The 111,418-nt window shown below is 41.1% G+C and overlaps 1 protein-coding gene across 1 annotated transcript; it reads left to right on the top strand.

The window, feature by feature from the left end:
• Positions 1–46,606: 46,606 nt before the first annotated feature.
• On the top strand, positions 46,607–104,019 carry kcnk5a (potassium channel, subfamily K, member 5a). Its single transcript, XM_021585671.2, has 5 exons — positions 46,607–47,124; positions 96,424–96,535; positions 97,101–97,267; positions 97,432–97,600; positions 101,863–104,019. Exons 1-5 carry the CDS (start codon positions 46,939–46,941, stop codon positions 102,813–102,815), a joined length of 1,587 nt encoding a protein of 528 aa, XP_021441346.1. The 5' UTR covers positions 46,607–46,938; the 3' UTR covers positions 102,816–104,019.
• The last annotated feature ends 7,399 nt before the right edge of the window (positions 104,020–111,418 follow it).

Here is a 111,418-nt window from a genome sequence, read left to right as displayed (position 1 = left end):
GTTTGAATATGCAAATTAGATCTGTTTTTTTGGTTACTTTGGGTTAACAACATTTAAATGTTGTATCTACATAAACCAAATGACATATAACTTTAAATTAACTTGCGTCTCACAAATAAAACTAAACTAAACATACTAAATGTACTAAATATACTAAATAGTCAGCTGTTACAAAGTTGCCTTGATGTTGCTATGCTTCTCACGGAAACTGACATTGTATATATTTCTCATGAAGGAAATAATGTTTCTGCCTTGTATAAATGCTATATAAACAAACAATGTAGCTAGCATAAGCTGGGACTTAGCCCTACTAAATCTCCCTTTGCATGTGTGGACAACTGTTCCTAGAGAGCCAAATTATACAAGATGTTTCTCCAGCCAAGCCTCAGTACAATTGATTCAAACTAATCAACTAATTATGATATTAAATCTAGACTGGGGACTGCATCATTAAAGACAGATGTCTAGTAGTTGTCTCTTTTTCCTGATGCAGGTGTGTAAGGCTTGGGTGTAGGAAAAGCAACATCAAATTGAGTTATCCAAAATTAATTATTGTTAATTTACATCTCAAAGCTACATATGCAAGATCCTTTCCAGATGAGCACATATTTCTCTGTCCTCAGATTGATTGAAGGCCTCAATCTGTCTTTTTGCCTTGTAACTGATTGCTTCTAGAAGGAGAGAAGGAACTGTACATGATCAAGATGAGCTAGATACTAGTTTAAAGCAATAAAATATCTAATTGTTACAAAGAAAGATTCTATGGGCTACATTTTTGAGAATAATACATGTATCTTATCAAGCTTCAAGATGATACACTCATTTGTCACTCAAGAGAGGGGTTATGAGTTATTGCACCACAAACATCTTTCCAAAGTGTTGATGCATCCTCCTTCCAATACAGCCTCTTCCAACACCACGGGTAGGGGAAGGGTATCCATCTGCAAAAGTGAAGTTTTGATTTGATGTCAAGTCAGCTTATATTATTGCAACTTTAGCTGTTGTGCTAGCTAACATGCTACTGAACAGTGACACTAGAATATTTACATGCATATTGATATTAATAGATAGCAACACACTTTATTCACCTAAATAGTGTTTCGGCAAACATTAGTTAGCTAGCTAGCTATCACATGAATTGTAAAAAACATGATAGCTAAAGTTAGCTAGCAAAGCGGTAGCCAGTCAATATTGTTGACAGATTGAAACTGGTATCAACAAAATGTGTTTCACTCAAACAAGGCTCATAAAACATGACATTGGTAACTAAGCATCAATTAGCTAACATTGTTATTTTAGGAAGCTTAATAAATAAGTTAGACTCTCACCGGGCAACTTTGGTAGGTAGCTAGCTATATAGATTGGTTTCCATTTTTCAACAGATTTTTTAAATCCCATGATTGGTTGTCAATGTTTACTGGTCTTGAAACGGCTTCTGGTGAACTGTTTGCCACTAGTGGCAATACATATTATTATTGCCAAAGGTTTGCCACAGATTCCCCACTAGTGGCAAACATTTGCAAACTTCTGGCAAAATTTTGTGCCAAATTTGCAGGAAGTTTGCAGCAACAAATACATTTTTGTAAGGGTGGTGAGTTGATCAACTGTTGCATGATTAAATAAATAAGGACCATCAATAACAGATGCATGTTTATTGTAACACATCACATTTCAAAAAGCGTGATGGTCAGGCCAGGTCATTACCTGAAATATACAAGGACATTATTCTTTTGAAATTCTTTGTCGGTCCAATGGCCTTGCTTATTTATGCCAAATTGGATCGAAGTAGTAGTAGATAAATTACTTTAAATGTGTGGTTCAATATTTCAGTTGGTCATAGGTCATATCATTTTACATACAGTGTATTTAAGCCAATCATTATAAAAATTACTTGAGTTGTTGCTGAGATAAAACATCTCAGAAAATGCAATTCGGGCTGCTGAAATATTGACAAAAGGTCAAGATGATAGGGATTGAATATGTGCAGTAGGTCCCATATGTACCCTTACATATGTAGGAGCTAAAATAATCAGCATTTTGTAACCTTATAACAATAAGCATTTTTGCTCATTTTGATAGAAATTTGTTTAGTGAGTACTGATGCCAAAACTATAGTTTGTTAACAAGTAATGTGTGGAGTGGTTTAAAAACGAGTTTTAATGACTCCAAGGGCTGAGGGAACATAGGTTTAGGGAACATAGAGCTGAGGGAACATAGGGCTGAGGGAACATAGTGTGGACCACAAAATACTGGCATTTGCTTGTGTTAGATTTTCTGGGGTTTAATGCACTCTGATTACTCAGAGTAATTTGAAAAATGAATCCAAACTTTCCTTAGTACTTCTACATCTCAAAAGAACATACAGATATACATTCTCTGAAGAGCACTAGTGTGAACAAGTTTTAGATTCATTGATATCCAATTTTCCAACATTTGACACTGGAACAAATTCCAGAGAGGCTTTTTGAAACTAATTCAGTTCAGCTTGTAACTTGTAACTTTGTGGCATTATCCTTCATGCTTATCAAAATTATTGACTTGGCCAGGAGAGCTTTGGGACTAAAGTACATTAAGAATATTGGGTCAAACCTTATTAAAGGCCCACAAGTCCAGTAGTGTCTTCTGTGAAAAATGTTGTGGGTCAACCTGACTTTTTGGTTCTCGCTCTTTTGCCCTTTTTAGTCATAGTTCTTCCCTCACCTCCCTGACCACACAGAGTAACATACAGTTGAAGTCGGAAGTTTACATACACCTTAGCCAAATACATTTAAACTCAGTTATTCACAATTCCTGACATTTAATCCTTGTAAAAAATTCCCTGTCTTAGGTCAGTTAGGATCACCAATTCATTTTAAGAATGTGCAATGTCAGAATAATAGTAGAGAGAATGATTTATTTCAACTTTTATTTCTTTCATCACATTCCCAGTGGGTCAGAAGTTTACATACGCTCAATTAATATTTGCAGCATTGCCTTTCATTTGTTTAACCTGTTTCAGGAAGCCTTCCACAAGCTTCCCACAATAAGTTGGGTGAATTTTTGCCCATTCCTCCTGACAGAGCTGGTGTAACTGAGTCAGGTTTGTAGGCCTACGTGCTCGTACACGCTTTTTCAGTTCTGCCACAAATGTTCTATGGGATTGAGGTCAGGGCATTGTGATGGCCACTCCAATACCTTTACTTTGTTGTTCTTAAGCCTTTTTGCCACAACTTTGGAAGTATTTTTGGGGTCATTGTCCCTTTGGAAGACCCATTTGCGACCAAGCTTTAACTTCCTGACTGATGTCTTGAGATGTTGCTTCAATATATCCACATTATTTTCCTCCCTCATGAAACCATCTTTTTTTTTAAGTGCACCAGTCCCCCCTGCAGCAAAGCACCCCCACAACATGATGCTGCCACCACTGTGTTTCACGGTTGAGATGGTGTTCTTCAGCTTGCAAGCTTCCCCCTTTTTCCTCCAAATATGGCGATGGTCGTTATGGCCAAACAGTTCTATTTTTGTTTCATCAGACCAGAGGACATTTCTCCAAAAATTATTATCTTTGGCCCCATGTGCAGTTGCAAACCGTTGTCTGTTTTTTTATGGTGGTTTTGAAGCAGTGGCTTCTTCCTTGCTGAGTGGCCTTTCAGGTTATGTCGATTATAGGACTTGTTTTACTGTGGATATAGATACTTTTGTACCTGTTTCCTCCAGCATCTTCACAAGGCCCTTTGTTGTTGTTCTGGGATTGATTTGCACTATTCGCACCAAAGTACGTTCATCTCTAGGAGACAGAGCACGCCTCCTTCCTGAGTGGTATGATGGCTGTGTGGTCCCATGGTGTTTATACTTGCATACTATTTATTGTACAGATGAACGTGGTACCTTTCAGGCATTTGGAAATTGCTCCCAATGATGAACCAGACTTACGGAGGTCTACAATTTTTTTTCTGAGGTCTTGGCTGATTTCTTTGGATTTTCCCATGATGTCAAGCAAAGAGGCAATGAGTTTGAAGGTAGGCCTTGAAATGCATCCACAGGTACTCCTCCATTTGACTCAAATGATGTCAATTAGTCTAACAGAAGATTCTAAAGCCATGACATTTTCTGGAATTTTCCAAGCTGTTTAAAGGCACAGTCAACTTAGTGTATGTAAACTTCTGACCCACTGGAATTGTGATACAGTGAATTATAAGTGAAATAATCTGCCTGTAAACAATTGTTGGAAATATTACTTGTGTCATGCACAAAGTAGATGTCCTAACCAACTTGCCAAAACTATAGTTTGTTAACAAGTAATGTGTGGAGTGGTTTAAAAACAAGTTTTAATGACTCCAAGCTAAGTGTATGTAAAATTCTGACTTCAACTGTTTTTGCCCACTCGGTAGTACAATATGGACCTCAGAGATACATACATTTTGGGAATGGAGGTTGTTCAAAACACTTTGAAAGTCACTAAACAACGGCATCAAATATTTATATAAATGTTGATAGGGTATTTTGATGTTTTCTAATAAGGACTCCTGTAAATATTGGGTTTGTTGTTAGAACACGTAAGCAACCTTTACGCTTGCCGGTAGCCTACAGAAGTTGTTTGTGTCCAACTTTTTTGTTGTTGTTGCATTAAACATGTCATGGTTTGATATTGCCCATTTGGTTGACCGGTCAGTCCTCAACTCTGAGGGTCCACTTATTGTTTACTGACTAATCTGTCCAGTTAACAGTTAAACACGTGCTTTGAATTGATGTGGAAAGATACTCTTGAATGATATGAATGAATTACATATTTTACTTATTTTACTACGACACATTTTCAAGTAAAGTCACGTGTGTTACAATAAATGACTAGCCCCCGGCTGATTGTATTTTCCAAATTATACAGATTATTATTATTATTATTATCATGATCATCATCAAATTCATATCTTTCCATGATTTCTGCTACATTTTTCACATGCTTCAAACGTGAACATTGATACATGCATTAAATGTACAACATCTGAAGATATATATATATCAGCAATATTTTAATGCTTTATTTTTTAAATGTAAAACAGTCAACTGTATGCCAACTGTTTACCGCGTGAGGCCTTTTTGACAGCGACAGCCTCTTGATATGAAGTGGAATGCTAGAATGCTCAGTTCATTTTGTGCTGTAGTCAGTGGTGTAAAGTACTTAAGTAAAAATACTTTAAAGTACTACTTAAGTAGTTTTTGGGGGTATTTGTACTTTACTTTACTATTTATACTTTTAGAAAATAATGTATTTTTTACTCCATACATTTTCCCTGACACCTAAAAGTACTCATTACATTTCAAATGCTTAGCAGGACAGGACAATGTCAAATTCACACACATCAAGAGAACATCCCTGGTCATCCCTGCTGCTTCTGATCTGGCAGACTCACTAAGCATAAGTGCTTCATTTGAAAATTATGTGTGCCCCTGGCTATCCTTAAAAAAGAAAGAAAATCGTTCCGTCTGGTTTACTTAATAAACTCAGCAAAAAAAGAAACGTCCTCTCATTGTCAACTGCGTTCATTTTCACCAAAATTAACATGTGTAAATATTTGTATGAACATAACAAGACTCAACAACTGAGACAAACTGAACAAGTTCCACAGACATGTGACTAACAGAAATTGAATAATGTGTCCCTGAACAAATGGGGGGGGGGGTTAAAATCAAAAGTAACAGTCAGTTTCTGGTGTGGCCACCAGCTGCATTTAATACGGCAGTGCATCTCCTCCTCATGGACTGCACCAGATTTGCCAGTTCTTGCTGTGAGATGTTACCCCACTCTTCCACCAAGGCACCTGCAAGTTCCCGGACATTTCTGGGGGGAATGGCTCTAGCCCTCACCCTCCAATCCAACAGGTTCCAGATGTGCTCAATGGGAATGGCTGGTGGCGTTGTCATGCTGGAGGGCCATGTCAAGATGAGCCTGCAGGAAGGGTACTACATGAAGGAGGAGGACGTCTTCCCTGTAGCGCACAGCGTTGAGATTGCCTGCAATGACAACAAGCTCAGTCCGATGATGCTATGACACCTCTCCCCAGACCATGACGGAGTCTCCACCTCCAAATCAATCCCGCTCCAGAGTACAGGCCTCAGTGTAACGCTCATTCCTTCTACAATAAACGCAAATCCGACCTTCACCCTTGGTGAGACAAAAATGTGACTCGTCAGTGAAGAGCACTTTTTCCAGTCCTGTCTGGTCCAGCGACGGTGGGTCTATGCCCATAGGCGAAGTTGTTGCCGGTGATGTCTTGTGAGGACCTGCATTACAACAGGCCTACAAGCCCTCAGTCCAGCCTCTCTCAGCCTATTGTGAACAGTCTGAGCACTGATGGAGGGATTGTACGTTCCTGGTGTAACTCGGGCTGTACCTGTCTCGCAGGTGTGATGTTCGGATGTACCGATCCTCTGCAGGTGTTGTTACACGTGGTCTGCCACTGCGAGGACGATCAGCTGTCCATCCTGTCTCCCTGTAGCTCTGTCTTAGGCGTCTTACAGTACGGACGTTGGAATTTATTGCCCTGGCCACATCTGCAGTCCTCATGCCTCCTTGCAGCATGCCTACGGCATGTTCACACAGATGAGCAGGGACCCTGGGTATCTTTCTTTCTGTGTTTTTCAGAGTCAGTAGAAAGGCCTCTTTTTAGTGTCCTAAGTTTTCATAACTAACTTTAATTGCCTCCCGTCTCTTAGCTGCTAGTGTCTTAACGACAGTTCCACAGGTGCATGTTCATTAATTGTTTATGGTTCATTGAACAAGCATGGGAAACAGTGTTTAAACCCTTTACAATGAAGATGTGTGAAGGTACTTGGATTTTTACAAATGATCTTATATTGTCCTGATCTTATATTGTCCTGAAAAAGGGATGTTAATTTTTTTGCTGAGTTTACGTGAATGTGAATGTGAAATTATTTATACTTTTACTTATATGTATAAAGTGCTTATTCAACAATATCTTTGTAGGTGTTTACAACATGTTTACAGATGCATACTAATGTCAGGTAGTGGGAGACAGCCACTAGGTGGTGCACAAATATTATAATGCTAACAAAGTCATCTAGCACTTCCACTCTAATGAAAAGCAAATACAGAAACGCCTGTGGAGTTTAGAGATATATTTCTCACAGACCACCATCACATGCATATGTCAAATCCTTTTAAAGTTGAGGTTCACAACATTTAGCTTAGCTGATGTGCAGGGTTGGTGCAGTTGGCACTTTTGCGACATTTTGACATGAAGATCTGCACCAGAGAAAAATTACTTAAGGACACGTTGAAGTAAAAATATTGTTTTGAAATTGAATGTATTGTAAAGACATTAAATATTACACTGTAATGCATTTTTTTCCCATCTTTGCCCTTTTTTCCTTTTGCATGATTAAAAAGTCCTTGTTCAGTAGATTATGATTTAACTGGGTTTTAGATGTGGTTTTATAGATAAGTTTTGTAGGGACCCAGACATCAATTAAGCATGCATGCTTTCTTGGAGACGTTGGTATAACCGTTGCATCATTTCTGAGATGAATCAAATTGGCACACGCTGTAATACATGCATATTTCACATTCTAAATCACACCCGTCCTGAAACCGTGTGTGAATGAACAATCATTAAAACTCTGCCTGGAAAACGCCCTCCATCCAACTTTCATGGTGACAATAACAGCCTTTAATTGCTGTATAATTTGGAACTATTGGAAGTTGGCAACATCAAAGAAAGAGAGAGCAAATTTCAGCAAACATTTTTGTAGGTGGCTGTTGTGCCCTTGGGCAAGGAGCCTAACCCTTCCAGGGGTGCTCCAACCTTGGCAATTGTTTGTGTCTTGGAAGGTTTAGGATTAAGCTTAAAACAAATTTCAATTTCCAAAGTCTTCTTAGGCCCTTTTTACACGGATGAAAGTTAAAAGACATTCAGTGGAGTCAGGGAAATCATGAGGGGATAGGGTTCCCCTCTTCATCAACATCAAATGGTGTGCTGACTCGAGCGCAGTGGAAGTCTTGACCCATTGTTCAGCTGCTAAATGCCGACCGTTCTACCTTCCAAGGGAGTTTTCAGCTATCATGACTGATGTATACAAGCTGTGTCACGATAGTCGTATGGAATGGACCAAGGTGCAGCGTGGTGAGTGTATATTTTTCTTTATTTGCAAATGTTGCCAACAAAACAATAATACAACAAAACGAACGTGACGCTTACTAGGGCTATACAGGCCACTAACAAAGTCAACTACCAAAAGCGAAAAAGGCTGCCTAAGTATGATTCCCAATCATAGACAAAGATAGTCAGCTGTCCCTGATTGAGAACCATACCCGGCCAAAACATAGAAACAAACAACATAGAATGCCCACCCCAAATCACACCCTGACCTAACCAAATAGAGAAATAAAATGTCTCTCTAAGGTCAGGGCGTGATAGTACCCCCCCCCCCCCCCCCCAAAGGTGCGGACTCCTGGCTGTCCGGGTGGGCATCTATCCTCGGTGGCGGCTCCGGCTCGGACCGTAGCCCCCGCTCCACCTCTGGCTTCCCAAACTTTGTTGGCACCTCTGGTGCGGGGACCCTCGTCGCCAACTCCGGACTGGGGACCCTCGCCGCAGGCCCCAGACTGGGGAGCCTCGCTGGCGGCTCCGGACTGGAGACCGTCGCTGGAGGCTCCGGACTGGAGACCGTCGCTGGAGGCTCCGGACTGGAGACCATCACTGCAGGCTCCGAACTGACCCGTGGAGCAGGCACAGGATGAACCGGCTGTGGGGGAGCACTGGAGATCTGGTGCTTATTCTTGGCATCACTCTTCCAGGCTGAATGCTCACTTTAGCCCGGCACCTCCAGGGCGCAGGCAGAGGTCGAACTGGGCTGTGGGGGAGCACTGGAGATCTGGTGCTTAACACTTTACCGCTCCTCATGGCTGAATGCCCACTTTAGCCCGGCACGTGCGGAGCGCAGGCACAGGATGCACTGAACTGTCACAGCGCACCGGAGACACAGTGTGCAGAGCCGGCGCAGGATACCCTGGGCCGAAACAGCACACTGGAGACCAAGAGCGCTGAGCAGGCACAATCTGCCCTCTAGCGTGGCACTTGCGGAGAGCTGGCTCCGAGCGCACCAGGCTGTGCACGCGCACTGGAGACACCGCATAACACGGTGCCTGACCAGTCCCACTCCTTTCCATGAGCTCCGTCAACCTCCCCATGTGCCCCCCTCCAAAAGAATTTGGAGTGGCTTCTCGGGCTTCCGTCGATGACTTCCCTCCTCACATCCTCGCTGCTCCTCCTTCTCTGCCTTTATCTCCTCCTTTGGATGGCGATATTCTCCAGCCTGCCTCCAGGGTCCTTTACCGTCCAGGATCTCCTCCCATGTCCATGAGTCCCTTTCTCCACGCTGCTTGGTCCTTTGGTGGTGGGTAGTTCTGTCACAATCGTCGTATGGAATGGACCAAGGTGTAGCGTGGTGAGCGTATATTTTTTTTATTTGCAAATGTCACCATCACAACAATAATACAACAAAACGAACGTGAAGCTTACTAGGGCTATACAGGCCACTAACAAAGTCAACTACCCACAACTACCAAAAGGATAAAAGGCTGCCTAAGTATGATTCCCAATCAGCGACAGCTGTCCCTGATCGTGAACCATACCCGGACAAAACATAGAAACAAACAACATAGAATGCCCACCCCAAATCACACCCTGACCTGACCAAATAGAGAAATAAAACGTCTCTCTAAGGTCAGGGCGTGACAAGCTGTAACATAATGAACTGTACAAGGATATGAACAAGTAGGAAAACTTGCACCCGGAGGCTGCTTTTCTTGTTGCCGGCTATTTTAATTAAGACAGGTGATGCCCAACTTCCATCAACATGTCTCCTACTCCACTAGGGGCGCTAAAATTCTAGAACACTGTTACTCTACCTACAATCAAGCATACATGGCCCTCCTTCGTCCCCTATTTGGCAAATCAGATCATGACTCCGCACTCCTGCTTCTTGTTTAAAGCAAAAGATTAAACAGGAACTACCCGTGACTCGCTCCATTAAGAGATGGTCATCAGAATCAGAGATTATGGTACAGGACTGCTTTGCTAGTGCTGATTAGAATATGTTCAGAGAGTCTGCCGAAAACATTGATGAGTTAACTACCTCCGTCACCGGCTTCATTAGGAAACACAGGGCTATCAGAGACAACCCTGAAGCTACGGCTGAGGACAGAAACAAGTACAAGAAGTCTCGTTTACGGCCTCTGCAGAGTCATCAAACAAGCAAAAGGACAATGTAGGAACAAGGTGGAATCATGTTGCACAGGCTCCAAAGCCCACAGCATTTGGAAGGGTCTACAGTCCATCATGGATTACAAAGGAAGACCCAACAAGACGCAGCATTTTATACACGCTTCAACAATAACAACACTGTGCCGTGCATGAGGGCTCCTACCAAACCAGTGGGCTTGAGGATCTCACTCTCTGAGGCCGACGTAAGTTCTTTAATCAGTTCAACACTTGCAAAGCCGCGAGCTGAACAGTACTCCAGAGCACGTTCTCAGAGCATGCACAGAACAGATTGGAGGAATATTCACGGTCATTTTTCAACATCTCCTTGTCCCAATCTGTAATCCACATGTCTTAAACTGACCAACATCATTCCTGTTTGCTGACGACACCACAGTGGTAGGCCTGATCACAGGCAAAGATGAGACAGCCTACAGGGACAAGGTCAGTGACCAGACAGTGTGGTGCCGGGACAACAACCTCTCCCTCAACGTCAGTAAGACCAAAGAGCTGATTGTGGACTACAGGAAACGGGGGGAGAGCAAGCCCCCATCCATATAGACAGAGCTGTATTGGAGGGGATTGAGAGCTTCAAGCTCCTCAGTGTCCAAATCACTAATGACTTGAAATGGTCCACACACAAGTATAAAGTCGTGAAGAAGGCACGCGCGTTTGCGCCTCTTCCACTTCAGGAGGTTGAAAACGTTTGGCATGGGCCCTCAAATCCTCAAAAAGTTCTATAACTGCACCATTGAGAGCATCTTGACTGGCTGTATCACTTCTTGGCATGGCAACAGCACCGCTCTCAATCGCATGGCGCTACAGAGGGTGGTGCAGACAGCCCAGTACATCACTGGGGCCAAGCTCCCTGCCATCCAGGACCACTACATCAAGCTATCTGATTAGAACCTTGTATAAGATGTTTTTCTCTTTGCACAGTCACAGGACTCTACACAGTGACACACACACACACACACACACACACACACACACACACACACACACACACACACACACACACACGTCGTTGATCCTCCTTCGCTGCCTCCACCTGCTTCCACGGCAGGCTCTTCACTCCTGCCACTATGTCGTCCCAAGTCCAGGATGTTCTCTCCCTAATCTCATCCAAAGACCAGGATGCCATTACCTCCTGGGCACGCTGCTTGGTCAGTTGTTGATGGGATATTCTGTCATGATGTTCATAATAATGATGGTCGGATCAGGGCGCAGCGTACTTTGAGTTCCACATACTTTTAATGAATAAAGTGAAACTTAAGTAAATACAAAACAAATAAAGAATAAACTAACCGTGATGACAATGCAGTGTGATCAGGCAACTAAACATAAACAATATCCCATAACCCACAGGTGGAAAAATGCAACTTAAGTATGATCCCCAATTACAGACAACGATAACCAGCTGCCTCTAATTGGGAATCATACAAATCACCAACATAGAAAATCAAACCTAGAACCCCACATATAAAATATAAACTGGAACAAAACCCCTAGTCACGCCCTGAAATACAGGTTTTCTATGGTCAGGATGACTCAACACTATACACGTCAGCTACTACAGCGAGTGAAATCACTGCAACACTTAACAAAGAGCTGCAGTTAGTTTCAGAATGGAATATGTTTGTCTTAAATAATGAGGGTCCTTAATTAATAAATACAAATACAAATAATTCATGTAATGTACTGTACGTAATGCCTGGATGTTAATAAGAAAGTTGGCTAGCCTAGGCCTATAGGTTGAACAGTACACTTCGCTTTCTTAATGTAAATTGCATTTGTATTACATTGTTATGTCATTCATGAAATCATTGTTATATCCCTGTCTACTGTACCCATGTGGAAGAGAAGAGTTGATGCATAAGGTCAGCACAACATTTCATTTATGGATGTTGTTTGTTTTACTATCAGAGAAAAAAAGATAAATACAAACCCATTTCAAAGACTAAAAGCATTGTATTTGGGAAAAATAATTGACTAAACCTCAACTAAATCTTGTAATAAATAATGTGGAAATTGAACAAGTTGAGATGACTAAACTGCTTGGAGTAACCCTGGATTGTAAAACTGTCATGGTCAAAACATGTTGTACAACAGTAGCTAAAAAAAAGGTAGGTCCTACAGACCCTAGTTTTGTCGCACATGGACTACTGTTCAGTCGTATGGTCAGGTGCTACAAAGAGGGACTTAGGAAAATTACAATTGGCCCAGAACAGGGCCCAATTGGCCCAGAACAGGGCCCAATTGGCCCAGAACAAACGTACACGGAGTGCTAACATTAATAACATGCATGTAAATCTCTCGTATTGCTGGACCCCAGGAAGATCAGCTGCTGCCTTGGCAGTGATAATAAATACAATTACAAATACTGCACGTAACGCCTGGCCGTTATTGAGAAAGTTGGCTAGCCTAGGCCGATACTGTACATTTGTCTTTCTTAATGTAAATTGCATTTGCATTGCATTGTTATGCTGTTCATGAGATCATTGTTATATGTTGTTTGTTTTACTATCAGAGAATAAAAGATTAACACCAATCCTGATCCTTTGGTTATATGTAAACCAATCAAAAAACAATGCAGAGGCAATCAACACCGGTCACGTTCACACTCACACGCATAACATGCACACACATTTATGCTGACTCTACTGTACACACACTCACTTACATACAATCAACATATACGCTGCTGCTACTCTGTTTATCATATATCCTGATGCCCAGTCACCCCTATACATGCTGTACTCTACCTCTATTTCTCCAGTATCCCTGCACATTGTAAATGTCATGTTGGAACTGACCCTATATATAGCATACTATCTTTCTTGTGTTCTAATTTATTTTCTTTCTTTTATCATGTGTTTCTGTTCTGCCTTATGTGGACTACATTGATATTGATTACTGCATTGTTGGAAGAAATGGATTTCACTGTACTTGTGCATGTGACATTAAAACTTGAAACAGAATATTTCTATTACTTTTCTATTTTTCTCTCTGCATTGTTGGGAAGGGCCCATAAGTAAGCATTTTCACTGTTAGTCTACACCTGTTGTTTACAAAGCATATGACAAATAACATTTGATTTGATTTTGATTTGACATTCTGTTGCTAATGTAAATTGAAAAATTAATGTACATATTATGTAAATTGAATTTCTTGTTGTGGCGTTGTATCTAATAGGGCCCTTGTCAGAAAAAAATTCTGGCCCAAGCAATAAGGATATCCGTTATGCGATGCACTCATGCTTTGTTATTACAGAGGCCTCCATTACTGGCCAGCAAAGTTTATCTCTCACTAGGTCCCCTGTGGTACACAATGTACTTTGAAAATGGGGCGGATGATTTCTGGTGAAAGCACCACGCCCACCACTTGTGGATGGCTCGTCTCTATTTCTCTTTAGGGAGACAATGTGACAATTGCGAGCTAATCACGTGAAAGCCTACTATGCACAACATGGCTCAGGAAAGGCACATTGAAATGTATGCATGGAACAAGGACTATGACTTTTGTAACATGACTCATTATGGTCATAAGAATGGAGGTCTGTGCGTCTGATTTTGTTGGGTTGTGTTTAACTTTACTGAAAGGAATGGTGGTATCTGTTCATCACTAGCTCTGTAGCCAGGTACATCTTTGTGCTGGAGTACTATCAGTGCATCAGTTTTCAATATGAATACATGGAATGTACTACAAAAATACAACTAAGAGAACCAACAAGCTGTAGTAGTGCTGTGAAAGGTGTTTACAAAATTAGCTTGGGTAACAAGTGAGCTTTTCCTTTTATGATTCCATTCCTAGCGTGGAAACGCATCATGATATGGTGTGAACGGCCTACCAGAAAATTAGTGCAACTGATTGAGCAGGCTTCCTTCCCCTTGAGTTCCTCAGCAAAAACGCATAAACAAAAATACAATGGGACTGGGAAACAATCATTTGCTCCATTCACAAGGTCTAAATGCACATACGCAAGTTATTAATAGTGAAGCACTGAAAGCAGGTGTCTTTTTTTTAAATTACAGAGGAAAATATTTACTAGCCTCCAAGGTTTACTAGCTACTATTCACTAGCTTTCTAGCCTCCAAGGTGCACCTAGCTTCAGAGAAAAAAAATACTTTATCGGCAACACGTTCTATGAAGTCCATATGCATAATGAGTTATAAACCATTATACGTTTTTGTCAGTGAGCAGCACATCATTGTTACTGCATCATAATCTTTGTTTGTTGTGTTATAGCATAGTTATAAGCCACTTTAAAGTCACCTTTGATTGCTTTAGGTAAAGTGATGAAATGCCTAAGCCAGACAGATATAATACACCATAAGCTGTTATGTTATGAGCATCACACATTGTGCCACAAGAGGAACTTTATAGATCCTACCACCAGAGCCCATACTGTGCATTTAAAGAGAGCATGGCAGACATTCAAGGTGGATGTGTGGCACCATCAAGGAAATCGTACCACAAAGCTTTAAAAAGAACATCAGGAGTAATTGAATGGGAATAATGGCTTTCAAGAATAGTGGCTTATAAGGAATAGTGGCTTATTATATTATAACATGCCATAAATAAATATTGTGATTCAGTAATAATGATGTGCTGCTCATTGACAAAAACACTGAATAATCCTTGAGGAAAAAGTGACCAGCATTTATGATGCACTATGTTGCTGTACTTTATAAGGGATTATGATTACACCGTACCTTAACCGGTCGCGCGCATGCGCCATCGTGAGCAAATTGATTTTGTCCCCCCACACCAAACGCGATCACGACACACAGGTTGAAGTATCAAAACAAACTCTGAACCAATTATATTAATTTGGGGACAGGTTGCAAAGCATTAAACATTTATGGCAATTTAGCTAGCTATCTTACAGTTGCTAGCTAATTTGTCCTATTTAGCTAGCTTGCTGTTGCTAGCTACTTTGTTGTGGGATATAACGATGAGTTGTTATTTCACCTGAAATGCACAAGGTCCTTTACTCTAACAATTAATCCACACATAAAAACTGTCAACTGAATACTTTCTAGTCATCTCTCCTCCTTCCAGGCTTTTTCTTCTTTGGACTTTACATGGCGATTGGCATCTAATAGTATTACCATGACGACGACCGACCTCAGTTCGTCTTTCGTCTTTGGGTATCTGCTTCTATAAACCAATGAGGAGAGAGGAGAGGCAGGACTTGCAGCACATTCTGCGCCACAAATAGAAGCAACATCTATTTTAGCACCTGGCAACGCAGGCGCGCGCGAGCAGTGTGGTGGCAATGACTGAATAACATGTATGTGTACATTTATTTTGCAAAGCTCGCGCACACGACGCGAGCAGTGTGGTTAGCATGTTATACTTATAATGCATTAGGAGTATTGGTATACGGAATTCTATATGAGTCTTTATGTGCGTCTATAACTATGCTTATACTGCATCATAGTGCATTAACACTGCATGTATAATGTTGTTGCATTATGCATGTGGCCTTCATAGAAAGTGTTTTATTTTTAGGGGGTAGATCATCTTTAATATTTCAGATAGATTGTGGCATCTCTCAATGTAATTGTCTGCACCATTTTCAATCCCCCATATATATATACATATATGGGGGATATATACAGTATATATATATATATGGGTTAACATCTATATTATTTTAAATATTCTTTCCTTCTTCATTATTTTCACCTAACCCTAACACCCTCCCCTAATTGGAGTGAACTAAAGTACAACAATACTTTGGCTTCTACTTCCAGATTATACATACCATATACATTTTACAGACACAGTATATTTTACATGAGCTATCTTTTATATTAATTTTTTAGTCCCACCCTATATCTACCATTTCATAGGAAGTGTAACCCACACACTCACACACACTAAATGCCAGGCTTGTCCAGACCAGTCAAGCCAGGCTGGCATCCTTCAGATATCTAGTTGCTTCCTGTAGGCCTACTCAGTGTAATTGACTACTTCTAGCTGTTTCCTGTATTTAGTGTGATTGAATACATCTTGCTGTTTCCTGTATTCATCTAGCTGCTTCAGGTATTCAGTGTAATCAGTCTGCAAAAGCACCTTCAGTAAATTATGCAAATGTACAGGGGGCATTGACTACTTCGAGCATGGACCAAAGGGAGTACATTCAAAATAAAGATTCCGAAGTACAGTATATAATGCATTTTCACAATTAGCACAAAAATCAAAACTGACTAAGTACAACAAAGTCACAAAGTAAATTGTTCACTGCTACACCAGTTCACTCTTTCAGTGTGCATATAGGTGCAAACTAACTATCTGCTTTTCACAATGCAATATTCACATCTCTTTTTATATGATTTGTTTTTTTTGTGATTCGTTAAAATACATTTAACTAAGACATAAAAGAGCGATCTGCAGTTGCTATTTTTTTGTACTTGACTGACATGTAGCACTGAAATTTTGGAGTGTAACCAACAAGATGAAGGTTATTTCAGCAGCTACCCATTCTGTATGCTGAATATGTGTGGTTGTAACTTGTGTCTGTGGTTTAATTGGACACTCATCTGTTGTTGCTTGGGGCAAAATGATAATGTAAACTAATTTAAAGTAAATTCACCCGATTCCTCAACAGGTTTTTCCACCTAAGAATCAGGTCACACACTCAGCATATCATTACAGTGGTTAGAAAGTACTCGCTCTCTGCTGGAAGGAGAATAGCTCTGCTTCAGGCTAATAATAACTGAATGACTAAATACATTTCAACTCACGCTGAAACATGTTAATGTTCTAGAAACTGCTAACTAGGCATTCAGGTGAAACTAGAGAAGTTCAGTGCAGCATTGCAGCATTTCTCCTGCCAGTGAGTTTTGCAAGTGGGGTTGGGAGAGGGAGTCTGCAAAGCTTACAAAATAAGCCATTTCTAAGTCATTTTAGTCTTTCTTCTTTATATAAAATTACATTTCAGTCACAATATAAAACAATGAAAGCACATGGCAGGTGGAAGAAAAAAACGAACATATAAGCAATACTGCCAGTTGTCATTCTTTGGTTTAAAATACTTTGCTGAAGGTCATTGTTCCTTTTTCCAAGCCTACCTGCATGACTGAAAATGTGACAGCCAATGAATCATAACTACCTTGCCTGAAGATAATATAATCTCTGAGCAAAATATAGAAATAGTGAAAATAAAGAGACATCACAATTGGAGAAAGAATAATAAACATTTTCTCCAAAAGAAGATTGTTACACTTAAAGTGTTCCTGGATTTTATTTTTTATTTTACCTTTATTTAACTAGGCAAGTCAGTTAAGAACAAATTCTTATTTTCAATGATGGCCTAGGAACAGTGGGTAAACTGCCTGTTCGGGGGCAGAACGACAGATTTGTACCTTGTCAGCTCGGGGGTTTGAATTTAACAATGATTGACTTTGGGAAAGAGGAACTTAATTCATATCATCAGAAACGTTTTTATTCTATTGACCTGTGTTTACTAGCATCTTTATGCAAAAGTGGGACAGAGTGGGACAAAAGTGGGACAGAGGGATAATAGAAGTATTTAAGAAGAAAAAATCTACAATCCATCTTACATATTTATTATAGTCTCGCTGATTGGCGTGACAATAGTATGCATTGGTTGATGAAATGTTGATGAAAATGTATAAATCGACTTGATTGGAGGTACACAACACACTGCCTGCCTGCTTCTTGTCATGAGCTGTCCGGTTGTTACCGAGAACCACATACCAGATTTTTAACAGGGTCGTTAGCAATTGAGTTTTCAAAGTAATTTCTGTGCCCACCTAGCTTAAATTGACGTCGGATTAAAATGAGACTATAGTGTCCATTAAGTGACCATTGGACTTTAAAAAATTGTGGATTAAACTGAATGTGTGTAACAGTTTAGCTTCCGTCCCTCTCCTCGCCCCAACCTGAGCTTGAACCAGGGACCCTCTGCACACATCAACAACAGCCACCCTCAAAGTGACGACACCGATTGAAGCGCTATTAGCGCGCACCACCGCTAACTAGCTAACCATTTCACATCGGTTACATTTGCATGTGTAACAGTTTTTTATTAAATGTATACTTTATCGCCCTCACCTGCTAATTTCTTTCCATTAAGAACCAATGATATGGTACCTTTCTGTAACATTTCTGACAATGCTAAAATATTTTTCAGCAAAATCTCCGCTAGCTACTAGCAGCAACAGTGATATTAGCTAGGTAACAACAGACGGATGAGAGGCAAGCTACAGCAAAGGAAGCTATATTTTGCTATGGAAGGTTTTTCACATGGCTGAAGTCATCTGTGTAAACTGTTGGCTTTGAAACTTGCACCTAATCAGAGCACAAACAAATAAGCATAAATTAAATAGCGAACGTTCTTGGTTGCTATTGCCAGTTAGCTAGCCAACTAACGTTTGCTGACATTACAAGCCAACAAGGATGTGATGTTAGCTGTATGGACAGATCGTGCACGAGCACAACTCAATGTTGACAATATATCCCACATTATTCCACAAAGCACAGCTAAGCACAGCTAGCTAGCAAAGTTCATAGTCAACATTGAACTTTGGGAAACTGCTACGCTGGTCATTTATAATACATGCAATGGCCGTTTCTCATTTAAAATTAGCTACTCCATACACTAAGTGAAATACAATTGTATTTGTCACATGCACAAAATACAACCTGTGTAGACTTTACTGTGAAATGCGTGCTTATGAGCCCTTCTCAACAATGCAGAGTTAACTCTTAGATGTTATATGTGTAAAGACCAACGCTGGAGTCAAGAAGCAAGTACGAGGAGTTGACATTTAATTAGGAACAGACAAAGAGCAAGACAGGAACAGCGTCAGCACACGGATACACAACGACAAATGACAATCAATGCAGCAGCGGGGAATAGAGATGGGGAACTGACAACTCTAGGGGAGGAAATAATAATAGGTGAGTGAGTCCAGGTGAGTCCAATAATACGCTGATGAGCGTGACTGGGAAAGACAGGGGTACGTACTGATGGTGGCAGGAGTGCATAATGCTGGGGAGCCTGATGGGGAGTGAGAGCAGTCATGACAGTCATACCCCCCCCCCTCTCTAGGGGCGCTACCCGGTGTCCCACCTGGGCGAGCCTGGCGGGCCGGCTGAGGCACAGGCACTGGACAAACCAGCTGGGTGTAAAATCCCGATGAACCGGCAGGGGCGTGAGAGCCTGCCAAACCGGCTGAGGCGTGGGAGCCTGATGACCTGGTTGAGGCGTGACAGCCTGAGGATCCCACTGGACCATGGGAGCCTGATGATGGGAGCCTGTTTGCGAGCCGGCTGGGCATAAAAACCTGACGATCCGGCTGAGGCCTGACGTGGGATGGGTAGGAGTGCATAATGCTGGGGAGCCTGGCGCCTTTGAGCGCCAGGGAAGGGGAGCGGGAGCAGGTGTGACAATATAGGGGATTTTGAGAGGTTGAGGACTGGTTCCGAATGAATGCTGTAAGGTCCCGTGCCTTATAATGCTATAATGCTAAAAAGTCCTATCGGTCTGCTCTCTGTTTCCATTCTCTAAGCGGAGCCGACTTGAAATGTCAAGTTTCAGACCCCACATTTGCGTAGGGAGTGACGTGTCACATTTTCTGGCCTATGCAGACAGCAAATCGATTATCTCTTCCTCTGAGCGAGCGAGCCCAGTTTGGGAGACAGCAAATTAACGGTGAGTCCTGACATTGTGGTTTAATCTCACAGTAATATTATCAGCCAGACTTAGAGCTCTCAACATAAAAAAATACTATATAAATAATGTAATAGAATTGAAAGAAGACCACTTTCTCTTTCTCACAGATGGACAAAATCACTTTGTACTTAAAGCTGAAGTTGTAACGAGTCTGCACACATCTGTGCCACTCAGTGGACATTTAGCACAAAATTCTCTGTCAACAGTTATATCAAATATACCAATATTGTACTGTCAGTAAATATGATCATATTTATTTTACAGTTATAAGAAATTTGAAATCCTATAGTAAGTCATTTAGAATTTGATTGATACTATATTTAGAAAGCAGTTGAGTCATTTCAAGCCCTATTGCCCCACTTTTGATGAATACTGAAAAAATATGATTTTTCATATTTTCATAGTATTTGTACTATATACTTGTGCCCTCAAAAGTGAGTACACCACAACAATTTATCAGAAAGCTGAGTTCCAGATGTTTATTTTATGTAACATTTGAGTATTTCCATTTCGGCGGAAATTAACATTCTGCTACAGCATTCAACTGGTAAAAAAATATGAGAAAAATACAAATAGTAACACGAGAGGAATAAATAAGCTATATACAGGGAGTACCAGACCAATGTGCAGGGGTACAAGGTATTTGAGGTTGATATGTACATAAAGGCAGGGTAAAGTGACAACGCATCAGGATAGATAATACATTTTAAAAAATCACCTTTAATTAACCAGGTAGGCTAGTTGAGAACAAGTTCTCATTTACAACTGCGACCTGGCCAAGATAAAGCATAGCAGTGTGAACAGACAACAACACAGAGTTACACATGGAGTAAACAATAAACAAGTCAATAACATCGTAGGAAAAAAAGAGTCTGCATACATTGTGTGCAAAAGGCATGAGGAGGTAGGCCATAGGAGCGAATAATTACAATTTAGAAGATTAACACTGGAGTGATAAATGATCAGATGATTGTGTGCAAGTAGAGATACTGGTGTGCAAAAGAGCAGAAAAGTAAATAAATAAAAACAGTATGGGGATGAGGTAGGTATATTGGTTGGGCTATTTACAGATGGACTATGTACAGCTGCAGCGAACGGTTAGCTGCTCAGATAGCGATTTTTGCAATTCGTTCCAGTCACAGGCAGCAGAGAACTGGAAGGAAAGGCTTTAGGGATGATCATTGAAATACACTTGCTGGAGCGCGTGCTACGGGTGGTGTTGCCATCGTGACCAGTGAACTGAGATAAGGTGGAGCTTTACCTAGCATGGACTTGTAGATGACCTGGAGCCAGTGGGTCTGGCGACGAATATGTAGCGAGGGCCTGCCGACTAGAGCTTACAGGTCGCAGTGGTGGGTGGTATAAGGTGATTTAGTGACAAAACGGATGGCACTGTGATAAACTGCATCTAGTTTGCTGAGTGGATTATTGGAAGCTATTTTGTAGATGACATCGCCGAAGTCGAGGATCGGTAGGAGAGTCAGTTTTACTAGGGTAAGTTTGGCGGCGTGAGTGAGTGAAGGAGGCTTTGTTGCGAAATAGAAAGACGATTCTAGATTTGATTTTGGATTGGAGATGTTTGATATGAGTCTGGAAGGAGAGTTTACAGTCTAGCCAGACACCTAGGTACTTATAGATGTCCACATATTCTAGGTCGGAACCATCCAGGGTGGTGATGCTAGTTGGGCGTGCGGGTGCAGGCAGCGAACGGTTGAAAAGCATGCATTTGGTTTTACTAGCGTTTAAGAGCAGTTGGAGGCCACGGAAGGAGTTTTGTATGGCATTGAAGCTCGTTTGGAGGTTAGATAGCACAGTGTCCAAGGAAGGGCCAGAAGTATACAGAATGGTGTCGTCTGCGTAGAGGTGGATCAGGGAATCTTCCGCAGCAAGAGCAACATCATTGATATATACAGAGAAAAGAGTCGGCCCGAGAATTTAACCCTGTGGTACCCCCATAGAGACTGCCAGAGGACCGGACAACAGGCCTTCCGATGAACCTGTCTGCCTATAAGAATATGGTGATTGACAGAGTCGAAAGCCTTGGCCAGGTCGATGAAGACGGCTGCACAGTACTGTCTTTTATCGATGGCGGTTATGATATCATTTAGTACATTGAGCGTGGCTGAGGTGCACCCATGACTGGCTCAGAAACCGACTTGCACAGCGGAGAAGGTACAGTGGGATTCGAGATGGTCAGTGATTTGTTTGTTAACTTGGCTTTCGAAGACCTTAGATAGGCAGGGCAGGATGGATATAGGTCTGTAACAGTTTGGCTTTAGGGTGTCTGCCCCTTTGAAGAGGGGGATGACTGCGGCAGCTTTCCAATCCTTGGGGATCTCAGACGATATGAAAGAGAGGTTGAACAGGCTGGTAATAGGGGTTGCGACAATGGCGGCGGATAGTTTCCGAAATAGAGGGTCCAGATTGTCAAGCCCAGCTGATTTGTATGGGTCCAGGTTTTGCAGCTCTTTCAGAACATCTGCTATCAGAGCTGCGGAGCTGTTGGACGAGGTTGGAGTTGCCAGGAGGAAGGCATGGCCAGCCATTGAGAAATGCTTGTTGAAGTTTTCGATTATCATGGATTTATTGGTGGTGACCGTGTTACCTAACCTCATTGCAGTGGGCAGCTGGGAGGAGGTGCTCTTCTTCTCCATGGACTTTACAGTGTCCCAGAACTTTTTGGAGTTAGAGCTACAGGATGCACATTTCTGCTTGAAAAAGCAGGCCTTTGCTTTACTGACTGACTGCGTGTATTGGTTCCTGACTTCCCTGAACAGTTGCATATCGCGGGGACTATTCGATGCTATTGCAGTCCGCCACAGGATGTTTTTGTGCTGGTCGAGGGCAGTCAGGTCTGGAGTGAACCAAGGGCTATATCTGTTCTTAGTTCTGCATTTTTTGAACGGAGCATGCTTATCTAAGATGGTGAGGAAGTTACTTTTAAATAATTACCAGGCATCCTCAACTGACGGGATGAGGTCAATATCCTTCCAGGATACCCGGGCCAGGTCGATTAGAAAAGCCTGCTCGCAGAAGTGTTTTAGGGAGCGTTTGACAGTGATGAGGGGTGGTTGTTTGACCGCGGACCCGTGGACCCGGATACAGGCAATGAGGCAGTGATCGCTGAGATCCTGATTGAAGACAGCGGAGGTGCATTTGGAGGGCAAGTTGGTCAGGATAATGTCTATGAGGGTGCCCATGTTTACGGATTTAGGGTTGTACCTGATGGGTTCCTTGATGATTTGTGTGAGATTGAGGGCATCTAGCTTAGATTGTAGGACTACTGGGGTGTTAAGCATATCCCAGTTTAGGTCACATAACAGAACAAACTCTGAAGCTAGATGGGGGGCGATCAATTCACAAATGGTGTCCAGGGCACAGCTGGGAGCTGAGGAGGGTCGGTAGCATGCAGCAACAGTGAGAGACTTATTTCTAGAGAGATTAATTTTTAAAATTAGAAGTTTGAACTGTTTGGGTATGGACCTGGAAAGTATGACATTACTTTGCAGGCTCTCTCTGCAGTAGAACGCAACTCCTCCCCCTTTGGCAGTTCTATCTTGACGGAAAATGTTATTGTTGGGTATGGAAATCTCAGTATTTTTGGTGGCCTTCCTAAGCCAGGATTCAGACACGGCAAAGACATCAGGGTTGGCAGAGTGTGCTAAAGCAGTGAGCAAAACAAACTTAGGGAGGAGGCTTCTGATGTTAATAAGGTATTTGAGGTCGATGTGTACGTTAATGCAAGGTAAAGTGTCTAGGCATCAGGATAGATAATATTAAGAGTAAGAATAAAGAACAGAGTAGCAGCAGCATATGATGAGTGTTAAAGTGTGCACGTCTGTCTGTGTGTGTGTGTGTGCGTGTGTGTGTGTGTGTGTGTGTGTGTGTGTGTGTGTGTGTGTGTGTGTGTGTGTGTGTGTGTGTGTGTGTGTGTGTGTGTGTGTGTGTGTGTGTGTGTGTCTGTGTGTGTTGTGTCGGTATTCGTGTGTATGTTATTAGTGTGTGAGTAAAGCCAGTGTGTCTATAGAAAGAAAATGAATAGCTAAGCACAGGCAAAGCCCTAGAGGAAAACCTGCATTCCAACAGACACTGGGAGACAAATCCACCTTTCAGCAGGACAATAACCTAAAAACACAAGAGTTGCTTACCAAGACGAAGTTCAATGTTGCTGAGTATAGCCAAGTTACTGTTTTGACTTGAATCGGTTTGAATATCGTGAATAATTTTTTAAAGAATAATGGGCAAATATTATACAATCCAGGTTTGCAAAGCTCTTTGAGACTTACCCAGAAAACTCACAGCTGTAATAGCTGCCAAAGGTGATTCTAACATGTATTGACTCATGGTTGAACATGATTGAACACTTATCTTATCAAAATATAGTAGTGTTTATTTTCAATTTTTCTTCCACTTTGACATGACAAAATATTTTGTGTAGGTTCTTGACAAAAAAAATGACAATTCTATACATTTTAATCCCACTTTCTAACACAACAAAATGTGGAAAAAGTCAAGGGGTGTGAATACCTTTTGAAGGCAGTGTAACTGGGCCATCTGCACCACCCTCTGAAGCACTTCGCGGTCTGATGGTATATTTGCCATACCAAGTGGTGATGTAGACAATCAATAAGCTCTCGATGGAGCTACTGTAGAACTTTTTGAGGACCTGAGGGTCCATGCCAAATCTTTTCAGCCTCCCGAGGGGGAAGGGGTGCTGTCGTGCCCTCTTCACTAGTAAACTGGCTGGTTAAGCAACGTAGTTAGCTGACGTTACAACTCTTATTTATTCTTTGAATCAGTACACTCCCTCTGGGATGGAGGAGACATTTTGACCTTTCTCTTTCGTGTATAGTTTTGACAGCCCAGTCCCGGCAAACACGCACACACAGTGTGTGCTTATTTTCATTTATTAGGTGGCTCTTAAAAGTGTCTTTGCCATTCAATGATGCTCAACGAGCCCAATGAACAGGGATTGGGGTGTGTGTACTACTGCGCGAGCCTTACTACTACGAAGAAGAGAACGGTGGAGAGACAGACTCTCAAGGAATACTTGTTGCTCTCTTCCTTCTGATGCATTCCATCCATAAGGTACATCCCAGGACACACTGCTTAATGGCACGATAGCAGATTGTGTTTCCTGTCAGAGAAATGCGTACACCAGCCCTCTGTATGTACTTGTTTATCTTCTGATCCCACCACTTGTTTATCTTCTGGTCCCACCGGAACATCCAGCTCCTCTGCTGTGCAGGGCCGTAGCTACACCGGAAGTCACGAGTCATGACAGCAGTCAAATTCCACATGACCATTTTGTCACAGTAACTAGGCTTCTCTGATGCTGCTGATGGTCATTAGTAGCCTACCAAACTTGCTAACTGTCTGGTACTCAGCACTCTATTGTCCCCCTAATCACTCTGACATCAATGCATATGTTTTCAAAAATAAAATCAAACACTTCATGAGAGCCCATGAGCTCATGTTGCACAACATTTCTATAGGCTATGCAATTGTGAGAGAACACAATTTAAATGGCCTCTATTAGAGAGAGGAGGATCCCATCAGCTTTCTATAGGCTAGGCCTATTATATTTATGTATTACATTTCCCAATATTAAGCACATTTGATTTTCTTTACAACTGGAGTAAAGCAAATGAAGCGCAGGTGCACTTTATGATGAATGCCAGGTACGCGTAATGATGAATGCCAGAACCAGTGGCTAGTAAACCGGCGACGATGAACGCAGGAGGAGAGGAGCGGGGGTAGACATGAGGAGGGGGCTACCCCCGCTCCTCTCCTCCTGCGTTCATCGTCGCCGGTTTACTAGCCACTGGTTCTGGCATTCATCATTACGCGTACCTGGCATTCATCATAAAGTGCACCTGCGCTTCATCATTATGCACACCTGGACTCACTTCACTGATTACCTCCTCTAAATCTGCCACTTCCTTAGTGCCATTCCTCAGGCAGTATTGACTATGTGTTTCATGTCTGTACACTACCCGTGTTTCTAGTTTTGTGCCATGTCCTTTTTTTTATTTTAAACTAAACATTCTAATCTGTTGTGTGAGCCTCATTTTTTACTGCAAGTGGTTATGTTCATTTGAGATCTATCGCATCCCATAACTGTCCCATAACAGGAATATTCATTTCTTACACAGAATATAATAGGTCAACTTTTGTACTATGGGGATAGTAGATGGACATAGGCTAGTGCTTTTACTGTTCAATAGGCCTACTCATCTTGTTGGATGACGAAAAGTAAATGCGGTCAGTTCTTCCAATATCTTCAATATGGACCTTAGATTTGGATAAGGACGCGCTCAGTTAGTTCCCTGATGTGTCTGTCTTCACTTGTAGCTTGTGACAAAGACCCGATCACGTGATGGAGAGCCATGTGAGTGAGAGATGCTTCAAAGCACCCAGCACTCAGGGAGAAGGTAATTATAATTATTATATTTAGCTGGACACAACGGCCACTGGCTGCAAAAGGCATGGATTTGTATAGGGGGCACTACGGCCACACAAAGGGGATGCCGCTGGGAAATACGAGGCATTATCAAGTGCTTGTCAAATTGTGAATGAGAGACTTTTTTATTTATTTTACCTTTATTTACCCAGGTAAGGTAGTTGAGAACAAGTTCTCATTTACAACTGCAACCAGGCCAAGATAAAGCTAAGCAGCGCGACACAAACAACAACAGGAGGTATGGCAATAAATAGGCCATAGTAGCGAAGTAATTACAATTTAGCAGATTAACAATGGAGTGATAGATGAGCAGATGATGATGTGCATACTGGTGTGAAAAAGAGCAGAAAAGTTCATAAAAACAATATGGGGATGAGGTAGGTAGATTGGGTAGGCTATTTACATCTGAACTACGTACAGCTACAACGATCGGTTAGCTGCTCAGATAGCTGATGTTTAAAGTTTGTGAGGGAAATATAAGTCTCCAGCTTCAGCGATTTTTGCAATTTGTTCCAGTCACTGGCAGCAGAGAACTGGAAGGAAAGGCAACCAAATGAGGTGTTGGCTTTGGGGATGACCAGTGAGATATACAGTACCTGCTGGAGCATGTGCTACGGCTGGGTGTTGTTATCGTGACCAGAGATAAGGCGGAGCATTACCTAGCAAAGACTTATAGATGACCTGGAGCCAGTGGGTCTGGCAACGAATATGTAGCGAGGGCCAGCCAACTAGAGCATACAGGTCGCAGTGGTGGGTGGTATAAGGCGCTTTGGTAAAAAAAATGGATGGCACTGGGATAGACTGCATCCAGTTTGCTGAGTAGAGTGTTGGAAGCTATTTTGTAGATGATCTCGGACTATATGAAAGAGAGGTTGAACAGACTGGAAAAAGGGGGTTGCAACAATGGCGGCGGATCATTTTAGACAGAGAGGGCCCAGATTGTCTAGCCCAGCTGATTTGTATCGGTCCAGGTTTTGCAGCTCTTTCAGAACATCTTCCATCTGGATTTGGGTGAAGGAGAAGCTGGGGAGGCTCTGGCAATTAGCTGCGGGGAGTGCAGAGCTGTTGGCCAGGGTTGGGGTAGCCAGGAGGAAAGCATGGCCAGCCGTAGAGAAATGCTTATTGAAATTTTTGATTATCATGGATTTATCGGTGGTGACCGTGTTACTTAGCCTCAGTGCATTGGGCACCTGGGAGGAGGTGCTCTTGTTCTCCATGGACTTTACAGTGTCCCAAAACGTTTTGGAGTTAGAGCTACAGGATGCACATTTCTGTTTGAAAAAAGCTAGCCTTTGCTTTCCTGACTGACTGCGTGTATTGGTTCCTGACTTCCCTGAACAGTTGCATATATGACTATTCGATGCTATTGCAGACCGCGACAGGATGTTATTGTGCTGGTCAAGGGCAGTCAGGTCTGGAGTGAACCAGACGTACAGCCTGCACAAAAAAACAAAGCAGAACTCTTGCCTTTCATGCAACTTTTTTCAAATCATCATTAGAGTAGCATCTTGCAGCCTTAGAATGTATTAAAAATGTATTATGTATTAAAAATCAAACTATATAGCCCAACATTTGTAACTAAAGTTACATAAACAATCCTTAAATTAAGCATATAGGAGTACCTATTTCTTTGTTAACCGCTCAACACAGAATAGCTTTCAGCTTTGTTCAATTCTATTCTTCATAATATAACATAATATAAAATAATGCCAATGAATTATAAGCAAATCTTGTCTGCTAAATTAACTAGTGTAGCCCACAGCCATATGGCATAGCCAGATCAGGACCTAACATGAGGACAACTATGCTATTCTGCTACTCTGTTATTCAAAAATCATGTTTCTTTAGACCTGTCTAAAATTAAATAATGTATTTAATGGGACGTTGTAGGCAATATGAGATGAATTTATTTGACCTTTTTAGAATGTAGATATTCCAAAGGTCTGCATCAATGGCTTGTATGGAAGTCAGGAGAGGCTAAAGGTGTTTATGTTAATTAACGGTCAATTTCCATGAGAGCAGTAGTTATTTGCTTGACAATCACCGGCTGACCAAATTTTGTGACCATCACAAACCTACTTGCTTCCATTCAGCCACAAGAGCATTAGTGAGGTCGGACACCGATGTTGGGCGATTAGGCCTTGCTCGCAGTCGGCATTCCAATTCATCCCAAAGGTGTTCGATGAGGTTCAGGTCAGGGCTCTGTGCAGGCCAGTCAAGTTCTTCCACACCAATCTCAACAAACCATTTATGTATGGACCTTGCTTTGTGCACAAGGGCACTGTCATGCTGAAACAGGGAAAGGCATTCCCCAAATTGTTGCCACAAAATTGGAAACACAGAATCATCTAGAATGTTTTCCCTTCAATGGAACTAAGGGGCCTTGCCCAAACCATGAAAAACAGCCCCAGACCATTATTCCTCCTCCATCAAACTTGGCTATATGCATTCGGGTAGGTAGCGTTCTGCCAAACCCAGATTCGTCCATCGGACTGCCAGAAGGTGAAGCGTGATTCATCACTCCAGAGAACGCGTTTCCACTGCTCCAGAGTCCAATGGCGGCGAGCTTTACGCCACGCCAGCCGACGCTTAGCATTTTGCATGGTGATCTTAAGCTTGTGTGCGGTTGCTCCGCCATGGAAACCCATTTCATGAAGCTCCCTACGAACAGTTATTGTGCTGACGTTGTTTCCAGAGGCAGTTTGGAACTCGGTAGTGAGGGTTGCAACAGAGGACAGATGATTTTTACTCGCTTCAGCACTCAGCGGTGCCATTCTGTGAGCTTGTGTGGCCTACCTCTTTGTGGCTGAGCCGTTGTTGCTCCTAGACTTTCCACTTCAGAATAACAACATTTACAGTTGACCGGGGCAGCTCTAGCAGGGCAGAAATTTGTGGAACTGACCTGTTGGAAATGTGACATTCTATGATGTTGCCATGTTGAAAGTCACTGAGCTATTCAGTACGGGCCATTCAACTGACAATGTTTGTGTATGGAGATTGCATGGCTGCATGCTCGATTTTATACACCTGTCAGCATTGGGTTTGGCTGAAATAGCCCAATCCACTCATTTGAAGGGGTGTCCACATACTTTTAATGTATTTTTGTTGTCCCACAGATTATGTTTCTGCTTTGTATGCGTTAGCCTATCTACTATTGTATTAAAATCACATATTCTTTGCATCATTCACACACTCAAAATTCGCTGCTTCAACTTCAGTAGCCTACCTCTCCTAGTTGGGCATGAGAGTTCTAGTATGTGTGGTCTCATTGAAATAGAGTAGGCTGCCTAAATGGGTGAAGAATCACGTGGCACTTAACTTGAATATGAAATTAACTTTAATATGATTTGACTGTAGATTACTACAGTGTCTGTAAATAAATATTGATAATGGAATGAAGTGGAAGGGCGCTCAACCAAGTGAGCCGAAGTGTAATCATCATTGAAAAGGAAAAAAGGCACAATGCACACATAGGTTTGGTCACTATGGTGAGCGAGCGTTGTGCCTTTTCATTTTCAAATAAGTATTGATTAACCAATTATTTGTCTCTGCCTGCAAATCATCCTCCTAAAAAGTAGCCTATATATCCTATGCAAAACGTAGCAAGTGTTGTTGTCATCATTCTTGCTGCTACACACAATAGCCATACCTGTGAGATCAGGTGCGCTTGTGGTCTAAATTAAATAGAGTTGGCTATAGACTATGCATGGGCAGAGAAGCACAGGATCGTTATCTTTCCAAGGAAATAGGCCTATGATAGGCCTAAATAGGCCTATGATTAGGCTATAGTTCACTACATTGCCTAGAAATAGGTCTAAATATTGATCACCCTTATTTCTCAGTCTGAAAGTAGGCTCCAACTACATCTAGCATATTGTCTGATATATTGTGTGTTACTGGGCTACAGTATAAGGGCCATGTGGGAATCTCTGGTAATTGAACCTATTTCTTAAGTAATATTTGCACATTTGAAATTGCTGGGACCATGGCTGGCAAGTTAGCTTTGTCACATACGCCTAAAATAACATTGCGGGACTGTGATTGGGTTTGGGACCAGTTCTTGTGGTAGCAAATGGGAGTCGGACAGAAAGCCAGCAAGAGTGGGTGGCTGAAAATGGTCCCATTCAGACCTCTACTGTGCACCATGTTAGAGCTGTTTATTAATTGTGTCAGTGTGAAAAATAGGGAATTAGCTAGGGAAACTGACAGATCAATAATGTTACATTGCCATACTGACTGATAAAACTCACATTACACTGAAAGAACGTCAGAATATCTAATATTGGAATATCTAATATCTAGGTCTAGTGTGGTTGAGGCAAAAATAATTTGCTAGAGTAGCTTATTCATTCACCTCAGTCGAGAGGGGATGAAACAATACATGTCAGTCACAATATTAGCTCAACACTGCAACATTAGTTTAGTGTAACAGCAGTTACATCAGTCAAATAAAGATTTGCGCGTTTCTGCTCTGCTTGCTTTTACAACTCAGTGAAAGAGCACAACAAATACACACTGAACTATGCTCAACTCTCCTGTGCTGGTCCAGCCAGCTTTCCAGAATCTTTGCCTTCACACATCCTGTCAGCCCTCTCTGTGGTGTCTGCCTGGTCCTAAATTCAGCTGGCTGAACACTTCAAACAGCCTACCCAACTTCTCGGAGGTGTCCGCATGGTCCTAAAGCACACGTTGCCACTTTTTGTATCACATTGCAATGATAAAACTGGGGGTGGACAAAAATGCAAAACCCCTACCCCGTCCCCAGCATTTGACCAACAGCATAAATACACCTACATTTATTTCCCTTTTGCATGTCAAAAACCGAATGACCACTGCTGCCACTGTTTTGACCAGATTATATTATACGAAGGAGCAGCTTGCTCACGAACAAACGAGTGCACCAGGGAGAATGCAACAAGCATGCAGATGCAATAAGTGAACACACATTATCTAACTAGGGATAGCTAACGTAAACTCGTACATCGCCTTTGTCCGCACAATTGCCCTTATTTTAGCGCCCCAAAAACGGAATACTTCCAGATCAACTGTATTGTCAATACCATTGTAAAGCACAATTACTCCCCTTTCCAACATAATCAATTACATGACCTAAACACTGCCCATTTCTGCATAATTCAAGCAGGCAATGAGCCCATCAAGCAGGCAATGCTTGATAGTGAGAAGGAGAGATGTCGTGTGGGAAAATAACTTTTTTTCACTCGATCTGTCGAACTTATCACCGTATCGCCTCTAAAATGTAAATAAAACACTAAAAAGAGTTGATATAATGTGTCATTACATACCTATTTGAAGGTTTGTGTCGAATTTGAATCTGTTTTTTAGGGCGGTGCTAAAGTGATCTTAGAAGTAAACAGCGGCTTTGAGAATGATGATCGCATGCAATGATGACGCAAAAAATTATTAGGTATTCCCCCCTTACCCCCATCACTGTCCATTTCTTGTTTTTAAAGGATGAGAGTAGAGCTACACCAGGTGGAGAGAGATTGTAAGACAGAAATAGTTGCTTTATGCATACTGTAAGTTCCATTTTTTCAACTTTTCTCCAATACTATAGAGCCATTACCATGTCGATCAACGCTTGAATAGAAACGTAGTTTACATCCCCGATTTTGAAGTCAACACAGTCCCATTAGTTTTCTTTGTAGCCTCGTTTGAATGTTGCGGTTGCGCACATTTGTATGGAATGGGGTGAGTTTACATTAGCTAACAAAGTATGATGTGTTCCCAGTTAACTTCCATTCAGAAATAATTTAATATTTCAGAGTTAGTAAGATATTCATTTAGAAAGACTTGAAATTAGCATAGGAGATAACTAATTAGCAAGCTACCATGTACCTATAGCTATTTAGCTGCTTATCAAAGGTAGATAACAGGTTAATTTGACCAAAAACAATCGACCAAACTACAGTGCCTTGCGAAAGTATTCGGCCCCCTTGAACTTTGCGACCTTTTGCCACATTTCAGGCTTCAAACATAAAGATATAAAACTGTATTTTTTTGTGAAGAATCAACAACAAGTGGGACACAATCATGAAGTGGAACGACATTTATTGGATATTTCAAACTTTTTTAACAAATCAAAAACTGAAAAATTGGGCGTGCAAAATTATTCAGCCCCTTTACTTTCAGTGCAGCAAACTCTCTCCAGAAGTTCAGTGAGGATCTCTGAATGATCCAATGTTGACCTAAATGACTAATGATGATAAATACAATCCACCTGTGTGTAATCAAGTCTCCGTATAAATGCACCTGCACTGTGATAGTCTCAGAGGTCCGTTAAAAGCGCAGAGAGCATCATGAAGAACAAGGAACACACCAGGCAGGTCCGAGATACTGTTGTGAAGAAGTTTAAAGCCGGATTTGGATACAAAAAGATTTCCCAAGCTTTAAACATCCCAAGGAGCACTGTGCAAGCGATAATATTGAAATGGAAGGAGTATCAGACCACTGCAAATCTACCAAGACCTGGCCGTCCCTCTAAACTTTCAGCTCATACAAGGAGAAGACTGATCAGAGATGCAGCCAAGAGGCCCATGATCACTCTGGATGAACTGCAGAGATCTACAGCTGAGGTGGGAGACTCTGTCCATAGGACAACAATCAGTCATATATTGCACAAATCTGGCCTTTATGGAAGAGTGGCAAGAAGAAAGCCATTTCTTAAAGATATCCATAAAAAGTGTTGTTTAAAGTTTGCCACAAGCCACCTGGGAGACACACCAAACAGATAAAGGAGAAGATGGTGCTCTGGTCAGATGAAACCAAAATTGAACTTTTTGGCAACAATGCAAAACGTTATGTTTGGCGTAAAAGCAACACAGCTGAACACACCATCCCCACTGTCAAACATGGTGGTGGCAGCATCATGGTTTGGGCCTGCTTTTCTTCAGCAGGGACAGGGAAGATGGTTCAAATTGATGGAAAGATGGATGGAGCCAAATACAGGACCATTCTGGAAGAAAACCTGATGGAGTCTGCAAAAGACCTGAGACTGGGACGGAGATTTGTCTTCCAACAAGACAATGATCCAAAACATAAAGCAAAATCTACAATGGAATGGTTCAAAAATAAACATATCCAGGTGTTAGAATGGCCAAGTCAAAGTCCAGACCTGAATCCAATCGAGAATCTGTGGAAAGAACTGAAAACTGCTGTTCACAAATGCTCTCCATCCAACCTCACTGAGCTCGAGCTGTTTTGCAAGGAGGAATGGGAAAACATTTCAGTCTCTCGATGTGCAAAACTGATAGAGACATACCCCAAGCGACTTACAGCTGTAATCGCAGCAAAAGGTGGCGCTACAAAGTATTAACTTAAGGGGGCTGAATAATTTTGCACGCTCAATTTTTCAGTTTTTGATTTGTTAAAAAAGTTTGAAATATCCAATAAATGTCGTTCCACTTCATGATTGTGTCCCACTTGTTGTTGATTCTTCACAAAAAAATACAGTTTTATATCTTTATGTTTGAAGCCTGAAATGTGGCAAAAGGTCGCAAAGTTCAAGGGGGCCGAATACTTTCGCAAGGCACTGTATTTCTCAATGTTTCTCAAAATGACTAGCTGGCTAATTGATTTGATCATGCTTTGTGATACACCCGGTTGTGTACTATTTTAGTCCACATAACATGTCGGCCTGTCATAGTAAAAACCTGATGAACAACATGGGGGAAACAGTCAAATTGGCCAGGCAACGTCATGTTTTTTTGTCCTACCAGATCTGCAATGAGAAGGTTAAAAAATGTACGCATTCATCACACTTTTTAAACATAAGCCATGAATTGTAAAATATATACTGTACAAGAATATAAATGCCACAAGATATTACTGAGTTACATTTCATTCAAGGAAATCAGTCAATTGAAATACATCCATTAGGCCCTAGTCAATAGATTTCACATGAGTGAGAATATAGATATGTGTCTGTTGGTCACAGATACCTTAAAAAAAATGGGCTTCACATCAGCAAACAGCTCGCCAACGCAACGCCATATACGTGGTCTGCAGTTTTGAGGCCGGTTGTTCGTACTGCCAAATTCTCTAAAACAACTTTGGAGGCAGCTTATGGTAGAGAAATTAACATTCAATTCTCTGGTACCATCTCTGGTGGACATTCCTGCAGTCAGCATTCCAATTGCACGCTCCCTCAAAACTTGAGGAATGCTCACTAACAGGGATGTAAACAAATTTTTACCCAACATTTGAGATAAGATATTTTTGTGTATGGAAAACGTCTAGGATCTTTTATTTCAGCTCATGAACGATGCGTTTTTAATTTTCTTCAGTGTATATTATTATATCACAAATGGGTCGAAACTGAAGGGAATACAGGCAGACACCACATTACTACAAGACAAACTGCTCACTCAAGTTTAAATGCGGCACAAATCACATTATTGTGGGAGCCCCTCCTCGAGCAGTATGAATTAGGCTGATTGAGAAGGTTTGAATCCTAAGCAACCTGCATACACATTGTACAATAAACCAACATAGTAGGTCAAAGTAGATAGTAGGTCAAAGTAGATAGTAGGTCAAAGCTGTGGGAAAACAGTAATTTGGTGGGTGGTTATATTTGTCTTATTTCATACATGTACACGTGTGTATTAATACGCATGTGTGAATTGGAAATGTGTTTATTGCATATCCCCATATCCCAAGTGCCTAGCTCAAGAGCACATCAACAGATTTTTCACTTTTTTGGCTCAGCAATTCAAACTAGCAACTTTTCGGGCACTGTCCCTATGCTCTAACCAGTAGGCCAGAGTTCCAAAACATGTTTTTTTATTTTTGTTTTGGAATTTTGGAAGTCTGTTCCAAAGTGTTCCCACTCATAGGTTTATTAGGTACACCACCCTGTTCACGAAAATGGATCTCTCCTACAGCCTGTGAGACTTGCTATATAAATCAGCCAGACAGGCATCGAGGCAATCAGTTACTGTTCAATTGAACGTTGGAATGGAAAAAACTTGTAACCTAAGCAGCTTTGAGGGTGTTATGATTGTCGGTGTCAGGCACGCTGGTTCCAGTATCGTAGAAACGGCTGCCCTCCTAGGCTTTTCACGCTCGACAGTGTCTAGGGTTTACCAAAAATGGTGCGACAAACACAAAACATCCAGTAAGCGGCAGTCCTGTGGGTGAAAACAGCTCGTTGATGAGAGAGGTCGAAAGAGAATGTAAAGAATCGTGCAAGCTAACACTAACAGATAAATAATGGCGCGGTGGTGTGCAGTACGACGTCTCGAAGCGCACAACTTGATGGTCCTTATCACGGATGGGCTATTGCAGCAGATGACCACACCTGGTTTGACTCCTATCAGTTAAAAACAAGAAGAAGCAAGAAGAGGCTCCAGTTGGCACACAATCACCAACACTGGACAGTTAAGGAGTGGAAAAACATTGCCTGGAACATGACAGCGAGATTGGTTATGTTTTTGTCAAATATTGTATCCGTTTGGGTTTCTTGCGGTCAATTTGCAGTCTACAAATTATTTTTAATTATGTTCCGGCCCCCTGACCATCTGCTCAAGAAACAATTGGCCCGCGGCTGAATCTAGTTGATGATCCCTGCGTTAAGCTACAGTATCTGTCACCTTGTAGAGCATAGGTAGAGTAAGCAATATGGTCATGTGAATCTGCTTTATTATTCGGCTTTGTATCAATGCCTACTTTTTGTTTTTAATAGATTTGGTTGAATTGAGGCCATTTCTCATATTGAAGAGCTGAATGTTAATATAAATAAATATAAAAAAAATATGGGTGGCCCAGGGAATCTAATCCATAACCCTGACGTAGCAAGTACCATGCTTTACCAACTGAGCATTACAGGATGGCATTGTTTCACCCGAGATTCCCTGCTGAATATGCCTGACACAAACAGCAGAATTCTACCACTCATTCATCTGATAGGACTCTTCTGACCCTCTTATCTGACTTCTGTGACCATTAGGAAGTTGTTTGTGTCCCCCCAGTGGCATATGGACCTCCCTCTTCTCTTCAAAAGGCCACCACGGTGGCCCTCGATAACTATCTGTTCAACAGTCACTCCCAAGCAGTTAGGCCTTTCTACTAGCATTGACATCCTGCTGCAAAGAGACTCCCACTCAGGTTTTATTATGTTAAAGGGGAAATCCAATGTTGGTACAGCCAATTTTGGACTTCTAAATCAATAATATATTGCCATTAATTCTTCAAGAAAATAAATTATAAATGCCTCATGAGCTAGTTCAACTGTCGTACACCATCAGAGTCCAAAATATAAGCTTGTAAACTAACACTGTATAGCTTCAAAACATGGTTAAAACTATAATTTTGATCTAATGGATGGTCAGTTTTCATAGCTCTGTCGATTACTTTGAGTCATTACAATTATCCACCCTCATCCCTTAGCTTTGTATTAACTGTGCAAACTGTTTTTCGAATCCTGGATTGACCGATTAAGTTCATAACAAGATTGTAGTTATGGTCTATCGGTTGTTGGCAAGCAAAGCAAACCGTTTACAAAAAATGTTGCACTAAAACTGATAAATTAAATATAGTATCTCTCTCTGTGAATGCTGACACATTCGTTTGATATGGCCCGCATTTTATAAGGCACTTATTTTCTCACAGCTAATACTATTATACGACCCATTTCTGGTTACCCATACGAGTCAGATTAACAAACATGATTAGCCTATTTTCTAAGGCAACTTCGCACACATTAGATTTTTTATTTAGCTCCAATTGATTTATTTCAGAGTAAAGTTGGCAATTAATAACACTTAAAAGACATTCAAGTAAAAACTTGTAACTGTCACGCCCTGACCGTAGAGAGCTTTTTATGTCTCTATTTTTGGGTTGGTCAGGGTGTGATTTGGGTGGGCATTCTATGTTATTTTTCTATTTGTTGGTATTTCTTTGTTTTGGCCGGGTATGGTTCTCAATCAGGGACAGCTGTCGATCGTTGTCTCTGATTGAGAACCATACTTAGGTAGCCTTTTCCCACCTGTGTCTTGTGGGAAGTTGATTTCTGTTTAGTGTTTTTCACCTTTCAGGACTGTTTCGGTTATTCCCTTTGTTATTTTTGTATTTAGTGTTAATAAACTAACATGAACACATACCACGCTGTGCTTTGGTCCTCACCTTCTTCAACCAACAGCCGTTACAGCAACGATTCTTTATGAAAAGGAGAACAGGGAGACAAAATATCGGTTAAATCAATAAATAAAATGAATCTCTTCAATTATTTATTTTATTTAACCTTTATTTAACCAGGAAGGGCTCATTGAGATTTAAAATCTATTTTTCAAGAGCGTCCTGGCCAAGATAGGCAGTACCAAGTCATTACGAAAAATAACAGACAAATTACATGAAAAACAACAAGTAATCTAGTTAAAAACCATAGAATTCACAAGAGTAAAACAAAATCAAAAACCGCAAATTAAAAACATTAACAGGTCAGGGAATCAGTCTCAAGATCATTCGTCAATGATTTAAAAATACCAATCGGGACAAGTTTAAAAGTATTTTGTAAGGCGTTCCAAGACGATGGCGCAGAGTACATAAAAGCTCTTTTACCAAATTCAGTTCGGACATTTGGAACAGTTAGCAGGATAAAGTCCAGCGAACGAAGAGAGTACCCACCACATTTCTGAACAATAAAAATGCCCAAATAAAAAGGTAGTAAACCCAAAATAGCTCTGTAAAGTATACCAGTGCCTGAGCCTACGAGTGACCAGAGAAGGCTAGCTAACCCTGGTATACAAAGTGCAGTGGTGCGTAAGTGTTTTGCAGTTTTAAAATATATCTCAAAGTGCCATGGTAAAGAGTGTCAATTGATCTCAAACACTGAGCAGAAGCATTCATATATAAAATATCCCCATAGTCTAGTAAAGGCATACATGTAGCTGATACTAGCCTCCTTCTGGCTTCAAAAGTGAAACAGGCCTTATTCCTCAAATAAAATCCCAATTTCAGCTTACATTTTTTTGTAAGTTGTTGAATATGCAATTTTAAAGAGAGGCCGTTATCAATTAAAGTTCCAAGATATTTATATGAGGTTACAACCTCAATCTCCTTGCCTTGACAGGTAGTAACAGGTGAAATGTTCAGAGGTCTATTTCTTGCTTTAGAAAACACCATTAGTTTAGTTTTGTCAGTATTGAGGATACGCTTCAATTGACACAAGGTATGTTGAACAGTATAAAAAACAGTTTGCAGGTTCTGGAAAGCTTTTGTAAGAGACGAGGCACACTGCCATTATATTCATATTGGACTTGCATAAGTAATTCATGATTCATTGTGCAGATCAGTGGAAAACAAATCCCAATGTAACGCATTTGTTATATTTTGACTTAAAGCAAATTATGAAAACTGCAAAGGGTGTGAAGACTTTCACTAGGTCATCTGCAAACTGTAGACAAATGTAATGTCTAATGAATTGTATTGAGATACATTTGAGACAGATGATCTAGCCATCTCGTTGGGAAAACCATAACAGTATAACTTAAATCAATGCATAATTTCTTGTTCACACAAGACACACTCTGGATATGAATGCATCTTCATAAACACAGAAAATTGTTTAAAAATGGAAGTAAATCTTGTGTATAATTAATAGAAAACATTTTGACATTCAGTTGGCGGTGGTCAAACATTCTACTGACGGACTTTGGGAGAACTTTTTCTTAGTACAAATCTCCAAACTGGTCACACTTGTAACGCAGCCAGTCTTTCATTCAAAACCTCTCTCCACAACCATTGAGTCAAAATAAGTTTGTGAAATGTAATGAGCATATTGTTTTAATCCCCAAAACAATATATTTTAATGTAATCATTTTAATTACCAGTTAATCCGATAGCCCTTAGAAGTGGTGAAGTAATATGCTACAGTGCAGTTCACATTAGGTTTGACATTACCCAACACAATTGACAGAATATATAATTTCCATAATATCTATCCAATGTGTAATCAAAAGGTGTGATCAATGAAGACATCCTTTACAGTCAGCACTCCTACTTCCCACAGCTATGACCTAATCCATGAACAGAAGGATGGTGGCATGCTCATGGGGATGGCGATACACCTTCCACCTCCATGCTATATAGGGTCACAAATTGGTGATGGGCCCGAAACCATGTCTGAACCATAGCTGTGCACATGTTTCCCTCAAGTTGTCCAGGAACTTGGGGGGTTGCACGTTGGCCGATGAGGTTCCACCCACGGTGCCGAGTTTTGGCCAGGTTGAAGCCAGCTTCATCAACAAAGATATACTTGTGATGGTTCACAGCACCATAACCATCCAAACATATATTTTGTTTAGTTCTTTTCACAGTATAGTTCCAATATGATATTGTGAAGAAGCATGTGCATCAAACAGTAACAGTATATAGTGCTGTACCTGAACACTCTGCCCGCAGTTGTTTTTCCCGGTTGTTTCTCAAAAGGCATCAGGTAAATGCTGCCTCTTCAAAAGGTAGTTTGATGAATGCCACATTGGCAAAGGTGTCATCGTTTTCCTCAATGGCCCACTATTTTGTAATTCCTAGCCGCCATAATTTCCACCACTACCCATTCCTGCTGGTCGGTCAGCACACGGCCACCACGGGGTCGTCTGTCAATTCTGAGGGTAGAACAGTATACTGTAACTTGTTTTTATCAGGATAAGGTAAGACCCCGATGCAGACCGTGTCGAAGTAGCAATGTTTACAGCAACAGAGGCAAAGGTACAGGACGGCAGGCTCAGGGAGAGTGGTCAGGAGGGCGGATTCAGGGTCCCTCAGGAGGCGTCTCACCGTGTAGGCCAGAGGGCTATCGACGACACAGGGAGGAGGTGTTGGCCTGGAAATGGAAGACAATGGACTGAGGCATGGGCTTTATACAGGACATATGAAAGGTGGGGTGTATACAAAGGGTACGGGGGACTCGGAGGCAAGGTGGAATCCCTGGGCGTGCGAGTGAAATCGAATTCTCTCCCTCTGTCGTTCCCGTAGTCACCCATCGAGTCGGATGGTCAAAGCAATGAGGGAATCGAGATCTGTTTCTAACTCCCGCGCAGCAAGCTCGTCCTTGACCTCCTCCGAGACGCCGTGCAGGAACATATCGAACAGTGCTTCCTGGTTCAAAGCACTCTCTACTGCCAACATGCGGAAATCCACCGCATAGTCAGCCACACTGCAGGAGCCCTGCCGAAGCTGGATTAGCCTCCGGGAAACTTTGCTCCCGGAGAACGGATATGGCCAGGGTTACTCAGGGTTACTGCGGGGCTACCACCGTGGTAGGCTGCCTCCCAGACAACCCACAGAACTGCTCCTGCGAACCGTCCAATGCCCGGTCATAGCATTCAGCCAACGTTTGGACCCTCTACATAAGGCCACGAAGCAGTTCCTCGTGCCGCCTGATGGTGGCTCCTTGGGATGAGATGGCATCGCGCAGCTGGCCCTGCTCAGGGGCAGGCAGAGTGGTCAGGCGTCTGGGTTCAGGGTCAGGTCAGGCAGAGGTCGGAAAGCCAGATAGGGGCAAAGGTACAGGACAGCAGGCAGGCTCAGGGGCAGGCAGAGTGGTCAGGCGTCTGGGTTCAGGGTCAGGTCAGGCAGAGGTCGGAAAGCCAGATAGGGGCAAAGGTACAGGACAGCAGGCAGGCTCAGGGGCAGGCAGAGTAGTCAGGCATCTGGGTTCAGGGTCAGGACAAGCAAAGGTCAAAAATCAGGAGGGCGAGAGAGTCTGGAGGGAGGGGAGGGGGGGGGGGGGGGTAGAGCTGACAGGACAAATGCTGATTAGCTTGACAAGACGAACTGGTAACAGATAAACAGAAAACACAGGTATAAGTACACGGGTGATAATGGGGAAGATGGGCGACACCTGGAGGGGGTGAAGACAAGGACAAAGATAGGTGAAACAGGGCGTGACAGTTGTGAACTTACATGCATTACAATGTCATTTATTCTAAATGTAATGTAAAGCATAGTGCATTTCCTGCAGACTTACAGGTTTTCTTGGTGAAATGTTCTCACCATCAAATTGACAGCTGTTTTTTTTTCAGATTGTGGTGAACTAATCTGGCAGCTTCTGCCATGGTAAGGCCTCTATTTATTCTATTCAACGACGATAGCCCAGACTATTAGACACAACAGTTCCCTGCCGTCTGCCTCCCTCTGATGTCCACCTCTTTGACAGGGCCCATGTCCACCTTTTTGACGGGGGCCATGCCCGATACCTCCCTGATGGGCCCCTTGTCCACGAGCTCTTTGATTGCTTGCTCTCCCTTGCTGTCTATCCTGCTCCATGTTGAAAGAAAATTGCAAGTGTTCACACACACTTTTATATGGTGACCAGTTGTGGTTACCACCATGTGAAATCAATTAGCAATATGGAGTAGTCATTATGTACGGTTATCATGTATCATCCATGTCATTTAGATGTTTATACATTACAAACACACCTTTTATTTCTGTAGTTCTCAAAATCCATATGTAGTAGACAAACCAGTTAAAATCTATAGGTTTACCAAACGGTTAAGTGATTAACCATTAAGCGCAGTTGGATTAAATTATGGTCAAATGTGTTTTAACAAATGAGAAGAGAATCATATGAAAAGTATTGTGAGCACTGCAATGTGAAAGGTATTTCTAGATGAAACACTGATTAGGTTTGGTGAAAAAGGTACTGTGTGATTTTGTGTGTTGTCTTTAGTCAATTGAAAATGTGCTTAAAGTTAGGAAAAAACAGCCTTTTTGATGATCTGTTTTGAGTTTTGTACTACGAGTTGTGAAATTTTATCGCAAATATAAAAATAACAATATGTATATATATATATACATATGCTCAAAAAAATAAAGGGAACACTAAAATAACACATCCAAGATCTGAATGAATGAAATATTCTTATTAAATACTTTTTTCTTTACATAGTTGAATGTGCTGACAACAAAATCACACAAAAATTATCAATGGAAATCAAATTTATCAACCCATGGAGGTCTGGATTTGGAGTCACACTCAAAATTAAAGTGGAAAACCACACTACAGGCCGATCCAACTTTGATGTAATGTCCTTAAAACAAGTCAAAATGAGGCTCAGTAGTGTGTGTGGCCTCCACGTGCCTGTATGACCTCCCTACAACGCCTGGGCATGCTCCTGATGAGGTGGCGGATGGTCTCCTGGGGATCTCCTCCCAGACCTGGACTAAAGCATCCGCCAACTCCTGGACAGTCTGTGGTGCATCGTGGCGTTGGTGGATGGAGCGAGACATGATGTCCCCAGATGTGCTCAATTGGATTCAGGTCTGGGGAACGGGCGGGCCATTCCATAGTATCAATGCCTTCCTCTTGCAGGAACTGCTGACACACTCCAGCCACTTGAGGTCTAGCATTGTCTTGCAGTAGGAGGAACCCAGGGCCAACCGCAGCAGCATATGGTCTCACAAGGGGTCTGAGGATCTCATCTCGGTACCTAATGGCAGTCAGGCTACCTCGGGCTGTGCGGCCCCCCAAAGAAATGCCACCCCACACCATGACTGACGCACCGCCAAACCGGTCATGCTGGAGGATGTTGCAGGCAGCAGAACGTTCTCCACGGCGTCTCCAGACTCTGTCACGTCTGTCACATGTGCTCAGTGTGAACCTGCTTTCATCTGTGAAGAGCACAGGGCGCCAGTGGCGATTTGCCAATCTTGGTGTTCTCTGGCAAATGCCAAACGTCCTGCACGGTGTTGGGCTGCACTACCTGAGCCACTTGTGTGGGTTGTAGACTCCGTCTCATGCTACCACTAGAGTGATAGCGCCGCCAGCATTCAAAAGTGACCAAAACATCAGCCAGGAAGCGGTCACCACCTGCAGAACCACTCCTTTGTTGGGGGTGTCTTGCTAATTGCCTATAATTTCCAACTGTTGTCTATTCCATTTGCACAATAGCATGTGAAATTTATTGTCAATCAGTGTTGCTTCCTAAGTGGACAGTTTGATTTCACAGAAGTGTGATTGACGTGGAGTTACATTGTGTTGTTTAAGTGTTCCCTTTATTTTTTTGAGCAGTGCATATTCCATTAAGCAGACACTTCTATCCAAAGCAATTTACAGTAATGTCTGCATACATTTTCATAGGAAGCATCCTAGCAGGAATTGAACGTTTGACTCTGATGTTGTAAGCACCATGCTCTACCAACCGAGCCACAAAGATGATGTTTAAACAGTTTAACTTGATGACCAGATAACCTGATCATGTTCACCTGTGACACATGAGCATCAGTGAAGGGGAATTAATTGAAAAAGCCTCCATGAATTTAAAGGGTCAATCTGCTGTTGCTACATCCATTTACAGATGTTTAAATTAATGATATAGTACACATTGATTTTCCTAGAATATAACTTATAACTTATATACTTATATCACAAACCTAGTTCAACTGTCGTACCCCACCAGAACCCAAAATATAAGCCTGTTTCACTCCTTTGTTGTAAACAAGGTAAATAAATAAAACATTTAAAAAAAACTGTATCGCAGGAGGTTAGTGGAACCTTAATTGGGGAGGAAAGGCACGGAGTAATGGCTGGAGTGAGTGGTATTAGTGGAAGGGCAAAACACACATACACATGCGTACATGCACACGCACACACACACACACACGAAGAGAGAGAGAGAGAGAGAGAGAGCGTGTATGTGGTCACTGCATGACAGGGGAGGTAGAGACAGAGATGCACTTTCTCCTTTACTGTGATAAATATTCCTCACAAAGAGATTCATTATTCACAGAAATGACTACATATATTCCACATTTTTACAAATTGAACCCAGAGGAAAAACTAAGAATACTCATGGGCGAAGGAGCAATGGCTCCTCTTGCAGCCAAATATGTATTTTCCTGCCATAGCCTGAGGGACACTGAATAATAACATCTGCATAGTAAACAGTAACTTACTTATTATTACTATTATTGTTATTACTATAATTATTAATGTTTACTGTAGACTGTTACCATTTTATTGTATTTATTTTTGTATTATTATTTACTACCATTTTATATTATTATTTGCTATCATTTACAATTTTGTTACAATGTATATTGTATACATTGTTGCTTTGGCAATATTGACACAATGTTTTTCATGCCAATAAAGCAGCTTGAATTTGAATTTGAATTTGAATTTGAGAGAGAGAACAGAGGGCCAAGCTGGGAGGTTCAACATGAAAGGAAGGCTGTGTAATACACAAGGGCTTAAGATAAAGACGTCCATCTCACAACGCTTCCTTCCCCCACACCTTTCTTGGCCTGAAAGGCAGATACAATAACAAGGTTACAAACAAGGGCCTGCATCCCTCAGGTTCGTGGTCACAACAACATCCACTTTGTCCTGAGAAGGGAAGCCACATCCTAACAGTGCCCTGCGTTTGTTTACCTCTTTATCTGACATATGCTCTTAGTCAGGACAGCAAGTGAAGAGGGGGCTGTGTCCCAAACGGTACCCTATTCCCTATACAGTGCACTACTTTTGAGTCCAATGGGACAAGCACCTAACTGTGGGTGGGTGGTCACATGGAGCTTGTGTTGTCATGTGTTGTCTAGGACAGTGTTTCTTAGTGGGTTGGAGACCGACCAATGGGTTGCAGCTAAATAGTAGGAGGGCAGCTAAAAACTGTGTGGTGGTCTAGTCTGGGTTACTGTAAAGCACAACTTGTGTGTGGGGTGGTTGGAAGAATTGCTTTGTTGGTGGGTCACACACTTTGTGACAATTGTTGTAAAAAGAGCTTTACAAAATTAATTTGATTGTGTTGCGGTTAGGAAAATATATTTGTTTACTTGGTGGGTCACACAACTATTTTAAAGGCTTCAGATGGAATATCAAAAGTGCTTTATCAGACAGTCGTAGTCAGACTCAATAAATGAGTCGAGTATACAGTAGATGTTTTATTATGACTCCACTACTGAATTCACAGCTCTGGCATTCGACTCCAAACGAAACATCCTTTAGAGAGGTTCATATTCATTTGCTTCTGTTTCCATTGTGGTTTACCGTAGATGTGAGAGGATAGTCACATGTTGCTTGTGTTGCGTTCGGGAGATTATTATGGCCATTGTTCTGACTGCTACGTGATAAGTAGGATTCATATTTTGGCTCAATTGACCCCATCAGACCCTCTTTGTATTACTGGTATTCAGAACTGGTAAAAGGCATGGATGGACATTTTATAAGCCAGAATTTTCCTGGTGTAATTAAGAGTATTAATTTGGCAATAATGACAACATGCAATGTCACAGACCTACTCAGTCTGGTCTCATAGACTAAACGTAACATAGTAAATGTAAATCTGGAACACTCAAATTAGTATGATATGTTACATTTGGTATGGGTACATAAAGTAGTTGGTGAAAAGAACATATGTACTTCATAGAAACTGTTATCCTTTATATATTCTAACAACTCACATTTGTTAGATTTATTCAAAATGAAGGGCCCTAACCTAGGAACTAAAATATTTGTCTCCCTCACGACTGCATGCAGTTGTAGGCCGTCATTGTAAGTACGAATTTGTTCTTAACTGACTTGTCTAGTTAAATAAAAAATAAAAAAAATACTTTACTAAAGTAGTATTTTACTAAGTGACTTTCACTTTTACATGAGTCACATTCTACTAAAGTATCTTTACTTTTACTCAAGTATGACAATTGGGTACTTTTTCCACCGCTGCCAGACATAGTAAAATATTTTTGTATACCTCTGCAATGATAACAACAATGACAGCTTCCTTGTAATTAATGCCATTATTGTTGCACAATGTTCTTGGATTTGTCATGTGTGAAATGTTATGTGTTTAATATCTGAATGCCACAACTTCCTTCTGGGAAAAATAAAGTTATGTGGCCTCGAAATGATAAAATAATAATGTATTGTATTTATCCCTGGCAAACGCCTTGGTTGGCCCACGTCATCGAACGCACTGAATAAATGAGTTGAAGGAAAAACATTAAAACATTTCACCACAATAATGAACTGGCAAGCCGAAGCGAAAGTCAGCTGCAAATGAAAACTGGAACACGAAATATAAAGTAATGCAGTCAATGTATGCAGGAGGAGCGGGCATTACCAGCAGAACCCCCACCCCCAGACTAGTGACTAGAAGAGCCTATTCTAATGGGCGGATCTTTTTGTGCGTTTCTCCACTCCCCCACAAGTTTCAGTAGTAGCCTAGGCATCTCCGTAGCGGGTAATCATTTGCAACAGAGCAGCGCACGTGGAGAGCAAACTGCTGCACCGAATAAACACGCATCTGTGTTGACATTTCAGCACAGCGTTCATATTCGCACAGTTCGGATACATTTATGTACACTTTCTGATTATTTGCACCAGAGCAAATGTTACCAGAGGTATTTTCGACAAGTTTTTCAAAAGACTCGTAAGGGATAAAAGTCAAGCCGCCCCAAAAGACTGTTGAGCATGTGCTTGGTACAACACTTACACTTTTAAATTGGGACCCCTCTCCCGCGAATTTAAAAGTTGAGCCATTGTAAGTATGGTGGATAAAGGTCCTCTATTGACTTCTGCGATCATTTTTTATCTGTCCATCGGGGCAGCAATATTCCAAGTTCTCGAGGAACCGAATTGGAAACTTGCTGCAAAACAGTACAATGCACAAAGGGATAAAATACTAGAAGACTACCCCTGTCTCACCAAAGATGACTTGGACAAGATTTTGGAGGTATGATGATAATAATTTCAGAATATTTTGTTGGTCGAAATGTCATTTACGCTGATTGCGAGATTGCACTAATAGTGGTAATTAGCTGTGTTATATGGTGTTGTTTTGAGTAGCCTAAAAGTCACAGTTCTGGGTGCGTCATTCACTTACTGTATGACAACAATCCCTCATTTGCTGTTGGATATTTTAATGTAGTATATTCATTTGTACCTGTATAAGAACAAGTAACCTTTGAAGATTGATTCATGCATTTAACTAAATACTAGACATCTACGCTTGAATGGCATTTGTCTTCAAACGTCCTGAGGAGTGATCAAAATGTTTATGGTTTTACGTAACGGAATCTAGTTCATAAAGCCATAATCCTGCCAATGTCATTGTATATTTATTATCAGAAGAGTGCACACCTGGCCTGTGTACCAGTTGGGAATTAGATATTAGGTGCATAGTGCCTAAATGCATTTAGTCAACCTGCAAGTTCACTGGATAAACACCTGTCATTATGCTCACTTCATCAATTAATTACAGCCTGTCTTTGCAAAATTGTTCTTCATCTTGAAGTTGCAATTTACCACAGATCTAGAATCAGCTCATCCCAACCTTATCCTCAACTCAGTACCCCTTCAGCGAACAGCTCGTATCTGACCCTAAATCAGGTGTGATTCCTGACTCCACTTATGAACCAAGCTGATATGTAAAGAGCCTGATGGGACCATTGTCGACCAGCCAAATGCAGATATATTTTAATAAGATTACACACCACTGTAGAACCTATCCCACTCAAATTGATCGCATATGTATGCTGCTTTGTGGCTGCTTGTATTTGTCTTTGTGCACTGTGTACTGGTACTCAAACCTGCACTTTAGAGACCTGCTGCCCCATGTACACAGTCGTTAAATACTGGTCACTTTAATCATGTTTACATGCTGTTTTACCCACTTCATCTATATATATATATATATACTGTATTCAAGTCAAGGCTCATCCTGTAGAACTACTGCTGTACACATCTTTTCTATTCATACACCATCCAAAATGTCTATACAAACCATCATTACATATTGATATTCTGGACTCTGATATGACTCGTTCCAATATTTCTGTATTTCTTAATCCTTTTATTTAAATTTGTTGGATTTGTGTTGTTAGGTATAACTACACTTTTGGAGCTAGGAACATAAGCATTTAGCTACAACCACGATAACATTTGCAAAATATATGTACGCGACCAATCAAATTTGATTTGAGTGTACATTTCACTATGGGTTGTTTTCTCCACATAGACTTGTCTGTCTAATTTGGCTTAATTTGTTTTATGTAAAATAGTGTCCAGGCTTTTGCTATAAAACAGGCTATAACCTGTTTTGTGACCTGGTTAAGTTGCATTTATGTTGTTTAGATTATGGTGCCTCTGTGTTATAGAATATCCTTTTCTGGAGCAGTGATATAATGTGCCAATATGTCTGGGTGTGTACTGTAGGCCAATCTATAACCTTTGTGTCTTTATACGTTTTCGTACACAGTGTTGTTCCAAGGGCAAAGATTTGACTCCCTGTACAAATGATAATGCTCCCAGCAGCAAAGTAGGTGTAGTGTCATTGAACTCCATGCATGGCCTCTGTCAGAAGTGTGCTGTGCTCAAATGACCAAAGTCAACACCCCATAATTACGTGGGGTGATTTGACAACCCCTCTATGACATATTTTGTTGTTATCCTCAAGTCCCTGTCAGTTGCCTCGCGTTTTGATGACTTGGCTCAGTTTGTCAGGGATGTGGATGTAGACATTATATTTATAGATGAAGACAGTTTGAGAGAGAGAATATAACAACTCCCTTCCTTGAAACTTTCAAGTCTATTGTAAAATCCAAAGCATTATCTTCATGGTTTTCTTTGAGATGGAAGACGTTGCCGAAACAATGTTTTCTGTCGGTTTTGCTTTCTGTTTGAATGCCATCAGGAAGAGAATGACATCGAAGCAACAGTATTAAAAAACATTTTGACACTGAAAAATGTATTTTAAAAAACGAGATCAGGTGAGGGATTATTATAAAATGACAGCTGTGGTTGGGTTTGAAGGCATGGATAGTATTCTCTATCTCCTGAATGCCTCTGGCCAAAAACAGAGCGCATGTCTTAACATGTCCCCCTCTCTGCTCCACATATGCTGAGGAATTAGGCTGATTTAAAACACCTACACCCATATCTTTAACCCACACCCTTCTGTCTCTCCCCTTCTGGCTGTGGAGTAAAATGGTATATGCATGCATGCTCCATACCTCCTCCCCCACCCATGGTACTTTTTAAAAATCAAATCGTAGTTTATTGGTCGTGTACACAGATGTGCAGATATTATCACAGGTGCAGCGAAATGCTTGTGTTTCTAGCTCCAACAATGCAGTAATAACTAGCAATAATAAAAATAAAAATAAATCACTACACACACAATCCCCCCAAAATGTAATTGTATTTATCTATACATACATACAGTACCAGTCAATAGTTTGGACACACCTACTCATTCAAGGGTTTTTCTTTATTTTTGCTATTTTTTTACATTGTAGAATAATAGTGAAGACAGTTATTGAATCATGTAGTAACCAAAAAACTGTTAAACAAATCAACATATATTTTATATTTGAGATTCTTCAAGGTAGCCACCCTTTGCCTTGATGACAGCTTTGCACACCCATGTCATTCTCTCTATATTGTATTTACTTTGCCACCATGGCCTTTTTTTGCCTTTACCTCCCTTATCTCACCTCATTTGCTCATATCGTATATAGACTTGTTTATACTGTATTATTGACTGTATGTTTGTTTTACTCCATGTGTAACTGTGTCGTTGTATGTGTCAAACTGCTTTGCTTTATCTTGGCCAGGTCGCAATTGTAAATGAGAACTTGTTCTCAACTAGCCTACCTGGTTAAATAAAGGTAAAATAAAAATTAATAAAATCATACAAAGTTGTTATCTCCACGGTATCGCATCTGGAAAAGTATACTAAAGATCTCATTTATTTTCGATATGAAGTCCATCGAGACTTGCCAGACAGTGACTTTCAATTGAGTGACTTGTCAGTAGCTTACCGAATTGCATTGGTAAGAAAGCTGTTAATTTGGCTCCCAAATTTGGCTTTTTGATGATTTAATTGCAGATAAATTCTTAACATTTGATGAAGATGGTGAATCCTCCTCAGGATTCTTTTAAAGGGCAAGTGTAGTCAAAATTCAGTTTTTCCTGTGTTTTATAGAACATCTGATAAGACTAACACTGCCCTATTTGGCTGGGTAATCCATGGAAAACACTGAATCAAATCAAATTGTATTTGTCACATACACATGGTTAGCAGATGTTAATGCGAGGGTCGTGAAATGCTTGTGCTTCTAGTTCCAACAATGCAGTAATAACCAACAAGTAATCTAGCTAACAATTCCACAACTACTACCTTATACACACAAGTGTAAAGGGATAAAGAATATGTACATAAAGATATATGAATGAGGGATGGTACAGAACGGCATAGGCAAGATGCAGTAGATGGTATTGAGTACAGTATATACATATGAGATGAGTAATGTAGGGTATGTAAACATTATATTAAGTGGCATTGTTTAAAGTGGCTAGTGATATATTTTTTCCATCAATTTCCATTATTGATGTGAGCTGGAGTTGAGTCAGTATGTTGGCAGCAGCCACTCAATGTTAGTGGTGGCTGTTTAACAGTCTGATGGCCTTGAGATATAAGCTGTTTTTCAGTCTCTCGGTCCCTGCTTTGATGCACCTGTACTGACCTCTCCTTCTGGATGATAGCGGAGTGAACAGGCAGTGGCTCGGGTGGTTGTTGTCCTTGATGATCCTAATGGCCTTCTTGTGACATCGGGTGGTGTAGGTGTCCCCGTGATGCGTTGTGCAGACCTCACTACCCTCTGGAGAGCCTTATGGTTGTGTGCGGATAAGTTGCCGTACTAGGCGGTGATACAGCCCGACAGGATGCTCTCGATTGTGCATCTGTAAAAGTTTGGTGACGAGCCAAATTTCTTCAGCCTCCTGAGGTCAAAGAGGCGCTGCTGCGCCTTCTTCACAACGCTGTCTGTGTGGGTGGACCAATTCAGTTGATGATCTTCTTGGCCTTCTTGTGACACCGGATGCTTGTAAATGTGTGCTGCCGGTGATGCATTGGGCTTTCCGCACCACCCTCTGGAGAGCCCTGCGATTGTGGACTGTGCAATTGCTTTACTAGGTGGTGATACAGCCCGACAGGATGGTCTCAATGGTGTATCTGTAGAAGTTTGTGAGGCTCTTAAGGGCCAGGCCGAATTTCTTCTGCATTCTCAGGTTGAAGAGGCGCTGTTGCGCCACCTTCACCACGTTGTCTGTGTGAAGGAACCATTTCCGGTTGTCAGTAATGTGCATGCTGAGGAACTTGAAGCTTTTGACCCTCTCTACTGTGGCTCCGTCGGTGTGGATGTGCACTCCCTGCTGTCTCCTGTAGTCCACGATCAGCTCCTTCGTTTTGACGTTGAGGGAGAGGTTATTTTCATGGCACCACTCCTCCAGGTCTTTCGCCTCCTCCCTGTACGCTGTCTCGTTGTTGAGTTTGAGACATGCATGGCCACGCTGTCATGGGTAAACGGGAAGTACAGGAGGGTGGTAAGCACGCACCCATGTGGGTTTCCCTCATGTTGCGGATCTGCGTGGTGGTGTTGCCTACCTTCACCACTTGGGATCGGCCCATCAGGAAGTCCAGGATCCAGTTGCACAGCTTTGTGATGAGCTTGGAGGGCACTATGGTGTTGAAGGCTGAGCTGTGGTCGATGAACAGCATTCTTACATATGAATGTCTCTTGTCCAGATGGGATGTGCAGTGCATTGGCTATTGCGTCGTCTGTGGATCTGTTTGGGCGATATGTAAAATTGTAGTTAGTCTTGGGTGTCAGGTAAGGTGGAGGTGATATGGTCCTTAACTTGCCTCTCTAAGCACTTCATCATGACAGAAGTGACTGTTAAGGGACGATAAGTCATTTTAGTTTACTTACCTCACTTTCTTGGTTACAGGAACAATTCTGTTCAGTGCTGATGAATAGGGTGAGAAGAAGGAAGAGTAAGGGACTGTTGTATTCTGTCTTTGGGATAGTTGGTGCTGTGAGCTCGGTAACTGGATGAAGGGGCCAGTGGACATGAGGCTCAACTTTAACTGGATCTAGTCTAGAAAACAAAGAATGCATTATACCAGCCATGGGATTTCAAAAGCCTCCAAAAATAATTATTGGGGGTCAGGATGGTTGATTTAATTACATTTCCCAGACTCAATTCCCAGATTTTTTTGCCTTCCATAATTCAGAGGAGGCTTATGGGCTCTAATTTATGAAGCTCCGTCATTTTTGCCATTTTGACGTGTACATTTTTACATGTTGAGACTAGAATCCCTTCTTTCTTTTATATATTCAAAAACAGAGGATAATATAGAGCAGGAGGAAAGAATGCAGGATAGGCAGTCACATGGATCTAAACCATGAACTTCTAGACTCATTTGTACTTTTTTGGGGGCATTACCACTCAGGCACACACACAATTCATTCACAATTCATGACCTGTTAAATTATTTGTAGATGTTTAAAAGCAGTGTTAATCTGTAAGTTGGGACACTAGCAAAAAGTTCATTAACAGGGAGGTGAGCGTTGTGCCTGTGAAGTGCTTGCTGTTTTATAAGGTTTTGTGATTGCCTTTTTATGGCCCATCAAGTGCTTGTCCTCAAGAAACAGTCATAAAAAGAGTGGAGCTGTTTATTATCCTCTGTACAAATAAGAATTTAATATACTGGTGGTGTCTTGGATGGCGGGACTTGGTTAGTGGTTAGCAACCTGTTTTATGTCCTCTTCAGGATGTTGCCTGGGAGCAATAGATAAACAGTAGGGTGTTTCCCTTTCAATGATGATTCGCATCCAGATGCTTGGGCTCCAATACGATACAGGAACAATGCATTTTCGGTTGACACGATTCCTTGCGATGCAATTTGATCAGAGGAACGGAACAATTCAGTTTGATATGTGGTTCGATATATTAACATTTGCATGAAGACAGTGATTTTCCATTCTAAATCTGCTGCTGATGGAGCTCAGGAGCCCTAAGTGTTTTGAACTAGTAATGTATCGTTACCTTAAAAATAAATTGAGACATAGCCAATGAATATTAGACGGCTTTGGATTTTACCCATCTCAAAAGTGAGTGGTTTTGACCGTTTGGAACTTCTGTGCTGTGAGGCTTGCAAAACTACCAGAATAATTCATGACGGTGACCCTGAGCAAAATAAATGATTGTCACGATACCAGGATTTTTACTTCGATACCAGGTTTAGTATCACGATACCATCACGATACTCGATTCCAAAACAATACCACAGCAAAAAAGAAGACTCCTCAGCCAGTCACATAATGGCACTTGATCCAGACAGATCTTTTGAGTTCAATATCATTATATTTACATGTTTGATTTTTTTAATGTATGCATTAATGAATCAATGATACAATCATACTTTCAATTAGACTTTGTTTTTCTTACTGATTTATCTACATATAACTTAATAGTAATAGTTTATTTGAATGATACATCTTTATTGATAAGCTGGGTAAAACAAGATGTAGCCTGGGCTTATTTACAATACACAAGAGACTGCATATGCAATAGGAGTGTGTGCATTCATTGAGTTGTTGTGCTTGTTTTTGCTGATTTCATGAGGCTACAGATGAAAAACAATCAGTTTCACTTCCATTTGGGACTTATTTTATTATGCTTATCAACAACATTTACATAAAATAAGCAATCTCTTCTTTTACAAAAGTGTATCTTTAAGACGGATGACGTCATTCTCACACACACAGTCTGTTTGTTATTTTTGGGGTGGATCAGCTTTAATATTGCAGATAGATTATGGGTTCTATCAATGTAATTGTCTGCATAATTTCCAATACCAAATATACATTTCTTTAAAATATACATTTTTCCTTTATTATTTTACCATAATCCTACCACCCCTCCCCTTATTGGAGAAAAATGGACAATGATACTTAGGCTTCTACGTACAGCTTATACTATATACATATTACAGACACGGTATATTTTACATGAGTTATCTTTTTTTAATTTGTTTTTATTTGTTTTTAGTCCCACCCTTCAGCTACACTAAACCCCGAATGAATAGTTTTTGATTAATCAGTTTTGAAATCATCAATATTTTGCGTTATAGTTGACATGGACACAAACAAGGTACTAGGGTAGTGAATTGATGTTCATTTCAGCTGTAAGCTAGCAAGGAACGTTACCCTACAAAGCTTGAAGCTACCAGTATCTTATTGCATTGTCAAGTGTTCTAGCCTGTAATGCGCATTGTTTCGCGAACACTAATTATCAGTTTCAACCTTTCTAAACGCTGTGTTGCATTATTCAAGTGTGTCAACTTCTGTGCTGCATAAGTGGTGATGCATCCCAGACATCCAGTGAGTGCAGTGGTTCCTCAGGACAGGCTGGAGCTAGCAATGAGAAAGTGGAGCAGGCACTGACAGAGAAGGCATGGTGCGCTCGCGCTATAAGGGGACTTCGGCTGTGCTGATAGACAGACTTGATCTTCTCTCAATCAGTAGATGACACGAGACACATTTTACAAAAGTACCGAAAGTAACAAAAATTCTAGTACCGAAACGTTTTTCATGTTCTAGTATCAAAACTCAGTGTACCGTGCAACAATAATATAAATGATGTAAGCCCCAACGGTTGTCTGTCCGGTAGCCTACTTTTATTCCAGTAAACCACAGTTTTCTACAGCACATTTGATAACAATAAACAAGCAAATTACATTGGTTGTCACCTATCTAATGAAGCCAATGATTAAATATTCCCTAAGTCATTTTTACAAGCATTTGAATGCTGAAGGTGCTGCGCAGATGAGCAAATATTTGATCAGGGATAGGCCTACCTCTCGGTGGACAACATGGGAAGCTGGGCACTGTGCGCAGAGTTGTTACAAAAACTATTGACAGGTATTGGGGTTGCTTGGCATGCAACACTACTTGTAGATCAATTACTGTCATACGCACTTACACACAGTTACATATGCAATTAAGGACGCACCAAAAATGAGGTTTCGGAAGGAAGGAGGAAAGCAATAGGAATATAAAACGTTTTCTGACCGACACATACTACAATCGTATTGGTTTGGAGTCCCAAGAACCGACGCACTGGTATCTTAAACATTAGAACTGGATTCCCATCTTTATTGGTGAATCCTTACATCCCTAACAAATAGGCCATACATTTGTTGGACTACCTCTCTGTCTCTTGAAAAGTTGTTGGTGTCAGGAGGATTGAGTTAAGTCAGATTTAATGACAGTGGTAAATTCAGTGGCGCTTAGTGCTACATCTCTTATCACGATAACCTTTGAGTGTTCAGCTGATTCTGCATGTGCCTCAATCGTCCTGGGTTTTAAACATTGAATGCTTTTGGCTATAAATAGCAAAAGTTGTCCTTCCGTGTCAACTTGCTGCAATTTATTCATGCCATTGCAGGTCTAACCCTTCACACACCTCAAGTCTCCCCTGTACAGAGGTGAAGTCCCTCTGTAGAAATAATGGTTTTCAAGCGCAATACACTTTTCAATTTCTGCTTTTGAGGTTAAGACATTCTTGATGATTAACTAACATGCCACTAGTTAAATGACCATGGAGAAATCGGTCCAAGGAACCGAGTCCAACCAGCCATCAAGAAGGACCCTTGTTAGTCATTAACCTGCACTTTTGTGACTTGTCCTCTTTTAAGGGTAATATGTTATGTTGATAAAATGGACAAATTGCACTTCGAACACAGGTTTGGTGTCCAATGAAAATACCGTCAGTGTTGGCACAAGCCACTACTGCAAAGCTTTTTTGGTGAATCCACTGCTTGCTTCTGACAGGAACAATATTGAATTCTACTAATGTGAAATAAGTCCAAAAGTAAGATAAGTCTCAACAGTCTGTCACGTGTGTCATAGTTCCATGTAAAGCAGCCATCAAAAACCATGAAACTAGGTTAATAATTACTGGAATTTTTATTTGTTTATTGTTTTGCCCCTTTCACCAGAATCAATTTGATTACTTGTCTGGAGCTGCAGCAAACCAATAAATGAGCTGTCTATCACTAACAATCTAGACCTTGAACTCAGTAATGGATATCCTGATGTGGAAGGAATGAAATGTAATTGTGCATAGCCGAAGCATGAACTGCACTTTCATGTGGATACCGAAATGAATCTAAATCAGTCAGGGTATTTATCTGTGTTCAACATTAGATTGTAGGATATGGCTGGGTGACATGGGCAAAATATCTTATCACAATATTTTCCACATTTCTGGCAGTATGATGGCATTATGTTTTTGAATAATAAAAGTTCAACATTTGCTTTATGAGTTGTTCATGACCCTAGGGCTGCAACACTAAGTGATTTAAATGGGGATTTCTTCATTTTGATTGTTTTATACTGTTCAGTCAAACTTCAACCAAAAGTGAAGAGACTATTCTGTAGTATTACTACATGTAGCACTGAGACGGGGCATAATTTAATAATTCCTGGTATCTTATGCCACCATTTTCAAACCATTTAAGGTTGAGTTGGTCTTATCAAAATTACATTTTTACAAATGTCATGCCACTGACTTTGAGTAAAGCAAGAGTTTCTATGTATGTGGATGACTCAACACTATACACTTCAGCTACTACAGCGACTGAAATGACTGCAACACGTAACAGAGCTGCAGTTAGTTTCAGTGGGTGGCAAGGAGTAAGTTAGCCCTAAATATTTCTAAAACTAAAAACATTGTATTTGGAACAAAACACTCCCTAAACCCTAAACCTCAACCAAATATTAACTAAAATATGTGTGAATTGAACAAGTTGAGATGACTAAACTGCTTGGAGTAACCCTAGATTGTAAACTGTCATGGTCAAAACATATTGATGCAGTAGTAACTAAGATGGGGAGAAGTCTGTCTAAAATAAAGCGATGCTCTGCCTTCTTAACAACACTATCAACAAGGCAGGTCCGACAGGCCCTAGTTTTGTCACACCTTGACTATTGTTCAGTCATGTGGTCAGGTGCCACAAAAAAGGACTTAGGAAAATTGCAATTTGCTCAGAACAGGGCAGCCCGGCTGGCCCTTGGATGTACACAGAGAGCTAATATTAAAAATATGCATGTCAATCTCTCCTGGCTGAAAGTAGAGGAGAGATTGACTTCTTCACTACTTTTATTTATGAGAGGTGTTGAATGCACCGAGCTGTCTGTCTAAACTACTGGCACACAGCTTGGACACCCATTCATAACCCACAAGACATGCCACAAGAGGTCTCTTCACAGACCCCAAGTCCAGAAAAGACTATGGGAGGCACACAGTACTACTTAGAGCCATGACTACATGGAACTCTATTCCACATCAAGTTCCTGACGCAAGCAGTAAAATTAGATTTAAAAAAACAGATACAAAAAAAAAACACCTTACGGAACAGCGGGGACTGTGAAGCAACACAAACATTGGCACATACACACACACACACACACACACACACACAAACGATAAGATTTGTACACATGGATTTAGTACTGTACAGTCGTGGCCAAAAGTTTTGAGAATGACACAAATATACATTTTCACAAAGTCTGCTGCCTCAGTTTGTATGATGGCAATTTGCATATACTCCAGAATGTTGTGAAGAGTGATCAGATTAATTGCAAAGTCCCTCTTTGCCATGCAAATGAACTGAATCCCCAGAAAACATTTACACTGAATTTCAGCCCTGCCACAAAAGGACCAGCTGACATCATGTCAGTGATTCCCTTGTTAACACAGGTGTGAGTGTTGACAAGGACAAGGCTGGAGATCACTCTGTCATGCTGATTGAGTTTGAATAACAGACTTTAAGCTTCAAAATGAGGGTGGTGCTCGGAATCATTGTTCTTCCTCTGTCAACCATGGTTACTGGCAAGGAAACACGTGCCGTCATCATTGCATTGCACAAAAAGGGCTTCACAGGCAAGGATATTGCTGCCAGTAAGATTGCACTTTAATCAAGCATTTATCAGATCATCAAGAACTTCAAGGAGAGCGGTTAAATTGTTGTGAAGAAGGCTTCAGGGCGCCCAAGAAAGTCCAGGAAGCGCCAGGACTGTCTCCTAAAGTTGATTCAGCTGTGGGATCGGGTCACCACCAGTACAGAGCTTGCTCAGGAATGGTAGCAGGCAGGTGTGAGTGCATCTGCACGCACAGTGAGGTGAAGACTTTTGGATGATGGCCTGGTGTCAAGAAGGGCAGCAAAGAAGCCACTTCTCTACAGGAAAAACATCAGGGACAGACTGATATTCTGCAAAAGGTACAGGGATTGGACTGTTGAGGACTGGGGTGAAGTCATTTTCTCTGATGAATCCCCCTTCCGATTGTTTGGGACATCTGGAAAAAAGCTTGTCCGGAGAAGACAAGGTGAGCGCTACCATCAGTCTTGTCATGCCAACAGTAAAGCATCCCGAGACCATTCATGTGTGTGGTTGCTTCTCAGCCAAGGGAGTGGGCTCACTCACAATTTTGCCTAAGAACACAGCCATGAATAAAGTATGGTAACAACACATCCTCCGAGAGCAACTTCTCCCAACCTTCCAGGAACAGTTTTGTGACGAACAATGCCTTTTCCAGCATGATGGAGCACCTTGCCATTGATATTGGTGTCATTCTCAAAACGTTTGGCCACGACTGTAGATATGTGGTGGAGTAGGGGCTTGAGGGCACACAGTGTGTTGTAAAATCTGTGAATGTTTCTCAAAACGTTTGGCCACAACTGTAGATATGTGGTGGAGTAGGGGCCTGAGGGCACACAGTGTGTTGTAAAATCTGTGAATGTTTGGTCATTTTAAAATGATATAAAGATGGGGATGGGGATCCAATGGGGACCCAAAATAAATACAAACATTAGGAGTATGTGCTTAAGTATTCAGACAAATGTTATTTTTAGGGCTAGCTACCATCTATAGTCACATTTTAAAGTGAAATGAAGGCACACAGGTGGTAGATTAAGTACAATGTGTGGTAATTGCACAAATGTAAGTAATTTATACCTATTTATATTGACATTTTAGTGCCATCACAAGTTCAGGAGTGCTTTATTCAGTAATGGTACACATCTATTCTCATATACGCCTTTCATAGGATAGAACCAATATCCAAGTTCGATTCCTCAGGATATCTGCAAAGGAATATTTTTCACTTGCCAAAGTAATCTTATTTGAGAGTACAGTATAGGCCCAAAATAATATATGCATACTATGAGCTAGATTTTGTGAAATATATCATAAAAGATAGATCATCAATTGTTCATAAACAGCCTCCTTTATATATTTTAAGTATCCATAATTGGAGCTCCCGAGTGGCACAGCGGTCTCAGGCACTGTATCTCTGTGCTAGATGTGTCACTACAGACCCTGGTTCAATTCCAGGCTGTATCACAACAGGCCGTGATTGGGAGTCCCATAGGGCGGCAATTGGCCCAGCATAGTCCGGGTTAGGATTTGGCCAAGGTTGGCCATCATTGTAAATAAAAATGTGTTCTTAACTACTTCTTAAATACATAAAAAATAAATAATGGTATTGTGCTGCTGTAAAATGGAGCTTGACACAAAGAATCAAATCATATCAAATCAAACTTTCATGGGTAAATAGACCCTTTTAATGTTAGTACCAAGTCAAACTCTTTTTGTTGTCTTTGTACTGTACTCCAGCACTTTGGATTTCAAATGATACAGTGAATATGAGGTCAAAGTTCAGACTGTTTAATTTGAGGGTATTTTCATCCATATCAGGTGAACTGTTTTAGAAATTACAGCACTTTTCTTATATAGTCTCCTCCATTTTATGGGACAACAAGTATTGGGACAAATTCACATTTCATTTTTTTGTAAACATTTTTATTTATTTAACCTACCTGCCGCCCCACTTATGTGCAGTTAGACCATTTTCATGGAAAACTGTTTACAAATATAGTCTCAAAGGTTCCCCTATAATCTCTCCTATTAGTGCTGTACTACGTCTTGCTTGAATATCGCAAAAACATGAATTTAGACTATTTTCATGTTAAGCTGTTTAACAAGACACCTGTCTGCTATTATCTATCATTCCAGTGCAATGTTGAAACTTCCCGAAAACAGTTTAAACAACTGTTTAAAAATATAGTTCATAGTTGAAACTCAACTAAATTGTCTCGTATCATCTCTCAATCAGTACTGCACTAGTTTTAGCTTGAACATTTCATTACACATGATTTTAGACCATGTTCATAGAAAACTGTTTACAAATATAGTTCACAGTTGAAACACACTAAATATTCTCATATTGTGTCCTTCATCTCTCCTACCAGTGCCATGCTTGGAATTACTTAAAGCATGAGGTTCATGGAAACAAAATAGTCTCATTGTGACTCCTGTAATCGCTTCTACCAGTGCTGGACAAGTTCTTGCTTTGGGATAGCATAAAACCTGATTTTAGACATTGTTCATGTAAAACTGTTTAAAAAGCCACATAGTATCTCCCATTATCGATCATTCCAGTGTTACATAAATATAACTTTTCCCGTTGAAAAATTCAAGTTAAATGGATTTCCATCGCATTTTCAAATCTACTGATGGTTTTGTCACAAACTGTTGCATTATATAGCAAATATGCCCACTCTGGTCTTGGCACATGCACTCTAGCCAACAGCTCGCAGATACAGTGCGTGTAAAATTACCTACAAGGAGATTATTATGGATAAGAGCAATATTATTTGTCAGATGGCAGACAAGCATTGATCGTCATGTCACCAGAATAAGACCCTCAATATTTATTGGAAAGGCGCATCAAGCTCATCACCTTGCACATTCACCACCCTGTGAAGTTATTCATAAGTATTTCATCTGTAGCCTAATATACCTTAATGAGTCGTAGTGGGAGGACCACACAACATCATCCGTGACTCCAAGTTTACTTCGATATAATGGTTATCAGTGGTGGAAAAAGTACCCAATTGTCATTATTGAGTAAAAGTAAAGATACCTTCTTAGAAAATCACCCACTAAAATGCTACTTGCGTAAAAGTCTGAAAGTCTTTGGTTTTAAAAATACTTAACTATTAAAAATAAATGTAATTGCTAAAATATACTTAAGTAAAAGTATAAATCATTTCAAATTCCTAATATTAAGCAAACCAGACGGCACAATATATATATATATATATATATATATATATATATATATATATATATATATATATATATATATATATATACACACACTGCTCAAAAAAATAAAGGGAAAACTTAAACAACACAATGTAACTCCAAGTCAATCACACTTCTGTGAAATCAAACTGTCCACTTAGGAAGCAACACTGATTGACAATACATTTCACATGCTGTTGTGCAAATGGAATAGACAACAGGTGGAAATTATAGGCATTTAGCAAGACACCCCCCAATAAAGGAGTGGTTCTGCAGGTGGGGACCACAGACCACTTCTTAGTTCCTATGCTTTCCTGGCTGATGTTTTGGTCACTTTTGAATGCTGGCGGTGCTTTCACTCTAGTGGTAGCATGAGACGGAGTCTACAACCCACACAAGTGGCTCAGGTAGTGCAGCTCATCCAGGATGGCACATCAATGCGAGATGTGGCAAGAAGGTTTGCTGTGTCTGTCAGCGTAGTATCTAGAGCATGGTGGCGCTACCAGGAGACAGGCCAGTACATCAGGAGACGTGGAGGAGGCCGTAGGAGGGCAACAACCCAGCAGCAGGACCGCTACCTCTGGCTTTGTGCAAGGAGGAGCATGTTGCTGCCTGCAACATCCTCCAGCATGACCGGTTTGGCGGTGGGTCAGTCATGGTGTGGGGTGGCATTTCTTTGGGGGACCGCACAGCCCTCCATGTGCTCGCCAGAGGTAGCCTGACTGCCATTAGGTACCGAGATGAGATCCTCAGACCCCTTGTGAGGCCATATGCTGGTGTGGTTGGCCCTGGGTTCCTCCTACTTCAAGACAATGCTAGACCTGATGTGGCTGGAGTGTGTCAGTAGTTCCTGCAAGTGGAAGGCATAGATGCTATGGACTGGCACGCCCGTTCCCCAGACCTGAATCCAATTGAGCACATCTGGGACATCATGTCTCGCTCCATCCACCAACGCCACGTTGCACCACAGACTGTCCAGGAGTTGGCGGATGCTTTAGTCCAGGTCTGGGAGGAGATCCCTCAGGAGACCATCCGCCACCTCATCAGGAGCATGCCCAGGCGTTGTAGGGAGGTCATACAGGCACGTGGAGGCCACACACACTACTGAGCCTCATTTTGACTTGTTTTAAGGACATTAAATCAAAGTTGGATCAGCCTGTAGTGTGGTTTTCAAGTGTGGTGACTCCAAATCCAGACCTCCATGGGTTGATAAATTTGATTTCCATTGAACATTTTTGTGTGATTTTGTTGTCAGCACATTCAACTATGTAAAGAAAAAAGTATTTAATAAAAAATATTTCATTCATTCAGATCTAGGATGTGTTATTTTAGGTTTCCCTTTATTTTTTGAGCAGTGTATATATTTATTTATTTTACGGATACACAGGGGCACTCTCCAAAACTCAGACATAATTTACAAATGAAGCATTCATGTTTAGTGAGTCTACCAGATCAGAGGCAGTAGTGATGACCATCGATATTCTCTTGATGAGTGCGTGAATTGGACTATTTTCTTTCCTGCTAAGCATTCACAATGTAAGGAATACTTGTGGGTGTCAGGGAAAATGTATGGATTAAAAAGTACATTATTTTCTTAAGGAATGTAGTGAAGTAAAAGGTGTCAAACATAAATAGTAAAGTACAGATACCCCAAAAAACTACTGAAGTAGTACTTTAAAGTATTTTTTACTAAGTACATTATACCACTAATGGTTATTATATCAATATTTGTGCATACTTTATCACATAATACATTTTACAGACACAAAAAGTTCCCACCCTGTAAACTACTTTTTTTTCATGCGGTATTTTCAGTCACTTGATTCTTTTTTGTATGGTCCTCCCACTACGACTTGGGAAAGCATGCAGAGTTTATAAGAATACAAATTAAGTGAGAAGTTTATTTCCTGGACAAAATGTGTGTGCTTGCTAGCTTTTTAAAAAGTATTTATGGTTTTGAAATCAATTACAGTAGTGGTTGTGACTGCAGTGTAATGGTAGTGACTGGTTATAGTTTAAAAAGTATGTAGATGGAATAATTGATTTTTTTATTCGATTGAATAGAATGGCCTGAATAGCCTGTTAAAACTTGGTTTGGTGTCTCTAGCTTGAACGGTTCAAGAGTTACTGATGGTGAGTTTGCTAATTTATGCAAATGTTTATAGTTATAGTTGATACAAATTTGAAGTTAGGATAGACTGAATGTTTTTGAAGTTGGTTGTGTAGCTTAATTGGCCAAGGAGTAGGACCATTTTGAATAGCTACCTCTGTATTCTTATGGTTCTCATTCAAACCCATTTTCATTTATGCAAATGTTTAATTATGGTTCTCACAGGGGAAGTGAAATTGCTCATGATCATGCACGCTTCAAATTACATGTAACTCATTTATTAGAATTTTCTTTTGCGAATGCCTATTCATTATCTGGATAGATATCTGTGGTTTCTAGCTAACATTACACCAAGTGGCGTGTGTAGTGATGCAAAACCATTCATCTTGGGGCGACGGTGGGATTGGGTTTCAAAATACTATGTCACGCAATTTATACAATTTTATAAAATTGTGCAGTTCGGATTCGTCACTTCAAGCCCAAATATATAATACTTTGACTAAAACGATGACAATCGGTGTGCATCATCATGGGTAAGCTATGGTGGTTGTCTTTCAGCTCGAGAAAATTGATTTCTACTGGTGTGGGCTGTGGCAAACCAGGGGGTTTGGTCAAGACGTTTACCCATATCAGACACGGACAGAGAAGGATTAGCTCAGTTTCAAGGGTGTTTATTTAAAGGATAGGTCTCCCCCATGAGACCCTCACCGGGATGACGTCTTCTGGGATTTCGGGTCTGGCTGTATCCTGTCGGGCACAACTGAACTCCCTCTTGTTACCTCTGCAACTGTCAACAATAACACGGGAGTCCTTTCTTCCCCCACTCCCCCTGTGTGTTGCCCTTCTGGCAGCTTTATGGGCCTTGCACAGCTGGTGAGCAATCCGCCCTTGATTAATCACCAGCTCCCAATCAGCCCCAATTAGTCCTGGCTGGAGAGCCCGTCGAGACCTGGCATGTCCAGCAGATGGAGCCATCGCCTCGTGATGTATACTCCATCTGTTACCAGGCCTCGACGAGTCTCCCCTTTTTTGGGCATTTGAAATTAATTGGAGCTCATTTAAATATTGTTGTAGTATTAAAAAGTATAAATGTTATCAACAACAAAAAAATCTCATGCAATTGAAGTTGGGGCGCTCTGCACATTTGAATGTTGGTTTTGTGTTGATAGATTAAATTAGTTTAAGCTCTGAAGCTGGCAGAAGAAGTCATAAAACTATTAGCGAAATCTATTGTTCTTGCCTTCAGCAAGCAAATTAATAAGTTATGATGAACTTCACATGTTGGTGAACGTGCACAGGAATGAGCTTGATGTTCCTTACCATTTAAATGAGATCCAAGATGGCGTAGAATTCATACGTCTTTGTCCTTCGTCTTGTCGTGTCCCATGTATATATTTTTTTTATATATTTTTCTAAACCTCAACTTCAAAATACTGTCCTGCAACCCGCCTCACCCAATGTGGTGTGGATCTGTTTTTTCTAAAGTATTTTTAATTACCTCGGATCCGGAATCCTCCGACAGATTCTAGCCAGCTCACTAGCTACTAGCTAGTAGTCAGCTAACCACTGCTAGCGGTCATTAGCTAACCTTTAGCTCGGAAATCTCTCGCCAGTTTGTACTACGTGACTCTAACCAGATCATACCTGGCCTATTTTTCTCTCCATATCCCCGGATTCCTACCGCATGCTCTGAAACTTCACCGGATCATCGCAGCTAGCTAGCTGCAATCCGAGTGACTACTCCTGGCTAACGTCTGTCCCAAAGCAAGCACCAATTAGCCTGGAGCTAGCCCATGCTAGGCCCATTCTCCTGGCTAGCTGAAGAGGCCCATCAGCCACTCCTGGGCTACAATACCCGGACCCCTTCTACTGCCGGTAAGGGGCATGGAACTCTGCCAATCCTTCACGACTGGACTACCGACGAAACCTGCTTGAGGGGGTACTCAACAGGCTCCTACGCCGCGACGTCCCCTGAATGCCCATCTGCTAGCCGCGGCTCGCTAGCAGTCTAGAGCATATTGGACTGTTAGCTGAATAGATCCATCTGCCAATTTTTTGGGGCCACTATACCTATTTTGCCAATTGGACTTGGACCCCTCTGCTACTCGGAACCCTACTAATCCATCACGACTGCTCTATCAACGTCACCGCATGCGGAGGCTAAAACAGACTATCCTCCGTCGCGACGTCCTTCTAAAGCCTTTCTGCTAGCTGTCTGAATCGCCGTGTCTCCAGCCAGCCCAACCACTCACTTGACCCCTATGATCACTCGGCTACACATGCCTCTCCCTAATATCAATATGCCTTGTCCATTACTGTCCTGGTTAGTGATTGTCTTGTTTCACTGTAGAGCCTCTAACCCTGCTCAATATGCCTTAACCAACCATTTAGTTCCACCTCCCACATATGCGGTGACATCACCTGGTTTAAACGTCTCTAGAGACAATATCTCTCTCATCATTACTCAATGCCTAGGTTTACCTCCAATGTACTCACATCCTACCATACCTTTGTCTGTACATTATGCCCTGAATCTATTCTATCGCGCCCAGAAACCTGCTCCTTTTACTCTCTGTTCCGAACGTACTAGACGACCAGTTCTGATATCCTTTAGCCCGTACCCTTATCCTACTCCTCCTCTGTTCCTCTGGTGATGTAGAGGTTAATCCAGGACCTGCAGTGCCTAGCTCCACCCCTGCTCCCCAGGTGCTCTCATTGGTTGACTTCTGTAACCGTAAAAGCCTTTGTTTCATGCATGTTAACATTTAGGAAGACCACCAAAACCCCTGATATTTCCATCCCTAACTATAACATTTTCCGACAAGATGGAACTGCCAAAGGGGGCGGTGTTGCAATCTACTGCAGAGATAGACAGAGCTCTGCAGGCTAACTATCCAGGTCTATACCCAAACAATTTGAGCTTCTACTTTTAAAAATCCACCTTTCCAGAAACAAGTCTCTCACCGTTGCCACTTGCTATAGACCACCCTCTGCCCAGATGTGCCCTGGAAACCATATGTGAATTGATTGCCCCCCATCTATCTCCAGAGCTCGTGCTGCTAGGTGACCTAACCTGGGACATGCTTAACTTCTTTGGGGTAGGGGGCAGTATTGAGAATTTTGGATAAAAAGTATGCCCAAATTAAGCTGCCTGCTACTCAGCCATAAAAGCTAGAATATGAATACAATTAGTAGATTTGGAGAACAAACTCTGAAGTTTCTTAAAATGATGTCTGTGAGTATAACAGAACTCATATGGCAGGCAAAAACCTGAGGAAAAAACAGGAAGTGGGAAATCTGAGGTTTGTAGTTTTTGAACTCAGCCCCTATCGAATACACAGTGGGATATTGGTCATTTTGCACTTCCTACGGCTTCCACTAGATGTCAATAGTCTTTAGAAACTTGTTTGATATTTCTACTCTAAAGGAGGGGCTCATAAGAGCTCTGAGTGAGTGGTCTGGCAGAGTGCCACAGGCTCAGTCTCGCACGCTCACATGAAAGGTTGGAACATTATTGATGATTTATGTTAAAAACATCCTAAAGATTGATTCTATACAGTGTTTGACATTTTTCTACTAACTGTAACGGAGCTTTTTTGACTTTCGTCTGAAACTAGTGAACGCGCTTGATGAATGTGGATTACTGGACTGAACGCGATAAAAAAAGGTGCTATTTTGACATAAATGATGGACATTATCGGACAAAACAAACATTTATTGTGGAACTGCGATTCCTGGGAGTGCATTTTGATGAAGATCATCAAAGGTAATTGAATATTTATAATGCTATTCTGACTAATGTTGACTCCACAACATGGCGGATATACAGTGCCTTGCGAAAGTATTCGGCCCCCTTGAACTTTGCGACCTTTTGCCACATTTCAGGCTTCAAACATAAAGATATAAAACTGTATTTTTTTTTGAAGAATCAACAACAAGTGGGACACAATCATGAAGTGGAACGACATTTATTGGATATTTCAAACTTTTTTAACAAATCAAAAACTGAAAAATTGGGCGTGCAAAATTATTCAGCCCCCTTAAGTTAATACTTTGTAGCGCCACCTTTTGCTGCGATTACAGCTGTAAGTCGCTTGGGGTATGTCTCTATCAGTTTTGCACATCGAGAGACTCACATTTTTTCCCATTCCTCCTTGCAAAACAGCTCGAGCTCAGTGAGGTTGGATGGAGAGCATTTGTGAACAGCAGTTTTCAGTTCTTTCCACAGATTCTCGATTGGATTCAGGTCTGGACTTTGACTTGGCCATTCTAACACCTGGATATGTTTTATTTTTGAACCATTCCATTGTAGATTTTGCTTTATTTTTTGGATCATTGTCTTGTTGGAAGACAAATCTCCGTCCCAGTCTCAGGTCTTTTGCAGACTCCGTCAGGTTTTCTTCCAGAATGGTCCTGTATTTGGCTCCATCCATCTTCCCATCAATTTTAACCATCTTCCCTGTCCCTGCTGAAGAAAAGCAGGCCCAAACCATGATGCTGCCACCACCATGTTTGACAGTGGGGATGGTGTGTTCAGCTGTGTTGCTTTTACGCCAAACATAACGTTTTGCATTGTTGCCAAAAAGTTCAATTTTGGTTTCATCTGACCAGAGCACCTTCTTCCACATGTTTGGTGTGTCTCCCAGGTGGCTTGTGGCAAACTTTAAACAACACTTTTTATGGATATCTTTAAGAAATGGCTTTCTTCTTGCCACTCTTCCATAATGGCCAGATTTGTTCAATATACGACTTGATTGTTGTCCTATGGACAGAGTCTCCCACCTCAGCTGTAGATCTCTGCAGTTCATCCAGAGTGATCATGGGCCTCTTGGCTGCATCTCTGATCAGTCTTCTCCTTGTATGAGCTGAAAGTTTAGAGGGACGGCCAGGTCTTGGTAGATTTGCAGTGGTCTGATACTCCTTCCATTTCAATATTATCGCTTGCACAGTGCTCCTTGGGATGTTTAAAGCTTGGGAAATCTTTTTGTATCCAAATCCGGCTTTAAACTTCTTCACAACAGTATCTCGGACCTGCCCGGTGTGTTCCTTGTTCTTCATGATGCTCTCTGCGCTTTTAACGGACCTCTGAGACTATCACAGTGCAGGTGCATTTATACGGAGACTTGATTACACACAGGTGGATTGTATTTATCATCATTAGTCATTTAGGTCAACATTGGATCATTCAGAGATCCTCACTGAACTTCTGGAGAGAGTTTGCTGCACTGAAAGTAAAGGGGCTGAATAATTTTGCACGCCCAATTTTTCAGTTTTTGATTTGTTAAAAAAGTTTGAAATATCCAATAAATGTCGTTCCACTTCATGATTGTGTCCCACTTGTTGTTGATTCTTCACAAAAAAATACAGTTTTATATCTTTATGTTTGAAGCCTGAAATGTGGCAAAAGGTCACAAAGTTCAAGGGGGCCGAATACTTTCGCAAGGCACTGTATATCACACTGGTCATCCCCAAAGCCAACACCGCCTTTCCTTCCAGTTCTCTGCTGCCAGTGACTGGAACAAATTGCAAAAATTGTTGAAGCTGAAGACTTATGTTTCCCTCACTAACTTTAAACATCAGCTACCTGAGCAGCTAACCGATCGCTGCAGATGTACATAGTCCATCTGTAAATAGCCCACCCAATCTTACCTACCTCATCCCCATATTGTTTTATTTACTTTGCTGCTCTTTGCAGACCAGTATCACTACTTACACACCATCATCTGCTCATCTATCACGCCAGTGTTAATCTGCTAAATTGTAATCACTTTGCTACTATGGCCTATTTATTGCCATACATCCTCATGCCATTTGCACACACTGTATATAGACTTTCTTTTTTTTCTATTGTGTTGACTACGCTTGTTTATTCCACGTAAGTCTGTGTTGTTGTTTCTGTCGCACGGCTTTGCTTTATCTTGGCCAGGTCGCAGTTGTAAATGAGAACTTGTTTTCAACTAGCGTACCTGGTTAAATAAAGGTGAAGTAAAAAAATCAGAGTGTAGCAGTGCCAAATAATTAATGATAGGAAGTTTGGCTCTTTTTACTGACTCAGGTGTTTTCAAGTCAGATAAAACAACAAACAAACAAACCCCCATTGGCATTCACACCATCATCAGTAGTTTTGTGGTCACTCCATCAACAGACCAAATAATTGACCTTATTTTTCAATATGGTCATTGAAGTGCATACATTATGTCTATATTCAGTTGTTACAGTTATTTAGATTGTTCAACTAATTGGTGCTAAAGTTGTATATCTATGAAAGCAAATAGAAACTATGGTAGTTGTTCATGAATTACAACTGATGGGATTTGCTTTCATCTTTAAGATTTTTTGTGGTAGTGGTAGATGTTTAAAAAGTTTTACTGTACTATTTAAAGCAAATAAGTTTTTTAGTATGTATGGTTTAGAAAACTATGTAGTGATAGTGTCTGCAGTAGTATTGGTAGCGACTGGTTATAGTTGAAAAGTTAGAATAGCCTGAACATATGAAATTTGGTTTGTTGAATTTTGCTTGAATGGTTTGAGTTACTGTTGTTGGGTTATGCTACCTTAATCAAATTTATATAGTGATAGATGAGAATCAAAATAAGAATGTGAACTTAGGATAGCGTGAACATGTGAAAGTTGGTTTGGTGTCTTTAGCTTGAACGGTTCAAGAATTCATATTGCTGAGTTATTTTACGCACATTTTATATAGTTATAGTTGATATGTTTAAAATAATTTGAAGTTAGGATAGCCTGAACATGTGATAGTTGGTTTGGTATATCTAGTTGGAATGATTTAAGAGATACAATTATTGTTTGTAGTAATTATATGCTAATGCTTATAATAATGCTTATATGCTTATATGGTTGTGGTCAGTTGTTGTTTTGTGGTCACTAACTGTGGTAATCAGTTGTGTGGTTGTAATTGTGTGGTGGTGGTCAGTAGTTTTGTGGTGGTCAGCAGTTGTGGACAGTAGTTGAGTGGTCAATTGTTGTGGTCAAAAGTGTGTGGTTGTGGTCAGAAGTTGTGGTCAGTAGGTATGTGGTTGTGGTCACTATATGTTGTCAGCAGGTGTGTGGTTGCGGTCAGTAGTCTTATATGTGGTCAGTGGTTGTAGTCAGTAGTTATGTGGTAGTGGTCAGTAGATGTGGTTGTGATCACTTGATGTTGTATGGTTGTGGTCAGTAGATGAGTGGTCAGATCTTGTGTTGTTGTGGTAAGCAGTTGTTTAGTTGTGGTCAGAAGTTGTTTGGTTGTGGTTGATTGTTGTATGGTTGCAGTCAGTAGGTGTTTTGTTGCCAGTAGTGGTGTGGTTGTGGTCTGTTGTTGTCTGGTCAATATTTGCGTAGTTGTTGTCAGTAATTGTGTGATTGTGGTCCCCAAATGTTGTCAGTAGTTGTGTAGTCAAAGTTGTGTGGTTGCAGTCAGTAGTTGTGTGGTTGTGGTCACTAGATGTAATAAGCAGTTGTGTGGTTGTGGTCAGAAGTTGTGTGGTAGTGGCCAGTAGATGTGTTCAGTGGTTGTGGTCAAGTTGTGGGGTTGTGGTCAGATGTGTGTTGTGGTCAGTAATTGTGTGGTTTTGGTCACTTGATGTGGTAAGCAGTTGTATGGTTGTGGTCAGTTGTTTAGTTGTGGTTAGAAGTCTTTTGGTTGTTGTCAGTTGTTGTGTGGTTGCAGTCAGTAGGGATATTGTGGTCATTAGTGGTGTGGTTGTGGTCTGTTGTGCGGTCAATATTTGTGTGGTTGTGGTCAGTAGTTGTATTGTGGTCTGTTGTTTTTATAAGATTTTATAGATTTTATAAGCAGTTGTCGGGCCCTATAAAATCAGTCTTTTCCATTAAAAATAAATCTGAATTCTGTGTTTTGTGATTTACGCTAATTTTAGCATAAGAAAGAGTGTCTAATAATGTGAATGAATAAAACGTCAGCTATTTAAGATATAACAGTACATTTGTAATGATGCAACACAACATTGCACTATTTTTTATCAAGGCAAATGCTTCAATACCGATTTCTAAGTGTTTCATTATAAATGAAAAAAAGTAATGCAAGAATCTAGGCAACAACGCAGCAAGCAATAGGCAAAACCTAGAGTTATACTTGTGTGTAAAAAAAACTGTTGCATTCATTGTTTTTTTGTCAAATAAAGTGCTTCACATAAGTGTTTCATTATAAATGTGAGAAAAAAAAGATTAATGCAAGAATCTAGGCAATAAGGCAGCAATAGGCAAAACCTATGGAACTACCTTATGAGATCCTATCTGTCCATTGTAAGTGTTCCATCTATCACAGACATCTCCGTTGAAGTACATGATTGTCAGCCTCTGAGTTGAGCACGGTGATTGCTTCTCGCTTGCCGAGTCTTGAATTTGCTGAAACTCCTCTCACAGTCGACTAAGCTGACTGGGAAAGAGATGTGGGGCATTGCCACTTCTGCAACTCTTGGGAATCTCGCACTCAGGCCCCTACAGTAATCAGCAAGCTTCAAAGCTCCCTGGACACACACAGCTGATAGGCAATCCATTCTTCGCTGAGCTCTGTTGATGGGCTTGCCATGGGTTTCAGTTGTGTGTAGCCTTCAATCTGCTTTTCCATGGCTGCAGACTGCCTAGGATCGAACACTCTAGCCAGCCTGTAGACCTCTCTGGCTGAATGTGTGTCGCAGTGCTTTGAGAACTTTGAAAGCCAAGTGGAATGTATCATGGAGATGGTCAAGCACCTCCCTCCTCTCTCCAATCCCCATCTTTCTCAATAGCTCATCTGTCTTGGCACCATACCCACATGTTTTTGCCCATTCCATTGACTAGGTAAGAGACCAGATCCTCCATGACATTGTATGCAGGCACTGCTGTGGGACGGTGAGTTCCTTCCAGGATTGACAGAGTTGTCATCGGTTTGGAGCAGCCCTCTGAGATGAAGGTTAGCTTAACAGTGAGGGCCTGTACCTTCTCTGTTTCCAGCTAGCTAAGAATGTTTTTGGCTGCCTGGGATTATGACTTTTCTGCCAACCAAAACTCTCCCTTTACAGATGAACATGCTCTGCATGGTACTTCACTGCCTCAAACCAGCTATTCCATCTGGATCTCTCTGCTTCAGGAGGAGACTTGGCCTGCACAAACTCCTTCATAATGAGGAAGCTCACCCATCTCCTCTTTCTGGCAGGCTTCTTGAAGAAGACAGATCTCATCCATGCCTTGTGGCATGGATGCAACTTCATAGAAGTATTTGTAGCGCTGCTGTAAGGGTCCCACGCACGCACGACCGAGCCCCCCCCCCCCCCCTCAACACCCCAATCGAGAACTGAATTATTTCTCTTGGCCTATTTGTCTGTAATTTTGCAATTATGAAATCATTTAGGTTACTACAATAATTAGGCCTACTTTTTTTATTGTGGAAATTCTGCAATATTCCACTTTTTACAGTTGATTCCATTTGTATTAACAAATGTTGCGATTGAGTCCCCGATTTCCACATTGCGGAAATCATAGAGCCCAATAGATGTGTTGTTGTAGTCAGAAGTTGTGTGGTTGTGGCCAGTAGTTACGTGGTTATGGTCCCCAAATGTGATCAGAAGTTGTGGTCAGGTTCTGTGGTTGTTGTCAGTAGTTGTGTGGTTGGGGTCAGAAGCTGTGTGGTTGGGGTCAGAAGCTGTGTGGTTGGGGTCAGTAGCTGTGTGGTTTGTGGTTGGAAGTTTTGATGTTGGGGTCCCCAAATGTGGTCAGAGGTTGTGTGGTTGTGGTCAGTAGTTGTGTGGTCATTAGTTCTGTTGTTGTGGTCACCACATGTGGTAAACAGTTGAGTGGTCAGTAGTTGTGTGGTTTATGGTCAGTAGTTGTGTGGTTGGGGTCAGTAGTTGTAGTCAGTAGATGGGTGGTAGTGTTCAGTAGTTTGGTGGTGGTCAGAAGTTGTGTGGTTGTGGTCAGCAGTTGTGTGGTTGTGGTCAGTAATTGTATTGTGGTCAATTGTTGTGTGATGGTTGTCAGTAGTGTGGTTGTGGTCAGCAGTTGAGTGATCAGAGGTTCTCTGGTTGTGGTCAGAAGTTGTGTGGTTGTTGTCAGAAGTTTTATGGTTGTGGCTAATATGTGTGGTTGTGGTCACTTGATGTGGTAAGCAGTTGTGTGGTTGTGGTCAGAGGTTGTGTGGTCATTAGTTCTGTTGTTGTGGTCACTACATATGGTAAGCAGTTGAGTGGACAGTAGTTGTGTGGTTTGTGGTCAGAAGTTCTGTGGTTGTGGTCAGTTGTGTGGTTGCGGTCAGTAGTTGTATTGTGGTCAATTGTTGTGTGGTCAGTAGTGGTGTGGCTGTGGTCTGTTGTTGTGTGGTCAGTAATTGTGTGGTTGTGGTCCCCAAATGTGGTCAGTAGTTGTATGGTAGTGGTCAGTAGTTGTGATGATGTGGTCAGTAGTAGTGTGGTTGTGGTCACTAGATGTTATAAGCAGTTGTGTGGTTTTGGTCACTAGATGTTTTGAGCAGTTGTGTTGTAGTCAGAAGTTGTGTGGTCGTGGCCAGTAGTTATGTGGTTATAGTCCCCACATGTGGTCAGAAGTTGTGTAGTTGTGGTCAGGTTTTATGGTTGTAGTCAGTAGTTGTGTGTTTGGGGTCAGTAGTTGTGGTCAGTAGATGGGTGGTAGTGGTCAGTAGTTGTGTGGTTGTGGTCACCAGTTGAGTGGTCAGTAGCTTTGTGGTCAGAAGTTGTGTGGCTGTGTTCAGTAGTTTGGTGGTGGTCAGAAGTTGTGTGGTTGTGGTCAGCAGTTGTGTGGTTGTGGTCAGTAATTGTGTGATGGTTGTCAGTAGTGTGGTTGTGGTCAGCAGTTGAGTGATCAGAGGTTCTCTGGTTGTGGTCAGAAGTTGTGTTGTTGTTGTCAGAAGTTTTATGGTTGTGGCTAATATGTGTGGTTGTGGTCACTTGATGTGGTAAGCAGTTGTGTGGTTGTGGTCAGAGGTTGTGTGGTCATTAGTTCTGTTGTGGTCACTACATGTGGTAAGCAGTTGACTGGACAGTAGTTGTGTGGTTTGTGGTCAGAAGGTCTGTGGTTGTGGTCAGTTGTGTGGTTGCGGTCAGTAGTTGTATTGTGGTCAATTGTTGTGTGGCTGTGGTCTGTTGTTGTGTGGTCAGTAATTGTGTGGTTGTGGTCCCCAATTGTGGTCAGTAGTTGTATGGTAGTGGTCAGTAGTTGTGATGATGTGGTCAGTAGTAGTGTGGTTGTGGTCAGTAGATATGATAAGCAGTTGTGAGGTTGTAGTCAGAAGTTGTGTGGTTGTGGCCAGTGGTTATGGTGCCCAAATATGGTCAGAAGTTGTGTGGTACTGGTCAGTAGATGTATTCAGTTGTTGAGTGGTTGTGGTCAGTAGTTGTATGGTTGTGGTCACCAAATGTGGCCCGTAGTTGTGTGGTTGTTGTGTTGTTGTGGTCACTAGTTGTAATAAGCAGTTGTGTGGTTGTGGTCAGAAGTTGTGTGTTTCTGGACAGTGGTTATGGTCAGTATATGTGATAAGCAGTTGTGTGGTTGTGGCCTGTAGTTGTGTGGTCATTAGTTGTGAAGTCAGAAGTTATGTTGTGGTCACTACATGTGGTCGGCAGTTGTGTGGTTGTGGTCAGTAGTTGTGTGGTTGTGGTCAGTAGTTTTGTGGTTTTGGACAGAAGTTGAGTGGTCAGAACTTGTGTGGTGGGTAGTTTTGGTCTGCAGTTGAGTGGTCAGAAGTTGTTTGGTTGTGGTCAGAAGTTGTGTTTGTTGTTTTTAATTTGATAACGATAATTATCACGATATTAATCAAATAATGTTTAAAAGGTGCATATCTGCTTCAAACTCAAGAATGCCTGAACAAACCGTGGTTAGAGCATTGGGCCAGTAACCGAAAGGTTGCTAGATCGAATCCCCGAGCTGACAAGGTAAAAATCTGTCGTTCTGCCCCTGAACAAGGCAGTTAACCCACTGTTCCCACTGTTGGCCGTCATTGTAAATACAAAGTTGTTCTCAACTGACTTGCCTAGTTAAATAAAGGTTACATTTTTTATTACTATGTGAGCTACACATAAAATTATACTTGAAGGAAAATTGTTACATGTTTTCCGGCCAGGGAGCACGTACCTGGGGTCAATTAAATTGATACGCCTCTTGAAACCTTCCTTTTCGACTGTGCTAATTGGTAGCATGTCCTTAGCAATGCAATGCATAATAGCCTTTCTCTTTTCAATGTTTGCTTGTAGGCCATAAACTCTGTCAGTGTTGACTGCTTCGGGCAAACATCCCTAGATCGGCTGGTGCTTGGGGGGAATTTGTCATTACCGTGGCGCAAACTCAAACTTCCTGCATGTTCCAAAGAGTGATTTTGCTTGTCGTATTACCAGACTTCGTAGCCACCCGTCTACAGCACAATTTGTACCGAACATTGCTCTGCTCTTTGTCAGACTTCCAAACCAAAAAAATCCAAACCACTGAAACAGTTTAACCCTTTTTATCAATAATTTATTTGTTGGAAGCTGCTCCTTCTCCATGGCTATCACTGCCACTGTTTTCGCCTACATCGCTAATTTTTTGGGGTTAGTAGTGGCTACTCCATCACTCGAGGTGCTTAGTGGTTTTTAGTGGGCGTATTCCTCTCCACCTGCATATTGTCACTTCTCCGCACGTTCCTGCTGCGTCACAGAGGTGAAATGGACTGCTGTACCAAATTATTCTATATCGACATTATCGAAAATGAATCTAAACGTTTTTATATCGTTATTGATGAAAGTAATTACCTCTAATTATTGATACTGATTTAACGCCCAGCCTTACGGAATTTGCCAATGTAAGCTAAAAATGCCTACATCGGTATCGGCCCGATGTTAAATATCGATGGCAAAGCTACCGTGCATACCTATATAACGTAGGTACATGACATAATAACGCCACGTAAAATGTTGCTCTACATGTGCAACACAGCATTCCTAACCTAGCCCACACAATGTCAGCTGTGTGGATTGAGCAGTCAACATGTCGAGCAGTCATTTGAAAGATTAAGAAGCGAGACAACTCAAAGGCGAAATCCATTAGAACCAAGATAATGGAATTCATTGCCCTTGACAATCAACCGTTCTCTGTCGTGGATGATTTTGGCTTTTGCTGACTGGTCGAGCACCGGTACACACTACCAAGTGCACTATTTTTCAGATGTTGCCCTACCGGAGTTACAAAGTAATAGCGTCACTGCCATTAGCTTCACGACATACATACTATGGAACGCCGTTTGGGTGTCAATAAAAAATACAGCACTGTCAAAGCTGGGCTTTGACCACAAACGATGTGTTTACAATACCGCATTGGTAATAAACCATAATTTGTTCAACCGCAACTTCTGAGGTAGCTAGCTTTAGCTTGGTACCTAGCTAGCACCAATAGAACCAGCCTGAAAATAATTACTAATAGAAACTGCAGCCGTTTTCATTATTCTTAGCAATGATTAAGGAATCCTTGTGAGTAAGTATTAGCTAGGTTGCCACTTGTTGTTCGCCTATTGAAATTGAACTTCAGTTCAGGAAAATAAATAGCTAGCCAGCTACTTAACCCTGTTGCCCAAAGCTAACGTTATAAGCAGCCAGCTAGCTTCACCGGGCTAGTGAGGATCGACCGGACCGGGTTTTGTGTTGTGAAGCTAGCCACAATAAGTATTAGGCACAATAGTGGAATTTGCGTATTGCCTTCAAAATAAAAGTATGTCATTGACAGTGATGCAGATGAATGCAAATAGTAGAATTATGCCATACTTTTATTTTGAAGGCTAACGGCAAAGTCAACTATTGTGGCTGGGTCCAACCACATAGATGGGTCCGACCACGATTAATCAAATAAGAACTGTCTTATAAATTAGGGTTATTTTAAATGATGACACCTAGCTGTATAGCTACTGAAACAGATTGTCGTTTTGTTATGTTTTGGGGGAAGAACGTTTGCATCCATGAGCTAGCTAGATTTTTTTTTTATGACCAGCACTGTAGGTGTGCGCGAGACAACTTTAACAGCAATGTAGCATAAATATAGATGAATCGTTGTGACATATGAAATACGAGTGATAGTGTAATCAATGTGTAATAACTACGTAAAAAAATGAATGAACACATTAAATTATTATGTGATGTGCAGTCATATTCAGGTCCTGATTGGTCAACAAGCTTATTTGACTTGTCAAATAGTGTTAAATAGTACCTTTTTTGACACACAAAGACCCAAACGGTGTTCTATAGTAGAGGTCGACCGATTATGATTTTTCAACACCGATACCGGTTATTGGAGGACCAAAAAAATCCGATACCGATTACTCTGCCTATTTTTGTATTATTATTTTTATTGTTTATACATTTTAATACAAATACATATTAGATTTTAATTTTTTGTATAGTGATCATTTATATATTATTATAAATAAATAAATATATGTCTATGTATTTATTTATTTGTAATAATGACAATTACTTTACTGAATGAACACTTATTTTAACTTAATAGAATACATAAATAAAATATATTTAGCCTCAAATAAATAATGAAACATGCTCAATTTGGTTTAAATAATGCAAAAAAACACTGTTGGAGAAGAAAGTAAAAGTGCATTATGTGCCATGTAAAAAAGCTAACATTTAAGTTCCTTGCTCAGAACATATGAAAGCTGCTGATTCAATATTCACAGTTCTTCAATGTTCCCAGGATATAGGGGGCGCTCTTTTAATTTTTGGATGAAAAACGTTCCCGTTTTAAACAAGATATTTTGTCACGAAAAGATGCTCGACTATGCATATAATTGACAGCTTTGGAAAGAAAACACTCTGACGTTTCCAAAACTGCAAAGATATTGTCTGTGAGTGCCACAGAACTGATGTTACAGGCGAAACCCAGATAAAAATCAAATCAGGAAGTGCCACATTTTTTGAAACCGCCTCATGCCAATGACTCCTTATATGGCTGTGAAGGAGCTAGGAGTCAGCTTACGTTTTTCACGTTTTCCCCAAGGTGTCTACAGCATTGTGATGTCTTTTTAGGCATTTCCATTGGAGAATGGCTGTAATTGACCATATAGGGCGAGTGGTCGCATGGTGTCTCCCGGAGAAAACCTTCCGTAAAATACTGAGGTAGCCATTTTTCCAGCAGCACAGCAAGTAAGTGAAAGAAATAGGTTTTGGCTATGTTTTACTGGTAAGGGAATACCCCCCCACCCCGCTGAATTGGACTAAAATTAATGGGAACATATTGCCATTGGGCAAAACATTTCCGCGATGGCAAATACCAGTCAATTGGACACCAATTTAAACCATGTTGAAAATGGCATATTGCAAATGCCAAGTGTCATTCAGCAAAATCTCTCAGATGGCGAGCGTGCTCCACTGTAATTTTTCATATTGCAAATGGACATAAAGTCAAGACCCAAGTGTACAATTTTGAAAATTCCGAAAATGTATCACCCTCTAAAAAAGTGCTTTCTGAACCGTTTTTCAAAATTCTTTCGTTTTTTTTTGTCAGCTATACGTGTATAAGAACTGTATGAACATACCTTTGTCATATTTTATTGAGTTGTCCATAAGGCATATGTTTATTGTCCATTTGCAATATGCTATCATAGGAAGTCAAAAGTCAGTGAACCATTGCCAAATGCAATAAGAAATGTCCAAATGCAATATATAGTATTGACAGTGCCAAATCAGGATGTTATGTCCATTTGCCATATATGATCATAGGAAGTCAGCTTCCTTACCCAAAAGTCAGTGAACCATGTCCAAATGGCATTTATACTGCCCAAATGATATATATCACTATGTTAAGCCCTGAATCAACCTAGGTATATTTGTCATGTATGATGAGAGAGAAGTGGGACTTGTTTTTTTCAAGGTTTTTTGAAAAACGTACAAAATGACCAGGGGTGCCCCCTATTGGATGGGCACGGGTGGGGGGTGCTCCCTACCCAGCCGTAGACCCCTTGCACCCTCCAAAATCATTAAAGAAATGTGCTCCTGGTAACACGTTCCAATCACCAGGCGCATGGCTGTCAATTTGCAATATGTTTCAATGGGCATTTACCAGCACAAAATGAACATGCTCAAAATACTGCAGAAATACGAAATTGACTGGCCCGATGAACTGGACGGGCAGTGAGAGTGGTTCCTCTCCATCGCTCGTTTGTGTTGATGTCATCATGTCCAGTTGATGTTTTTTCACTGTTTAAACGTATTGCAAATGTACAAAAGTCAGCCAGCAAGTCAGCATTCATCAGTCAATAAGATATCATTCTGACATCAAACTGATACAAACTCGCACCAAACCCACTTTGTCCAACTCGTTTAGAAGCCAACTATCACATATTTTAGGGCAGGCCCAAAATTCACAGCGCCTTATGTTTAAACCATAATAAAAACATAAAACACGTAGTTACGTTCTAGCTGTGGGTCCAGTTCTGACATTATGTGTAGACCTAGCTGAGGCGACCCCGAATCGGTCATAGGTCATTCAGAGCCGGAGCAGCGACCTTAATTGATGCCGAAAATCCACTTTTTCCGGGCTTTGCTATGAATGAGCTATCGGACTGAAACGTTAGGGTCCATCTCTATGGGCCAAGGCGGTTTCAATGCACCTAGTCTTGCGACTCTGGCACCTTTCTAAATGTCGTAATTTTCACGATGGGCGAAATGAATTGAATTTATTGCAAATGTTCGAGGCCGATTCTCGGTCTGAGAACCTTCTAGAGCCACATAACTCACCGTGCATTATCGACTTGAGCTCTAGAACAGGTTTCTAAGGTTTTAGAGCTCTAGGTGTGATGGTTCTTTGATAGTTTGAATGAAGGTAACTTTTGCAGGCTCTGTGTGTCTGTAAGCCCACACTGTGTCACTCTAGTTTTTCTTGGAAATCTGATGGGAGGAATTACTGATTTACAGTTCATGAGTGTTGCCTAATCTCACACATGATGTTTTGGAAAGATCTGACCTTTTTAACCTTTCGAAACAGCCCCTGTGACCCCATTTTAAGGCACTTCCGGTTGGCACAGGAAGCTGAAAGTAAACACATATCCTCATTGGGGTAGGCTTTTACAGAGTCCTGAGTTTTAAAGTCCTTACGTTAAGAAGTGACTGATTTACAGAGGGTTGAATGCAGTGTTTTTCACAAACTGCAGGTTGTGTATATCAAAACACCTTTAGGGTGAATTTCACCACTTCCGGTTGTTCCAAGAAGTTTAGAATCAACACAAGTAGACCTCATAGTGGCCTGATGAATTGTCATCGAAGACAGGTTCATAAGGCATTCATAACCCACATAGGCTTCAGGTTGAATTTAGGGGAGCAGGTAATGTATTCCTATGGGGAGACAAGTCATTGCAAACTGCTTGATGTCAACACCCTGTTTTCACTGTTAACTTCTTTGGAACTGGGGGGCAGTATTGAGTAGCTTGGATGAATAAGGTGCCCAGAGTAAACTGCCTGCTACTCAGGCCCAGTTGCTAACATATGCATATTATTAGTATATTTGGATATTAAACACTCTGAAGTTTCTAAAACTGTTTGAATGATGTCTGTGAGTATAACAGAACTCATACGGCAGGCAAATACCTGAGAGAAAAATCCAACCAGGAAGTGGGAAATCTGAGGTTTGTAGTTTTGTAAGTCATTGCTTACTGAATATACAGTGTCTATGGGCCATATTGCACTTCCTAAGGCTTCCATTAGCTGTCAACAGTCTTTAGAACACATATGTCAGAGTCAAGGCCCGCGGGCCACATCCGGCCCGCAAGAAGGTTTTTTACGGCCCCTGGGATGATCTTGATTTATTATTAGAACCGGCCCGCAGCAAGCCGGCAGCCCGCAGATCTTTTACACGCACCAATACTACATTTCCCACAATGCAAAGGTGACGCACCGAGCAGTAGGCTGCTTCATTTCAATATTTATTGGCACAGCAGTCGTCAGCATCACAGTAAAATTAACTTTCAGATACCCATCAAAAATGGCAAAACGGAAGGTGGATACTGAGAACCGGGGGTTTCAAACAAGGTGGGAGTCGGAGTATATGTTCACGAAGGTAGCTGGAAAACCTGTGTGTCTTCTGTGTGGAGAAAGTGTGGCGGTACTGAAAGAGTATAATCTGAGACGACATTATGAAACGAAACACGCGGACAAAAACAAGAATATGGACATGGAACAAAGGCTACAAAAGGCCAGTTTTATTTTGGCAGAAGAGATCGCTAAATCAGCCCGGCCATTTACGGAGGGGGATTTCATCAAAAACTGCATGATTAAAGTTTGTGACGAAGTTTGCCCAGAAAAAAGGCAACTCTTTTTAAATGTGAGTCTGAGCAGAAACACCATTGCCGAGAGAGTAGACCAGTTGTCCATCAATCTAAAAGAGCAGCTTGTGAAAAAGGGAAAAGATTTTATTGCATATTCCTTGGCTGTGGATGAGAGCACCGACATTTCTGACATTGCCCAGTTGTCAATTTTCATCCGCGGAGTGGACTCCAACCTAAGCGTGACAGAGGAGTTTTTGGCTTTACGTCCTATGCATGGCACAACTACGGGGCATGATTTGTATGAAGAGGTGTCAAGATGTGTAAATGAGATGGAGCTGCCTTGGGAAAAACTCGTGGGTTTGACAACCGACGGAGCACCTGCGATGTGTGGACACAGGAGCGGACTGGTGGCGAAGATACGGGAAAAGATGCAAGAGGAAAACGCGACAGGTGAGCTGACAGCTTATCATTGTATCATACACCAGGAAGCGTTGTGCGGTAAAGCCTTGAAAATGGAGCATGTAATGAGCATCATCACGCGCACAGTTAACTTTATCAGAGCCAAAGGTTTGAATCACCGCCAGTTCAAGGCATTTCTGACGGAGTTAGAAACGGAGCATGGTGATTTGCCTTATCACACAGAGGTGCGATGGCTAAGCCAGGGAAAGGTGCTTCAAAGATGTTTCGAGCTTCGTGAGGAGATTTGTCTGTTCTTGGACAGCAAAGGGAAAGACACAACACAACTCCGAGACGAAATGTTTCTGTGTGAAATGGCTTTTCTGTGTGACATTACGAGTCATCTGAATGCAATAAACTTGCAGCTGCAGGGTCGGGATCGTGTCATCTCTGATATGTACAGTACAGTGAAGGCATTTAAAACCAAACTGACTCTGTGGGAGACGCAGATGCGGAAAGAAAATTTGAGCCACTTTCCCAGCTGCCAGACCATGAAAGAGAAGCTCTCTACCAGTGCGTTCCCGAGCACACAGTTGGCTGATAAAATAGGTATGCTTGCCGCTGACTTTCGACGCCGATTTGCTGACTTTGAAGCACAAAAAAGCAGGTTGGAACTGCTCGGTAACCCATTTGCTGTTGACGTGGAAAGCTCACCACCAAACCTCCAAATGGAGTTGATTGACCTCCAATGCAATGATGCACTGAGGGCAAAATATGCGGCAGTGGGTGCTGCGGAGTTCGCCCGTTTCCTCCCCGGCACAATGCCCCAGCTGCGCATCCAGGCTGCTCAAACGTTGTCTATGTTTGGCAGCACATACCTGTGTGAACAACTGTTTTCTTTGATGAACCTGAACAAAACATCACACAGAAGTCGACTTACTGCTGAACACCTCCACTCAATTCTGAGGATTTCTTCAGCTCAGAGCCTTACCCCGAACATTGATGAACTTGTGGAAAAGATGGGACACCACCAAGTATCACCCTCAACCTCAAACAAGTGAACATTACTGTGCAATCACATATTTAGAGTTTTTACTCAGTTCAAGTTTAAAAGTTAAAATTTAATATTTGTTTTCACTGCATGTTACTTCTCCTTAAACAAAGTGTTGTTTTTGATTAATAGATTTTTGCACTTTATTTTTTTGTATTTCAATCCAATTATATTTTAAAAATATTTCAGTTGAGTGGATGATAGAAAATTGCTATTATTGTTTTTTCTTTGAAGTAAATTTAGCCCACTTTTGCTAAAATAGAAAATATAGTCTACTGATGGTGCCTTGAATACCGGTTTCTTTCATTTAATGTTCATGTTATGGGGATATTTATATAAAGGAAATTTGTCTTTTGTGTCTGTTGAAAATTAAAGATTACTGACAGAGCCATAAGAAAATATTGCTTTATTTATCTGATCATATTGTAATATATTTGTTAGGTTTTCAGTAGGTTCAATTAGGTTCACTAGACTATATGCGTCATTTAAAAATTTTTCAATGAACATTCGAACAGTCCGGCCCTCGTCTTGTAGCTGATTTTTTTATTTGGCCCTCCGTCCATTTGACTTTGACACCCCTGCTTTAGAACCTTGTTTGAGGCTTCTACTGTGAAGGAGGGGGGAATGAGAGCTGATTGAGTCAGGGCTCTGCCAGAGTGCCATGAGCTGATCACGTAAGAACGACCTGTGTTCCATTGCATTTCTACAGACAAAGGAATTCTCCGGTTGAAACATTACTGACGTTTTATGATAAAAACATCCTAAAGATTGATTCTATATGTCGTTTGACATGTTTCTACGAACTAACTGTAATATGATTTTTCACTGAACTTTCGCATGGACTTGCCCGCGCCCCGTGAGTTTGGATTGTGTACTAAACGCGCGAACAAAAAGGAGGTATTTGGACATAAATGATGGACTTTATCGAACAAATCAGACATTTATTGTGGAACTGGGATTCCTGGGAGTGCATTCTGATGAAGACCATCAAAGGTAACTGAATATTTATAATGCTATTTCTGACTTCTGTTGACTCCACAACATGGCAGATATCTGTATGGCTTGTTTTGTTGTATGAGCGCTGTACTCAGATTATTGCATGGTGTGTTTTTTCGGTAAAGCTTTTTTTTAAATCTGACACAGCGGTTGCATTAAGGAGAAGATTATCTATACTCCATGCATAACACTTGTATCTTTTAGCAATGTTTATTATGAGTATTTCTGTAAATTGATGTGGCTCTCTGCAAAATCACCGGATGTTTTGGAAGCAAAACATTACTGAACGTAACGCGCCAATGTAAACTGAGATTTATGGATTTAAATATGAACTTTATCGAACAAAACATACATGTATTGTGTAAGATGAAGTCCTATGAGTGTCATCTGATGAAGATCATCAAAGGTTAGTGATTAATGCTATCTCTATTTCTGCTTTTTGTGACTCTCTTAAGCTGGAAAAATGGCTGTTTTTCTGTGACTAGGTATTCACCTAACATAATCGTTTGGTGTGCTTTCTTCGTAAAATCTTTTTGAAATCGGACACTGTGGCTGGATTTACAACAAGTTTCTCTTTAAAATGGTGTAAAATACCTGTATGTTTGAGGAATTTTAATTGTGGGATTTCTGTTGTTTTGAATTTGGCGCCCTGCAATTTCACTGGCTGTTGGCGAGGTGGGACGCTACCGTCTCACATATCCCAGAGAGGTTAAGGGTTAATGCCACACGGTCAATGTTAGGCTTGCACAGATCGGGAATGGTGCTGCCGCTGTCACCCAAAAGCACATGATATTTAGGGCCAGGCTTAACTTTGGGCCTACTTTTTTCATGGTCGCTTCGCTCAGAGCGACCTACGGTCAAGCGGGGCATCTCTTTTATCTAGGCATGGCCTAGAGATTATGGTGATACCATTGCAGTCTCTGTGTGTCTTTAAGCCCCGCTCTGTGTCACTCCATCGTGTGTTTGTGTGTGTTTTCTCGGACTGTTGGGAGAAATGACTGTTTTGCAGTTCATGAGGGTTGCCTATTCACATATATTAAGTTTTGCAAAGATGTGACCTTTTTAACCCTTCGAAACAGCCCCTATTCCGGTTGACACAGGAAGCTGAAAGTGAACACATATCCTCCTTGGGGTAGGCTCTTACTTGATTTTGAGTTTTAAGTCTTTACGTTAAGAACTGACTGATTTACAGAGGGATGAATGAGTGTGTGTGATTTCAGAAAATCACAAAAGAGAGAGCTCCGAAACCCGCCTTAACGGATTCGTCTGAACACGTCGCAACTGGATCTGTAACTTAAAAAAATAAAAATAAATATTTTACCAGCACCAATTGTACATTGTACGATTTCTCCTAAAATACAATAGATAAATGGCTAGTTATTTTTTTCCTGACACCGTAGGTTCATGTACTTTGATGTGAAGCGGTCAAATTAGCACTCTATTTTCGTTTTTGACTTTTAATCCCAGAAAAATGGCCTTAACTCATAAAGCGTTGAGGCCTCGACACCATCTTGTTTCTTGGCTAACATCCCATTAGGCCAATCCTATGTTCACCAAGTTTCTTATTCAAAGTATTTTCCGTTTAGGAGAAATGGCCATGTCATGATTGGAGATGTTTTGTACATTTGCAATAAGAAGCCATTCGCCATCTGGTGGAATATTCCGGACAGTGGAAAAATGTACAAAACTTGATTATTTTATAAAACGGAAACCAAATGTCCGAGGGACTTTATTGGATGACTTCCCGGAAGACCTGGCCCTGGGGCACGGCCTGAGGCCGTTGTCTGCAAATGTTTTTAAAATGTTTTTAAAATTCGCCGTCTAGTAATGCAAATGCAGCTTGCGTCCCTTATGTGGGTAATGGGGACATAAGTAAATTTCAACAAAATAACTTTTTGGTGTGTGTGGGGGTAACCTTTATTTAACTAGGCAAGTAAATTAAGAACAAATTCTTATTTATGTTGATGGACTACGCCGGGCCAATTGTGCTCCTCCTAATCACGGCCTGATTGGATACAGCCTGGATTCGAACCAGGGACTGTAGTGACACCTCTTGCACTGAGATGTAGTGCCTTAGACCGCTGCGTCCGTGTGTGTGTTAACTATTTCACCGTGCTAGAATGCTTAAGGCTGCAAATTTTTTTTATCTGTATTGTTTTTTTTTGTCAAGGAAAATATTGGAGATCGGTATAGGCCAAAAATGTCATTTTGGTGCGTCACCAGTTGTGGTCAGTAGTTGTGTTGTGGTCACAGATTATGATAAGCAGTTCTGTGGTTGTGGTAGTGGTCAGTAGATGTGTTCAGTATTGTGTTGTTGTGGTCAGTAGTTGTGTGGGCAGAAGTTGTGTGTTTATTGTTAGTACTTGTGTGGCTGTGTTCAGTAGTTTGGTGGTGGTCAGTAGTTGTGTGGCTGTGGTCAGAAGTTGTGTGGTTGTGGTCAGCAGTTTTCAGACGTTGTGTGATTGTGGTCAGTAATTGTGGTCAGACGTGTGTTTATGGTCAGTACTTGTGTGGCTGTGTTCAGTAGTTTGGTGGTGGTTGTTAGTAGTTGTATGGTTGTGGTCAGAAGTGGTGTGGTTGTCAGCAGATGTGGTAAGCAGTTGTGTGGTTTTGGCCAGAAGTTGTGTGGTTGCTGTCAGAACATGTGTTTTTGTGGTCAGCAGTTGAGGGACCAGAAGTTGTTTGGTTGTGGTCAGAAGTTGTGTGGTCGTGGTCACTAGATGTGGTCAGTAGTTGTGTGGTCTTGGTCAGAAGTTGTGTGTTGTGGTTGTGGTCACTACATGTAGTGAGTTGTTGTATTCTGTAATTGTTGTCACTCTCTTCACCCTCGTCATAATTTTTGCCCTCTGTGTCCATAGAAATGGCTCAATTTGTGCTACTCAATGATGACACAGAGAGCTGTTGGTAGACATCAGCTTGACAGTTTTTGTCACTCTAAACTCCAACAAACAGCTCTAACTTTTTATTGGTAGATACTCTTCCTAATCTGCTCTATCCAAGCAGAGGGGTACAGCCCACCATTCTCTTTAGAGACTGTAAAAATAGCCAGTTAAGTTATTTAGAGCACAGAGCATGATCCTGGAAAAGGAAGATGAAGCAAGTAAGCATTAGAAATCTTCTCTTCATCATTCCAGGTTGTTCAGACCGGGAAAGTATTCTTAATCTTAGCGCTAGCTGTTCGGTCTCAAACATATATTGAGGAATCATGGGAATTTGAAGAGATATGAAGACATTAATTCATGCAAATCAAGCATTGCTAGGCAACAGTAGCCTTGGCAGCACTGCTGCCTTTGTTGGTAAAACAAGTGTGAGAAACATGCTAACATACAGTAAGTTTGTGCTTTAATAATAACTAAATACTGCACCCTGACCCACAACTTATTTGCTAGATTCTTGACTGTTGTTAGACAAAGCAATGGAAGTTAACTTCAAAACATGATGTAGTTTTATTGAAATTTTCAGCTGCTGTCGGTAAATAATATGCTTGCTTCTGAAATGATTTACTGCAGCTAGAAAGAGAGCAGTTGATGGCTTACTATAACAACTCTGTCTACAGTCAAGACGCTATTCCAAATACATCCTCAAGTAAATAATGAAACATGTTCAATTTGGTTTAAATAATGCAAAAACAAAGTTTTGGAGAAGAAAGTAAAAGTGCAATATGTGCTATGTAAGAAAGCTAAGGTTTCAGTTCCTTGCTCAGAACATGAGAACATATGAAAGCTGGTGGTTCCTTTTAACATGAGTCTTCAATATTCCTAGGTAAGAAGTTTTAGGTTGTAGTTATTATAGGAATTATAGGACTATTTCCCTCTATACCATTTGTATTTCGTTAACCTTTGACTATTGGATGTTCTTATAGGCACTTTAGTATTGCCAGTGTAACCGTATAGCTTCCGTCTCTCTCCTCGCTCCTCCCTGGGCTCAAACCAGCAACACAACGACAACAGCCACCATCGAAGCAGCGTTACCCATGCAGAGCAAGGGGAACAACTACTAGAAGGCTCAGAGCGAGTGACATTTGAAACGCTATTAGTGCGCGCTAACAAACCAGCCATTTCACTTCGGTTACACCAGCCTCATCTCGGGTGTTGATAGGCTTGAAGTCATAAACAGCGCAATGCTTGACGCACAACGAAGAGCTGCTGGCAAAACGCACGAATGTGCTGTTTGAATGAATGTTTACACGCCTGCTTCTGCCTACCACCGCTCAGTCAGATACTTAAGATACTTGTATGCTTGTATGCTCAGTCAGATTATATGCAACGCAGGACACACTAGATAATATCTAGTAATATCATCAACCATGTGTAGTTAACTAGTGATTATGATTGATTGTTTTTTATAAGACAAGTTTAATGCTAGCTAGCAACTTACCTTGGCTTACTGCATTTGCGTAACAGTCCTTGTGGAGTGCAACGAGAGAGAAGCAGGTCGTTATTGCGTTGGACTAGTTAACTGTAAGGTTGCAAGATTAGATCCCCCCCGAGCTGACAAGGTGAAAATCTGTCATTCTGCCCCTGAACGAGGCAGTTAAACCACCGTTCCTAGGCCATCATTGAAATTAAAAATGTGTTCTTAACTGACTTACCTAGTTAAATAAAGGTATAAAAATACATTTTTAAAAATCGGCAAATCAGCGCCCAAAAATACCGATTTACGATTGTTATGAAAACTTGAAATCGGCCCTAATTAATCGTCCATTCCGATTAATCGGTCGACCTCTAGTTGAAACCCCTCGGGCGGATTATATCGGTAGGCCAGTCGTTATGGAATCGGCTGGGCTCCGTGTCGGCAGTAAAAGGGGTCCAGGCCAATTGGCAAAATATGTATTGTAGCCCAAGGAGTGGCTGAATGGGCCTCTTCAGCTAGCCGGGAGATGGACCTAGCATGAGGCTAGTTCCAGGCTCACTGGTGCTTGCTTCGGGACAGAAATGTTAGCCAGGGGGTAGCCACTCGGATAGCAGCTAGTTAGCTGCGATGATCCAGGTGAAAAGGTTCAGAGCTTGCGGTAGGAAACCGGAGATGTGGCGAAAAAGCAGTCCGGTATGCTCTGGGTTGAATCACGCTGTGCAGACTGGCAGGAGTTGACCGGGCTAAGGTTAGCTGATAACCGCTAGCAGTGGCTAACTGACTACTAGCTAGTAGGTAGTTAGCTGGCTAGCTTCTGTTGGGGTTTCTAGTTCTAAAGTATATAAAATAGCAGATCTATACCACATTGGTTGAGGCGGGTTGTAGGAGAGTATGTTGAAACTGAGGTTAAAAATATAAATGCAGATATATATATATATATATATATATATATATATATATATATATATATATATACATACATACATACATACATACATACATACATACATACATACATACATACATACATACATACATACATACACAGGACACGAAAAGACAAAGACGTCTGAACTGCTACGCCATCTTGAAATCTATTTGATTCTACTTTACCTTTTCAAAATATATTTAGGAACAAGAAATCTCTTGCGAAAAGTCAGTCAGGGCCAAAGTTAACTTGCTCATGTTAACTAAAGATAAGGTGTGCAAGTTGTGTGTGTGGCTACCATTTCACCTCACACAGCAGTTTAGGTTATTTTGACAAGGTCTGTTTTACAGATGAGCCCTGTAATTAATTGTGTAATTGTGTTGGTCATTTTTTTGACAGATTAAGATTAAGATTTTCTTTTGCAACTGTTCCGGCATGAACGTGGGGTGTTGTAGAACTTTTACCCATTTTAAAACAAGGTGAAATTATGTTTCTGTCACCATCTATTTGTTATGGTTACATAAATCCATTTTACAGACAGACCCATTGTTCAAGCTAGCAAACTCAAAGGTATTGCAGAAATGTTATACATATTCCCTATCCTTCCCTATGGCTGTAAAATGTGCTATCCTACTTCACAGCTTCCTACAGAGCAGGTCTAGCACCACTGGCCACAGTGAATCACACATAGCTCTGGGTTTATGGCCTCGAAGGGTGACTCCTGCCCTCTTTGCTGAGTTAGAGTTGACCTTCCATTGACCTTCCACGTTAGTGCAGTGAAACAAAGGCTGAATCCTGTGTATAGCCTCGCTACTGTTATTTTTCTGCTGATCTTAAATCATTTTAATTTTTTTATTTTTTTACTTAACACTTTTTCTTAGTTGCATTGTTGGAAAAGGGCCTGTAAGTAAGCATTTCACTGTAAGGTCTACACCTGTTGTATTCAGCGCATGTGACAAATAACATTTGATTTGATCCCAATCCTTCACTCTCCCTTAGTGTGCACTCTCATGGATTTGAGTAACCATGGAGGCTCCCCACAGCCAATACTTACACCAATCTATACACCAAATCCAATGCTTTTAAATTCATGACTAATGCACACTTTAGAAGTGTGGAGAATCATGACACAGCCCAACTTAGGGCAGTGTTTGTCAGCCAGCCTACCATTGGATATCTGTAGCTTTTCAAAAGTAAACCCTGGTCTTACAATAGGATGAAGAAATGGAGCAGGCTCTCTAGGTTCACTCCCACAACCTTGCAACTGCTTTTCAATTTGCTCTGTAATCGACCATTAAATCATAAACTTATTTTTGGCTGCTCTTCAGCTTGAGATGGGAACAGCTGTCGTTATGCCCTCACAATTCTTCTGTGCCTTTTCCTCTGAGTCAGCATTTTCTCTGACTCTCCGTACTTAAGTACTTTTCCTCAAGCGGTATATGCTTTTTATCAGTTTCTAGATGCCCTGCAATTATTTGGGTTAGGGCACAAGAGTACTGACCACATCAGGCCACAGATATGGATATTCAGACATAGCCATCCCAAACATATATATAATACAGCCACGAAAAGCAGCTGTTTATCCTGTGTCATGGTGGGGGGGTGAAATAACATCCTGGAGTAAATATTACAAGCTGATCTCCAAAGGGTTCACTGTAATGCATTGATGTTTGTTTTGGAGGATTATGGATCTTTTACTCTGCCTTCCTAAGCAACTACTTTCAGAGAGAGGAACAGTTTCTTGGAAAAGAGATGGCGGACACAATCTATACCCTTTGTGTTACTTTTCACTAGCAGGCCTTTCAATTCTTCTTTTTCTGAGCAAAATGTCTGGAGCGAAGCAGAATTTCCTAATGAAATGGCTAGTTTCAGTTCCTGTTTATGTGCAGCCCTCGACTCACAATATCTGACTTGTTTCCATTAGTGTAAAATACTCTCAGCTGCTGTCGGCAGGTGTTCCTTTCTCACGGTCGGTAGTCTGATAGACCCGACACTGCCATTTAAGATAATCCACACCTGAAAAATAACAACAACAAAAAACACATTCAGGAATGACAACTCAAAACTTTATCTTGGGTTGGGGGTTAAATTCCTTTCAAGAAGTGCAGGATTAAGTTTACATTGCAGATGATCAAAATTGCTTAATTGCTCACCACGGTTTTTCGCCAGAGTGTCATTTCCCCACTTAATAAGAAGGGCAATTCCACATCAACAGAAATCTATTGAGACAGATGTTTCACTTTCAAATGTATCCCAAACAATAAACAGTGACTGCAAAGTTTAACGAACCATGTAACTCTATGCACAAGAATTACTTCTTAACAATTTCCACACAAAAATGACAATACCACATTTACTTAAACTGTGCAGATGCAATTTAGTAACAGAATGATTGTTTATTTAACCAAATTATTTTTTTTACATGGGGGGAAAAGTCCTAGACTTTTGGCAACAGCAAAAACAACTGAACAAAAGCAACAACATGTAGGCCTTTGTCATGTGTAAACACACACAGACACCCAATCTGAGTGTAGCCTCAGGGATAGCCTCTGCAAAATGAAAATGTGCTTTATTGTCAGAAACCGGTGTTGGAAGGACCCTAAATACTTAGGGACATGACACTGTATGGTGAAGACCTTCTCTGTTCTTTTGGTACAAGTGTGTAACATGTAAGTAATCATTCCCCATGGCAGTTACTTGTGCTACATATTTGTGATTTGCTGGCTTTGCTTTCTGCAATATACTCAAAACAATGAATTTCCCACTTTCTGGAGCAGAAGATGAGGATGCTGGTTGCAGTAAATTGAATGATAGAGGCTTTATGGCAGAGATGATATTAACTGGAGAGAGAAGAGGGAAAAGGGAGAGCGAGCAAGGGCCTGTCCAGACTGTTTTCACACTCTTGCTTTGACCACCAGATGACAAAGAGAAAGATAATAGTTATGAGCTGAACAGTATGCGAAGAAGGGAGGACAGTAGCAGGTGACCACTATGATTTCCCATTGTAGTCAATTTAATTGCTGTGATTCCGTTCAATTTTTGGGGACATTTTGTTACCGATTTGGTAAGTTGTATCATCTAATAAGTCATAAACATAATGTATATCAGTTAAAATACTGTCTAAATGATAGGTCTAACTTGTTACTTCTGCAAACTTTCATCATCCACCCCCATGAGGGAGAGAAATTAGAAAATATCTTAAAGATATGTGGGGTGGTTTTAAACGAAATAACAAGGCAATAGGTTTATAATCTTACAGAAGGCAAATCATTTCTCCAAAACAAAATATGTGTTGATATTAGTTGGCAGTGTTCTTTACTTCAACTACCTGCAAATAAGCTACTTGACTTGATTGTGTTTTGATGTATTTATAGTACATTAAGTATTTTTGTAAGACCCCTTTTCCAACTGCTACTCAGTGCCTTTAACTGGGTTGTCTGCCCAGATAACAGCCAAACACTTGTTTTCATTGGGGGAAAGCTCTCTAGCACTCTGATTTGGCACAAGGGTGTGAAAACGAAGCATTTCCGATTCTACATGCAAGTGGTCCCTATAACACACTGTGGCGATAGGATGGCCACCTACTGCTTTCGGCCGAGCATCGGTCCTCTGTGTCTCTTCTTTAACAAGTCCATCAATTCCCTTGTCATGGGGCCTGATGAAGACAAAGAATGACTGTTGATTCAGCAGGCAAAGGAATTCGCTCCTCTAGTGCTTGACTAATTACAGAGCTGAACTGTCGCAGGCCCGTTATTAAAGAGAGCCCTCATCTGCTGTGCTGCCAGCACTTTTGAGCTCAAGCACATTTTGCCCTCGAGCACATTTGGATGAATCTAAAGAGCTTTGGTGTGTGGGAATGCATTGCCCCATCCCAGTTTAGAAGTTATTGCCGAAGGGTGTACGCTCATGCCTGGGGGAATGGGCTTCTTTGGCTTTTCCTTGTGGCTGCTCAAGCACACACATAGCTTGATGGATTCTGTAATTAAAGTTATAAGATGGTGGTGCTGAGGAGGGTACCCCGTCTTGCCTGTTCCTACTCAACCTTTTTTACGGCTATTTTTGCATTAATTATTACTTTGTTTGCTCAGAATGTTTGTCCAATTTCCTACGATGACAAATACTTCTGTGTCATGAATCGGAAGCTACACACTCTCAGCCTCCCAGAACTGGAATACTACATAAGCTCCTTTGTTCCCCACACAGCAGGCTTACTTGTTGCTGCTGATCTAGATAACTGAAGGCAATGCCTGAGACGAAGGAAAGGGTGACTCCAAGCTATGCTGAAAGACTGGCTACAGCCTCCTCTTCCTAGTATCCTGATGGCTAATGTCCAATCACTGGAAAATAAACTTTGAACTCAGAGCAAGGCTTCAATTGCAGCGGGATAATCAGGTAATGCTGTGTCGTTGTTTTTACAGGACATGGCTCTGCTATTCAACCAAATGGCTTTTCCATTTTCCTTATGGGATCGAATGGCGGCTTCTTGTAAGAGTAGCGGGGGGGTGGCTTTTTCATCAACAATTCCTGGTGTACCAATGTTTAAAACGTCCATGAGCTCCTGTACACCCGACCTGGAGTTTCTGATGCTAAAATACCAACCCTTCTAAATGCAGAGTGAATTCACGTGAGTTATCACAGCTGTGTACAATACCACCTCAAGCAAACATCAAGCAAGCACTCAACGAACTGTGCAAGAACATTAGCCAGCAAGAGTCTTCTCACCGGAGCAGTCTTTTATTGTGGTGGGAGATTTTAAACAAGCAAGTTTTTACAACATTTTTCCAAAATATCACCAACATGTACCCTGCTCCATGAGAGGAAACAACATGCTGGACCATGTATACTGAACAAAAATATAAACAATTTCAACAATTTTACTGAGGTACAGTTCATATAGGGAAATTGGTCAATTTCAATAAATAAATTAGGCCCTGATTTAGGAATTTCACATGAATGGGCAGGGACACAGCCATGGGTGGGACTGGGAGGGCATAGGCCCACCCACTGGGGAGCAAGGCCCAGCCAATAAAATGAATTTATCCCCACAAAAGGGCTATATTACAGACAGAAATACTCTTCAGTTTCATCAGCTGCCCGGGTGGCTGGTCTTGCAGGTGAAGAAGCCGGATGTGGAGGTCCTGGGCTGGCGTGGTTACATGTGGTCTGCGGTTGTGAGGCCAGTTGGACATACTGCCAAATTCGAAAAAAATTATGTTGGAGGTGGCATATGGTAGAGAAATTAACGTTCATTTATCTGGCAACAGCTTTGGTGGACATTCCTGCAGTCAGCATTCCAATTGTATGCTTTCTCAAAACATGAGACATCTGTGGCATTGTATTGTGTGACACAACTACACATTTTAGAGCGGCCTTTTATTGTCCCCAGCACAAGGTGCACCTGTGTAATGATCATTCTGTTTAATCAGCTTCTTGATATGTCACACCTGTTAGGTAGACGGATTATCTTGGCAAAGGAGAAATGCTCAATAATGGGGTTGTAAGCAAATTTGTGCTTAATATGGAGCATTTCTAGGATCTTTTATTTCAGCTCATGAAACATGGGATCAACACTTTACATGTTGCATTTATATATATTTTTTGTGTGTGTGTGTATATACAGTTGAAGTCGGAAGTTTACATACACCTTAGACAAATACATTTAAACTCAGTTTTTCACAATTCCCTACATTTAATCTGAGTAAATTCTCCCTGTTTTAGGTCAGTTAGGATCACCACTTTATTTTAAGAAAGTGAAATGTCAGAATAATAGTAGAGAGTGATTTATTTCAGCTTTTATTTCTTTCATCACATTCCCAGTGGGTCAGAAGTTTACATACACTCAATTAGTATTTGGTAGCATTGCCTTTAAATTGTTTAACGTGGGTCAAACATTTCGGGTAGCCTTTCACAAGCTTCCCACAATAAGTTGGGTGAATTTTGGCCCATTCCTCCTGACAGAGCTGGTGTAACTGAGTCAGGTTTGTAGGCCTCCTTGCTCGCACACGCCTTTTCGGTTCTGCATAACATTTTATATAGGATTGAGGTCAGGGCATTGTGATGGCCACTCCAATACCTTGACTTTGTTGTCCTTAAGCCATTTTGCCACAACTTTGGCAAGTATGCTTGCGGCCATTGTCCACTTGGAAGACCCATTTGCGACCAAGCTTTAACTTGACTTATGTCTTGAGATGTTGCTTCAATATATCCATATACTTTTCCTTCGTCATGAAGCCATCTATTTTGTGAAGTGCACCAGTCCCTCCTGCAGCAAAGCACCCCCACATGGTGTTCTTCGTCTTGCAAGCCTCCCTCTTTTTCCTCCAAACATAACGATGGTCATTATGGCCAAACAATTCTATTTTTGTTTCATTAGACCAGAGAACATTTCTCCAAAAAGTATGATCTTTGTCCCCATGTGCAGTTGGAAACCGTAGTCTGGCTTTTTTATGGCAGTTTTGGAGCAGTGGCTTCTTCCTTGCTGAGCAGCCTTTCAGGTTGTGTCGATATAGGACTCTTTTTACAATGTATATAGATACTTTTGTACCTGTGTCCTCCAGCATCTTCACAAGGTCCGTTGCTGTTTTTCTGGGATTGATTTGCACTTTTCGCACAACAGTGCGTTCATCTCTAGGAGACAGAACATGTCTCCTTCCTGAGCTGTATGACGGCTGCGTGGTCCCATGGTGTTTATACTTGCGTACTATTGTTTATACAGATGAATGTGGTACCTTCAGGTATCTGGAAATTGCTCCCAAGGACTTGGGAAAATCAAAAGAAATCAGCCAAGACTTCAGAAATAAAATTATAGACCTCCACATGATGTCAAGCAAAGAGGCAAATATATAAAGAAACATCCGTGACGCTTCATAGCTGTCCCCGCCTTGTGGAAGGCGGCTGAATTCGGCATGCAGTTTTGCCTTCAATTCACTAACTGCCACACTGCTGTTATTGTGCCCAGGTGGTGTCGGATGCTGCCGGACAAGGTGTCACCATCACTGGCAGCAAGACTTTCAACAACTGGAACTGGCCCAATGCTGTCATCTTTGCTGCTACTGTCATCACAACTATAGGTAGGCAAACTGTCCTGAGAGTGTCACATGGAGCTTATGTAATTGTGGTTTATAGTCAGGAGAAAAGGGAATATCATAACTGATGCAACAAGACAGGAATATATTCCATAATCATTTATTGTGCAAGGATATGTGGATCAAAATCTTTCTGTAATGATCTGCTTAACTTTACTCTCATGGGATAAACTCTCATTTAGGGTGGACTGCTTGCCCTTTTAGTCCATGTCTGTATAATCTAAATGTACGGGGCAGATCAAATGGGATCGGGTAAAGAAAAGCCAGATTAAAGAACTGGTCTAGTTTGTCAGCAGAGTAATTTATCTTATTTTGGTACTCTGAATGCCAACAGTTTTTTTAAAAATGATTTTACATGTTTATTCAGCCTTGCCAAGTCTCTATCATTTCTCATCACTGAAAAATATTTTATAAACTGTGGTTATGAAATGTGCGTTCTTTTGGTAGAATTTGTTATCTGAATTGGTCAAAACAAAGAAGTGTTAAGGTTTGAATGCTATTGATTTGAATACTACTATTAACCCCTTCCTATCCTTTCTTGCTCTGACAGGTTATGGCAACATTGCCCCCAAAACGTCAGCAGGACGGGTGTTCTGCATCTTCTATGGGCTCTTCGGGGTGCCACTCTGTCTTACCTGGATCAGTGAGCTGGGGAAGTTCTTTGGAGGCAGGGCCAAGCACCTGGGTCAGTACCTTACCAAGAGAGGGGTTTCACTGGTAAGAAAGATACTTTTTGTCTTGTAAATATTTTTCCATCTAACATGGCTAATTTGTCTTTGTCTAAGTTAAAATGATCAGAGGGAAATAAGTGAATGTGTTTCTTTGCATTCCACTGCATTTGACTCACTTCATCGGTTTTTGCATTATTTTTTGTTTTTCAGCGAAAGGCCCAGTTCACTTGCACAGCCATCTTTGTCCTTTGGGGTGTACTGGTCCATCTGGTCATCCCCCCATTTGTATTTATGTCTCAAGAGGGTTGGACCTATGTGGAGGGCTTGTACTTTTCCTTTGTCACCTTGACCACGATTGGCTTTGGTGACCTTGTAGCAGGTAAGCTCATCCTCCCCTTGCATTATCAAGCTTTTTGCATGTTTATGGGTATTTGTCCTTACACTTTGCAAGTGATATTTTTTTGCCAACTTGTATTTTGTAAGGTACTTCTTATTTTCAACATACATTTTTACCCAATATGGTAAAGTAGTTCTCATGCAACAATGTTCCCACATCCTCAGAAATGTGCTTAATAAAACTTTGAAGTGATAATCTCACTTTTAAAAGTTTATATTCTGTTAATGCATACAAAAAATAATGTTGTTGACTCGTCCTATACTCGTATTTGTGGCCAAAGCATAAATTGGAGAGAAAACGCTTAAACCCCAACCCAAACTTGTATCTCAGACAGACCATTTCAAAAAATTCTTGCTGTTTCCACATAGAGGACGATTTCATGGAAAGTGAGCCGTCTACTCGCATTTGGACTGTCCCCGCCAAAAGAATGTATTTTCTTTCGACCAATCAATTGGTCTACATTTTTAAACGTGTTTTTTTTCCATATATAGACACATCCTATGTGTTTCAATAAAACCAAATATACACCTGCACATCAAACATCTCATTCCAAAATCATGGCCATTAATCTAGTGTTGCTATCTCCTTTGCTGCTATAACAGCCTCCACTCTTCTGAGAAGGCTTTCCACTAGATGTTGGAACATTGCTGCGGGGACTTGCTTCCATTCAGCCACAAGCATTAGTGAGGTCGGGCACTGATGTTGGGTGATTAGGTCACGGTCGTCATTCCAATTCATCCCAAAGGTGTTCGATGGGGTTGAGGTCAGGGCTTTGTGCAGGCCAGTCAATTCATCGACACCGATCTCGACACCTATTTCTGTATGTACAGGAACACAGGAACATTGTCTTGCTGAAACAGGAGAGGGCCGGTTCTGATTTTTATATGCACATTTTCGTGGAACAGTTTCATTTAATTTTGATCTCAAAAAGTAATGTGGTTAATTTAAATGCTATCTAAATTAAAATGATACAAATATAAAAGTAACTTCTGTTGCCATTGTCAACTATGTAAAAAATTGCCTACATAAAGCCAAGAAATAAAAACATTGCGGTCTGCAGGTAGAAAATATCATGATTAAAAATAAAAATCCTGTAAAATCCCATTGGCTACACATTGCCTGTCTGTAACAAACTTTAAACATTGTATCAACTGTGTCCGCCTGATTTGCAACATTGTATAAAATATTCTGGGCTCTCAGAGTTTCTTGCGCCAGTGAGCTCCGGACAGACAAAACTGTAGGCTATTTCTGCAAGGGATTAAAAGTAATCAGGTGTTTTGTGAAGTTTCCACACGATCAGAGCATTACATTTTTCCCTTTCATGCTGAGTGGTTATCGAAAGGGAGAGAGCTGGAAATATTTTTCTAATACATTGAAAAGCTATTGTCATTCGCAATGGATTCTAAAAACATACTTCATTTACTTCCTGTTTTGAAGTGAAGAGAAAATTACTTCGAAGCTCAAGTTAAGACAATTTATAGGCCTACAAAAGTGTCCCGATAATATGAGAACGGTAATTGACTAATATTAATGTATGGAATGCATTAACAGAATTTACGGTAACCAAACAAACATTGTAGTTTATTATGGGAATTAACGGTCAATGTAAGCTGCTACTGCTGATATACAGTATGTAATGGGGAATTGATTGACAAACATGTAAAGGGAAAACGATTCACACAATTTATGAAACAATGAATGTGCATGAAATGGTGGGAGAGTGCGCATTCCTGAGAGAGATGTGCCTTATAGATCTTAGCTAATTTCACTTCTTATTGGACCTCCTCAATGGATTAGTCCACTGAGACGGATGCAAATCAGACTGGTGTTACGTGCCATAAAAAATATATATTTGCGACTGCTCGGCAATTTTTTTTTTACCAAACGAGTTGCAGAGTTGCAAGGAAAAAGCCATATCTCAGACTGGCCAATAAAAGATTAAGATGGGCAAAACAACACAGACACTGGACAGAGGAACTCTGCCTAGAAGGCCGGCATCCCAGAGTCACCTCTTCACTGTAGACGTTGAGACTGGTGTTTTGCAGGTACTATTTAATGAAGCTGCCAGTTGAGGACTTGTGAGGTGTCTGTTTCTCAAACTAGAAACTCTGATGTACTTGTCGTCTTGCTCAGTTGTGCACCAGGGCCCCCCACTCCTCTTTCTATTCTGGTTAGAGTCTGTTTGCCATGTTCTGTGAAGGGAGTAGTACAAAGCGTTGCACGAGATTGTCCGTTTCTTGGCAATTTCTCACATGGACTAGCCTTCATTTCTCAGAACAAGAATAGACTGACGAGTTTCAGAAGAAAGGTCTTTGTTTCTGGCCATTTTGACCACCCACAAATGCTGATGCTCCAGATACTCCACTAGTCTAAATAAGGCCAGTTGTATTGCTTCTTTAATCAGCACAACAGTTTTCAGCTATGAAAACATAATTAAAAAAGGGTTTTCTGATGATCAATTAGCCTTTTAAAATTATAAACTTGGATTAGCTAACACAACGTGCCATTGGAACACAGGAGTGCGGGTTGCTGATAATGGGCCTCTGTACGCCTATGTACAGTTGAAGTCGAAAGTTTACATACACCTTAGCCAAATACATTTAAACTCAGGTTTTCACAATTCCTGACATTTAATCCTAGTAAAATGTCCCTGTCTTAGGTCAGTTAGGATCACCACTTTATTTTAAGAATGTGAAATGTCAGAATAATAGCAGAGTTATTTATACCAGCTTTTATTTCTTTCATCACATTCCCAGTGGGTCAGAAGTTTATATACACTCAATTAGTATTTGGTAGCATTGCCTTTATATTGTTTATCTTGGGTCAAACATTTCGGGCATCCTTCCACAAGCTTCCCACAATACGTTGGGTGAATTTTGGCCCATTCCTCATGACAGAGCTGGTGTAACTGAGTCAGATTTGTAGGCCTTGCTCACACACACTTTTTCAGTTCTGCCCACAAATTTTCTATAGGATTGAGGTCAGGGCTTTGTGATGACCACTGCAATACCTTGACTTTGTTGTCCTTAAGCAATTTTGCCACAACTTTGGAAGTATGCTTGGGGTCATTGTCCATTTAGAAGACCTATTTGCAACCAGGCTTTAACTTCAGGAAGTCTTGAGATAACATAACGATGGTCATTATGGCCAAACAGTTCTATTTTTATTTCATCAGATCAGAGGACATTTCTCCAAAAAGTACCATGTTTGTCCCTATGTGCAGTTGCAAACCATAGTCTGGCTTTTTTATGCCGGTTTTGGAGTAGTGGCTTCTTCCTTGCTGAGCAGCCTTTCAGGTTATGTCGACATAGGACTCGTTTTACTGTGGATATACGTACTTTTGTACCTGTTTCCTCCAGCATCTTCACAAGGTCCTTTGCTGTTGTGAGGTGATTGATTTGCACTTTTTTTGCGCCAAAGTGCATTCATCTCGGGGAGACAGAACGTGTTTCCTTTCTGAGCTGTATGACGTCTGCGTGGTCCCATGGTGTTTATACTTGTGTAATATTGTTTGTACAGATGAACTTGGTACCTTCAGGCATTTGGAAATTGCTCCCAAGGATGAACCAGACTTGTGGAGGTCTACAATTCTTTCTATGGTCTTGGCTGATTTATTTTGATTTTCCCATTATATCAAGCAAAGAGGCACTGAGTTTGAAGGTAGGCCTTGAAATTCATCCACAGGTACACCTCCAATTGACTCAAGTTATGTAAATTAGCCTATCAGAAGCTTCTTAAGCTATGACATCATTTTCTGGAATTTTCCAAGCTGTTTAAAGGCACAGTCAACTTAGTGTATGTAAACTTCTGACCCACTGGAATTGTGATACAGTGAATTATAAGTGAAATAATCTGTCTGGAAACAATTGTTGGAAAAATTACTTGTGTCATGCACAAAGTAGATGTCTTAACTGACTTGCCAAAACTATAGTTTGTTAACAAGAAATTTGTGGAGTGGTTGAAAAACGAGTTTTAATGATTCCCAACCTAAGTGTTTGTAAACTTCTGACTTCAACTGTAGATATTCCATAAAAATTCTGCCTTTTCCAGCTACAATAGTCATTTACAACATTAACAATGTCTACACTGTATTTCTGATCTATTTTATTTTATTTTAATAGACAAAAAAATAGCACCTTTCTAAGTGACCACAAACTTTTGAACGGCAGTGTACCTCTTTCGAAAAATTGGACATTGACATTTGTACATACTCAAACTTTCCCTTCCTGCTTTTATTTTTTCAGGCGTGGATCCAAATGCAGACTACCCCACTCTGTACCGTTACTTTGTGGAGGTGTGGATTTACCTGGGTCTGGCCTGGCTCTCCCTGTTTTTCAACTGGAAGGTGCGCATGGTTGTGGAGGCCCACAAGGCTCTGAAGAAACGACGCAAGCGGCGCAAGCTCTCCCTTAACGAGCTGAGGAACTACAAGGAGAGCCACAAGCCCCTCTATCTGCCGCCCACCGCCAACGACGTCAACATCTTCAGCTTCTTGTCCAAGAAGCAAGAAGGCTACAACGACCTCATCAAACAGATTGGTGTCAAGAAAGATGGTGGCGGGGACCACTGTGATGGTAGTGATGCCAGTAACAAGGCCAAGGAGGCGAACCGCTCCCAGAGCTGCATCGACACGGTTACCTGCAACGGCAACACTATTCTCAGCCTGGACCGCTCACCACGGCAGAAGCGGCGCTACAGCTTCAGTGACCGCGTCACAGTGGCCTTCTCAAAGTCCAAGAACTACCTCCTGGGCTCGGAGAACGGGATGCTGCTCACAGAGGACCATGGTGAGGGTGATTTGGACGGGGACCAGGAGAGGATGTACGAGAACCAACTTGACAAAGAGGTGGGCCAGGAGAGCGGAGGTGGCAGCCTGGGCGGTGGTGGTTGCGGTATGGGTGGTCGACGGCTGTGGGACTCCAAAGAGTACCAGTCCCTGATCTTCCAGAATGCGAACATCACTTTTATTGACGAGGAGAACGTCCTCAACAACAACCTGGAGGATGAGGACGATGATGCTAAAGCCAAGCTGTCAATCACCACGTGCGACGAAAATGTAGAGTCGGAGACTGACTCCAAAGAGGAGCAGGGCTCTGAATCAGAAGAGTCCGTGTTCACCAGTGATGGATCAGAACATGACCACTCTTATGAGAAGCTTGTGGAGGAATATTCAAAGGAGGACAACACAGAGTCCTGAGGAACTGAACTGGTCTTGACTGAACTAAACTTAAAATAATCCCTCATTTGTCATCGCTATGACAAAAACATTTTTTTACAATTTAAGGCATAGCCACATTCTCGTTGAACTTGATCTAATGAAGGAGAAATATTTTAATATTCTGTTAATATCAAAGACTGTGAAATGAACATTACAGGTTTTATGTCTATCACTCTGGTGCATTTTTTCAGATGTAAGTGGTATTTTGCCCGTGTCTTATGTTCAAAAGTCTTTCATGCAATTTTTTTCTCAAATACCATGAGAACATTTTGCTTAGTCACCAATACATCAGATAACAGGCTCACCATTTAGTCATTTTAACTAACGTTTAATCCGATAGCAGAAAATACATTATACAATTTTCAAAACTGATCTTTTTGAAGTGCTGAATCGAAGGAATAATAGATCGTATTGAAGAATACTCGCTGATGAAGGATGACAATGGACAATGTAGTAACTAGGCACTATACACTTTTGTTTCAGGAGTCTTCAGTTTTGAGCATGTTAATTCGGTTATAGTTGAATTAAGAAATTACAAGATAATCATATAAAAAGTCATGAAAAGCAGATACTTGGAGTGGACAAGTGACTGTGAATTTGTTTGTAAATACACTTAGTTTTGAAACAGCCATTTTGATTAAATGTTTAGATTTTTGTGCTAAGAATTGTGAAAGTGTAAAAGATGCTTTTGAAAATTGCACCAGAGTGATTGAAAAAGACGAACAGTCTTCCCTCAAACGATCAAATAATGTGTCTATATTAAACAATGAGTTTATGAACTTATTAACTCCTTCTGGTTATAGACTAAATGGAGTGACACCTTATGGACTTATAGATAAAGTTGTCCTACATTAATTCACTACTGTTTTCAGAAGATATGGTCGTCTAACATTTGTTTGAAACAAGATTGAGTTTTTCAATCAATTTGAGATGTTAATATGAAATAGCAAGGGTGAATACATTTTTCAGAGGATTGCTCCTTACTTCTTTGATTTATATTCACCATATTGGTGTTTTTTTGTGATATTTATACAATGAAGGAAAATGCAGCCCTTTTGTTAAAGGGGCAATCCACAGTTGCTACATACATTTTTGGACTTATACATTATTGATATACACTGAGTGTACAGAACATTAGGAACACCTTCCTAATTTTGAGTTGCACCCCTTTTCGCTCTCAGAACAGCCTCAATTCGTCAGGGCACTACAAGGTGTCGAAAGCGTTCCACAGGGATGCTGGCCCATGTCGACTCCAATGCTTGCCACAGTTGTCAAGTTGGCTGGATATCCTTTGGATGGTGGACCATGCTTGATACACATAGGAAACTGTTGAAGCCCAGCAGCGTTGCAGTTCTTGAAACACTCAAACCGGTGCGCTTGGCACCTACTACCATACACAGTTCAAAGGCACTTAAATACACTGCTCAAAAAATAAAGGGAACACTAAAATAACACATCCTAGATCTGAATGAATGAAATATTTTTATTAAATACTTTTTTCTTTACATAATTGAATGTGCTGACAACAAAATCACACAAAAATGATCAATGGAAATCAAATTTATCAACCCATGGAGGTCTGGATTTGGAGTCACACTCAAAATTAAAGTGGAAAACCACACTACAGGCTGATCCAACTTTGATGTAATGTCCTTAAAACATCCCTACAACGCCTGGGCATGCTCCTGATGAGGTGGCGGATGGTCTCCAGAGGGATCTCCTCCCAGACCTGGACTAAAGCATCCGCCAACTCTTGGACAGTCTGTGGTGCAACGTGACGTTGGTGGATGGAGCGAGACATGATGTCCCAGATGTGCTCAATTGGATTCAGGTCTGGGGAACGGGCGGGCCAGTCCATAGCATCAATGCCTGACACACTCCAGCCACATGAGGTCTAGCATTGTCTTGCATTACCAGGAACTCAGGGCCAACCGCACCAGCATATGGTCTCACATGCGGTCTGAGGATCTCATCTCGGTACCTAATGGCAGTCAGGCTACCTCTGGCGAGCACATGGAGGGCTGTGCGGCCCCCCAAAGAAATGCCACCCCACACCATGACTGACCCACCGCCAAACGGTGGAGGATGTTGCAGGCAGCAGAACGTTCTCCACGGCGTCTCCAGACTGTCACGTCTGTCACATGTGCTCAGTGTGAACCTGCTTTCATCTGTGAAGAGCACAGGGCGCCAGTGGCAAATTTGCCAATCTTGGTGTTCTCTGGCAAATGCCAAACGTCCTGCACTGTGTTGGGCTGTAAGCACAACCCCCACCTGTGGACGTCGGGCCCTCATACCACCCTCATGGAGTCTGTTTCTGACCGTTTGAGCAGACACATGCACATTTGTGGCCTGCTGGAGGTCATTTTGCAGGGCTCTGGCAGTGCTCCTCCTGCTCCTCCTTGCACAAAGGCGGCGGTAGTGGTCCTGCTGCTGGGTTGTTGCCCTCCTACGGCCTCCTCCACGTCTCCTGATGTACTGGCCTGTCTCCTGGTAGCGCCTCCATGCTCTGGACACTACGCTGACAGACACAGCAAAACTTCTTGCCACAGCTCGCATTGATGTGCCATCCTGGATGAGCTGCACTACCTGAGCCACTTGTGTGGGTTGTAGACTCCATCTCATTTCACCACTAGAGTGAAAGCACCGCCAGCATTCTAAAGTGACCAAAACATCAGCCAGGAAGCATAGGAACGGAGAAGTGGTCTTTGGTCACCACCTGCAGAACCACTCCTTTATTCGGGGTGTCTTGCTAATTGCCTATAATTTCCACCTGTTGTCTATTCCATTTGCACAACAGCATGTGAAATGTATTGTCAATCAGTGTTGCTTCCTAAGTGGACAGTTTGATTTCACAGAAGTGTGATTGACTTGGAGTTACATTGTGTTGTTTAAGTGTTCCCTTTATTTTTTTGAGCAGTGTATAATATAGAGCTAATTGAAATAGACACATTTTTTTGAGCAGTGTATTTTGTCTTTCCCATTCATCCTCTGAATGGCGCACACAATCCGTGTCTCAATTGTCTCGAGGCTTAAAAATCATTCTTGAACGTGTCTCCTCCCCTTCATCTACGCTGATTGAAGTGGATTTAACAGGTGACTTCAAGAAGGGATCAAGGCTTTCCCCTGGTTTCACCTTGTCAGTCTGTCATTGAAAGAGCATGTTTTGTACACAGTGCATACTCATTGATTCTTGAAGAATATAACTATAACAGCTGTCGCACCCAATCAGTAACTTGTTTTACTCTAGTGTTTGTAAACTATAAATGTAAACAAACAATTTAGCTTCAAAAACATGGTTCAAACTATGTTATATCATGGATGGTTCGTCCTTGTATCCATAGCTCTGCCTATGAATTTAAGAGTGGTTACGTTTCTACATCCCCTCCCTCAGCTTTTTTCCAAAACAGTGGGGGGTTGACTGCTTTGCAACTATTTCAATTGCGGATTGGCCCACTTTAATTGCATACTGGCGTAAATGTCTCTCATTGCACAATTTCATCAACTGATGAGTGCAGTGTAAAATCCATTTCAATGCAGATTAATGTTGACCACCTTAGCCAAGCCCTTGTCCTTGACGAGGTTGAGTGGGTTTGCGTGCAATTTTCCCTCTCCCTTTGTTTTCTTATCATTTCTTTGTTTCACTAAGTGAAACCCATGTTTACTTTTAATGTCTGAGATAAATATTTGTTTGACTGCATTTTTTAGGGGTCAAATTCTGAACATGAATACCATTTTGAGAGCTTCCTGAACCAATTAGATCCAACCTGGAAAGTGAAACCTTGAAGTGTTTTTTTGGACCAATGCAGAGTAGACTTGCGTGCAAAATAGGGATTAGTGTTCCATTAGACATTTCAGCCAAAAGGTGGGATATCCATAAGTGCCCCCTTCCTTGTATTCATGTGACGCGTTCTTACACGCTAGTTCTGCGACACGGCACAGAACCACCTTGAGTTTAGAGTCTGGTTTCCTAGTGTAAAGTTTTTTTTTTTTTTACTTTCTTACTTTGTCTCATGGCTTTTTCTCTGTTATTCTTTTGTAAAAATTTAATGGTCCCTTGCCTCTTTTGAATGTTGAATCGGCTCATTTGAAACGGTCTTCGTAAGGAATTTCTCCAGTCACAATATTCATTTTCTCACGTAATCTCTCCTCCTTTTTATTTACTGTCTCCCTTTTGAGAGACCTTTCTTATTTGCCATGTAAACATTGGGAAAGTGCCCATCAGTAGCCACCCGCTCTGCATTGTCCAGGACATGGCCTTGCTGCCTGTATTTACTCTTGGGGGCTCGTGCTGGTGTGAATGCCTGAAATGTAACTCATGTGGGCGGTCAAGGTTAACACGTGACAGCGTAATGCTCCCTTAGCATAAGGTTAGTCATGAGACAAGGAGGCAGCAATGTCAGTGTTCACTGTTTGTTTTCCTCTGTGTTCATCCACAGCGATTGCTCCCCCCTCCCCCCGCACAAAAACCTTACTCTGCAAATTATATAAGTGTTGTGCAATATTATGGATGCCCATACCATTTGCTCACAACTAGTGTTTTTTCCCCTTCCCAGAAGATTCAGTTGAGTCTGACATGTCTTGTTAGTGGACAGATACCTTTCATCTTGTTATTTGCCTGCTATCCATATTGAATCCACACTCCTCTACATTCTGACTCTTGAATGTTGTTTCCAATGTGCAGAATACAGCATGGATCCGATATGGATACCAGGTGACCTTGTTATTGCATATCTGTACTTTCTTCATCAGGAAAAAAAACTAGTTGCTAATATGGCCCCAATTGTATTACAATGGTGTTCAATGGTGAGCATAAGCGCTTAATGCTCCACGGCTGTGTTAGCATAATCTTTAGTGTTGCTTACATTATCTTAGTGTTTATTTTTAGAGTGTGTACATTTTGTGTGCACCGACACCAGATGTAAATGTCCTAAATCATCACACTTTCACCATCTACAGTAAAATGGTACATTATGTTCACATCTTTCTACAGAACAGGTATGTGAACTACTGGAAAATGGTTAGTGTGTTCCAGAAAATTGTCCAACTGTCTGTTAGAATTTAACTCTGTACTCGATCTGAGGCTACACCAGTCACAAATGGTTTCACCAGACCACTTGAGTGCAGCATTGTTTTAATGCAGCTATGGTACTTTTCTAGATTCTGATTAAATTAAACCGTTTTAAATGTTTCAACATTATCAACAAAGAACAAGTTATGTTGGTTGGACTATGTTTTAAGTTTTACTCCTGTCACTGATACTTTGTGTAAAATGTACTCCATCTTTTGTTTTTATTATTAAATTATTGCAATTTTTATGATTGTTTTGTACATGAAATCACAGCAAAACTGTATACATTTCATTTTGAATAAACATATTTATAAAGTGTTTATTTAAAAAATGTTCTTCACATCTAAATCAAACCCTGATTTTGACAGTAAAACATCAAAATAGCACCATCTACTGCCAAAATGTGTCAAATACTGTGCCGGCAAAGCACGCTAACCTCAAAAAAACAAAACACAGGATCATAATTTCCCCTCTTTCAATCAAGGAGTTAAATGAACCGGAGCTAGTGTTTACCTACTCAAGGATGACTTTTAATATTACTCCACACACAGGGCATGGCAAAGGTACCTGGTATGGAAAATCATGGCTCATTATGGCTACTTTCCTACAAATATATGGTCTCAAGGCTCTTTCACACTGAGCAACGCAACATACACTGAATTGCCTCTGTCAATTTATTTCAATGGTGAAGGTGCGAGGGGTTGGCGCATCAGTTGCATGAGGTTGCATTAAACAATGCACTACCAACACTCAAAACACAGTGCATACTCATCCGTTAACTCTGCATGGAAAGCATCGCTAGTGTGTGAGGCATTACTCAGTCGATGAAGCTGATGATATGATAACATATTTAAAAATGGACATACAGTACAAGACATTAATTACTACTTATTCTGCTTAAAGTTAGACTGGGTAAACACAAAAATAACGTCTTTAAACTGTATAACTTATCAATGCACCATCATACCAGGTCATTTAATGCTTAAAACAATTGATGAATAATATATTTGGCTACATCCGATAATTGGCTTGTGTCCAAAAACAAATCCTGTGAAATGACGTCAACACATCAAATGTTATTTGTCACATGCTTCGTAAACAAGTGTAAATGAATAGTGAAATGCATAGTTACGGCCCTTCCCAACAATGCAGAGAGGAAGAAAATAGAGATATAATAGAAAAGGTATAACGCATAATGAAAGTAATATTAAATACACAATGAGGATATATACACGGGGTACCAGTACCGAGTCGAAGTGCAGGGGTAAATGAGGTAGATATGTACATATAACTAGGAATAAAGTGACTAGGCAACAGGATAGATAAAACAGTAGCATCAGCGTATGTGACGAGTCCCCCAACAAATGTGACCGGCTCGATTCGGTCTTATGTAGCAACATTTGAAATTGTGTTTTTTGCATTGGATAAAAGTAGAGACTCGGAGAAAGAAAATTGTATATCATACACTACAGTTGAGGAACAATGGGAAAGTAACTATGCTTTCAAAGTTGAAAAACTTGTAACCTTTTGAGAATGTGCCCATTGAAAGTTTTGGTACCAACTGGAGAGCTCTTCTTTGTCTGCACCCATTCGGCATCGTTCACACCCTCTTAAGCTTTAGCCCCACCCATCTCTTTAAAGATTCACATGTGAGGCTATGTACTAAACAACAAAACATTTAAAGACTAAAGGCTGGCTTAGACTACAGGTGTGTTCGTGAATTTAATCTTGAGTGCCAGACTGTGCTCTGGGCGTTCTTAAAATTAGAGCATTATCAAATTGTTCATCTTTGTAAATTCGGAGTGTTCCACTCTTGGCGCATTCAAAGCATACACTGGATGCTCTGGCCGAGGAGTATGGTTGATCCAAGCATTCTGACCTAACAACAGCTGTCAAGCAACCAAGCTAACTGGCTAACATTGGCTAGCTTGCTAGCTAATTCCAGACACAAATGAGAGAACCGCTCATTTGACTCACCCTAGCAGAGGTGGTTGGGCTGTTTTTATGTTATCCAGAGTGTTGGTGATGCAACTGTGCTGCTGGCAACAATTTAATTACCCTTTTTTTGCCAACGTTTACTGACACCGGCCATATTCAACGGGTATTGAGTGTTCGTAAATTTGTCAGTTATTCTGCACTCTGGCACACTCAGACTAGAGTGCTCTGAAATCGGAGTAGATAGCCAGAGCGAATTTGGAATACATTACCGGTCAAAGATTTTAGAACACCTACTCATTCAAGGGTTTTTCTTCATTTTCCTATTTTCTACATTGTAGAATAATAGTGAAGACATCAAAACTATGAAATAACACATATGGTATCATGTAGTAACCAAAAAGGTGATAAACAAATCAAAATATATTTTATATTTGACATTCTTCAAATAGCCACCCTTTGCCTTGATGACAGCTTTGCACACTCTTGGCATTCTCTCAACCAGCTTCAACTGGAATGCTTTTCCAACAGTCTTGAAGGAGTTCCCACATATGCTGAGCACTTGTTGGCTGCTTTTCCTTCACTCGATCCGACTCATCCCAAACCATCTCAATTTGGTTGGTTGAGGGATTGTGGAGGACATGTCATCTGATGCAGCACGTCATCGCTCTTGGTAAAATAGCCCTTACATGGACTGTGTGTTGGGTCATTGTCCTGTTGAAAAACAAATGATAGTCCCACTAAGCCCAAACCAGATGGGATTGCGTGTTGTCGTAGAATGCTGTGGTAGCAATGCTGGTTAGGTGTGCCTTGAATCACAGACAATGTCATCAGAAAAGCACCCCCACACCACCTCCTCCATGCTTGACTGGGAACCACACATGTGTAGATCATCCGTTCACCTACTCTGCGTCTCACAAAGACACGGCGGTTGGAACCAAAAATCTAACATTTGGACTCATCAGACCCAAGAACAAATTTTCGCCAGTCTAATGTCCATTGCTCGTGTTTCTTGGGGTCCTTCAGTAGTGGTTTCTTTGCAGCAATTCGACCACAAAGGCCTGATTCACATAGTCTCCTCTGAACAGTTGATGTTGAGATGTGTCTGTTACTTGAACTCCGTGAAGCATTTATTTGGGCTGCAATTTCTGAGACTGATAACTCTAATGAATAATGAACTTATCCTCTGCAGTAGAGGTAACTCTGGGTCTTCCATTCCTCAAGAGAGACAGTTTCATCATAGCGCTTGATGGTTTTTGCGACTCGAAGATACTTTCAAAGTTCTTGAAATTTTCCTTATTGACTGACCTTCATGTCTTAAAGTAATGATGGTCTGTCTCTTTTCTTATTTGAGCTGTTCTTGCCATAATAAGGACTTGGTCTTTTACCAAGTAGGGCTATCTTCTGTATACCTCCCTACCTTGTTACAACACAACTGATTGGCTCAAACGCATTAAGATGGAAAGAAATTCCACATTTAACACTTAACAAAGCACACCTATTAATTGAAATGCATTCCAGGTGATTTCCTGGAAGCTCATTGAGAGAATGCCAAGAGTGTACAATATTGTCATCAATC

The sequence above is a fragment of the Oncorhynchus mykiss genome, chromosome 26, assembly GCF_013265735.2.
Source record: "Oncorhynchus mykiss isolate Arlee chromosome 26, USDA_OmykA_1.1, whole genome shotgun sequence".
Classification (NCBI taxonomy): Eukaryota; Metazoa; Chordata; class Actinopteri; order Salmoniformes; family Salmonidae; genus Oncorhynchus; species Oncorhynchus mykiss.
Note: the sequence above shows the minus strand (reverse complement) of the source record. Positions and strands in the feature narration are given on the sequence as shown.

Excerpts from the sequence above, each read along its gene's own strand:
- kcnk5a (XM_021585671.2), top strand. The coding sequence starts at position 46,939 with ATGGTGGATAAAGGTCCTCTATTGACTTCTGCGATCATTTTTTATCTG. Across the intron at positions 47,125-96,423 it reads ACTTGGACAAGATTTTGGAG|GTGGTGTCGGATGCTGCCGG; the intron begins GTATGATGATAA and ends TATTGTGCCCAG. Across the intron at positions 97,268-97,431 it reads CCAAGAGAGGGGTTTCACTG|CGAAAGGCCCAGTTCACTTG; the intron begins GTAAGAAAGATA and ends TTTGTTTTTCAG.